The 129,367-nt window shown below is 31.3% G+C and overlaps 9 protein-coding genes and 6 non-coding genes across 20 annotated transcripts; 7 read left to right on the plus strand and 8 right to left on the minus strand.

Moving 5' to 3' along the window:
• Positions 1–10,146: 10,146 nt before the first annotated feature.
• On the minus strand, positions 10,147–13,143 carry LOC121212158 (dof zinc finger protein DOF3.6). Of its 2 annotated transcripts, XM_041084445.1 has the most exons (3): positions 12,940–13,140; positions 12,061–12,805; positions 10,147–10,434 (listed from the first exon to the last, which is right to left on the minus strand). In XM_041084445.1, exons 1-2 carry the CDS (start codon positions 12,985–12,987, stop codon positions 12,074–12,076), a joined length of 780 nt encoding a protein of 259 aa, XP_040940379.1. In that variant the 5' UTR covers positions 12,988–13,140; the 3' UTR covers positions 10,147–10,434; positions 12,061–12,073. The 2 variants fall into 2 exon arrangements, with proteins under 2 accessions (XP_040940379.1, XP_040940378.1); XM_041084444.1 differs by lacking the exon at positions 10,147–10,434 and having other exon boundaries at positions 11,768–12,805; positions 12,940–13,143.
• Positions 13,144–43,247: 30,104 nt separating this feature from the next.
• LOC107886201 (uncharacterized) lies at positions 43,248–44,519 on the minus strand. The gene has a single exon (XM_016810073.2). It carries the CDS (start codon positions 44,220–44,222, stop codon positions 43,455–43,457), a length of 768 nt encoding a protein of 255 aa, XP_016665562.2. The 5' UTR covers positions 44,223–44,519; the 3' UTR covers positions 43,248–43,454.
• Positions 44,520–49,119: 4,600 nt separating this feature from the next.
• Positions 49,120–53,731, minus strand: LOC107886200 (dolichyl-diphosphooligosaccharide--protein glycosyltransferase subunit 4A). Of its 2 annotated transcripts, none has more exons than XM_016810071.2 (2): positions 53,618–53,731; positions 49,120–49,348 (listed from the first exon to the last, which is right to left on the minus strand). In XM_016810071.2, exon 2 carries the CDS (start codon positions 49,346–49,348, stop codon positions 49,235–49,237), a length of 114 nt encoding a protein of 37 aa, XP_016665560.1. In that variant the 5' UTR covers positions 53,618–53,731; the 3' UTR covers positions 49,120–49,234. The 2 variants fall into 2 exon arrangements, with proteins under 2 accessions (XP_016665560.1, XP_040940380.1); XM_041084446.1 differs by lacking the exon at positions 53,618–53,731 and adding an exon at positions 52,270–52,608.
• Positions 53,732–53,814: 83 nt separating this feature from the next.
• TRNAH-GUG (transfer RNA histidin (anticodon GUG)) lies at positions 53,815–53,886 on the minus strand. The gene has a single exon. It is a non-coding gene; the product is annotated as a tRNA-His (tRNA).
• Positions 53,887–58,309: 4,423 nt separating this feature from the next.
• Positions 58,310–61,239, plus strand: LOC107886199 (ACT domain-containing protein ACR9). Its single transcript, XM_016810070.2, has 6 exons — positions 58,310–58,568; positions 58,649–58,885; positions 58,983–59,088; positions 59,559–59,910; positions 60,236–60,520; positions 60,626–61,239. Exons 1-6 carry the CDS (start codon positions 58,415–58,417, stop codon positions 60,770–60,772), a joined length of 1,281 nt encoding a protein of 426 aa, XP_016665559.2. The 5' UTR covers positions 58,310–58,414; the 3' UTR covers positions 60,773–61,239.
• A 177-nt stretch (positions 61,240–61,416) lies between these two features.
• On the plus strand, positions 61,417–61,488 carry TRNAC-GCA (transfer RNA cysteine (anticodon GCA)). Its single transcript has one exon. It is a non-coding gene; the product is annotated as a tRNA-Cys (tRNA).
• Positions 61,489–61,570: 82 nt separating this feature from the next.
• Positions 61,571–61,642, plus strand: TRNAC-GCA (transfer RNA cysteine (anticodon GCA)). Its single transcript has one exon. It is a non-coding gene; the product is annotated as a tRNA-Cys (tRNA).
• Positions 61,643–61,723: 81 nt separating this feature from the next.
• TRNAC-GCA (transfer RNA cysteine (anticodon GCA)) lies at positions 61,724–61,795 on the plus strand. The gene has a single exon. It is a non-coding gene; the product is annotated as a tRNA-Cys (tRNA).
• An 81-nt stretch (positions 61,796–61,876) lies between these two features.
• TRNAC-GCA (transfer RNA cysteine (anticodon GCA)) lies at positions 61,877–61,948 on the plus strand. Its single transcript has one exon. It is a non-coding gene; the product is annotated as a tRNA-Cys (tRNA).
• An 80-nt stretch (positions 61,949–62,028) lies between these two features.
• TRNAC-GCA (transfer RNA cysteine (anticodon GCA)) lies at positions 62,029–62,100 on the plus strand. Its single transcript has one exon. It is a non-coding gene; the product is annotated as a tRNA-Cys (tRNA).
• A 2,883-nt stretch (positions 62,101–64,983) lies between these two features.
• LOC107886198 (actin-depolymerizing factor 2) lies at positions 64,984–67,077 on the minus strand. Its single transcript, XM_016810069.2, has 3 exons — positions 66,899–67,077; positions 65,453–65,718; positions 64,984–65,367 (listed from the first exon to the last, which is right to left on the minus strand). Exons 1-3 carry the CDS (start codon positions 66,899–66,901, stop codon positions 65,217–65,219), a joined length of 420 nt encoding a protein of 139 aa, XP_016665558.2. The 5' UTR covers positions 66,902–67,077; the 3' UTR covers positions 64,984–65,216.
• A 2,476-nt stretch (positions 67,078–69,553) lies between these two features.
• Positions 69,554–73,675, minus strand: LOC121212159 (transcription factor bHLH114). 2 transcript variants are annotated; one of them, XM_041084447.1, is made up of 9 exons: positions 73,484–73,675; positions 73,255–73,374; positions 73,106–73,163; positions 72,023–72,144; positions 71,670–71,758; positions 70,590–70,748; positions 70,289–70,369; positions 70,083–70,193; positions 69,554–69,842 (listed from the first exon to the last, which is right to left on the minus strand). In XM_041084447.1, exons 2-9 carry the CDS (start codon positions 73,304–73,306, stop codon positions 69,723–69,725), a joined length of 792 nt encoding a protein of 263 aa, XP_040940381.1. In that variant the 5' UTR covers positions 73,307–73,374; positions 73,484–73,675; the 3' UTR covers positions 69,554–69,722. The 2 variants fall into 2 exon arrangements, with proteins under 2 accessions (XP_040940381.1, XP_040940382.1); XM_041084448.1 differs by having other exon boundaries at positions 72,023–72,141; positions 73,484–73,673.
• A 13,839-nt stretch (positions 73,676–87,514) lies between these two features.
• On the plus strand, positions 87,515–91,080 carry LOC107886195 (ras-related protein RABE1c). Its single transcript, XM_016810065.2, has 9 exons — positions 87,515–87,686; positions 87,800–87,948; positions 89,169–89,241; positions 89,607–89,707; positions 89,785–89,850; positions 90,139–90,236; positions 90,399–90,461; positions 90,562–90,654; positions 90,761–91,080. The coding sequence occupies exons 2-9, from the start codon at positions 87,876–87,878 to the stop codon at positions 90,836–90,838; spliced, it is 645 nt and encodes a 214-aa protein (XP_016665554.1). The 5' UTR covers positions 87,515–87,686; positions 87,800–87,875; the 3' UTR covers positions 90,839–91,080.
• A 4,301-nt stretch (positions 91,081–95,381) lies between these two features.
• On the minus strand, positions 95,382–100,374 carry LOC121202940 (uncharacterized protein DDB_G0283357). Of its 3 annotated transcripts, none has more exons than XM_041084450.1 (6): positions 100,217–100,374; positions 99,885–99,991; positions 96,171–97,559; positions 96,028–96,096; positions 95,744–95,942; positions 95,382–95,649 (listed from the first exon to the last, which is right to left on the minus strand). In XM_041084450.1, exons 2-6 carry the CDS (start codon positions 99,885–99,887, stop codon positions 95,579–95,581), a joined length of 1,731 nt encoding a protein of 576 aa, XP_040940384.1. In that variant the 5' UTR covers positions 99,888–99,991; positions 100,217–100,374; the 3' UTR covers positions 95,382–95,578. The 3 variants fall into 3 exon arrangements, with proteins under 3 accessions (XP_040940384.1, XP_040940385.1, XP_040940383.1); XM_041084451.1 differs by having other exon boundaries at positions 96,375–97,568; XM_041084449.1 differs by having other exon boundaries at positions 96,171–97,568.
• Positions 100,375–117,583: 17,209 nt separating this feature from the next.
• LOC107888024 (zinc finger protein ZAT11) lies at positions 117,584–118,307 on the minus strand. The gene has a single exon (XM_016812207.2). It carries the CDS (start codon positions 118,208–118,210, stop codon positions 117,719–117,721), a length of 492 nt encoding a protein of 163 aa, XP_016667696.2. The 5' UTR covers positions 118,211–118,307; the 3' UTR covers positions 117,584–117,718.
• Positions 118,308–129,367: the final 11,060 nt, after the last annotated feature.

The raw sequence follows: 129,367 nt of genomic DNA on the forward strand, positions 1-129,367 counted from the left end.
ACTAAATAATCGGGCATCCTTTTGTAATTTTCAACATATAAACCTTTGGAAGTCAAAAATTTATCATGTTTTTGAGGGTATAAAGGATCGTGTCCTATTGTGCTGGATGTGATGCTATACACCTTCGAAACAAGAGAATTTTGACGACCAATTTAAGCCATTCAAATGTTTTTTTTAAAGGAACCATATTTCAAAAATAGCTTTAAATCTTAGACATAAGGACAATACTTAATCAATTCGGTACCAACTTTGGGCGTAGTGAGGGTGCTAACCCATTTTCTCGAATTTCGTAGGCCAAAATTGATTTAAATGGAATAAAATATTTTATTAAGGTGATCCCATCACACCAAAACAAAAGATTGGTGGTGACTCCACGTTTGGTTTTCAAAATTCGATCCCCGTTTTTCATTTTTTAAAATAAAAATAAAAATGGTTTCGACAATGTAAAACATTAAGGGTATCAAAAAATGAAGTTTTATAGGTTCATTCATATCATGATATAATGCATAAATGTTTAATATTGATGAATTGAATGAAATAATCGTTTAGATCAAGAATTGGATCAAACCGAAGATAAACGGGGAAAAACCAAAATTGTTGATTAGTCCTTAAAGATCCAACTTATTTGTGGCTTTGATTAGGTAAGTTCATATGGTATTTATAACTTAGACTATATGCATTTCAATTCTATGTATGTATGCTTGATTGAATATTAAATTTGTTGAGAATTGATATAAAAGGTGAGAAAATGGACTAAATTGAAAGGTGATGATTATAAAGTGAAAAAGATGCCTATGTGAACTTAGTAAAGGTTAGGATACGATTGACATGCCAATAGGGTTTTGTGCACGCTATTATGAGATTGATTACAGATGATTGTCGAGGTCTAGCGTTTGTTGCAAACACTCAAATAAATGTGACACAAGTTTAGCTCGGACGAGTAACCAGATGTCATTTTAAAGGTTTAGCTCGGATGGGTAACCTGACATGAATATATTTAGCTTGGACGAGCAACTGGTGTGACGTAGATACTTATGTATCTAAGTTTGTTTACTAGGGTTCATTGGGCAAGACAATTTACAAGAATTGAGAAATTGAAATGAGGTATAATGACCTTGATATTCACTTGGTGAAATATTAAATTTGAGTTTGAACAAGGTATTGAAATATTTACTTTGGCATGTATACAATTGTATCATTTCATGATTGAATAAGTTTTGAATTTTGTTAATCAAAATGACATGAATTAGCATGACATGTTATTGTGGTATCATATGTTTTATTTATAAGTTAAAATTCATTTATTTCGTGTGTGATTATCTATGTATCCATGTCTAGCCAATCTATGCCAAGCTTAGTATCTTGTTGTATCTAATTGAAAGATAAGGTAAGGTTTTAAGCATTTTATATGCTTACCTAGTTTATTTTCCCTTTCCCTTATAAATCATTACCTTGCAGAACACGTCAAGCCGGATCATTTTGAAGCTCACACTATCCTCATTTCAATAGCTATTTAGTCATATTGAGTCAAAGAATTGTGACATGTATATAAGTGTTTTGGTATATTTTGATGTATTCTCGTCTTAATGAGTTTAGTAACTTGTGATGATTTGGTGTTTTGATTCATAAATGAAGATGAACATATACGCATTTCATGCTTAATGATGAGATGATTTATGTCTAAGTGTTTGGCATATGAAATGACATTGAATAATATAGAAATGGTGGCTTGCTTGATAGGAGAATGAGATGGAAATGTATTTGAACATTATTAACTTGAAGTATGCTTGAAAAATGTAGCCTAATTTGTATAATTGGTCGTTATGTATAATGCCTATAAGTTATGAAACTGAAAATCTGAGCTTTTAAGCTTGAGACATGCCCTTAGAATTCAACAAGTTTTTGGTGTGTTTAAAGTACGTAACTTAAAAAAGAAAGACTAAACTTCGTGATATTATCACACATGCACACAAACCAAACCTATCATTTGACACTTGCAAATTTGATAAAGCATTATGGTTTAAAAACAAAAGGCAAAAGTTTTATTCAAATAATGTAGGATAAATTATTTTGAAATATACTTCATTTACAACCATTACAACTTAGGCTAAGTGGAGTGGTTGTTTAAAAGTAGGCAATTTTTTCTTAAAAAAAGAACTAATTGTTTTTTATTTATTCATAAAATTAATTGTTATAAAGATGGGTGTGGAGTTTCCATTTTTTCCATTGGATTCTTTCTTTTGATTTCTATAAGAAGGTCATGTACTTCTTATATGCTTTAATTGAAATGTGCTAGTATGTTATTGATTGAAGTGGACATCTTCATATACCATGAAGTTATTATCATATATGGGTGTCAAAATTGCAATACTTGAAAGAAAGAAATAAAAAGTTTAAGAAGACTTAGGTGAAATTGATGAAACTATAAAAGAGAATGACAAAATTATCCTAAACTAAACATTTCACCTTGAATTTTGATATTGAGATTATCTAAGGAAGACATGGTATTGACATTATCCTTATATTCTGAAATTTTGTTATAGTATGAGGAATATAAAATTGCCAAATCAAAGATAATCTATCAAAACAAAACGAGAGATGTTATTCTGAACTCTTAAATTACTCTTGGAGGCGTTTGGTTCAAAGGTTTTAGGATTACAAGCGGTAATCTTACATTTTGTAATCATATTCTTGTGTTTGAATGAAAAAAATTATCTTCAGTTGGTAATATGGCCTTTCAAATAGTGCCAAAATTTGGTAATGTAGAAGTAATCGTAATATCATCTATTTTATAGGTAATCTCAATAAAAGTTTTAACTCGATCTTAATGTCTTTAATCCAATTTTGTTAAACCAAAATGAAAAAAGATAAGGTTAATCAATCCCTGTACTTTGCGATAGTTGTAGGTTTAGCCCCTATAACTTAATCAATTTTAGTCTTTGTACTTTTTGAATTAGTCAATTTTAGTCCTTGTATTTTTTAACTTTTTAATTTTTAGTCTTGACTTAAACAGTAGCAATAAAATTCATTTGGTTAATTTTAATTACTGATCTTGTACTATGCGTACAATTGTAGATCTAGTTTATATTCTCCAAGTGGATCAGTCTAAGTCCCTATACATTTTGAAATTTTAAATTTCAATCTTGATGCAAATGATAGTCGTTAATCCTTTAATTGCACTTTTAGTGAGTAATATGTGGAAATAACAAATTGACGTGAAACTACTCATATGATAATATGTTTGCAACATCAAATTTTGAAAATAGTAAAACTTAAGTTAACGAATTTAATAGTGCCACTGTTTGGTGAGGACTAACATTTTAAAAATTTTAAAATACAAAAACAAAAAATAACCAAATTAAAGTACAAAGACTAAGCCCTTAACTATCGAAAATTACATGGACTAATAGCATAATTTAAAAAAAATATTAATGAACCCAACTTCTTAGTTTGTTTTATTATTATTATATATATTCTCTAGTAACATCGTATATATTATATATTCTATATTACTAAGTCTAATACTGAAAGCTGATGTGGACGATTTAATTTAATAACACATGGATAGCTTTAAGTGATGACATGTGGGCAACCGATATTTCTCTAAATTATCTTAATTAATTTTTAATCAAATTTATTTTTGACACAATAAAAGATTATTCAAAGATTTCAGAATTAAAATTTCAATTTATCACGTTTAATGTAACATTGGTCTAGATATTGTAATGCAACCAAATTTTATTATAATTAAGATAACATTATCATGTCTAATATATTATATTTATTTTAATTATCTTGATAAATTAAATAATATATTTGACAGTATTATATTTTACAAGTTAAAAGAATGTGATTGACTGATTTAAACTTGCAGCACTTTGTCGGGTGGTTGCATGAGCATATGAAAACCAGTGGGCACTTGAAAGCATAGTTGGCTAGGGCATCAGGAGCTTGGTTTCCCTCCCCGTAGGCATGCACAATCTGCACCTCCCACGACCTCCTAAGTAGTCTGCCCACATCACGAACGGTGGCCGAGTTTGAGCTAGCATCTAACAGTCGCTTCAACATTGTAACAACGTCTGAGCTGTCCATTTCCAAGATAACTCTGCTAGAACTCAGTTCCCATGCCAACAACAATCCATCATAGGCACCCCATATGTCAGCTTCTACTATTGAACAAATCCAGATATTTCGAGTAAATCCAACTCGACAATGTCCGTCGTGATTTCTAACCAAGCCATCAGCAGCGGCGCATTAGTGTTCACCTTTAGCCAATCGGCACTCTGCTTAGTCCAATGGACAATGACGTTCTTGTGATACTTGTGTTGACCATGGCAACGACTCTGATTCTGCGAGACAGCAGCCTGCACACTACATAGCTGACGAGCTCCATTGATTACATTATCTTGATCCACATGTCCTTGAATAAAAATCCTGCTGTTACGTTGCTTCCAAAGGCACCAACAAAGAGCCCCGAACATACACGCCCAGTTGTCAGGATCCAAAGCTAACTGCTCCGCATCAATAATATTTGCAAATAACCATTCCTCTATTGACATTCTCATGAACTTATACAATTTTTCAGGTCGGATAAGTAGCAGCCAAACTGACATAGTAAGGAAACAAAATAGCAACACATGGTCGATGGTCTCGACCCCATTTCCACAGGCTGCATACTGGCATCAACTGCAAGGCGTCTTTGAACTCTCAGTCTCTCACTTCATTTGTTAGTAATTTGTTCTGAGCTGCTAGCCAAAGAAAAACTTTAACCCTTTACGGACAAGCCATTATTCAAATTAGTCTCCACCGATTAGATTCCATAGTTGCACTAGTGCACTCAAGTGAGCATAACCTGATTTTGGGGTGAAGCGACAATGTTTATCCCAACGCCATCCAGGAAAGTCATTAACATCACCATCATCGGAGATCGCTTAGCAGCAAATTGTCGCAATATCTCGTCAAGCAAAAGAGCATGAAGCCGATTCCAATCTCATTCTCCACATTCATTGATCATTTCAGCTGTAGACACGTGCTCATTTGATACAGTCTCTGGATGCAAGCAATAGTTCAGAATCGGGCCACACTCATATCATTGCCAAAGTTCCACACCACCCCATCTCTTACCTTCTCCCAAACATGGCTAATCCCCTTCCAAAGAAGAGAGCAATTACTAGCACGAATTGCTTGTGGGAAATCCCCATACCATGTATATTTTGCTCAGAAGACTTCAACCCAAAGTTGATTCGGTCGAAGAGTTAAACCCCAACTTCACCAAGAACGCTTCATTTTGTTGCCACATGTTTATAATTTCAAAATCACCCCAAAAAATTCTTTCCAAGGTTAAAAAAAGAAACAATTTCTTATTTAAACTCATTTTTTTACTTTATAATTTTGTCTAAACTCTTCTATATTTTAAGTAAGCTTTCAAGTTTAAATTAGTAATTTGATTCTTGAATAAGACTAGTAATTATTTAGAATAATGGGTAGAATTCTTATCAAGCATTAAATGATTTATCTCCCATCCTACCTTCAATATTGTATGGATAAAAAAATACATGTATGAATTGTAATTTAAATTGAGGAATCACATGAAATCTTGTATTAAAAGGTTATAACCTTCATATGTTTTTTAAAATTGTTTGTTTTATTAATTATCTTATAATATGTTATTAACTCCTAATGTATATAAACTTAAGATTAGCATTTTTGGCACATGATAGTTTTCAACCTCACAAAGAAGAGGAAAATAAAATGCAATAATCTTTTTTAATAGTGATGTGTGGATTTAGTTTTATTATGCACGAGTTTTGTTTATATCTTTTTTAATTCATTTATTCATTTTGCTTTGTATTAATTTTATTTTACATTGTAATTACTCGAACATTTATATATATTGACACTGTACATGTTCACATATCTTATTTGTAACATTAAAACTAAAAAAATGGCATGAGAAATATCCAAATAAATTGAAAAAAAATGTTAAATTCTGCTATTAGTCCTTCACTACACATAAGTTATGGATTTAGTCTATATACTTTAATTTGATCATTTTTTGTCATTGTTGTAACACCCCACACCCGGCCTAGACATTATGACTGAATCTTGAGGAATTACATTGCTTGTTTTAAAACTCCAGATCTAACCTTGATAAATGAGTGTTTCGAAAGCATTACTTTTAACAAATTTCTTACAAGTTTTTAGGAAATACGCATTTAACTTATTCATTTTACAGAAAAAACATTTAATTTATTACTTAGTTTTGCAACGAAAATTTCTGAATTGTTAGTTTGAAAATCATGATTCCAGTAAGTAAAATCATGTAGTTTGTAGTTTAACGAAACCAAAATCCAACAACTGAGGAATAAAGTCCAAAACATTTATAAAGTCCAGAATTAAGTTTAAATTTATAAATCGTCTTTTTATTTAGTTAAAATCCAATCCGAACTCCCGCATGCCACCCCATCCTAAGTTTGCTATTTACCTGAGAAGATAAATTATTGAGTGATCTAACAAAGCTCAGTGTGTAACTCAGTCCATATACAAAAACATATAACAGATAGTCATACAAAAATAAATAACCGAACAAACATGGATGGCATGACATATCATGTGATGCAAGATGATAAACATATCAGATACAGATGGCATGACATATTATGCGATGCAACACATTACACAGATTAGAATACGTATCCTACCCTCATCCGCTACATATCATCTCCATCCCACTCAACACACCAAATAGGGTAATTAATATCCATCCACCCCCTACACAAAATTAGTGATCATAGGTTACTATACAGAAATATACAGTCAAGTTGCCAGACATAATACCGAAAACCGCTAGAATCAGATATATGCAATGTTTAACTGCCAGATACAAAAATTTGCGATGTTACCGCCAGAAATTGCAGAACATAGTCTACCAAAACTTCCTACATCACATATCATATCCCACCCCAATACACATGCAAAAACATACCATATGCATAGATTTATTCAGACTATACATGCTCATTTATTAACTTATCAAATTAGAAATGTGCTTTCAAAGCATACAGTTTCACATACCAGAATTATGCATAACAGCGAAATCAAAGATACAATATAGAGACGTGCTTACCCAAATACTCATGTAACAAATATACAGTTTTAACATATAGCTTATACTCACGAAATGTTTGTACTTAATAATCATATATTGTAATAACCCGAAATTCACAGGCACCGGAAAAGTGAGTTATAGGGCCTCCGTCTTAGTGAAATAAGTTCGAAAATAATTATTAAAAATATTTATAAGCCTAGTGGTGTGTCTAATTAGGATCTAATTAGGTGAATTTAGCTTAATTTAGAGTAAGTAATAAAAAGGATTAATTTGAATAAAGGGTAAAAGTTTAATTATAAAGCAATAGAAAATAAAAAGGATTAAAATGACAATTAAGCCATTGATTACAAATGAGGCGGCATATTGGTGAAATAAAATCAAAGAGTTTTTTTAGGTTTTATATATTATAATGATTATTATTATGGTTTTATATTAAATTATTATAATTATTAATTAACATTATGGTTTTATATTAGATTATTATTATTAGCATTATTATTAAATAAATTAAATAGAAGACAATTGTATGGTAATAAAATATACATGTGTAAGAATTGTATTGGTACAATTGTAATTTAAATATTTAATTACTTATAATTTAAGTATAAAGATATTTTATAATTATTAATTGTATTAATTAAATCATGAGATTTTTATTTAATAAGCAAATTAGATAATGATATTTGTAATAATATAAATATGTACACTTGTTATATAATTATTAATTTACTTAATATTAAAGTAAAAGATATTTTAATATATGATATTAATATTATATTATGTTAATAAAATAATAAAGCATAAAAAGAATTAAGGAAACAAAGAAACAAAACAAAAGAAACAGAAACGAAGCAGGGAACAAAACGAAAACAGGGGAAGAAAAAGGCAAAGAAAATAAAAAGGGAAATTTGGATTTTAAAGCTTCAAGTTTAATTGGTAAGCTTAATTAAGTCATTTTCTCTTAATTTTGATATTTTAGAAGCTTTAAAAAAGTTTTGATGAAATTAAGTTGATAATTCAAGAGTTTATATGTTTCCAAATATGGTTCATGTTGGATAAATTATGGAATTAGGGATTTAATTGAATGAATTCTAAGTTAGAATTGATTAAGGGATTAAATTGTAAACTAGGCTATAAGTTTTATATTGAAGGGACTAAATTGAATAAATTTCGAAATTAGGGAAATATGCTGGAAATTTTATAGTTAAATATAAGTTTAGACAAAATTTGAATAGAAAAAGAGAGTGAATTGGATTAAGAAAATAATTAAGTTTAGTTAGGCTTAAATTGGGAATAAGTTAGGAATTGTTTAGAAATTTAATTATTTATTATAATTAATGCTGTAAATAATAATATAAATTACTATTATTTTCGTAGCCAACAAAGAACCTGAAACGTCAGCATCGAAAGGAAAGGAGAAAGTCATTGAGGACTAAAACAGGAGAATTACGGTGTGTATTACTATAACTCAAATTTTAATTATTATTGATTGCTGAAATTTTAATTGTTATGTATGGTAAGTAAGACTTGAGGTAAGTATGTGATTATTTGAAAAGTGTATTGATTGAAAAATAAATAAATGGTGACAATTGTATGGTGTTGATGGTATACACTTGTGTGAAAATTAATTTGTATATGAATTAAGATAATAGATATTTGAATTGAATGAGTATTGAAAATTTTTGTGTAAATTAAATTGAAATTAGAAAAAGTAAAATAATACCCTATTAACTTATCGGACTAGATTTGATACAAATGGCATGCCATTGGATTTGTGATGTGATGAGGAGATTGTAGTTCGGCCGAGAAGATGTTTCTGTTATTATATACTTCGATTTATCCGAAGAGGCACTTAATGCCTTACTGGTGTGTTATGGAGGATTTAAAATATTCTGGGTGTGTTTGGGTTGGACATTCTGGTGTGTTTGGGTGGAAATCTGCGTATCTGTCATAGTCCGAGCTTTGTTAATAGGGTAAATAATTGAAATGAAATTTTGAAAATGAGATTATTTGTTTTAGCACTATTGAAAAGTACGAGAAAAAATGTATGAACTAAATTATGAATTGAGTTAGTATGAGAAAAATGAATTATGAATTTAAGATTTATGAAGTAAAATAATTATATATAAAAGTAGTTTAAATAATTATAAAATTTATGGTTGATGTTTGTAATTTATTAATGTTAAATAGTCTTGATTTATAGTAATACCACTGAGTATATCCATACTCAGCGTACGGTTGTTTCCGTGCGCAGGTTAGTAGAAGTCAAGTGTCCCGGCTCAGCATCCAGAACAATCCCGACTCCAACACAAACTTGGTGATGTATATTTTTCTTTTGGGTAAAGGTGGTATGTACATAGGTGTTGTTTAGTCACTTGAATATGTATATTACTTTGAGTAGTGAAGGATGAATTATAAGATTTAGATGGTTAAATGAAATGGTAAGGAAAGTACATGATATTTTGATACATGAACATTAAGTTGTTAAATGAATGAAGTTTATAATCAATTTTGAATGATGCTACGATAGTTATTAAGTTAAAATTATGTTAATGATATAAATATTAGTTATATGAATGTGAAACATTGGTGTTGGTGATTTTGGTTTGAATTTGCAGGAGGTTTAGGTAAAAATAAGCAGAAATGCTGCCGAAATTTTTTTATAAAAAAAAATTTGGAATACTCGAACAAGTCCCGTTCTACTTTTAATATGTGTTTGAACTTCGAGAGTCCAAGATAGGGACTTAATTATTATATTATAATATGAAAGTTATATTAATTGTAAATTATTCGTAAGTTGTCTGATAAGTCCGGTAATGCCTCATAACTTCATTCCGGCGATGGTTTGGGGTTAGGGGGTGTTACATATATAACCAAATAGTTTTAATCGATTTCATATATGGCCACTTAACCGTTGCAAAATTTTACGAATCACACATTTGGACCACTTAACCCATAAAATGGGCCACACGCCCTCAATGTCCAGCCCATGTGGCCTACATGGCCTGACACACAGTCATCTAGTGTCGACTAACAGATTCGATTTTACGCAGTTTCATAATTTAGTCGAGTTCAAGTCACGCACCTGGCTGTTACACAATGCTGACACAACAATAACAATTTCAAATACTAAAATGACACCAACACAAGTTGAATAGCATAAAAACATCAGACTAGAATCAAAATTCAGCCCTTAATTAGAGTATTCAGCCACAAGTGTTAGGGAATTTAGCCTAGACAAATAGAATCAGTCCTTTACCCTTAGGAAGAGAGTTGACAACAATCTTAATTCGTCAGAAGAGAGTTTCGCCCCACTCGTGCTTCACCTAACAGAAACACAAATAAGTCAGATCATCATCTACTGCCAAACTCAACAATTCGCTTACCTTCCAGGAAACAAAAAATAAATCAACAACCAATTCCACCCAAAAGGAACACAATCCACTTACCCCGAAAAACCACAGCACACATCTACACATTGCAATTACGAACTTCTAACAACAAAAAACCAATAGGACAGCGGCTCAAGTCAAAATGACAACAAAAAGATGGGAGGCGACAAAGGCGAAAAGGAGTAAATAAGGATAAGCATAGAAGAAAAAGAAAACCCTAGGAAAAACAGAAAAAAAAAACATAGAAGATAGTTTTTTGTAACAAAAATGAAAGAAGGAAGAAAAAGAAAAAGAACCAAAGGTGGGAAAATGGAAAACAAATGGAACAAAAAAAGATTCAAATTTAGGACCAAAAGGTAAGTTAAGACCTTATCACTGAACCAACAGACTCATTCTTGTTAGTAAACACTCAGAATTTAAACATAAGCCAAATATTCTAAGTTAGCGGTTGGGACAAAAATAATAAAAATTTAAAGGAAGTGATTTGAACACAAAACCACGACACAAATCCAAATCACTTAACCACTAAATCAAATTAATCACTTAACATAGTTTAACAATTCAAAATTAAGAAATTTTGAGGAGTTAAAATTGTACTTTCAGAACTTTAAAATTTTAGTGTTGGCCAAATGGTAGCTATTAAATTCATCAAGTTAAGTTATACTATTTTCAAAATTTGATATGGCAAACATATTATCGCATGTAAATTGCCATGTTAGCTTGTTATTTCCACATATTGTGATCACAAGAAAAAATAATTAATAAATTTAATGACTATCGTTTGCGTTAAGGCTAGAATTTCAAAATTCAAAAACATAGAGTGATTAAAAATGATCCAATTGAAGAACATGAATCAAATCTATAACTTTACACATAATATATGACTAATAGCAAAGTTTAATCGAACAAATTTAACTGCTACCGTTTGGTCTGGACTAGACCTATCCATGAGTTGGGCCATAGCTAGGTTCAAAAGAAAATTTCAAGCCCAAACCTATTTTCGATCAACCTGCTCAAAAAGCCCGTTTCACTATTAAAAATATATTGTTTATATTAATATTTATATATTTTTATAATTAAATTCGGGCTGAACTGGTTCGATCGAAGATATAAAAAACTTCGGCTCATTCCAAACCAAGTCGGCCAGAACTTATTGGGCTGAGCAATCCATAAACATATTTAATTAAAATTAAAATTTTAAAACTAAAACAAAATATGAACTAAAAATTTCACAACAACTAAAATTAATCAAATTAAAAAGTAATACTAAATCCAAAGTAAAAGTAGTTATAGCATAGCAGAATGATCCCAACAAAAACATTTTTACATAAAATTTTTCAATCACTCAGTACCAAGCACCACAATACTAGAAAAGGAAATGAACAAGAGCAAATAATTTTCAAGAGTTCTTCTGAAGTCCTTTTTCTCGTGAATTCCTTTCCCAAAAGGATTGTTCTTTCACAAAAAGCCTTATCCATTACTCCATTTCAAGAAAACAATAAGAAATTCACTAATAATGAACTGGGTTTGGGGGAAGAAAAGATTTATAAACAAAATCACCAGAAAGATCAGTTCATGCATCGCCACCACGACCGCCGCCGCCGCCAGCCCAGTATTGATCACTTACAGCTTCCAGCTGAGCAATCCAACTTTCCAATGGCTTTGACCGAAGCTGATGATGAACACCATAACTTGATGCTTCCACACCTTCACTTCCCAATGGATATAACCCAGTTGGAGTCTCCAAGCCAGTTAAAAATGGAAACTGTTGAACTAATCCATTTGTTAACATTGACCCATCACCATGTGAGCTATTTCCAATCTGAAACTCCATGTTACTACTAGCTCTTGTTCCAACAGAAATATAGTCACCAAGATAATGTAAAGGGTGCAATAATAGAGGAAACTGTAGCGGTGTTGGGTTCATTTGGCCTATTGATGGAGACTTTGTTGGTTTACTTCCTTTGCTTCTCTTGTTGGTTCGACAACCACCACCGATCGGCACGTTCCTTAAAGCACCGCCTCTGGTCCAGTATCGTTTACAGGTTTTGCAAAAGTAGCGAGGCTGTGAAAGGCTGTAATTGTTGAAGTAACAAAATTTAGTGTGTGTTGATTCACATCGAGGGCATTTAAGAGCTTTCTCAGGCTTTTGTATGTTGGCTAGCCTAGCTCGTTCCGTCATTGAACCAGGCCTATTAATACCAACACCACCACCAGCTGGCGGTGGCGGTGGAAGCTGAGGATTATGGATATGATGATGATTGTCTTTAGTGAAAGCTTGATCTTGTTGATCATGAGTTGGTGGCTACAAAATTCAACATATACATAGAGAAAAACATAAAAAGAAGATTATTCACCTTTAACTGGCTTTTTCTTCTTTTTGGGAGAAGAAAAAGAAAAGAAAATAAGGGTAGTAATGAATGAAAAGAAGATTATTACCTGTTGCCAATTGAGTGGATCTATGAGTGGAACAAATGAGAAAACCATGGTGTAATGAACATGAGCTTTCTATCTTTCGTAAAAGGTTTTGGAGTAATGGTGGAGAATCACATCAAAACAAGGGTGTTGCAGAGAAAGATTAAAAACATGAAAAGCTTTCGTTTTCAAATTATTACCTGTCGGCATATTTTTGAATTATTTGTTAACGTAAGGCAATTGACGTGCACATGTATAGCAACGCAAGTTGTCACACAAACAATATTAAAAAGGTTAAAAATTAATGTTTTAGTTATTGTTTTCGTTAAAAAATAATTTTATTTTTTTAAAGGTTAAAAGTTAAAATTAGCTAAAAAAGAATAAAGATCAAATTTTAAAGACAATATAAATGTTAAAAGGCTAAATTTATTATTGTGTCTTAATTTTTTTATAATTATTTTTTTGATATTGAAATTTTCACCAATACGATAACATTTTGACATGTTATAGAAAAATCACAATACCGTAATAAACAGCTGGACTGCATTTAATATTTTTAATATGATGTATTTAAACTACATACAATTTAAACTAAAAGTTTCATTTTAATTTCGAACATATTGCATGTGATATTATTATTAGTTTAAAATCATTTTTTTTATTGTATGTTACTTTTAAATGAATATTTGTATTCTAAATATGTATTTTCCACAAGCATACTCGTGTGATAGAATCTCTAGTAGTAGTAGTAGCAGTAATAATATAACATTTGACACTTCTTCCTATTTTGGTTCCTAAACTTATAAAATGTTATACAAATTACTCCAATGTACAACAATGTTCTTTTCTACGAGGTAGCAACAATAATCACTGTATGACCGACATATGACAAATGACATGAATTTTTTTTTGTATTTTAAATGTTTAATTACTTTTAGATTAATTAATTTAATTTATTTTAGTTTTTAATTTAACATAATGAATTTATTTTATTTTGGATCTTAAAACTCTTTTTTGTTCCTTCTTCGGGATTCATTTGTTAAACATAGCTTAAAACACAACTTTTAACATAAATTTCCTCTGATACTTCTGATATTTTTGTGAAATTGAGGGCTTTGTGATGACCATGCCATGCTTTAAGCATGCGCTCCCTCGTGCTATCAACAATCAAAGTAATCTCAGCCCCAGTAAAAAAAGTAAAATTTGTGCTTATTATTTAGCGAAATAAAGAAAACTATAATGAAAATAATAATCCATACCATTAAATTCCATGATATCTATCACATATTGATCATTAATTAACTATTTATGTCCCCTTGTAAAAAATACTAATTATCGTTAGTGTTTTAAAATAATTTATATAACATGTAACAAATTTAGATAACAAAACATCTAATTTCAATACCAAATGTTATATTAAACCTAATAATAATACGTGGGCATGCATGCATAATTTGAACAAGAAAAGTTAAGTGTTAGTGCGGAGGGTCTTACGTACGGGTTGATGTGTCACAATCGACTAGTAGCTTTGTGTTTTTGGTCCCCTTAAACATTATTTTTAGTTACAAAATTAGGGTAACTTGATGGATTTCTTTTTATATTATTGTTATAAATTTAATGTGTTCTTAAGAAGTACTTGTACGTATAATACTTGAATTCACTCGAGAAAAAAAACTATTTCATTTCTATAAATCATTTACATATTATTGTTGTAAATTTAATGTGTTCTTAATTATGTACTTTTTGCTTGGATTATTTTAAGGTAAAATTTTTTATTCGCTTTTTTCTATAAATCATGTGGGTTTTTTTTCAGTAGTACAGTGAGATTTTGGCATAATTATTATTATTTTTGGTCATTAAATTTAGCAGAAATTACGTACCATGGAAGACACAGTGGGGTACTATAATCTTTCTCTTAATTCCAAAAGAGAGTTAAGAAACAAGAAAAAGTGTGAAAGGAAGTGGAATATTTATATATTTTACAATTTTTTTGCAGGATTTTGATTTAATTTTTAAGTGGAATATAAAATTGATTTTAGATAATTAGTCAAAAAGGAAGTAAAATAACTAATGATGGGGAAAACGAACAAAGGACGACATTAATGGCTAGCAATTTGAAACATTAAATTAAAAGGCACAATAATTTGTTGTTATAATTACGATAAAATACTATTTTCTAAAGTTTTTTTTTATCGATTTTATGATTATGTTTGAGATTTATAATTATTTATTTTAATAATGTCATTTTTTTATAGAAAGAGTACTTAAGTTAACTATATAATTTAAATCATCCCTTAACGGGGAGACCTCAAACGAGCATAAATCGTATGTTCCATGATGAGTTAATTTGACCCGTCTATTAGCATGCTAGTTATATTGGTTATCCTCTCTACAAATGTGTCGAATGTGCCAGTGTCTAATCCACGTGAGCAACTGATGGATTCTCATGATTAAAGCAGAATCAGAACCATCTAGAGGTGATGATTCACGAAACTAACTAATATTTCGACTAAGGCAAGCGCACCTATCGATTAGTAGTATAGCTATGGTGAGTCCGGAATATCGTACCCACGAGGACTAAAAGTACTAGTAATAACTATCTTTCTATTATTTAGCCTATAATTAAAGGGATTTGTTTTAACATAAAATTAAACTAACTAACTATGAACGCAACAGAGATCGAATTAGGAAAATACTTAAGAAAACCAATGAGAGGGACAATTCCAGGAAAGAATCCACCTAGACTTCACTTATTATTCTGACTCTGAATCAAACGATTTATTCACTTGTCTTGATCCGTAGAAATCCCTAAATTATGTTAATATCTCTTTCGAGACTAAGAACAACTGACTCTAGGTTGATTAATTGAAATCTCTTTCTAATTAAAACCCCTATCGTCGCATTAACTCGATCTATGGATTCCCTTATTAGGTTTGACTCTAATCCGGCAGATTTATGTCGTCCTATTTCTAGGATTGCATGCAACTCCGCTTAATTATGCTAGATCTACTCTTAAACAGGGACTTTTGCTCCACTGAATAAGCACATCAAACTTGGATTAATATCCTGAAAATATTAAGGCAAGGATTAAAAACACATAATTAAGAACGAGAACAAGTATTTATCGTGTAATTCAGAAAATTAAATAATAAGATCCATCGTAGGTTTCATCCTCCCTAGGTATTTAGGGAGTTTAGTTCATAATGTAAAAGGAAAACATCTCAAATTTAGAAAAACAACAAGACATAAAAAAACCCAAATAAACTTCGAGAGAAATTTGAATGGAGATCTTCAATCTTGAAGTGGATCTGCTTCTGAGATGATTCCAACGGCTTTCTTTGAGTAATTTCTACTTTCTACTCTATTTGTCCCATTAGGTCTTCTTCTAGTGTGTTTACATAGACTTTAGAATGCTTAGAAACCCTAAAAATTAACTTTTTCCGCGTGTTTGGGAAACAGGGAGCGATATTGACATGGGCTGCCACATGGGCGTGTGGCTAGCCCGTGTGGCTCATACGGGCGTGTGCTCAACCCGTGTGGAAACTGTCTTAGCAGTGTGGATCCTTAAGTCAACCCGTTTTGTCCGTTTTTGGCCCATTTTTTACTCTTTTTGTTCCCTTATGCTCTCCTAAGTATAAAACATGAAATTAAAGGATTAAGAGCATCAAATTCACTAAATTAGATAATAAATCATCCAAAAATATGCTAAGCATGGGATTAAAACATGTTATATTTATGGTTTATCAAGAGGCCTTTCCTGAATAACTTTAATCGCCTCAAGATTATCAGTTTGAATTAAGACACTATCATAGCCTAGATCAATTAAAAGAACCAAGTCATCTAAGATGCCCCACAACTCAACATCAAAAATAGTGTAGTTCCCCAAGTATCTATTAAAGCCCAAAATCTACTTCCCATCTCGATTTCTCGTTATTCCCCCACTACAGCAAAACCAACTTCATTCCTAACAGGCCTATCTATATTCAAACATGCACAATAATGTTATTTTCAATAATAAAATAGTATATATATATATATAAGTTAATATAAATGCAATTAGAACTTAAAGAAATAATCAAGTTTGAGAGAAAAAAAGAAGGTATCAAGGTTGATTTTTATAGGACAGTTATAAAGGAAAATATCATTCTATTTCAAGTTTTTTTTCAATGCAAACCCAATCCAATTCATAGTTCCAATTTGAATATTAAAAAAACTAATCAAGTTATTTTTGGATTTGTTCAATGATCGGATAATTCATTTAAATATGAAATCTTGCTCAAATTTTGTAGGATTTTAACAAATAAAAATTCAAAAAAATAGGTTTGAACAAAAAATTAAACTCATTTAAAATCAGAATCGTGAATGAGTTCTAACATTTAAAGTTTGAAACCAACTCAATTTTGAGTAGTTTTCTTATACGTAAAGTAAAGTTTTGTTTTATTTTACTTTTATATATTAAGTAATTTATATCATATAGGAAAAATAAATCTATGATAATACTTGATATTATAAAGTAAACATAAAAAAACATGTTAAGTTATCTATGTTTAAATTTTTAATAAAATAAAAAATAACATAGTTTTCATAAAAATAAAAAAATAATAATTTAGATGAGCTTAAAACAAACTTGAATTAGTCCTTTACAAATGTGGATGAAGTTAAGTAAAATTTAAAACGTATATTTCAATTCGAACTAAACTTGGATAAGTATGAAATATGATGCTTAGATCATATATAGTTCTAACACGACTTGACACTTTGTGTTTGTTTGAGTTGATTTTAACTTCCAATATTTGTTGATACAAGGAAGATGCTGAAGGTGGAGGTGACAATTCATATGGTGGTAGAAGATTGTGTGGAGAGTCAATCTAGCTAAGGAAAGCTGAGTAGAGCCTTTTCTAAGTAGAAGGATCTTATCCCTTGATAAAAGAGAGTGGGGGTATTTGTAGTAGATGTTTGGCTATTAGCCACCTCTAACCCATTATGAATAAGAGGGGTCTTGTCTAGGTAGACAAAGTAGAGAGCAAGGTAGACTTCTAAACAAGCAACGATTAGACTTGAAAGACTAGATGGAGTTCCACATGTCGCCCATGCAAGAAAGAGACTTGACAAGGTTAAAGAGATAAGGATACACGTGTAAAGTATGCTAGAAGCTCATGAGGCCTTTTATCTTGGCAAGATACGAATTTGTGGCAAGTTGGTCCTAGATATAGCAAGGCTTAGAGGTATACAAATAACAATTCCCCCTAGTTGAGAGGAATATTAGAAAGTGACATTCCTTAAGATAAAGTTTGGAGACCCTAGTTTCAAAGATGATGAGGTAGAGAGATTGTGTAATGACATACATAAGCATGTGTATGGTGGAAAGGTGCTTAATACTCCATTTAATCATTCTCCTTGATAAATCAACTCAATTAAAAATCTCCTTAAGTAGTTAATCAAATAGCATTATAATTAGATGTGCTTGAAAGTATTGTGCAGCTTCGTCACTGCCATTACCAATGCAAAAGCAATCTTTTCGAATCTGGTATAATTCATTTCACCATTATGAATAATTCTATTTACATAGTACATTGGTAACTAGTAAGCTCCATTTTTCTTTACCATACTACAGGACAGATGCCGCCAAATAGAGCTTAAGTTTGTTTCTCAATAAAGGGGAAACTTAGAGTAAGGGGGAGCTCAAGTAAGCCTTTAGCTACTCAAAAGATGTTTGACATGCATCACTCAATTAGAAATAATCTTTGAGGCCTTTAAAATATGGTAAACATGTAATAGCCTGTTTTTCAATAGTGTCAAAAATGGTGGTTTCGGAACCCCATTTTTCAATTATCGAGTTCGTAAATATTATGTAGTCTATTATAGTGTTATATTGATTTTTGGTCCAGTGATTTTATTGAACAAATAGTTAATTAAGGTACAAGGACTAAATCATAAAAGTGGTAAAAGTTAATCACTATTGATTTTTTCTTATTAAAAGGACTAAATAGTATTAAACCAAGGATAAAAGTGGCAATTAGGCCACCATAAATGGTGGTGGACAGTTATATGTTTATATTTGAGTAAATTATATGTTAAAATATTAATTAAATTATTAATATATGTTAAAAATAATTGAACAAAAAGGTTATCATCATTATTTAGTTTCCTTCCACCGAAATTACAAACAAGAAAACACCAAAAAGCCATTTTTGAAGCTTCATCATTCATCCAAGCTTCTCATCTTTGCATGGTAAGTTAATTAAGTTATTTTCTTATAATTTTTATGTTTTTGAAGTCCCGAGAGCTTGATTTAGCTAACCCGGGTATCAATTCGTAAAACTTTCAAAGTTTCCAAATGTCCCCATTGTTGAATCTTGAATTTTTTGGTGTTAATTGGTTAGTTTTGAATCTTCGTTGTGAAAAGGACTAATTTGTAAAGTGGAAATTATTGATTTCAAGCATAGGGACTAAAGTGTAAATACTTTGAAATTTTCATTAAAATTTTGTAATTATTGATATTATACGGTTTTATAAGGATGAAATTAAGATCTATTTTGAAATCGAAGCTCAATTTTGAAAGTTATGGCAATTTCAATTTTAGGGACTAAATTGAATAAAATGAAAAAATTGAGGAAATATATGATAAATGAAATAGAGTTGGTATATAACTATATTAGGCTATTAATTGATGTTTGGTATTGATAATTTAAGTGAATTATGATATAGATCAATATTTAAACCAATCAGAGTATAATCATAGAAATGGGAAAATTACGGATTAGTCCTTGACACAATCTGTTGTTGTTTTTGCCAGGTAAGTTCATATGGTGTAATCATGCTTTGATCCTTATGTATGTCATATTATGAATACATATATAAGTTCTAGTGAACTTTAAATTGTTTGTAAATTAGTACTAAAGGGTGATATTAGGATTAAATTGAAAAGAAATAAACATGAACTTGCATGATGGAAAATTACCCTGCTGAAACTTCGCAAATGTATCATACACATGGTTACATGTTGACTTCCAAGATCCAACATTTCTTGCGGACTCGAAGTGTAATGCCCCAAAATTTTTAATTTATTAAGTCTTAATTATGTTAAGTAAATTGACCTAATTTAGTGGTTAAATGTTCTAGTGGTGCACTTGAGGTTTTGTGTTTAATTCTTTTCCCTTAAATTTTTTATTAATTTTGGCCAAAAATCTAGCATGCCACGCCTAGCTTTTTTTTAGATTTTGTATGATTATTATCAAGTGTGAGGCATTGGCCTAGTGGTTAAGAAAAGGTGTAAGTCTTGTGTCATGAGTTCAAATATCATTGTGCTTAAAGTGAAATTGGAATTATCCCTTAAAATCTCTCCCTATTGTCGTCCCTCTCTCCCCCTCATTCTCTACTTTTCACTTTTGTTTCATATCTGTTGCTAAAAACTTTTCTATTTCGTCTTCTCATTCTGTTGCTTCTTTCTTCTTTCAGTTTCGCATATTTTTTCTATTGGAAATATCTTTTTCTTTCTTGTTTTCCCCTTTTTTTGTCCCCACCTATTGTTGTGTTTTCATTCAGATTTTGATTTTTCTTGTGTTGTCACCATTCTTTTTGTTTTGCGGCTGGTCGTGCTTGAATAGAAGGTCCTAGTATAGTAATTGTATCCTTTTTGTGAGAAACATGTGGCATATTCCTCTTTTGCTAATTGAGTTTTAGATAATCTTCTCTTTAAGGAGCTTAGTTTATTGTTGTAATGCTGACATTTCTGAAATAATCAGATGTGTGTCATAACCCTACATGACCTGTGTGTGTATGATGATAACTGAATGTTTTTGTTCCTTATTTGAAATCGTTTGATTGTGATCTATGTTTTTCTAGCTGTGGTCGAATGTAAGTATCCCCCAAACTGTGAAACTCAATGTTAATCGATTGATTATGGATGTGTTTCTATTATGGCCAAACATGGGTAAGTGAGTTGGGTGTCATGATCGAATATGAGTATGTCCTAGTTAGGTTAGCCGAATGCATATGTGCCACTAACTGTGTTGTTGAATGTGTTATTTGCCTATTTTTGTGTTGGCCAAATATGCCTAATGAGCATGTTTCTACTATGCTAAAATGTACATGCTATTAGCATGATTATGATCTGTTATACTTGTATTTGAGCATGTCTGATTTTTGTATGCCTAGTCGTGTTATGCTATGTGCATGTGTATTGGGGTTGGGATATGTAAAATATGGAGAAAATTCTGGTAGACTACGATTTGCGAATTTGGTGGTTTAACCGCAAATCTAATTTTGGTACTAATCTGTATTATCTGTTCCTAGCAATAATTACACATTATATCTTGTAGTTTGTTCTGCATAATGTTTTGGTAGCCTATGACCACAATTTTGGTGTATTGGTTGGATGGGATCCTAATAACCCTGTCTGATGTGTTGGATGGATAGAGATGGTCTGTAGCAATTGGGGGTAGGATCTATTTTGAATGATACTTTGCATTGCTAAGCATGCCATGCCATATGTTCTCTGATTTGATATGTTATAATTTGTTCATTAATTTTACATCTGTTATGTTATAGGGCTATGACACACATTGGGCCTTTAGCTCACTCTGTTATTTTATTTTCTAGAGTAATCCTCGGGATTTGGATTGGGCAGCGCTTGGGAGCTCTGGTTCGGATTCTCAAAATGAACTGGTTTTAAATAATTCTTTAAGTATGGGCTTTTGGACTGTGAGTTATCTTTATGGACTTTAATTTTGGTTTTGGACTTTGACACTTGGTTTAGTAGGTTAGTTTTAAACAAAAAGCATGATTTTTTTTATAATTAAATAAGGAAACCGTTTAAAAAAATATTGGTAAGTCACTAGTTTTCTACTACAAATTCAAAAGACACAAATGAGTTTTCCAGAAAATATCTAAGTTAATAATACGGTTTCTAAATCAATTTGACAGAATAATAACAAATGTTTTTGAAAATTTCTCTCTTAGCAACAATGAGGTTTTCTGGAAGAAAAATAAAATGGGTTTCGCAAAAATATCTACACAAGATAAAATAAGGTTAAATAAGGCAAGCAAATCTAGTTTTCCGGGTGGTCGATGTAACCTCCAAGATCCGATCATAACATCTAGGCTGGGTTTGGGGTGTTACACAAAGATACATATGACACAAGTTTAGCTCCAACAAGTAACCTGATGCCACGACATTAATAATGAACATGTTTTGTGACATTAGCAACAGATTACTCCAGGGATGCTTTTGGGCTTCAGTGTCGCGACAAAATCCTTTTGGTTTCACAACATCATTCTCAAGCAACTTGATTTCTTCATCTGTAGTGGTTGTGGCTAGTGTTGCAGCTTTGCTAGGCCACAGTTGCAACCTTAGGACCTGGTGTCATGACATCAACACCTTGGTATCACGACTTCACAGGTAGTCAACTCAGATTTGCAATTTGGTGAAGTCTAACTCCTTGGTTGATCAACATCTTGGTGTCGCAATTTTGACTCTAGTTTACGCTCTTTCTTTCATTTTCATATCAACCAAGTGTCTGAAACAAGCTTAACTCAAAGATTAAGTTCCTAATGGCATAAACTTGTCATTTTATTCCAAAAAGCATAAAAACGCAATAAAAACTAAAATTAAACATAAAATCTAATAACCACTAAAAATTAATAAAATACAGTATAAAGTACTCAAAAATAAGGTCATTAAGTGTTTAAAGAACTTAATTTGACTTATATAAATACGACATATCACAAATATATCCCAAGATTTGGCAACTGTCCAAACGAATAAAACCCTTTGGTAGTGGTAAATACCAATTTGTTGCATTCTTTCTCAAATTCATAGAAAATGATTTGAATTTAAGAACATTTGTAGCCCCCAAACAAATCCATATTGTCACTGTGTTACATAAGATGTTTAGATAAATCCTTATCTCCTTCATAAGTTTCCTTTGGGAGCTTGAAATTTTATGGCAAGTCTTCAACAACTATCTCAAGGGTCAAAGGATTGTTAGAGCAAGAGACCATATTATTGGTCATAGCGAAGTTGTAGTTGTTGCATCTATTATCTCAACATTCTCATTTGTTCTTGCAATTATTTGAATTGTTGAGAACTAGAATTAGGGTTGGAGTTGAGATTTTGGGCAGTTTGATCTTCAAGGGTGGGAAATGATCACATGCTAGGTATTGGGGGAAACACATGCTAATTTGGGTAAATATTGTAATAACTTGGTTGTTAAGCTGATTACTCTTGATAATTATTATCATATGGGTCATTATCAAGTTTATAAATGCATGTGTTTTGTTGAAAGAATGTGCTTTGACCAGTTTGGAAGCTTTTATGGAGGGATTGTTGATGGTATATTAATTCTCAAGGATGTTCTCATCAAGATGAGTCATGTTGTCTAGGATCATTATGCCAAATGATTGATACAAGGAATGTGATAGAGAGGGAGGTGACGATTCATATGGTGGCAAAAGACCATTTAAAGAGTTAAGCTAGATAAGGAATTTGAACAAAGTTTTTTTCTAGATATGAGAGTCATATCCCTTGATCAAGGAAAATAAGGGTATGTGTATTGGAGGTTTGGCTACTACCCACCTCTAGCTCTTTATATGTATAAAAAATAAAATAAAATAAACACACAGATTTTTATGTGGAAACCCTTTCGGGAAAAAACCACGGGCAGAGGAGAAGAAAATTCACTATGTCGAATTCAAATTTTTACAAGAGGATAGACTATGTCTATTTATAGGCTTGTAAAGCCATATTCTAGTAAGACTGAAATACCTTATTCTAATCAATATCAAATAGATGGAATTTAATAAGGTTTAAAAAACCTTATTCTAAAATAAAATAATAGAAGTGTAATTCTATATGGATTCTTCTTTTATTTTATTTTATCACTGTATTTTATTTAAATAAGGATTCAGGTCACTTAATTCTAACAATCTCCACCTTGACACGAATTCTCAATAAACAAGTTCTCCATCGCTAACTTTCAACGAACAAGTTCTCCACCTCTTCCACAAAACCCTTTAAGGGTTTAACTTCAACAATGAACACCAACCAAGTCTAAGTAATGCTCAAACTTGGTTATAGGAAGTGACTTAGTCATCATATCTGCAGGATTTTCATGAGTACTAATTTTGCTCACAACTATATCACCACGAGCAATAATATCACAAACAAAATGATACCGAACATCAATGAGTTTTGTTCTCTCATGAAACATTTGATCTTTTGTAAGAAAGATGGCACTCTGGCTGTCACAAAATACTGTGCTAATTTAAAGGTCTTCATTGAGTTCACTAAAGAGTCTTTTCAACCAAATAGCTTCTTTACAAGCCTCACTAATCGCCATGTACTCAGCTTCAGTGGTAGACAAAGTGACTGTAGTTTGCAAAGTGGCTTTCCAACTGATTGCACAACTTCCGATTGTAAAGACATAACCTGTGAGAGATCTTCTTCTATCAAGGTCTCCAGCAAAATTAGCATCAACATACCCAATGACTCCATCTCTAGTTCTTCCAAACTATAAACCAACATCAGTAGTACCTCGTAAGTATTTTAAAATCCACTAAACTACTTTCCAATGTTCTTTACCGGGATTCGCCATATATCTGCTAACTGTACTAACTGCATATGATAAATCTGGACGTGAACAAACTATAGCATACATTAGAGATCCCACTGCACTAGAGTATAGAACATGTGACATGTACTCAATCTCATCATCTGATTGTAGAGACAAAGCCGATGAAAGTCTGAAATGGGCTGCTAAAAGAGTACTAATAGGCTTAGCACTCTGCATATTGAACCTGCAAAAAACTTTCTTAATATACCCCTTCTGACTTAGGTACAATTTATTTGCTTTTATATCTCTGAGAATCTCTATGCCAAGTATCTTCTTTGCTGGTCCCAAATCTTTCATCTCAAATTATTCACTTAGTTGGGCTTTGACCTTTCTTATCTCTCCTTTATCTTTTGCTGCTATCAACATGTCATCAACATAAAGAAGTAGATACACAAAAGAACCATCACTGTTTTTCTTAAAGTAAACACAACTGTCAAAAATACTTCTTTTGAAATCATCAGAAGTCATAAAGGAATCAAACCTCTTGTACCATTGCCTTGGTGACTGTTTCAAACCGTAAAGGGACTTTTTCAGCAAGCAAACATAGTCCTCTTTTTCTGAGACTGTAAAACCCTTTGGTTTTTGTATGTAAATATCCTCTTCAAGTTCTCCATGCAAAAATACAGTTTTTACATCTAACTGCTCAAGCTCCAAATCATGCATGCCCACAATACCAAGCAAAGCTCGAATCTAACTATGCTTCACAACTGGGGAGAACACATCTGTGAAGTCCATTCCTGGAATTTGACTGTAACCCTTTGCAACAAGCCTTACTTTATATCTAGGTTCTTCAACTCCTAGAGTCCCTTCTTTATTTTTAAACACCCATTTACAACGAACAGTCTTCTTACCTTTAGGAAGTTTCACAAGATCCCATGTTTTGTTTTTGTGAAGTGATTTCATCTCCTCTTGCATAGCAAACATCCATTTTTCTGAGTCTTCACAGCTAACCGCCTCAGAATAATTAGATGACTCTTGGTCTACATCTATATCTTCAGCCACATTTAAAGCATAAGCAACTAAATCAGCTTCGGCATACTTCTTTGGAGGTTTAATTTCTCTTCTAGTTCTGTTTTTGGCGATAGAGTATTGTAGTGAAGAAGCAACTCTATTATCAATTTTTGTACTGGCTTGAGGAGTTGACTCTGTATTAATCTGATGTTCCACCTGCTTTTGATTTTCTTTATTGGAAGAGTCTTTAAGAGATAAGTTAGGTAGCATAGCAGTTTCATCAAAAACAACATCTCTGCTAATCATAACTTTTTTATTTTCAGGACACCATAACTTATACCCTTTTACACCAGCTTTATAACCAAGAAAAACGCATTTGATAGATCTCGGTTTCAATTTTCCATTATCAACATGAGCATACGCAGGACAACCAAAAATCTTTAAATGAGAATAATTAGCAGGATTACCAAACCATACCTTTTGTGGAGTCTTTTTCTCAATGGCAACGGATGGAGATCGGTTGATCAAAAAACATGCAGTAGAGGTTGTTTCTGCCCAAAACGACTTTGGTAAGTTGGCATTTGACAACATACATCGAACCGTCTCCATGATCGTTCTGTTTATTCGTTCTGTAACATTATGTTGCTGTGGAGTATAGCAAACTGTCTAGTGTCTCACGATCCCTTCTGACTTGCACAATCTATTAAACTCATCAGAACAGAACTCTAAGCCATTGTCTGTGCAGAGATATTTTATTTGTTTTCCTGTCTGTCTTTCAATCATAATTTTCCAAGACTTAAATGCGAAAAACACATCGCTTTTCTGCTTCAGGAAGAGCGCCCAAACTTTTCTGGAAAAATCATCAATAAAAGTTAGCATATAATTAGCTCCACCTCTCGAAGGCACTCTGGATGGCCCCCACAGATCAGAATGAATATACTCCAACGTTCCCTTCATGTTATGGATTCCTCTGATGAATTCAACTCTCTTTTTCTTCCCAAAAACACAGTGCTCACAAAAATTCAGTTTGCAAATTCCTTACCCATCAAGAAGTCCTCTTTTGCTCAATTTTGTCACGCCATTCTCACTCATATGCCCTAGGCGCATATACCAAAGTTTAGTAATATCATCATCTGACAAGGAAGAGGAAGTGACAGCTGCATCACCAGTAATAGTAGAACCCTACAAAACATATAACTTGGCAATCTTTCTCTGCCCTTTCATCACAAAAAAAAAAACCTTTGAAAATCTTTAAAACCCCACTTTCAGCTGTATATTTGTACCCTTTTGAATCAAGAGTACTCAACGAAATTAAATTTCTTTTCAATTCTGGAACATGTCTACGTCACTAAGTGTTCTGACAACTCCATCAAACATATTAACTTTAATTGTTCCAACACCTGCGACTTTACATGAAGCATTATTTCCCATCAAAACAACACCTTCAAACACTGTTTCGTAAGTTGTAAACCAATCTCGATTAAGACTCATGTGGAAGGTGCAGCCTGAATCAAGTATCCACTCCTCGCTTACTTTAGAATCATTGAAAGAAGCGACTAAAAGTTCACCATCGATGTAGTCTTCTACAACATCAGTTTCACCAGAATTTTTTGGTTGTTTTCCCTTTTGATTTGCAACCTCCCTTTTAATCTTGTTCTATAGCTTATAGCACTCAAATTTAATGTGCCCTTTTTTTTCTTGCAGAAGTTACAAGTTTTACCTCTGTTTGAAGACTTTGATCTACCTTTAGATTTACCATGAGGATTCCGTTCCTGTGTCCTACCACGATCATTATCAGCATTCCGATCTTGTCTCTCACGAACAATGAGACCCTCTCTCTGAGAGTCGGGTTTAACTACAAGATGCTTCATCTTATCATACGAGGTTAAAGAATCATAAACCTCATCAACTGTGAGAGACTCGTGGCTATATAAAATCGTGTCTCTAAAGGTTGAATAAGAGAGGGGCAACGAACAAAGTAGAAGCAACCTTAGATCTTCCTTATCATACTGAACCTCTATGGCCTCCAAGTTTGAGAGAATTTCTTTAAACACTGTTAAGTGTTCGTGTACAGACGCACCTTCCTCCAAACGATGAGCATAAGGACGCTGCTTCATATACAACTTACTTGTTAGAGTTTTCGACATACATATTTGTTCTATCCTCTTCCATAATGCAGCAGCAGTCTTCTCTTTCATCACATCCTGCAAAATTTTGTTGGACAAATGCAGATGTAATTGTGTTAACGCCTTTCGATCCTTACGCTTCTTCTCTTCATCTATTAATGTCGAAGGCATCTTATCTATCCCTAGCAGAGCATCCTCCAGATCCATCTGCGCAAGAATTGTTTGCATCTTAATCTACCACAACGCAAATCTGGTGTTGCGATCCAACAGCGGAATTTCATACTTCAAAGACACCATAACCATGATCGAGATGAATAACCCGGAAGCTCTGATAACAATTTGTAAAAAATAAAATAAAGTAAAATAAAAAAACACACAGATTTTTACGTGGAAACCCTTTCGAGAAAAAACCACAGGCAGAGGAGAAGAAAATTCACTATGTCGAATTCAAATTTTTACAAGAGGATAGACTATGTCTATTTATAGGCTTGTAAAGTCATATTCTAGTAAGACTGAAATACCTTATTCTAATCAATATCAAATAGATAGAATTTAAAAGGTTTAAAAAACCTTATTCTAAAATAAAATAAAAGAAGTATAATTCTATATGAATTCTTCTTTTATTTTATTTTATCACTATATTTTATTTAAATAAGGATTCGAGTCACTTAATTCTAACAATATGTGTCTAAGAGCAATCTTGTCTAGGTAAGTAAAGTGGGGAGCAATATAGTTTTCTATTCAGGTGGCGATTAGATTTAATAGGTCTAGTGACCAAGTGGCAATTAAACTCGAATAAATTTGATGAAATTCCACACGTTGACCATGTTGGAAGGAGATTTGACCACTTGACTTAGCGAAATGTGAGAGATAATGCTAAACCATAAGGGAGCAAAATCTTTTTGTGGTGATAATTAATTGTTAATTGGATTAAATATGTCGATGTTTAGTTTGAATCCTAAATAAATGTAGGGATATATTTCTCTCTTAAATCTGGTCGCCGACATCTTTTCTTTCTTTTTCCTTTTCTGGTCCTTTAAGAAATAAAAAAAGCTAAAGTGAAGATCAATGATAAAGGCATGTTACACGAATCATTCAAGACACAAAGTTTTTATACATAACTTGATTATGGGTATGATATGTAAGGTATAGCATCCCCTATTCATGAATTGAATGCGATAGCCACTATTATCCAAGATTAATCATATCTTAGACCTAATTTGGACTAACCAAATGATAAATAGGAATTTTATATTTAAATTTAGTAGATCATAGGGATGTTGTTCAACGGGTGCAAATTTGGATAAATTAAAATAATTGCTTTGACTGAGTAAGTTTTGTTCGATTCTTTTAAAATAAGTCTAGTGTTATTCAGTTTTTGGCCTTTTGTATGTTGTATTTGTTGAATTTTATATTATAATTGATCAAACATATATTTATACATACATTAAATTTATATCTATAACCGTGCAATATATTTGACATAATTATAAATTTAACTTAACTCTTATTTTCCCTAAACTTTTCAAATTTCGTGAAATTATTGTTTTTTACTTACAAAAAAATTAACTAAATTGTTACAATTTTAACAATGTTTGTGTGATAACTCACGTAGAAGTCTACTTGTGCTTCACCACTAGTGTGTATAGTCTTCTTTTTTTTTTAATCTTATGAACATTTTTTTAATTTTAATAATTTTATGCACTTTTTAAAAAAAATCTTTTAAAAATTACACAATAACTACCACATGAGCTGTCAAGTCAGTCCTTAATACATATTACAAAATAAATAGACAAGTTACCTAATAAAATCTATGTAAATATATAAAAATAATACTACAAAAAATAATATGAGCAAGTATAAAATGGACTTAAGCTAGTCATTTACAAATACGGATAGGCTTGGATAAAATTTTAAATGCGAATTGAAACATATCATGTCACACGATTTTTTATAAATGTGTCAATATTATGCTTAAATTCGATCCAAATTTATCTCGACCCATGAACGCCTCTACTAAATAATCAGCCACATATTATATTTTTCTAAAAAAAGTTACATACCTTAAACGTATGTATCACATGTTAATCTTATAAAATCGAACATAAATTTTCATATATATATATATATATGTTTTATACATGCTTTTGTAGAACAAGTCATGTTAAGTCTATATTATACTTTATTTTTGGACCAATTGTACCTTCTTTGTCCCAAGAAAAAAAGATGGAAAGTACAATCCACAACCGCATGCTTCAAACAAGAGAAAGCGAGACTGAAAGATGAATATCATGGCATGGGAAAGCTGGTGGAATTCAACTTTAATGACATATGGTAACAGTGATGTACTATACCCCCAAAATAAGAAGAATAATAAAATTAGGAAACATTGCTATTGAAACTGAAAAACAAAGAACCATATTTCAAGACTATGTCCCTATCATCCCATCAAAGAAATTTGTGGTCCAATGTCTCCATCTCATTGACAAATACTTCTCTTCTTCCTTTTTTCAAAAACTAATTATAGCGGTAAGACCCAAATTTTGCCCGGGGCCCAATAAAATCACAGCCCAAATACCAAAACTCAACTAAAACCTAAAATACCCCAAGCCCAAATACAACCCAAAATAAAAAATTAAAAAAAAAGAAAAAAATGAAGAAAAAGAAAAAAAAACATAACCTCTTCACCTTATGTGCCGGCCTAAGCGCCGCCCTAGTCCTCTTTTCTCTACCACTTGTAAAAAGAAAATATAGTAAATAATAAAAAAAATGTTGTAACAAGGCTATAAAAGCCATCATAAAACCAAATGTAAAGAGGGGAGAAGAAAAAAAAACATTATATTTTCACATAGAGATCAAAAATCCAAAGCAAAAAAAAAAGGTTGATTTTAATTTTTTGTATTCCCTTTGTTCATTTTTCATTTTTGTTATTTTATTTTATTTTCTTTATTTTATATACATATATATATACATAATTTAATTGAATTACTTATTTAAATTCCCTTGCAAACATGTTTATATTTTTCCCTTTAAATCTATTTATGTATACCATTTGTTCCCCAATTTTAAATTATACTTTGTTTATTTCAAACACTTGCCTATATTACTATTTTTTTTATATACAATGTTTATATTAAGTTTTATGCTTTATGTATCTTGTTAATTGTTGGTAAGTAAATCTTGTTTCAAAATATTTTGTATAATTATTGATTTATATTATATAGTATGTCATTCGTATATTCTTTTGTATATTCTTACATGGTTGCATTTATATAATTCATTTATGTTACAACTTGCTAATATGTACATTATTCGTTTTAAAATTTTATATAGGTACACATTACTATTGCTATGCACATAATATATATATTATATATATATATACATTTTTTGAATCTTGTTTTTAAATTATTTTGCATAACACTAACTTTAAATTTCCTCTTATAATACTTATTTTGAAGCTCACTTATATGCTAAACTTTATATGCTTTATGTATTATTTATTTTTATTTTTTATTTATTTTACAATCTATTGTAAATTTTTTGCATGTATTATCTGTTTATGTATATATATATATTTATATATAATATATATTTATATATAATTTACCTACTTTTAAATTGTTCATTTCAAGTTTATTTGTTTTAACATTTTTTATTACCTTTTAAAATATTTTTCTTAAAATAGATTTTTATTTAACCATTAGTTAGAAACGTTAAATAGTGTATGTGGTAAGATTATTATCATTTGGCATGTTTCGATTTTCATGTTTGTCACTTTTCAAAAATTTGTATAATATATTATTGATATATGTTTTCTCATATTTTCGTAGACCAAAATCATGTTTTAGTAAACCAAAATGTTTTATTAAAACAACCCAAATTTCTAGGTGATCCGATCACACCTAAACAAGAAAAGATTGGTGGCAACTCCATTTTCGCTTTCCAAAAAGTCGATCAATCATGTTTACTTCGAAATATAAAAAAAAATGGTTTCGACAATAGCTATGGTTTATCTTTAATTTCTCTCCTTTCTTCCCCGAAATGGACCATTAATTAACCCCAAGCTTTCACACTTTGTTGATATTGGAATAGGTTTTAAGATATTGTTAGGATCGGGACTGTTTAACAATGTTTGTTCAGTGACTTGATCAGTTATAGATTTGGTCAGCCATGTTACAAGATAACTTGGGTATTTTAATGTGTTGGCTTTTTTTTACATGAGCCTTCTTTTAAAGTAAATAGATCTCATGGAAAGCCTCATTTTTGTTCTCAAAAAACGAAATTATCAACAAGAGCATTATATGAAGAGATTGCATTTATGAAAGAAGTTGAATTTGACTTGGATTAAAGAGAGGACTTTCCTTTCCTCATCGATGGCTATTTTCAAGAAGTGATTTTTTGATTGACTTATGACTTCCCTGATTAAATACGGTAAAGTCAAGTTTATCCTAATTACTTGGTACTTATCACTACTACCTATGATGCTTATAAACAGGCAGTACATTGTACTTTTGAAGGTACTTATTTTTATTTGGGTAGAGAGTTTCAAATAATTATTTTGGCTAGCTAATTTTTCTCTCAATTGTAGGCATTATTTTTGAGTAAATTTAAACTTTTGTAAGTGAGGCTTGGGTGAGTGGTTGTAATTAGTTTGGACTAACTATTGAGGTTCCAAATACATTTGGTAGAAGGGTAGTTTGAGCTTACACTAATAAGTGGTTGGATCAATTGAGGAATAAGAGACCATTCATTAAGGCTCCATAGAGTAGGATTGTTTCCAAACTATATAAACAAACAAATGTGTGTAGATCTCTCTCTACATTTTTTATTTATGTTTCTGTTTTATTGTGTCTTCAATTTTGTGATTGAACACAATATCAAAGAGTAAAGTGATATTCGCCACAAACTAACATGTTTTTCATATACTCTTTTAAAGAAGATGAATTTGGCTTGAAAGTTAGATGTTGTTGCAAGATGAACATAAGTTTTGAAGGGATTGTAGTTTGTACTTCAAGGATTTTTTTATACTCAAGTTAATAATAGTGTTCTTACCCTTTTAAGACTTTTTAAGGACTTGGGTTCGAACCTCACCAAAGTCAAAATGATAAAATATTTCTTTAGTGGGCCTTACACACCCTTTTGGGCTTTTCTAAGAGTTAGGAGACAAAATTGTGGGACTAAAATCGAGCATAAACACTTCGAGTACAATATCTCTACTGTTCGAAATACGGACTGACTATTTAGAGAACGAAATTTCAAAGACTTCTTCCATTAAAAGAGTCGGTTCCCTTTCAACAGGTATTTATATATGGTCTCTAGGGTAGTAGAAGTTGTTCATTGGTCTGTCGTCTAATTATGTTAGCATGTTGTTCTGCCTAGTGATTAATTTGTTAGCCTTGCGTTCTTGGTTACTCATGGTCCTTCCTAACAATACAATTGATCATCACAGGCAGCTACTTGTTGTCTCAAGTGGCTGATTTGCTTATTGCCAACTAAACAAACTGGGTGCTTTGAGCTTTGTAGACTTAATTTCTTTGAGTTGTAACCAACTTCAATATTGAATTTCGTCCTTATTTATAAGTTGGTATTACAGACTTCAATTCCTGGTTTAAAACTATAAGTTAAAACTTCATTTCCTTGGAATTGGGATAGAATATAACAAAGCTAGTATAACAATTTTCAAGTATTGCTTGATAATAAATATGATTTTCATTAACTAAGTGTTTATAGCTACTAGTTACAATTTACCATTCAAGAAAATATTTAGGTTTTTTTTGATAAAATAAGCCTTAGAACTTTTTAAAAAGAAAATTAATTAAGCCCTTCAAAATTTTTTGCACTCATCAATTGAGTCCTTGAACTGACAATTTAATCAACGAGACCATTTAACCCATGTTAATCATTAGAAATTAACGGAAACTCTAATGTGGCTACCAACAGATGTCATGTCAACGCTGTCACATCAGTAAAAATAAAAAATATTTTTAATTTATTTTTAAAATAAGTATACAATGAAACTGGACAAATGATTGTTCAAGTTCATTTGAATTTGGACAATTAGTTGTCCAAATACATTCTCAAATTACAAAAAAAAATTAAATTATAAAAAATCATTAAATTATAAATTTAAAAAATTGTAAAAATATTTAAAAATTAATTAAAACTCATAAAATTTATAAAAAAAAGTTTATAAGCGAACATCAACAACTTATATCATAAAATCAAATTTAACAATTTTTGTTTGTTATAATTTTTTCTCTCTTTTTTCAATTTGTGCAAGTTAAATTATCAATCAAAATGTGGAAACTAATGTTTATAAAATTTATATTTTAATTAATTTCTAATTTTTTATCAATTTTTTATGGTTTTTAATAAATTTTTTTATAAATTTCATAAAATTTTATGGTTTTAATTAATTTCTAATCATTTTTATAAAATTTAAAAAATATTAATATTTTTATAAATTTTATATTTTTATTTTTATTTTTATAATTCCAAAATGCATCTAGATAAAATGGTGTCTAGATTCAACTAAACTTGGACAAATATTTACTTAGGTTCATTGGTATACTTATTCTTAAAAATTTTTTTTCGCTGACGTGGCTCTATCACATCAAAAAACAATGTTGGTGTGTCACTTTTTAATGGTCACATAAATGTTGTCGTTAGTTTCTAATGGTCAATATTGATCAAGGGGCCTCTTTAGTTAAAATTATCAATTCAAGGCTCAATGTTGTAAAAAGTTTGATTGTGTTTAATTATTTTTTCTTGAAAAAGTTCAAGGGCTCATTTTACCAATAAGCCAATTGTTGCAAAAAGTTCAGACGGACTTAATTGATTTTTCTTAAAAAAAATTTGAGGGCTTAACTGAAGCTTAACCAATTCGCCTTGGCCTCGACTTTTAAGAAAAAAATCTGCCTGACCCAAAAGTTAATAAGATATCTGACTCCGAACCAAATTTAATTTAATTGTTTTATTTTTATTTTAAAGCAAATAAGATTACGATTTTTTAATTATTTTATTTTTATTTTGAAACAAATAAGATTATATTTTCAGTTTAGACTTAAAACTTAATATATTTATATATTTATTTATTGAAAGAAAAAACTTAATATATATATTAGGGGCATTATTGTAAATAACTTTGGGTGAGGCAAGGCGGATTTACCTCAAACCTAGCTCAACTTAACTATTTTTCTAATTCCACAAGCCCTGACCTGCCCTAAACCTGGTTTTACAAAAAAAAATGACCCTAATAGATCCAGTCAGGTTAAAACCAATCAAATTCGAGCTTTTTTTGCCATCCCTCCTATGCGATATTTTTTTATTAACAATTTTTTACATATATTTATTGTTATAACATGCATCAAAATTAGGATATTTTTAATTATTAAAAGAAACTATAATATTTTTAAAGTCTTGTTGAAGGGAGGTTGTAAGTATGATGGTTGGTGGTTTGAATCCCTACAGGCGCATTCTCCATGATTAATATTATGCATAACACTAACACCTCTACAATGATCTTGCAAGTACCTATCTCCACCAATCAAGGTGTCCCCCTTCATGAACCATAAAGAAGCTTTCTGCAAAGGTCGGAGACAAAAGCTCAAGACAAGAGGGGTTCATCGACTCCGAAGTATACAACACTTCGAAGACTTCTCCTAATAGAGAGTCCAACCTCCCATCAACAAGTCTAAATATTTCAAAGATAATTTTCCATATTCGAAGAAGTATACAATCAAAGAACATTTGAAATGGACTTTCTAATGACATATCTCAATATTTACTATCAATGTTTTAACCATATTTGATTTGGGCAATAACTTGAAGATAATGCTGACTGAAACTAGATTTAAATATCTTAAAACTAAATGTACGAGAGTAAAGTTGCTGAGTGATTAGTTGAAATTAAATCATAGCTTGTACAACGAATTATACAATTATATACAAAAAGGCATGATATTTCCCTATTCGTTGATACAACTATGAATTGATATTTAATTATTTATTTTAATTTTTGCTAAGTCATATCGTCAAAGCAAAGTTTCAAAAATCAAATGGATGTCACATTAGCTAACTACCTTTGAAATATTTTCCTGGGTTTTTTAAGAGAAGGCAAAGGCCAAGGAGAGTTGTTGAATTATGGACTTACTTGAGTTTCTGTTTTTAATTAGGGTTGGTGAACACTCCAATCATGCTTCAAGTAATCATTAATGGTTCCAAAACTATCGTTAGTTATAGTGAAATTTGTCTCAAATCAATTTTAATTATCCAACTTTCACATCTTTCTTTAACTTTTCCTATTAATATTGTTAATACATTAGATCGACGAACGTAAAGATGAAGAAAATTCTAGTCTAGAAGTAGAGAAGAAGAAGCATCTCCTACTCCTTTTTTGGATGTCGGTAAAATTTTATTATATAAAGTCGAATTTCGGATCAAATCATTTTTATTATAATTATATAATATATAGCTTACAATGTTATATGCACATGTGACGCATATTATATGTATGCAACTAAATTAAATCTCAAATTTAAGATTTATAATTTGGTATTATATCTCAATTTGATATTTTACATTGGAAATTGGTTTTATAAAAAAATGTTCAATGGGTATTAAGAATTAAAGGTGTCATACACTTACATTTGTGACTAAATTGTTATTGGATTTTGTATTTTAATATGTTTAATTTAATATGAAATATTAACATGTTTAAAATAAATTGTAGGTGAATAAGAAATTGTTCTCATAATGTTTCAATAGAAAAAATCTCAAGCCCCAACTATAAATTTGTCTTGTGATTTGAGGTATGAGCTATGAATTTTATATTTTAGTATGTGTACGTAATTTAACATGGAGTTTTCTCAGAGTGGGTTCAATTAGGTTCAATAGATTTTTATAACTGTTTGTTTAGCCTAGAGTCAAAAAAGACTTACCTTTACGCTATGTGTCTTTAGTTCTCATAATTTGAGCCTCAAACAACTTCTTCTTGATGAGTCTTATGGTGGAAACCTTGAGCCTAAAACAAGTAAAAAACCGAACATTCCCTGTCCCAGTTCGTAAATGCACTATGAAATAGACATCGAGCCATGGATATTGAGAGAAAATTTATGGTGGTTTCATTGTATACTTTAGAGGAAAAGAAGAGTGTGTATGATATGGTATGTATAGACCCTTGATAAGAAATCGAAAAAGAATGATATGGTATGTATAGACCCTTGCTAAGAAATCGAAAAAGAAAATTGTGTGAATAAAAGTAAAGTGAGGGTTAAAAGTAAAGTGAGTGAAACAAAAGCACGATTAGCAATAAAAGCATTGTGAGTGAAAGAGTGCAAAGAATTAAAAAAATGACTCAAATGAAAAATCTGTTAAGAATATCAAAAGAAATCTTTCAATTCATAATGTATCAATACTTGCTAGCTTGTTATACGTACCAATATCAAACACTATCTCTTAAATTTTTGGAGAGATAAGGAAGGCGAGAAAAAGAAAAATAATGAGGTGAGCTTCATGATGAAATTGGGGGCGAATAAGGAACAATGTCGTGTGTTTCACTGTTTCTGGTGTTTGAAACTATTTTGAGCTACTTTTTTGTTTTAAATCTGAATCGTCCTAAGCCTCGAAATGTTAAAAGCCTAAGCCTCGAAATGTTAAAAGCCTAGAAGACCTAAATGACCCGAACATTTCACTGCACAATCCTCTTGACTTGCTTATATTTTCTCTTATCAACATCTTCGATTTTGCTTTATGTGTCTATAATGTATCTATATATTTCATTTTGATAGATAACACGATTGTACGTATATTCGTTTGAATTGTCTCTAGATTTGTTAGCCTTTTAACTTGTTGAACTAACTTTATTTGCTTTAAGAATATCCGAATTAGCTAAATATCATTCTTAGGCTGCATGTAAGATAGTCTTTATACAAATTCAATATTTAATGACCATGTTGCATTTTTGCTCGATTTAGTCCAAGGGTCATCTCTTGCATGTTTTGTGGGCTTGCTTAAGGACAAGCAAAGACTTAAGTGTGGGGGAGTTTGATCTGTCGTAATTTGATATGTTAAATTAGGCTTCCCGTTACGCTTAAAGAACTTGTTTCTGAGCAATCTATATGTTTTTGTCGTGTTTTTACTCTCTTTTTTTCATTTTTTACCTTAATAAGTGAAATAATGCGTTTCATACCACTTTTGAGACCCAAAATGGCCAAATGCACTATTAGGGATATAACGGTTGATTGCGTGTTGTAGGGAGTCACCAGAAGCCCAAACGTGAGCGAAAACATCACTTAGAAAGGGTATCGTGATATCAAAACTTGAAAGTCGTGATACCTCTAATAATATTGAATTGAAGAGGATCAAGGCCAGCTACAATGGTATTGCGATCCAAGGATTCCCTCAAGTCAAGATTGACGTTGGTATTGCGATACCCCTGACAAGAGGAGACAAAAAATGACTACAAAGATAATCCTTATCCAACTTCAACACCAATAAAAAAACTAGCTAATATGGAGTGTGTGTGAAGTTTGTTTTTTTGAACCCTCATAATTTATCAAATTTTCAAGTTAAGTTTTTTAAAAGAAGAAGTCAATAAAATCAACGCCATAATTACTTGTAGTTCCCACAAAAATCTTGGTTATTAGTATTGTATTGAAATTGAAAAAGAAAAAGAAAAACACTTGAAAGTGACTAAAATATGTTATCATGAATGTTTGATAAAACATGAGGACTATTCATGATATTTTCCTTTTTCCATTTGAGCCAAAAAAAAAACAATGAAGAATTACATATAATTGATCTCAACCATTTTTCTCTACTTTGCTAAATATATTTTTTAATTTTATATATGAAAAAGAAAAAAGCCACCTTATTAGCAATATATTGATTATTTGTGAAAATAATAAAGTGGTCATATCTACTGTTAAGGTAATGATTATTAGTGACTAAAATTATGGTGATGTGAATCTCAATTGGGCCACCATCTGATTTTGCAATTTGCAATTGACTCAACATTCTGTGTCTTCAATTGAAAGTCCCAATCAACAATAATTTTGATTGTAATTATGAAACTAATATATGCTTTATAAAGTGTGTTTAACATCCCAATCCTTTGATTTGACGTTAAACATGATACTTACCAACTATTTACCATTATTTTTTTCTATGGGATTATGTGTTTACACTTTGTTTTATATCACTTAGCTACACCAAGCTTTGTTACATTTCTAGGATGTAATTGAGTGGAGTCGAAATATTGATATATTTGAGTTTAATTTTGATTTGAAATTCGAAGTTTGATTTTAATTCAGATTTAAACTCAATCGAATATCTATTTTTATGTTTAAACTCAACTCGAGATACAATTGAACTATTTAAACTTGAGCTTGATTATTTCGTTTATCTATTTTTTTTACTAGAGCTCGATTAAGTTTACACCTATTCAAGCTCAACTCGATAATTAAGCTTCAGGATAATAATATATATTAAGGGCAATAACGTAATTTAATAATATAAAATACTTAAAATGTATATCAAAAATGTAATGCTTGATAAGGTTCGTAAGTAATTCGAGCAGAGGATTACTAAGTTTTAATTTAACTAGATAATTACCAAATCGAGTTCAAACCTTTTCGAGTCAACTCAAATAGCTTACGAATACTAGTATAACATTTATACCCTAACCCAAGAAAAGAAATTCAAAATGACCATTTTTTCGTAAAAAAGAAAAACAATTAATTTTAATTAAATTATTCAAATGGGCTTTTGGTCTATTCATTCCTTCGTGTAAGCCTGGAGCCACATTGGTCCACAATTCCTTCCCAAAAGACTTGGCTATTGGGCCAGGCTGAACCTGTCACAACATTGATTTTAAAAAATTTATGTCAAAACCCGAACTTTGCTCAAGCTAAGCTCAATTGGGTAGTGTGGATCGCGTTCTCTTCTCCTTTTTCTTTTGATATAACATTTAAAACTACTCATAGTCTTTTTACAACATTAAATAGGAGGATAAGCACGTTTCAACGCGCTCGGATCCACATCTTCTTGTACTGACAACAATATCAATACTAACTAAGCTAAGACTCTAAAGCGGATCATATTCTAATTTATATTAACAAAGTTGACATATTTTCTTTTGAGTAATCATTTATTGTTAATCCATTATAATGTCTCGTGTTACGCATGGATAATTGGATATGCTTCTTTCATTAGCCATTTAAAGGCTTTTGGACCCTCTAGCTAAAAACAATGAGTGGAGCTGCTGTGTGGTAAGAAAGTTCCTATCCAAACAAACAGATATTGCATTGGTCTTCTATGTAGTGAAAGGCATCCTCAGCTCAAAGTTGTTCCAAATGAAAAGAATAGCAAAGTGAGAGCATGAATTCATTATTTGTAAATTTATTGGGCATTGAAATGGACATGAATTGGACTATTTGAGTTGGGTTGTGTAGGAAATTTTTAGTCACTATTTCTGTTGTTTCATGTCCTGTTCGAATAGTATAAAGCAGGCAAAGTATATGTTGTTTTGTTCAACTTTGACTAGAACTCTACCTTTATCTTATTTTCTTAAAAGATACGGAGTTGATCAGACTGATTGACTTCAAGCGGGAGACTTATTTACTAAGGAGCTTATCAAATTTACTGCAAGTTGGATTGCACTTATTGAAGGTTGACTTACCCTATTTCGACTTGCAGATGAAACTATTTGAAATCTATTTATAGGCTGTTGATTTCACACCACAGAGTATGCTTTTTGTTAGTCTTTTTCTTCATATATTGAATGTTAGTTTTTGAGCATTCAAATACATTTTATTTAGGCATTTATAGGAGAGTTATTTTTTTATTGTATTACGAGGTTTTAAGGAGAATGATTATGACAATTTATGTTCGATTATGGGGTTGTAATTATTTATTGTGAGAGGGTAGACTCGGCTTAAAACAATAGTTGTATTAGATTAATTGTTGAATAAAATCAATTTTTTGAGTAAAGCTCCGTAAACAAAGAATTGGTGAATCCAAATGGCATTTCCTTTGGCACAAAATAACCAATAGCGAGATGAAATATTGAGAGAATATTCCTTTGACATAATTTATAAATGTTGAGGGTTAAAATTACTATTATGTCAATTTTAAAAGCTACGAAAAAAGCAAAATTAAATATTTGAGTGACCATTTTGTAACTTCTCATTGTTGGGTGACCAGAATAATTTTATTAATAGTTGGGTAACTACTAGTGTATTTTAACCAAAATATATTTGAATAAGTAATTTGAAATATGATATATTAAAAAGAAGGCATAATGACTTATTTAGCCCTCCAACTAAAATATTTTATTTTAGCTCTCAAATTAATGTTTGCCTCTTTTAGCCATTGAACTTGCATTTTTTGTCAAATCATTCCAAAATGGATAGAAAAGTTAATGTTTGCTAACTTTGCTGACGTATTTAAGTAATTTTTAAATTTTTAAAAATATGAAAAAAATATTTTTTGAATAATTTTTATTTTTTTAAAATAATTTTTACATATTTTTTAATTTGTAAATTTATAAAAAGTTAATTAAATGCTTACGTGTCATCCACATGGCAATCCATATCAGCAAAGTTTAAAAAAATGTTAACTTTTCCATTCATTTTGGGAGTGATTTGACAAAAAAAAACAATAATTTAAGGGCTAAAAGGGCAAAAAACTTAATTGGAGGGCTAAAATGATTCTTTTTGTAAAGTTGGAGGGTCAATAAGTTATTGTGCCAGAAAATAAAAAGCTTTGGAGCCCTGTATAAACCCAAGAGACACTTCCAGGGGCAATAAGCAATAAGCGCTTCTTTGTTTCTCTCGAAAAAGCCTAAAGTCATCACTCATCACTACCCCTTTTCCTCTTTTTTCTCTTTTTTCAGTTTTGTCATTTTCTTGAAATATATTTTTGTATTTATATAATATTTTCGTTTTTTTTATATCTTTTTAAATTTGATATCTTTGGATCAAGTTGTTTTATTATTATTATTATTATAAATATTAGTAAATTATTATAGAAGTAAATTATATAATTTTAAAAACCCATTATTTTTTTAAATAATTATATAATTTTAATTTTTATATATAATTTTTTCACTCATATAATAATTCTGCCTTACTTTAATATTTAATTATTAATAATTATATTATATTTATTTATATTTAAAATTAACATAGTCTAAATTGAATCGAATCAGTTAATCAAACCAAAAATTAGTAAAGATATTGATCCAGTGAAAAATAAAAAAAAACCTATTAAATTACGAACTAATACTAACCGATTAAATTGAATTAAAAAATTAGTTAATAATTTTTATTTTTTAAAATTTTAAATACAACAAAATTCTAACCAATGTTCTTGGCCCACTGAAAACCCCACTTCCATCAACCTTTGTCAGATGTTTATCCCACGGTTCACAATCACACTACAGTCCAAATTTCTTTTTAACAGATTTTTTTATATAAAATATTCTTTATAAAATTAAAATTTAATCTTATATTTTTATTTTCAGGAATTTATTTTTATATTTTAAAATTTAAATTTAACTGATAATATTATTTAATTTATTGTTATGACATTTCAAAATAAATAAAAAAATATTCATGTGATGATCATGTAATTAAAAAAATTAATTAAATCTGAATTTTAAAATCTAAAAAATAAAGAGATTAATTTCTTAAAAATAAATATATAAGAATTAAATTTCAAATCTTCGAAGAGTATAAAGAGTTATGAAATATTTTAATTTAAAATATTTTGAAAATTATAATATTTCTAATTAAGTACTTTTTTTGTAATTTGTGTAATAAAATAATACTTTTGTTTATACAAATTTATAGTAATCTATACTTATATAATGTGTTTTATTAAGTTCGTTTTACGAGTTAATTCGACACGAACTCAATTATGAAATTACTTAAAAACCCTCGTCTAATGAAAAAAAGTAATATTAAAATATTAGTCTTTTTATCCTTTTTACTATTTTTATATAAAATGTTAAAATAAAACAACTAAAAATGCATTATCTAAATATTGAATCCGAGCTCAAAATAATGTTTAATCATAAATAATTTACTATTTTATCTATAACTCAATTATTGATTTCTATATAAGTATAATTTAATACCATTTTTCTTTTTTATTGTGATTTAGATGAAATCTGATATAATATTTTATATAAATGAAAAACTTACGTTAAAATGTTCATCCTAAAATTTCGCTCTTACGGTTCAAAAAAATATTTATGGACAATAATAATAATCATATATCAAAAATTATCAACATGCTAATGTCAATAACAATATTTAGGGTTCTCTCAAAATTTTTAAAAAATTTCGGATTAATTCTTTTAAAATTTTTGAAAAATTTTATTTTTCTTTTCAATTAGACCCTTAATTTTTTTTAAAAAAAATTCTCATTTTATCTCATAAATTTTTTGAAAATTTTACTAGGTCTCGCTGCAACTGATGGTATACATTTGAATTTCAGTATGGGTTTGGATAGGAGATTAGGTGCGATGCGATACATTTAGCTTAAGTTTTATTTCACCCACAATTAAACGCACTGCTCATCTAAACCTAAACTAAAATATTAATTTTCTTTTTTTTTAAATGCAGAAGAAAGAAAATTAGTAAATAAATTCACTCATAAAAATGGAGATTGAAAATAAAAACACCCCCCACTGGTGCACTCCTACATGGTCGACAACACAATACATATCAAATTAAAAAAAAATAATTAAATCAAACCCTAAAAAATAATTAAATCAAACCCTAAAAGTTTTTTTTCTTTTTGAAAGAAAATTCTCAAATTTTTTTTTTTTGGTTAGATGGAACTAATCGCTTAGAGGAATTACCTGTTGATGACTGTGATTATTATTAACAATGATTGTGATAAAAGATTCATCTTCTTCATCTTTGAGGTACTTTGAAGGAGGTGTCATTTCACCATTTTCTTCATCAAATCCACCATTGTGATTACCATCATTATCCTCATCAATCATTAACATTCTTTTATGAAGCTTCTCTTCTGCTTCTTGCAAGAACTTGAACTTTGGGGGTGGTGATGATCTTAACTTATTGAACTCAGCATCAGTTGTAGCTTCAAACAAAGGGTTGAACCCTTGTTGTTGAATGGGTTCATCAACCGTTGGTGTATGGGGAGGTGTTAAAAATGGTGGGGAAGCAAGTGGGGTTAAAAATGGGGTTTCAACACTCATATCTCTTGACCCAAACTTACCCTTGGATTTACCTTCTTCTAACTCCAAATCCTCCTTTGTTTCTTCAACAATGGTGAAGAGAAACCTTGGTGTTGGCCTCATCAACTCGGGATGATGATGATGATGATGCTGATGGTCATCAAATGGCTTCAACATCCTATCTTTGTTTGAATGCAAATTATTATGATGATGAACATCATCTTCATTCGTTGTTGGTGGTGATGAAGATGATGAAGTTTTCAAACAAAACATGTAAAAGAAATCCCTTCTACTTGTTAATCTCTTCTTCCACCATAACAAATAATATAACTCACCAACCAAAGCTAACAAAAGAGAAGCAAAAACTATGCTCAAACCAATCCCCACACTGCTCAATGATTTCATATCTTCCTCTTCTTCTTCTTCTTCTTCTTCTTCTAATTTTACATTACAAAACTAAACTAAAAATTCTTCAACTTTCCCTCAAAAATAAATAAAAAAATCTTCTTTGGGGGAAAAGTTACCATCAATGAATTAGTTGAAAATATCACTTCATTAGTACAAGAAACAAGTGAAAACCCCAAGAAAAAAAAGAAGAATGAAGAAGAACAAAAAGATTCACTGAGAGGTCTTAATCTTCACAAAACACAAAAATGAAAAAGCCCAGGAAGCATTGCAAGAACCCAGGTCTTTAAGTTTGACTAGAATCTCACTCCATTAGTGAATTATATTATATATATATGTATGAAGCTCTTTTCCCTTTTCTGGTAAATTCTTCTATTAATCCCTATATTTTGTGAATGTCATGGATTTAGTCCTTTATACCTTAATTTGATCAATTTTAGTTCCTTTAATTTTTGAATTTTGAGATTTTAGTTCTGAGATTTGATCAGTTTTAGTCCTTGGGTAGTTTTCAAATTTTGAAATTTTAGCCTTGACTCAATAGTAAGAGTTAAATCTATCTGGTTAAATTATGTCATTAATCCTGTATTATGTGTAAAGTTATAGATTTAGTCCACGTTCACCAATTGGATCATTCTTAGTGGCTATATTCTTTGAATTTCAAATTTTTAGTCTTAATGCAATTGATAGTTGTTAAATCTATTAATTCTAAAAGTATAGGGACTACTGGTACTAAATCCACAACTTACACAAAGTATAGGGTCTAATTGCATAGTTTGATCTAAATTCTTCAAGTTAAATTCAATTATTAGTCTTGTATTATACTAATGAATATAGATTTAGTTTATATTCTCTAATTGGATCATTCTAGATCTATATACTTTTCAAAATAACATTCGTTAATCTATTAATTGAATTTTTAGTGAGTAACATGTGGACATAACAAGCTAATATGGCATTACACATATGATAATATATTTGTCATATTAGATTTTGAAAAAATAAATTTAACAGTTATGGTTTGGTAAAGACTGAAATTTTAAAATTTGAGAAGTACAAGGACTAAAATGACCAAATTAAAGTATACGGATTAAATCCACTATTTTTGCAAAGTAAAGGAACTAAAAACAAAATTTAACCCTTTTTTTCTCAAAAGAATTAGCGACATACCTCTTCTTCTTTAGCTTTATCTGAAAAAAAAGTAATAATAGTAACAGTGCCCTAAAACCCTTGTGCTACATATAAAAAAATAACCCTAGAAAGCTCGCTTTTCTGTGAATATTATACTATTTTCATCATTAAGCATGATTATAAAAAGCAAAAAAAAATTATTATTTAAAATTAGTATAGAAGTACAAAAAAATAATTAAAAAAATATGAAATATTGGACCACCGTATAAATGCATGGTATGGTATGGTATTGTGGGTTGAAATTTTATTATGATGAATTTATTATAGGAAGAAAAAACGCCTTTAAATTAATATTTAACTGATTCGTAACATTAACTTAATAAAATATTTAAAATAAGTATATATATATATATGCACGCTAGATTATGACACAATAACGACGTAGTTGAAAATAATTATGTAATAATTTTATTAAAAATTGAGTGGTTAAGTTGAGAAATAAATGTTATGGAGTCTTAGGTATGAATATTATCATATACATTTTTTTGGGGACGGGGGATTTTATATGAAAAAGATAAAAATATCCTTAAAGTAATATTTATCTTTTTTTTAAATGATGATCTTTTAATAATTTATTAATTGAGTTGGGATTGAATTGAATGGTAACATTAACTCGATCAAATTATTTATAAATAATATAGATATTAAAAATAATAGAATTTGAGTTATCAATTTTGACCCGAATTCGAAAATCTAATCTAATTAGTTGAATAATGTAAACGTTAAAATTATCTAAATTCGAACATAAACCTAAAATAATTTAAATTCAAAATAATCTTGAAATTAATCCAATAGGAAAGGGAAGGAGGGGTGGGCAAATGGCTTTGCATTATATGTGGTTGATAGGTCGCTGGCTTCGAGGAGGGATGCCTTACTGTGTCACATGGGATCACAATTCACAAATAAAAAGGAAAATGATGTGTCATTGGCCTTTAGTTTCTTATTACTTTTTTTTATTTATATATCTTTTTCCCATTTTACTCTAATTACCCTTGAAAAACCTATGTTTATTTTTTTAACAAGGGTAATTTGGGAAAAAAAATTTGGATCCTAAAAGTTTTGGACCTAAACAATTTTACAATGATAATAATTTAATAGTGAATTTAGGACTACTTAATATTTAATACTTTAATAGTGAATTATCCACAATTCGGCAATGATATAATCATAAATCTTAAACTTGAAACTTGAGAAAAAATATAACAATTATAATTAATATTTAATATTTATATGTTTAAATAAAATTAGTAGTATTTATTTATAATTTTTTTACTATTTTTGATTTTACTTGATAAGATATTGTGTTATTATCCAATAATAGTGCATGAAAGATGATATTATTCCCGAATTATTATCCACAATTATGATGTGTGTGTCTCAGTCTCACTATGTGCGTATGCTATGTGTGGGTCTTTGTTCATCTATGTCTAATCTTCACTTGTTATACTTTATACTGATTGGATTCTACAATATAGTTGATCGGATTTGTACTTGTGAAACTAAAAAAAAAGTACCCAATAACTAACGGGAAAAATTTTTAAATTTTCATAAAGTTCCACTCATAAAATAGAAATTCTATTACACGCTTATGCGTATAGAAATTACATAAAATACATAGGTGTGTTTAAAAATAACATACAATAGATAACTAAACGTATAATTTGAGACTAATTAATAATAACATGCAATATGTATGGTATTAAAATGAAAAAAAATAAATTAAATTTTGAGTAAAACGAAATTTAAACACATTAGTACATAATATTAATGCACTACAATTATTTATCATAGTGCTATCATTAATCTTAAGTTGATGTCGAGTTAATTTGTGACACTAAATCAATCAATACCATTATCAATATATTATTGCCAGAGTCCAAAGACAAAATTATTATTAACCTTTAATTCAATGTGTCATGTCATCATTTTGTTAAGGGAGTAATGACAATTAATAGGCGAGTGATCAAAATGTAACAACCTAATAACATTAATAACTATCACATAATTTATAAAAATCGGATGATGGGAACATAATTTTAATATTAGTTTACCAATGATATCTGTAATTCACCAAAAGTTAATAATAATCAACTGGAGCCGATGGCTAAAGGCTATCTCTATCGTGAGTGCGTAAATACTAACCTTTTAATTATACATTATCAGAAAAATAATAATAAACAATTAGATTATTTCATTTAAAAAAATTTAACACCAAAAGTATAGATTGTAAATTTATTAGTGGTATTTAAGGGGAGAGATTAAAGAATAAAAGCAAATAATTCTTGATCGCATTATATTCTTAAAACTAGATATATATATACATTTTTTTCTTTTTTCTTTTTTTTCTTTCTTCAAAACTAGATTGGTAGTTGACCACTAGTTTACGATTTAATCAAATAAATTATTAAAAAAAATTCATAAAAATAGAAATTTTTAAAAAATAGTGAAAACTAGTTCAAATGGTTTTTTAGTTTGGTTCAACGGTTTGTATCGCTTCAACCCTTATCTCCGAACCAGTAACTTGTTCTATTCCAGTCTAGTTTTGAAAATATTGATTTTGATCAATAAAATAACTTTATTGTTCCCGTTTGGTAGAGTAAACAAGTATTGAAGTTTGAAAATAGAATCAATTGCCATCATCTCAACCACAGGAAGGTAAATTTCGAGTATTGCTAGTATTGCCAAAACATTATAAAAGAAGAAGAAAGAAAAAAATAAAGAGAGATAAATAACGTAAAGGAAAAAGGAAAATAAAATAATTAAAAAAATATTTTTTTAAGTTTATATGATGTAGCAGTTTATTATTGCTTGAAAATTTTTTCAATGGATATAACATTTTGGTGTAAGTTGGATAAACATAAAAATACTTTAATACCACCTACGACAAAAAAAAAAGAAAGAAAAGTTTAGTACTAGTTTGAGAAAAATAGTATAGTTTAAATACTAATTTATACGTTAAGCTCTTTTTAAAAAAAATTAACGGTTTAACTGTACCAACTTGAAAAAAAAATTTAAAGTATCACTTTGTAACCAAAAAAAATATCAAGATAAAGAAAAAGATATAATTTAAGTAGCAGTTAAAAATTAAAATAAATGTTTTTCTTTTAGAGAAACAAAGATTTAACTAAAGAGTTAAAATTTCTGAATCATTCCCAAGAAATTTTGTTAAAAAAAGTAACAAAAATCTTGCAAAATGAAATGTGTTATGAATCAGACATCCCCTATTTCTAGGTTTTCATTACCTATAAAAAGTTCTTTTAACTTGTTTGGAATTCACTACCAGGGAAATGAATAGAACAAATAAATAAATGGATTATGACTTTCTTTTATTTCATCAACCCATTATACCAAACAATAATAAGTTATCTAATTTAATTATTTTTTATTTTTAAAATTTTAGTCCAATAGTCATTAAATTCATTAATTAAAATGATTGTAAAAATAACAAGTTAACATAGTGTTAAAATTTTAACTAAAATGACTCGTGATTATATGTTTGATAACATAAGAATCTGAGAATAGTAGTTTGAGTCATACAAGAAATTTAAACCTCAAATAACCTTAACTTGAAATGATTTAAACATGAAACTAACACGAACCTATATATATTAAACAACCTAAATAAATTTTATCTAAAACCAATCCGAGCCCCCAAATTAATGAATCTAGCTCTTAGCTAGCAAAAAAAGTGGTGCAAATAGAACTAACATAGTATAATATAAATTCATATAAAAAAATAGGAGTCTAATAGAATGTATTGAGTTTTTTCTAAATTAGTTCCATATATATGAAAAAAAGTTAAAAGTAGACATAACATAATTAGTTCAGTTTCCTTCATATTTTGGGTCAGCCATCACGTAATGGTAAGCAATTACCAGCGCGAATATAAAAATGCCGAGAAAATTGGCGAGAAACCCCAGTTGTTCATCATCAATCATCTGCATTACCACATAAAATCTTTTTAAACAAATACTGTCAATAAATCCATAATCTGAAAGAAAGTTAAAAAAACTCCTAATAACATACACTCAAGTCACATTTACGCATGTTCGACCTCAACCGGGAAAATCACCATTGAGGGCCTTATACTAGAAATCAGATTATATTATGCCCCCTCTACGTTAAAAAATGAGCAAATTATACAGTTAAAAATTTCATCCATTTCTATTGTTAAAAACTGATCCCTATACATTATCACGAGGTACACATGACACACCACATATCATTTTCTGATTATTCTGTCAGTTATACTAATTTTTAACAAAACAAATAGATGATAATGTACAAGGACTAATTTGCTCACTTTTTAAGTAGAGGAAGCAAAATGCAATCTAACTCTTAATACAAGGCCTCCATGATACTTTTACCACCTCAACCAATAACTAAACTTCCGTAGGAGAATAAATGCATAAAATTGTTGGATGAGGCAAAAGTGAAGGTTAGATTTAAATTTTTGTTTTCATGTATTTGAAGAAGGATCCTAATATGTAATGTATTGCCATAGGTATAAGTATTTTATATAAAAAAAAAAAAAAGTGAAGAATTGGAGCAACATAAGATAAAACACATGATAGACTTAACATTCATAAAAACTTGCTGATTCTAATCTTAATAAAAGCTAACATGGTATCTGCCAGTAATTACAAGATAATATTCACAGTTTCATCACCAACATGAAGTAAACAAAGATATGGATGATTATACAGTTCATTCACTAGCAATTTGAACCAAAATTTGATATGACCAAATTCAAACCCAGATGTAATCTACAAACAGTAACAGTGTGTCTGTTTCGTAAAAAAACAGCTCTTGAAATCTACTTTAACAAAATTTAGAAAAACTTATATATTTTCTAGTGTTTGGAATTTGGTAGATTTTTTCAGATAAGCATTGAACATTCAAGAATAATACAAATACAAAAATAATTTCAAAAATCATTATTTAACATAATATAATTGTATTTGAATTAAATGATATATATTAATACTTAAATAGAATTTAAATTACATATATTAATATGTACATATACAGGGGCAAAGGTAGGAAAAAATGAGGGTCAAAATTGAATTATAAATTTTGGGAGGGCTAAAATGTAATTTTTTCATTACACTAATTTTATAATTTTTCAAGGACATAAAAACAATGTCATTTTTTGGGGTTCAGCCAAAATTTTAATTTCATCTACTTCAAATATATCGATTTAGTGATTATTAAACACAACAATAGATTCAAGAAAAATAACATAATACTACAATATTGTTCATACCAATGATACTACATATTGTTCAAACCAAATAATCATACAAAACTGCTTATACGATATTGACTATAAGCACTCAAGATATAATAATATTGTCCTAAACATAATCACAATAGTATTACAATAAGTTTACAAGCATTAAACCCTACATAGAGTCCTCCAAATCTAATCAGCAAATGCTAATGCAAAACTCCTTGTTGCTATATCTTTACCAACAACTAAAGTCATTTCATCATAAATCTAACTTTTTTTGTTTAAAAATTGTTTATACTTCAAATGTACTTATTTGAAATTATACATACAATCAAAATGACAAGTGAAATACAATTTTATTATATTAAAATAAGAGTATTTAAAGGTTACCGTCACTACTGTAACAAATGTTTAGTACAATCCCAAAGCACTTAAGGTAGACAAAGTTGATAACAATCCACTTGGTTAAACTTGTTCTTAAACTATTTGTTCTTCACTTCATACCAAATTAGAGTGAGCTATTGCTGACCGAAAGAAAAACAGATATGGTTGAACTTGAAGCACTAAGATCTCATCAAAAGCTGATGGTCAAAAACTATTTCACTTTTTATAAGAGAGATTTAGTTATTAGAGATGTTAGAGGGAGACTTGACTATGTCTTCCCATAAAGTAAATTGCCCACTATTGTAGGTACTTTAAGTAAAATAAGAACTCACTGTAGAAGAAGACTAGATCCTTTTTTTTTTTGCAGTGAAAATATCTTTAATACGGTTCTTAAAGTAAAAGGTATGTGATTCCTTCAATCTTTGCAAGCTTCACTATGGATCACTACCTGTACCACCATTAGAGGACCTTAAGCCATAATTGTCCAAGGGCAATAATGACGGCTTGTTTGGTGAACTAGTTCTTCATAGAAATATTTGTCAACTGTATATTAGCAATGATCAAGAAAATGCTTCAACTCTTTTGCAAATCAGGGAAAATGGAGATTTATCAGGTGGGATGAGAAACTTCATGTTGGGAGCTGGGAAGTGAAAGAGATGGCCGAAGACCTTAAGGCTAGGAAGTTGATCAAAGCTTAAAAATAAAATAGAGGAAGTCGAAACCTCTTGACTCTGAAGTTGATTCCACTAGGTATCGACTTCTCAAGTGGTGGAGTGAAAATCAGTTTTTGGAGGTGCCCACTTCGAAGTGGGCTCTCTAGACTCCGACTTCAAGCTAACACTGTAAAAATGCAAAATATTTTTTTTGTATCCCATATATATGGGGGGAAAAGCCACAATTTAGCTACAAAGTGATATAACACCTTTTTCTCAAATTTCTATAGAGGAGGCTCAAAAAGGAAATAAACAATCCAATACTTTTAGAATAACTTCTCTTAGTCGAGTGCTGCGACTATTTCTAACAAATTCAAAGTCGAACATAACACTAAACATATGAAAAATCATCTCAAGACACTATAAAAAATACATGACAAATTATATGCAAAATTCGAGAAATAATGGATTTGGATGGGATGATAATTTGGAGATGATATGTTATAATAGAACATGTGATAAGCAATTATAGTGATCTTTATTCACTCTTCTTGTTATTTTAATTGTGAATAATTTCATATAGGCATACCTGAAGTATGTAACAATTTTTGAATGAAAATTTGAGCTTTATGATAAGATGGCTTTGGTTGTTGGCAAAGATATGGCAACAAAGAGCTTTGTCAAAACATTTGCTCGTATCGACTTGGGAGGATGCTAATGGAAGGTTAGGTGCTTGTAAACTTTCTGATTGAAAATAACGAGACGATCAAAATAAAAGCATCTTCTTCTACTAGAACATCAAAACGTAAAAAGAAAAATATCTAAGAATCTACTGATGATGATAACATATAATGTATGACAGAAAATTTTGATGAGATTGCTAATGTGTTGCACTAATTCATTGAGGACAAAATTTTCTCATCATATCTCTATGGACAAGTATTGACAAAAGAAGGATTTAATAAATAATATCTCTTGTGTCTTTGATAATCCATCAAAGCATAAAGAATAAGCTAAAACTTTCTTGATTTAAAATAAGAACCTTAAGAAAATGAATTCAAAAAATTGTTGTAAGGTTAACAATAATATCTTGGTAGATTGGACAATTTGGTCCTTCCTGATAACATGGTTCTATTGTATGGACAATATGATTGTGATTTGTAGCTTTAATTATGTTTGTAGACAATATTGTACTAGTAATTTTGATATAGAATTATTTGGTATGAATAAGAGTATTCTTTGATATTCAATGTATAGCATCACATATTTAAATTTTATAAAAAAAATCTTATACATTATGAAAAATATTTTAAACAAATCATCCAAACACCAAACATATCAATTTGTATACAAAATAAATTCAGTTTTCCATAATTTATTTTTCACAAAACAAACACCACCCTAAACCTCATAATTGAATCACCACATGCACAGGAAAACTATCTGATCTAAACGTTTGAAGTCATCAATCAAAAGCTGAAACCTAATTGTGCTTCAATTCAGCCTACATACCTCATCAATTAATGAGGTATTATTTTTTTCTTAAATGCTCTGAAACAAAGGTCCTATGTTAATTAAAAATTTTCACTTTAAGCTCAAAAAGAAAACTGGGTTGAATGGTTGATGATGGCAGTGGTGATTCCAACCCACAGCTTTAGATACAGAGTCTAACCCGAAATTGAATCCCCCCATGCAATCATTTATCGCTAAAATTATCCAACAACCAAGTTACATTACCATGATTGCTACGACTCACTATTCAATAACTGGAAAAACTAAAAGTATTCGAATGATCAAACAAAAAATAGGGGAAAAAATATAATCTACGTGTAGACAGTGAATCCTAAAAGAAATTGGCGATCTGTTTTAAGATAGGGATAATTTACTATGCCTATTAAAGATAGAAAACTGCAGATGTTGAATAAAAAATGGCGTACCTTTTCGGATCGAGAAAACGCCGGGAAAATGTGCCAAAGGAACAGATCTCTGAAAGGAACGACTCCAACTCAAAGATGAAGCCTTTTATTTCGACTTATTGCTCTTCGAAGTCTTCGTTATTTCGTTGAAGGGGTGTTATGAAATAAAAAACGACGCCGTTTTGAGATATTTTCAACTGAGAAAATAAATGCTATTCTGTGGCTGCTGGGATTCGAGCCCAGGTCTCCACGGCCACAACGTGGAATTCTTACCACTAAACTACAGCCACATGTTGTAGAGTATCTTGCAAATATTTTTTTACCTAAGAACTTGATATTTATGTTTTTGTTTAATTGGTTTCGATTCAGGGAGAATGACTTTGCACTGAATATTTTTAATTAATATTAGAGTCAAAGCACAAATATGTATGGTAACCCAAAAGTTTGTTTGAAGAGTATTTAGTTCCCTTTATATGAGTGTTTATTTTTAGTGTGGTATATTTAGTTTTTTTTTTATTTCACGTTACAGTATTGTTATATTATTTAGTCTCATCGTCATCACTGTTTTATATTAACTGTAGATAAACACACCGCTTATCCAAAGAGACTCTTAAATACAAATGTAAACCAGGTTTATAATTGCTTTCTTTACACATCATAAAGATAAGCCTAGCTCACATTATGCCACATCTATGGGTAAAGGAGGACTTGTTTTCCATGCTAAGGTTCCATTTATGAGCTCCATTTTTGTTAATGTCTATTTGGTAACGGATCGGGTTTGGAGATAAACCTTTTTAATGAAGTGAGATGAACTTGGATGTTCTCGAGCTTTATAAGATAAAAGTATGTTTGAAGCACCAGAATTTATGCTCTAAAATATTTTTCGATATATCTAAAACGTTTCTATTCGTTTAGGTATATCAGGTTTTTTTTTACCCGTTTTGACATATAATTTTTATTTTTATTTTTTATTACACTTTGAAAAGCCAAGTGCTTTTATGATGAGCATATGGATATGATCAATTATTTATCAAGGATGGATGAATATCATTTTATTAGTTCAACGAAACATATAATTGAAGAATATGAAATAATAATCAAACATGTGATTAATAAATTGATTCATTTCAAATAATTCAAACTCAAAACATAATTCGACTTAGGGTAAATTACACCAAAAGTCACTAAATTTAAAATATAATTCAAATTAGGGTAAATTATAACATTCAAAGCGGTTCCATAAAAAATGAATTTTAGAAGAGAAGGGGAAAAAGAGTTTTCGATTGGTGTAGGTGATACAAGTAAAGAAGGCCATCCAAGAACGACTTTAACAACTCAATGACTTAAATTAAAACTTCTAAATAGTTCAGTGACTATTTTGTAACTTTTTTTTAAGTTTAAGTTATGAAAACGTAACATTAATATTTTGTTAATGAATCAAAATTCAATTTGAAAAGTTAGATTTATAGATTTGATTCACTATTTTGAACATAGATTAAAGGTAGGTTTGAATGGGTGGTGTGGTTATTTATAATTAGTGTAAAATTAACGATGATGTTGAGATTAAATATAATAGCGTGAGACAAAAAATAAACTAAACACATCGCACTACACCCTATCGCCTATCCAAACCTACTTAAATTTATGGGTTTAATTCATTTGTGAGATTTGAATCACGTGTAGTTAAATTAGACTGACAAGAGGTTCTTTGCAATTATTTGGCCACTTTTTTGTTTTTTCCTTTCAACTTGCATCACAGTCGGCAATTAAAAAGGTTTCATTGTCCCTTTCAACTTTTGTTTTTTGGGGATTTTATATAAAATTTACTATTAGTCCTTGTATTTTATAAAAGTTGTGAATTTGATTTTTATACTTTATTTTGATCATTTTTAATCCTTATACTATTTAAAATTTAAAATTTTAGTCCTCATTGAACGAATAACTGTTAAATTCATTAAGTTAAATTCGGCTGTTCCAAAAAGTTAATGCAATAAACATATTATTATATATGTAATGACATGTTGGCTTGTTATTTCCATATATTATTCATTAAAACTTCAGTTAGTGGATTAGAGATTGTCAGTTGTGTCAGTATTGAAATTTCAAATTTCGAAAAATATAGGGACTTAGAATGATTTCAACTGGAGAATATTGACTAAATCTACAGCTATACACATAGTACATGAGTGGTAATTGAATTTAAACAAATAAAATTAACTACTATTGTTTGGTTCATGTTGGGGATAAACCCGTGTAAGCAAAGAATAAGAAAAATAATGAAGAAATTGAAAAGATTGAACACACAAATTTTACATGAAAAAACCTCTCTAAAGAGGATAAAAAAACCACGGGTAAAGAAAATTTCACTGAATCGAAAACAACGAAGAGCACAAAGATAGAGATAAAAAGTAAACCCCGAAACCTGAAAATAAGAACCCTCAAAGCTTAAACACAAAATTCCTTTAAAGCTTGTAAAAACGAATACTTAAATGTATTATGGGTTAATCTTTCCATGGTATAAAAGGGCCTATTTTAGGCTAAATTTGTAGGTTAAATAATCTTAAAATAATCTACACTAACCGAAGTTCAATTAGGACAAATAATCAAAATTTAACTGGAAGAAGAAAACTGAGAAAATTGCATGACACGTCGCAACGTCCCCAATTGTGTCATCGCGACGTCGTTTCTGCTTCTCCCATGTTTTATCGTCTCGTCGTCACATGGCTTATTGGTGCGATGCCATTCTCAATTTGTGTCTTAATTTGACCGAAATGGGAGACATACTCCACAATTCAGGACTAAAATTTTAAAAATTGAAAAGCACAATAACCAAATTTGACCATTTCGAAAACTCTAAGAACTAAATCCACTACTTTTGTAAAATACAGGGTTAATAGTAGAATTTAACTTATCTAAAATGATAAAATATTTTACAAAATTATTTAAAAAAACTCTATTAAAGTAGTAAAAATCACATTTATAAATAAATAAATAAACACTATATGTCAAAATCAATTTTAGATAATGTGGAAATATTTCTAAAATAGAGATGGTGGGAGTACTATATGTTATCTATTAAGAAAATGATAAGGGCTGCTGGCAGCTGAGTTATGTTCTCATCGCTTCATCGATTGTTTTCTATTTTTCTTTCTATTGTGTGGTAGAAAATTTAGTTCGATTAACATGAAAATTGTTATTAATGTAAGAAGATATGAGTTCGAGTGTGCTAAAACGTATTATCTTTCTATTTTTGAGTTGAAGAGCGGCTATAAATAATTTTAGACCTTCTCTTAAAAAAATATATAATCGGAAGCTATAATAAAAATTGTGAAAAGAAAAAATTGTATTCATTTTAGTAGTAGGTTGATGTCTTTGTCTAAGTAACATTATTTTTGATCAACGGCTGTTATTTGTTGGTTTAAAGTACAATCCGACAATTTTTCTTCTACGAAATTATGATAATGTGTTAATTGCATGAGTTTTATATGATGATTATGTTTTGTATTATAATTGTGGTAACATGTTTAAGATTAAGTTAAAAAAGAAACTATTAATTAGTTGCATCAATTTTAGATTCCATTTTTAAATGATGGGTACAATAGACTTATACACCAATTATTCAATAAAAACAAGAAGTAAAGTTAAATAAAAACCTTCTTAATAGTTTGTACTTAACTAATGTGGGATATATCCAGTAATAACAACTCTTTGTATTATTAAAAAAAGGGTAAAGTATAAAAATAGTCATTTTTATTTGCCTTAAATTATATTTTAGTCACTTATGTTTGAAATGTTACATTTTAATCAATTACGTTATCGTTTGTTATGAAATGATCACTCTACCGTTAAGTTCCATTACCTTCCTAACAACGGTCTACGTGGCGGTCCAAATAGTTTTAAAATGCCAACTTGGATGTCCTACGTGACAGTCTAGATTAAATTTATTTAATTAAAAACATATTTTCATCCCAACAATTGAATATCCAAGTTGGCATTTAAACCTATTTGACTGTCACGTAAGACTGTTGTTAGAGAGGTAACAGAGTTTAACGGTAGAGTGACCACTTCGTAACAAAATGATAACATAAATGACTAAAACGTAACATTTCAAACATAAATGACTAAAATATAATCTAAGGCAAACAAAAATGACTACTTTTATAGTTTACCCTTAAAAAAAATAATGGAAAAATAAGAAGAATTTGCCAAAAAGTTGCAATTGAGATTTGAGATGATGAAGTTAAATATAGGAAAAATTGAATTTTTTTAATATATTTTGGGAGTGGGGTTAATTTAATTTTGGTAAAGAAAAAACTGTAATAATTATTTTGAGGTCCGTTGACTCTATGCTAAAGTGCCATATATAATCATAAAATTGGTCAAAGTTGTACCTCAGTAAAAAAGTTAACACGGATATTAAATTAAACATTTTACCATTCAATAACTAAATATAAAATAGAGGCATCATTTGTGAAATTAATCCAATAAATATATAACGTGACAATTTTATAAACACAAAAGGCACTAAAATCCAGCGTAGATTCCCCTGCACCTTCATCACCACCAGCTCACGGTTCAAAAATACTAAAACACCCTTCATCTAACACCAACAGTACGTGTTCTCACGTCACCATCTGACGTGGATAACCAGAAGCGGGTCCCACTTAAAGAGCCAACAAACGAACAAACCTAAAATAATAATAATAATAATCCACCCACTCCATTTTTAACCAAAACCTCGCCGCCGTAGCCCCTCCCATCCTCTCGCTGCGCCGACATTGATCCGCCGGCGACAACCCTTTGAAAGACCAACCGGATATGGGTATTCCAAATGACGACGTCGTTTTAATCCAATTACCCAAAGACCCATCGGAACCCACCATCGTCACTGTCAATTGCCCCGATAAGCCCGGTCTTGGCTGTGATCTTTGCCGTACCCTTCTCGAATTCGGACTTTCAATCACCAGAGCAGGTACCTTTAAATCTGTTTTAATTAAATGCTGTTAAGTTAATAATATTAATGCCTTTTTTTAATCTAATTATTATTGTTAGATTTTTCGACGGATGGAAGATGGTGTTACATGGTATTTTGGTTGGTTCCCAGTGTTTCGAATTCATGTGAAATTGATTGGGAAAGCTTGAAGAATAGGCTTGTTTCGATGTGCCCTTCGTGTTTGGTTCCATTTTTTTCCTTTAATTATCAGCAAGGAGATGGAAATGGAAGCACAACCCATTCTCTGATTTATTTGTTGAAACTTTGTTGCTTGGACCGCAAGGGATTACTTCATGGTTAGGGACCTAGAAACCTTTTAAATCTTTACGCTTTTTGATTGATTCGTTCACCAAGTTTTGATTAGTAGCTAAATTATGGGATTTTTCTAAATAGATGTTACAAGGATACTGTCGGAGCTCCAGTTTACAATTCAAAGAGTGAAAGTTATGACAACGCCGGATGGAAGAGTTATGTACTTGGTTTTCATCACGGATGGAATGTGAGTGTTTATATTATAAAGAAGTTTTTATTCGACTGATTTATATAGTATGCAAATTTTGATTTCTTTTAACTTTGTATAGCATTTTTTCGACTCTCGTTGTCTTGGATGTATAACTAGTTTTGAGTCAGCACCCCTTGCGGTGTAGAACAAGCTCTTAACATCATTATGATGACTTATTGATATGCAATCTTTTTTACTTTAGTGTTGCTGGTTCTTGTTTGGACCTTTGTGAATGTTGATTTCTGTAATGGTGGATTTTTGTTGATTAAGATTTATAGTCTAGTAGATTTTTGGCTGAGATCAAGATGAAGATGGTGGAGCTGTAGAAATTTGTATATATGAAAGCAGCGTAATACAGTATACTTGTTCTATGGTCGAAACTTTCAAAACGTTCTCCTGAGTTAAATCTACTTTACCTAGTGGAAACTTTTATTACCCGTTGTTAATGCATAGCTGTCTAATTACAGGGAACTCTTACATACAAAAGAGAGACGAGATGACACAAGGGAGCATCTAATTTCTGTTTTGAAGAATTATTGTATCAGCTGTGAGCTTCAGTTGGCAGGGCCGGAATATGAGAACCTGAAGGCCTTGCCTTCTCTCCCTCCTGCAGTAGCAGAAGAGTTATTTACCTACGAGTTGGCTGGCAAAGAAGCTAGCTCAAAGGAACTCAAATCAGATATGATGACACTGAAGAAGGCCACTGTTACTGTAGATAATCTATTGAGCCCTGCTCATACATTGCTTCAAATACAATGTGTTGATCAGAAAGGACTCTTTTATGACATTTTGAGGACTTCAAAGGACTTTGATTTTCAGGTAATTATCATGAGATTTCTGTTATTTGAGTTCTTCTGATTATTGTTGTTATCTAGGCTTCTTTGGACTTACTTTTAATGAGGAAAAGTATCAACCCTGTTGTTGTGAGATGCTTGCTATATTATTTGGAATCAAGTTAGGGACCGTCCTTTATACCCTTATCGTGCCTTTGCTATCAAGTTAGGATGCTTTTATTTCTAAATTTACTGGGTCTAGATCGCTAGAATTTCTTTTGAATATGTGGCTTTGATACACATTTTTTGTTTTATTGGCCGGCAATGCCCGCAATTTTACCGATACATGGTTGTTGTTGTTTATCATTTAGATTGCTTATGGTAGATTCTCTTCAAGTGTGAAAAGCTACCGCAGTTTGGACCTTTTTATTCGGCAAGCAAATGGAAACAAAATTGTTGATCCCAAGCATCTGAATGCTTTGTGTTCTCGTTTACAAGAGGAGATGCTTCAACCTTTTCGAGTGATTGTTGTCAATCGAGGCCCTGATACTGAACTCTTGGTTGCTAACCCTGTCGAGTCATCTGGAAAGGGAAGGCCCCGAGTTTTCTACGATGTTACATTGGCTCTTAAAATGCTAGGGATATGCATTTTCTTGGTAAGTAGTTACATTGGGATTTCTTGTCTGTGTTTTAGCTTTTTCTTTTCTTTGCTGAATATATGTTAGCATGCATGACGTGATTTCTTTACTGTTTCCTTGTAGGCTGAAATTGGAAGGCATTCGACTTGTGATCGCCAGTGGGAAGTCTACAGATTTCTTTTGGATGACAGCCATGAATTCCCATTAACAAGCTGTCGAGCTCGAAATCAGCTTGTGGACAAAGTAAGAAGAACATTGATGGGCTGGTGAACTGATCGAATACATTGACAGCAGCCTGATGGTTTTGCTCTTGCTGTATGTTTCTGAAACACTCCTATCCCCATGCAGCATATCATGCAACTCCTTGTTGGAACCAACTGATCCCAACACCACTACCACATTAACATCTGGATTTGAACATGTTCGGAAGCAAAGATCAAGACACTTCTTTGAGTTGTGTAAGATTGCAATGAGAGCCATCTGCTGCAGCCTTTTCTGGCTTTTGGGGTTCTTAAAAGCGTAAATTTATCCTCTTTTAATGTATAAGTAGTGTTTGCTTTCAATTGAAAGGTTCTGAAATGTATGCTTCCAAATCCGAATTCAGGTTTATGAAAGCATAAACTTCTAGAAAATAGTACTTCTTTATTTTGTTGTTTCTGGAAACAAATATTGTATGTACAGCGATTTTGATGAAGCTGTTGTTAATTTGAGATGAAAATTGGATAGTTTATAAGAAAGGAAGTGTTTCAGTTTTTAATTATATGGTGGCACCTAGTAGCAAGCAGCTGTTACTCTTACTAATTCTAAGGCTTCATGTTATCATCTTTTGTGTGTCAACCATACAAAAAACGTATGATAACCGTGACCTTTTACAAAAAGACAAATAAGAATTATTTTTAATGAAAAATTCATCAGAGTCTATAGCTCAGTGGTAGAGCATTTGACTGCAGATCAAGAGGTCACCGGTTCGAACCCGGTTGGGCCCTGCTTTTACATATTTTTGCCAAGTCCGTCCAGAACTTTCATAGTTTATACATGTAGTAACCAAAGTAAAATGGCATCCCAAAGGGGTCCATAGCTCAGTGGTAGAGCATTTGACTGCAGATCAAGAGGTCACCGGTTCGAACCCGGTTGGGCCCTTTTTAAAATTTTAAAGTTTTGCCAAGTCCGTCCTCTCATGCTTCATACATGTAGAAACCAAAGTAAAATCACATCTCAAAGGGGTCCATAGCTCAGTGGTAGAGCATTTGACTGCAGATCAAGAGGTCACCGGTTCGAACCCGGTTGGGCCCTTTTTTAAATTATAATGTTTTGCCAAGTCCGTCCTTCTATGCTTCATACATGAAGCGACCAAAGTAAAATCACACCTCAAAGGGGTCCATAGCTCAGTGGTAGAGCATTTGACTGCAGATCAAGAGGTCACCGGTTCGAACCCGGTTGGGCCCTTTTTTAAATTATAATGTTTTGCCAAGTCCGTCCTCCCATGCTTTATACATGTAGAGACGAATGTAAATCACATCTCAAAGGGGTCCATAGCTCAGTGGTAGAGCATTTGACTGCAGATCAAGAGGTCACCGGTTCGAACCCGGTTGGGCCCTGATTCTAATTATACCGAGTTTAAATCCATAGCTCAGTGGTAAGAGTATATGACGGCATATTTGAAGGTCACCAGTTCGAGCGCTGTTGTCATCTTTTTGTTCCGTTATTTTTTTGCCCCGTCCTCTAGACTTTCCATTGCATCCATCAATTTTGAATATTGGTGGATTATGTGATGAGATGAATTAGAGTGAGAATATGAAATGATGACAAAATTTTTTATATGATTTTACTTGTAACATATTTAAAAATTTAATACATGATTACATATTATTAAAATATTTGTATTTATATTATTTATACTATTAATAAAACTCTTAATTGAGTTGGTGTCACGGGTTAATTGGGTATCATCTCGATTAACTATTTACAGAAAATGTCTTTCCTTAAGTAAAATAAGTCATAACCGAGACTCAGCTCAGTTATTAAATTATCAAAATACCCTTATTTTTATCAAAGCAATAAATATCAGTTAAGGGTATTTTTATCTTTTTTATATAAAATTTAGAATAAAAAAATTCATGCTTATAATGAATATGAGATTTAAACCCAAAACACCAATATACACTCTTCCAATTTTACCATTCAACTAAAGTAACATTTAGTACATACTTTATATGTGTTATTATTATTAGTTTCAAATCTTACATTTCATTATTTATTGTATGTTATTTATAAACACACTTATGCACTCTAAATATGTGGTTTCCACACGCATAGGCGTGCGGTTATATTATTATAAATATTAATTAATATATAATTATATAAATTTATTATTAAATGAATAAAAATTTGTAACCTTTAAATCAAAATAATAATAAGTTGATAAAAATATTACGAAAAAGTTGAATAAACAATATAATATTTATAAAGGGCGAGTATTTGGTACACGGGCTGTGTATTTTTTTTTTTACAAATAACTTTAAAAGATTGTCATGTGTTTCATTTTTAAAAATATTTTACTATATTTTTATAAGACATTTATCAACATTTTAATTTTACTTGTAAAATCTAAAAATTTTACGGATAGTGTAATAAATATTTTTAGATTTTACGGATAGTGTAATAAATTTTTTTCGGAAAAGGCGATGTAAGGAAATAAAAGGCAAAAGAAGCATAAGTTGGCTTTGAAAAATTTTGGCTTCTTTTGTATCACCACTTTAGCCCCCTTGCCTCTCAATTTCAAAGGTACTGCCTTTACCAATGGCTACAAATTGAAAGCAAGCAATTTTTTTCCTTTTCCTTTTTATTTCTTTATAAAAAACAAACAATTAATTATGCAAAATAAATATAGTATAAATTTTATGATTATATAATGTTACAGTAAATCTATTTTTAATTATTATTTAATATACAATATTATAAGCTAAATATATAAAAAATGTTATATTCATTATATAAAAATATAATTTTGAGTTATATAATAGGTTAGGGATAGACCCGTATAAGCAACAAGCAAGAACGAATAAAAAAAAAACTAAGCACAAATATTTGTGTGGAAAAACTCTTCCAATGAAGAGGATAAACAACGGGCAAAAAAATTTCACTAAATGAACAAATAATCTGAAAGAGTATAAGATAAATATAATAAAAATAAACTCTAAACTCCGAAAACAAAGCTCACTGGCTTGATTTTATAATGAAATAATGTTAGGTTTGATTTTATAATATTTTGATACAACAAACAAATCCCTAAATCAAATTTGATAGAAACATATTTTAAGAAAATATTTTCAAGTTACTTAGTATGCTTAAAATAAATTTTAAAGTTCGAAAATTGTTTTAAGAAATTTTTGTCGAATGTTTTTATCCCAGATGCGATACCAAGATCAAGGAGTGCAATCCCCGCCTTAATAGTAAGCAAAGTAACGTAGCGGTATCGAACCCACCCAACTTGGCCGTAAGCCATTTAGCACAGGGGTACCAATCCCCAACTGAGTTGGTACCGCACCCCAAGCCCCAGTTTCCCCCTACCTGATGAGGTACAACACCCCTCCCACCTTTGGTCCAAAACCTAGGATACCAATACTTATTCCTGTACAACGGCTCGAATTAATGCCTACAGCAACTCAATTTTGTCTCTAATCACTCCAAATCAAATCAATAAAAGAGTACAAATAAAGTTGAACAACACTCCGAAGAAGACAAGAAACACAATTCCAATATTTTCATTTTATTTCTCAAATTTCTTCATACACATACTTTGGGTAGTTATTTCTCAAATTTGTGGGACTTTATTTGAGGTTTTGGTGAGAGAACCTTAACAAAAATGGACCTTGTCTTCGAAAAGTTTTAAATTAATAAAATTGAAAAAATCTTTAGTTATGGTAAAATAAGATAGTGGAGGTAAACAATTAACACCGAACCACTATAAATTCTTATGTTGTTTTTTATTACCATTTTTCTTCCACAATTTTAAAACACCAATTTACCTCCACTACGTATATATTGATTTTAACATTATGATATATGAAACATAAATTTGAAATATTTTTTTAAGTAATTAATATAAAATGTTTATAAAACTCAATTTGAATATATTAATCATATTTACAATTTATAGTTAATATAAATAAAATGCGAGTTCATAACTTTAACACACTTTTGAAAAACCAAAAGTTAAATCTTTCAGCTTTTTAAGTCAATGCTAAGCACACCTATAGTTGACTAAGCCCAATTTGACTCAAAATATGAACTCAAATTTTACCTAAAGCTCGCCTAAATCACTTCTTTTATTATTTGAAAAATATCATATAATATAAAAATAACATTAAAAACGAGACCTTCTAACTTGATAACCAAATCTTTGAACAAGTCAACTCAAGGCCATAAATACTTTGCAATTGTTCAAATGCAAGTAATATGGAAGTTTCATGCACCGGTAATACATAATTTCAGCTAAGTTTATATAATCCAACATAAAAGGAAAGGCATGTAATAGTCAAATCGTTATGAAATTTGGTACCCCAAAGGGGGAACACACACATACCCCATAAGAATCCACAGATATAACCCAATATCAAAGCAAGTTCCAAGATCCAAAGTTGATATAGACATTACATTTATGTGAACCACATAGTATAAAGTTCCATTTCAATGAAGAAATGGTACATACATTTCAATTGGCACGGCTCCTTATGACATCGAGATCCATCTCGGAAGGATCGGTAGCTTGCAACTCTACCTGGATGCCATCCAATTCCCTTTTGAACCTGTCCTTTGAGCTCGCATAGATCATCTTGCTTCTTACTTTTGATGTATCAGGAGACCTTCAAGTACATAATGTTAAACATATCAGTGAAGCAATTCAGGAGAGGTCACAAATATTACAAATGCATAATCACTTGTTATTACCAGGCAATGAAAAAAATTCTGCTCTTCTGGCAGTTCTCATCGGTCACAAAATCAAAGTCATACACAGCGTATCGACACTCATCGGCTGGAAGGCTAGCAGTGAAAGCCTCATAGCTATCAGTAGGTTCACCAACCTTTTCCACAACAACTTGCTTTTGTTTTTCTTCAATCTTGAAAACTATGAAGCGGTAAGTCCTTTTAGCCTTCAGTTCTAAAAACTTCAGCTTGCAATCATCATGCACAGCCATTCCTGAAGCCGCGTTTGCCTGTGAACCATGAACAACCTCAGCCAGTATCATGTATCAACCAAGACAAACAGAAATCCATATTGCTAGATAACAACTGAATAGTCAAACATTATAATAAGAGCTCCCAAATTACTAAGAATCTAGTCCATAATCAAGTGTTATAAATAAAGCCTTCTTCGTTTAAGAGAGTAAATCACATTGTTAGGAGGGGTTAGTTTCCCATTAGCTAAACAAACTGGTTGCTTCACTCTCCAAACCGTTCCATTACTGGCTGATATGTACCATTCCACTTTTAAACTAAAACCAAGTAGTGTAAGTTCCATTCTAATCTAAATTTCAGACACACTTCTATAACTCGAAGGACCTATTACTCGTATTTATCCTATTCAATAAAACGATTTTACAAACCGATGAATAACAACAATAACCAGAAAACTCAAAAAGATTTTTTTTTTTGAAACAAGAACAAAAAGGCCAATTCCCACCAAACATAAAATCCATTAAAATTGCCAAGTTAAATAATTTCTTCCTTTCACTATAAATTGCTTAGCGAAAACATTGTAAATTATTCCATCCTATTTTCTCAAGCACAACATTAACATTTTTTCTATATTCCTAAATTCCCAAATCCTAACTGTAATAATCAAGAAATTCAAATAGGCAAATTCTTTTGCGAAATTGTTCCAACTCAATCAACAGCCTAATATTGATCACTTTTTGACACCAAACCTTAACCATAGGACGACGAGCAGGAAAAAAAGACTTTCATTTGTAAAACCAAAAAAAAAAAAAAGCCCTAAATTAGAAATCATAATATATTTTAAAATCTAAATAAGTAAATAAAAAATGCAAAATGAAGCAAACCGGATGAGAGAAAAAAATAATCGAACAAGAAAATCAACTCTTGAAAATCAAACACGTAACCGCAATCGGTCAAACCGTCAAACATGAAAACCGAATCGAACATTGAAGCCAGATCGGTGGAACTAAAAGACAGCCTAAACAAACCCTAAATTGAAGAAATATTACTCCTAATTTTATGAAAACTATACCTAATTCAACAGATCAAAAAAAAATTAAATGCATCAAATAAAAATGAAAAATAAATTGAAAAAAATGAGAGAACTGAATATAATTCAGAGGTTAGGCAACAAGGAATAGTGAAGTAGAAAAAGAGTTGATGAGAAGAGTTTTTTACCATTTTTTTTCCCGAGAAAGCGAGGGAAAGAGCAAGAAAGGCTGAGAAAATTTAGGGCTTCTTTGGAGAGAAAATAAGGGGAAAGAGATTGTAGTGATAATTGATGGACTTAAGAGTTTTTTTTTTCTCTTTTTTTCTTTTTTGGGGTTGGCGATAGCCGATAACTGCTTGAAAAAACCAAGGCTTTTCATTTTTATATTTTTATTTTATTTTATTGGGTAACCTATTAAAATAGTCACTTTTTTTTCCTCAGTTACATTTTAGACAATTATGTTTAAAATATTACGTTTTAGTCACTTACATTACCATGTTGTAACATTTTAGTCCATAAGCCTATTAATTGCCATTAATGGTGTAATGAGAAACTGATGTGACACTTTAAATTATTATTTTAGACAAAAATTTTAGGTTAAATCATACATCGGTCTTCATATTTTTTTCGTTTTGAGTAAAAAAATTTCTTTTATGTTCTTAGAACTTTCCTTTTTTTTCTTTAATTTCCATTCTCTTATATTTTTCCCTCTCTTCTCTATCTCTTTTAACATAAAAGAAAAATATAAATTGCTCAAAACAAAAAAAATATAGGGACTAATTGTATAATTTAACCTAAAATTTTTATTTGAAATGATGGTTTAACGTATCATGTTAGCTTACCTTTACACCATTAATGTCAATTAACGCTCAGTGACTAAAATGTTATAACACAATAACGTAAGTGAATAAAACGTAACATTTCAAATATAAGTGATTAAAATATAACCTAAGAGAAATGAAAATAGCTATTTTAATAGTTTACCTTATTTTACTTTATTTCAATTTGGTACTTTCCTTTTTCTCTTTTTTTTTTTCCTTATTCTTTTTCTTGCTTTCACTTTTTTCCTTTTTGGTGCGTGTCGCCGCGTGTGGTTTCATTTCTAAAGTTACGGTGACTGTCACAAATTTGGTGATATTTCCCAATTATAAGATGACACGTTTTTTTTATTATGTCGAAAACATGCCACGTTCTGGGACGGTGACAGTGGCATTTTTCTAAGATAAGGAGGAAAGTTGGGTGAATATTCCCGTCAAGAAAAATGGTCGATGGAGAAATACGGTGCCGTTTGGCTAACTTTGAAATTTAATGCGCAACCTATTTTATTAAAAATATTTTTTTATATCTATTTTATAACTCATATTTGGTAAATTATTAATTATTTATTTTAGGTAAATTATACTACTAGTCATCTAACAATTAGTATTTTTTTATTATTTATCTATAAAAAGTTACAAAATAATTACTAAACTATTCAATTTTATCGTTTTTTGGTCGCCAACTGACTAACCATGGCAGCTTTTAAAATTAGAATAATAGTAATTTTAACTCTTAACATTTATACATTATATAATTTTGGTTTTGTTTTTGTTTTTCCTTGTGACTCTTTCACCTAAAAAGCTAAAAAAATAAATTTATCAGCAAAATTTAATTGAAAATATAAAAAAAAATTGAAACACCCAAAATTCAAGATAATAATTTTCTTCTTTTTTCATTTTTTTAAAAACTAATCCTCAATGTCATAAAAAACAAAACTACAAGAAAAAAAAATCAAATTACACAACGTATAAATTTTGAGAGTTGAAGTTATTATGTAAAATTTAAAATCTACCACTGTTACCTAGCTGGTGACTAAAAAAGAAATTTATTAATAATTAGTGACCATTTTATAACATTTTATAATAGGGTGACCCAAAAAAATACTAATAGTTAGGTGGCTACTAGTGTAATTTACGCTTTATTTTACTTTGTTGAAGGAGTTGTGTTTTTTTACAAGTATAATGCAATCACAAAAAATACTAATAATCGGATTACATGTGTGTGCATGTAACAATTATATATTTAAAACACACGTATATACGAATGTGAAAATGTCATGTATTAAATAAGATCACGTATGGTTTGAAACTAATGACAATATAATTTGTACAATATGCACAAAATTAAATAAAAACATATAATTGTTCATTTTTTGCATTAAAATAAATAAATACATTTAATAAAAAAATTAAATGCACTCCAATTACTTTCTTACTCGTATTGCTATTTTTTTATTAAATTTCAAAATTTTAGAAAGCTTTAAAGACATTAAAAGTTCTATCACATGTGTATGCGTGTGAAAATTATGTATTTAAAATACGGAAGTGTGTTTAAAAATAACATACAATAAATAATGAAACATATGTTGTGAAACTAATTAATAATTACATTATCACTATATACAACTGATTGAGGTAATAAAATATGCACAATAAAATAAAAATGTAAATATTATATTAAAATAAAATTTTGATTTAGCGATAAAGTTAATATTTTATAATTATAAATGGTATGCATTAAAATCCGACGTAAAAAATATTTTCATAATTTCACTAATCAAGTTGGTGCTCGGTACTCGTGATCTCAACTCAGTCAAAAATTTAAATAATAGTTTAATATATATTAAAATAATTTTGAATATGTTGAATAATAAATAGATGTTTTGAATCTTATAATAAACGTCGATAATAGTAGTACCTTCGAACATTGATCATTCGCCCCCACATATCCCTAATTTTACCTTTTTATTTTACCTTTTTAACAAGTGAGTTGCATCTCGAATTTTTCAGACTGAGATTCGGGTCACACAACTCTAATACCATTACTAAGAAATACAACTATTACTCATTAAACAATGAAAATCATAACAAGAAAAGCCAAATGTATACATTATTTCCCAATAAATTTCAACTATTAAAATTGGAAATATGGTAAATATATATAATGGGATGAAACTATGACAATGCTTTTGCATTACACATTATTTAAATTTTCCAAGGATGATTGTTCTTCTTTTGTCACTCTTTGGGTAAATGAAATGGGAACCAAGCAAAGTCCTCTACTTTTTAGATCTTGTTGCTTCTTTCCAATCTCCTAATCAAACAAAATGCAAATTTATAAAATAAGAATTTAATAAAAATTTTAAAAAAATTCATCAATTATCGAGTCGAATTTAAACTATTAAAAAAAAATTCAACCTCCTTTAATATATACACTTAAAACCCAAATTTATACACTCAATTGAGCTTGAATCGAATTTCAAAAAATTTTGGGATTGAACTCGGCTTGACTCGATTAGACCAATATTTTATACTATATTATATCATAATTTACCTGTGGATGAATAGCTCTAAGACTCTTATATGAACTGCTCAGCATCTGAATTTGTTCTTGGAGAAGTTTGATATAAAGAGAAGCCTCTTGAAGGACTGAAGCAGTATCAGTCTGCAATGAGTTCCCATCAACCCATACCAACTTTTAAAAAACAAATAATTTTACATTATTTATATAATTTGGAAGTAATTAAAATTAAAACTTACCTTTCCATAGGGGGATACCAACTTTTGAAGAGCTGTGATTTTGTCACTTAGCTTTTGGCTTCTCCTCACTGGCATATTCAACTAGAATGAAAATAACTCATGTTTGTTAGTCCTCCAACTATGAAAAGTTATAAAACGGTTATTCAATTTTACATTAGTTAGCTATCGATTAAAAAAAACAAAATTTTCATAGTTGAGTGGCAAAAAAAAATCCCAAAATTAGATTGATCTCTATCGTAGTTTACCCTAAATTATATTAATTGTTATTATTATACCATTAGAAGCTGGAAAAATCCCATACCCTGAAATCCTTGATTTCTGTTATTTCTTGACTGCTTCTATGAGATTGCTCAAAGGAGGTTAATAATTTCTTCCTCTTGTTCTTGTTCCTCTCATCCAATGCTGTATTTGGGTCATTATTAAACTCAATCTCACGTTTCCTTCCATTTTGGATGCTTTCCTAAGAAAAACCAAATCAATACTTGTGATTCACATATATTCCCAGAATATAATCTTCTAAATATATTAAAAACGAGAAAAAAATAACAATGTATTCATTTATCAAACATATAAATATCTAATACTCGTATTGAAATTCGAGTAACATATTTAAAGGTGTTTACGAGCCGAACAGAACAAGATTATATATGGTATTAGGATCGGCAGATTGTAATGGTGCACTCTAAAATTTGAGAAATTTTTATTTTCCTCTTGAATTAAAAAAAATTAATTAAGCCCCTCATAATTTCTGGAAACTTTTTGAAATTTTAATTGAGCTCTTTTAATTTTTTTTGAAATTTCTCATTAATCTCACAAAAGTTTTAAAAATTTTAATTAAACCCTCAAATTTTTTAAAACAAATTTTTATTAAATTCCTAAAATTTTTGAAAATTTTACTTGCCACCATCTCCCCAGACCTACCACTGTATACTTACATAAGTCCGACCCAGCTTAAAATATATACTTAAATTATGCACAATCTAAATTAGTTTAAATTCATCCATCTTTTTTTTCCCTAATTTTTTTAAAAAACATATTATTTTATTTAATTTTTTTTATCCTACATCTCCATTTAACGACTCCTAAATTTTGATTTTGGAAATACAATGTGCCTTATCAATACAGATTATTCAACTTTTAAACATAATTAGACAACTTAATTTCAAAATATTTACAACATTCCCATTTTTATTTTTCAAATAATATAATTTACATAAATTAAAAAAATTGAAAAACGAGTTGAATTGAACCAAACTCGAATTTTATAAGATAAAACTCAAAACCAACTCATTTTTTAAATGAAATTAATTTCTATACACATTTCTAATATTAATAACTTGACATATAAGTCCTACTAAAAGGAATCAAAGAGCTTACTTACCGATTCAAGATATGGAATTGCTAGCTTGCTGCTAAGTGACATGGATTGCTGAAAATTGTTGTCAAAATTGGAGCTACCATACTCAAAATCTAACATCACACAAAAGGGCATTTATTTATTTTACTTGTAATATTGCATGCATAAAATTATAAAAAGAAGAAAAGAAAAGATTGTATGAAACATGGATATTATCCTTTTGATCAATAATCTAATACAGATAACGTGATGTCATTATTTCATACAATCATTTCTCAAAAAAGAGATGTTAGGCCGATATTCACACACAAAAAAAAGGGTTACAAACTTTCTTAAAAAATAGTAAAAGGTGTGATAGATATAGATAAGAACCAAACCTTGTAAGAAATTAGAGTTAAAATGGGATTGGTAAGGAATAGCAAAGGCCCCATCTCTTATTTGGTTGTCATTGTAGAATATTTTGGGTTCCATAGAAAAGGCATCTCCATTCACATTTCTGCTAAGAGTTCAAAAGCAACCACTAATTAATTTTGGGTTTTTTTTCAATATTTGTAAGCTCTTGACTTGCAAGAGTTTTAATTTTTTTTGGCTTTTGGTTGTATGATTGTATCTATCACCTTTTTATATTCCTTTTTTTGCAATTAAAGTAAAGCCATTCATGAAATCATAAATGAAGTACATTTTTTAATGGTTAATTGAATTTTGAGCTAAATTTAGTAAATGCCAACACCGTATATATATAAGGGTAAATATACATTTTGGTAGTAAACTTAGCTTTAAGGTTTAAATTGATACTTATGGGTTTTTTTTGTTCAATTAGGTACTTAAATTTAGCCTCAAGGTTCAATTTAGTACCGAAACTTTTTTGTCCAATTAGATACCCGAACTTAGTTTTTTGATTCAAATTGGTACATGAACTTGTTTCGTAGTTCAAATTGTTTCAAAAGGTAAATACGAATTTGAACCAAAAAACCAAGTCCAAGTACCAATTTGAATTAAGAAAGTTCAGTGCCAAATTAGTTAAACCTTAAAGCAAAGTTGAAGTACTTAATTGGACAAAAAAAAACATAGGTACTAATTTGAACCATGAAACGAAGTTTAAGTACTAAAGTGAAACCATAGGTACTTAAGGTTTATATATATATATATAAACTTCGCCTCAAAGCTCAATTTGATGCCTAAACTTTTTTTATCCAATTAGATACCTTAACTTATTTTTTTGTTCAAATTGGTTCAAATAAGTAAAGTACTAATTTAGAAAAAAAGATCAAGTTCAGATACCAATTTAAACTATGAAGACAAAATCGAGTACCTAATTAGAAAAAGAATCATAGGTACCAATTTCAACCTTGCAACCAAATTCTTAAAGTACCAAAGTGTATATTAACCTTATATATAAGAAGGAAAAATGTTATTTAATACAATTCATATTCTTAATTAATGCATAAAATAGCTTATACCCTTTGCTTTCCATCTGCATAAGGACATCCAAGTAAGGCATTTGAGCTTCAGTGTTTCCTAAAACCAAGAAAAAGAAAACCCAGAAAAGTTAGCAATGGTGTATGTGTATATATATAGGGTTTAGATTATAAAATGATGATTATCGTACCAATGTTGTAGAACTGTGATGACAATGGTGAAAGATGAGCTGCTTTCCTCATCTTCAATCGGATTCTTTCACTGCTAAAAGATCAGAAGCTGGAAACTCAAAAGCCTTTGAGTTCAAAGCCTATTTAAAACTCAGTGAGTCAACTTTCATTAGGAAAAGAAGAACAAGAACCACATATATGATGAAAACAAAATATATCATAAAAAAATATTGATAAAATTAAACACACCTCTGATCTTCGCCGGCCGGCGGCGACTGAACAAATGAAGAGCTTTTGGGTTGGGGTTGTAGCAAAATATGAAGAGGTGATTTAAATCCTGCTATATAGAAAGATTTCTCTTCAAGGGTTTTTCTTTTGAGTGTAGGAAACTGTTCATTTCCTTTCTTAGAGCCAAGTGAGAGGTTTACAGCTTATTTATTGCATGAACATAAAATGAAACATCTAAGGTGACTCATCAAAACCCATTTATTTATATACAAACATATAATATATTATATTATATGGTTAAACTACTTGGCCAGTCCTTATAATATAGACTTAATTGCAAATTTGTCATTCTACTATTTTTATTTGTACATACATGTAAATCACATCAATAGTGTTTGAAACTTGGTAGTTTAGGTGTCAACAAGGGGTTTTAACCGATACTCCTACTATTGACTTTTTTCGCTCTACTATAATAGTGAGCAATTCTATCCAAAAATATTTAATTTTTGAGGTAAAAGTATCATGGAGGCCTCTATACTAAGAGTCAAATTGTATTTTACTCCTAGCATAGGGGCCTCTATGATACTTTTATCAATTTTTGAAGCAAATAGATCAAATTGTAAACGATGGTAAAAATATGTTGGCTGATCAATAAATGTCATGGGTACAACGGTAGAACACATTGCACTTCCAAAGAGGGAACTTAGGTTCTAACCTTGGAGGTGACATTGTTGAAAATGACCACCACGAACCTAGATAGAATTAGTCTTCATGGACCATAAAATAATTTATCTTATTTTAAACTCACGGGAGAAAAAGTGTGCAATTTATTTCTCATAACACATCAAGTCATCGGTATATTTACAGTAGAAGGACTAATTTGCTTTTTAACTTATATTACAGGAACCCATTGAATAATTCAACTTTATGTGTATGTGTGGAAGCAAAAACCATATATGTGTTTATGTACTTATGTATATATATATTACGTGTGAGAGGTTTAATTTGCTGGCATCTTATGATCGGTTTGATTTCGCTTTCACATAAAATATTGACTTAATTTGATTAATGAAAATTGAAGTGATTCATTATCATAATCAGGATTTAATTATTGAGAAAAATGTTAAGTCAAAACTTAAAACTTTATTCAATCAAACTTAGACTCAGCTTTTGTCATTGATTGCTTTTAAAATAATCAAAACTGGATGCAATTTTAACTTATTTTATTATTTTCTATATTTCCATCGGTTGAGTATAAGCTTGATTGGTATGAGCATTATCACCAATAAAGAAAGATATGGATTCGAGTGCGCTGAGACGCATTATCCTCTTGTTTACACCCCAAAAGAAAATACTTGCAACATAACGCCATAATGATGAATATGATATTGAAAATATGTATAAATTTGTATAAGGATGTAATTAATAATGCCAGACAAAAGTAGGTTTAAAATGGGTATAAAACCCATTAAGAAAACTGGTTTAACTTAGTTTCCCATCTTTATCATTTGCTTAAAATAGAGGAATAATATATTTTGGCCATCTTAATTAATATCATAGTTTCTTTTGCCTTAATTGGCATTAATATTTAATACCATACTCTACCTAGCTGGCTGTATATAAAAAAATGACTGCATTCATATTCATTATTCTGACTTTTATTTCAAACCCCCTAATTTGGCAAAGGGTATTTTTAATTTTTGGGTAATCAAATTGTTGTGAAACTACTTTATTGGTCAAAAGTGGAGGAATATAATGTGGTAATGATGCAAATCCATACAAAATCATTTAGAAATGCATTTAAAATTTTAAATATTCAAAAATTATATATAAAAAGATATTTTTAAAAATTAAAATCATTAACATTATTAAAAAATATAAAAAATTAATATTTTTAAATTTTAATTAAATACTGATATGTCATTCATGTGGCAATCTACGTATATGCCACGTCAGTAAAGTTAACAAACATTAATATTTCCATCCATTTCAAGGTAATTTAACAAAAAAATGTAAGTTTAAGGACTAAAAGAGAAGAAAAATTAAACAAAAAGCTAAAATGACTTCTTTTGTAAAGTTGGAGTTTCCATTTTATGACAAAAACTATCTTTTCAAGATTTGTGATCGCCTCTCCAAACAATATCGTCTCCAAAATTTAAACCCGAATCTTCCTCGAAATACCATATATTTTACCGATGCACATAATATACATATCTTTAACTGTGATTGTAATTTTAAAATAATATAAAAATTATATATATTTGGTAGATTAAAATCCTTATATATATATATAACGTGAAGGTATATACATATGCTTGCTTTCTTTGGCATATCTTTTACTAAAGTTTTACCTTTCGGTTATTTTTTGCTTTAGATTTTTTTTCTTCATAAAACCATGAATTTTACCTAAACAACTAACCCACAATAATAACTAAAATTTACCGATTAAATTTTAATTCGATTGGTATAAGTATTATTGCTAATGTAGGAAGACATGGGTTCAAGTGCGCTGAAGCGTATTATCCTCCTATTTATGAGTTAAGGAGGAATTATAAGTAGTTATAAGCATTGTCTCAGAAAGAACAGATATAATCAGAACCTATAAATTCAATCAACCATACGTGAATTTATATGAAATGAAAAGGAAATTTTTTTTATATTACTACACAATAATTAAAATTAATTAAATTTGATAATTTTATAAGTGGTTTGGAAAGAGATTGATTGTTATAAAATTGTCAAAATAATTTGATAATTTTATTCAAATAAAATAAATATAAACATTTGACCAAGTAAGACTCAAAAGTCAACTACTAAGTTTTCTCATTGTCCTTCTATGTACAATTGTTCTCAACATACGAAGAAAATCGTTTAACAATTAACACGTGTCGTAATATACAGGCAATACTATTTGCATGCATGCATGCATACATAATATTTAATTTAAAATAAATTATATGGTAGAAAAAATAATAAAATATTTAAGGTCAAAGAAGCTTGTCAGTTAGGTATTGTAATTTCTTTAAATGGTCAAATAAAAATAAAATGATAAAAGAAATAACAATCAATTTTCATTTAAAAAAATAAAACCCTAATTAATATCTTTAATTCGCATGCAGTCCATGAAATTATAAATAATTCCATTTGTGAACATATGTCCTTTTACTTCAATAAATCAATTTTGTGCAGGCCAGGATACACCATTTTTACATACTAATGAGTTTAAAACCAAGTAACCAGGTACCAATTTGAACCAATAAGCCAAGTTCAGGTACCTAATTGAATAAAAAAAACTTGAGTACAAATTTGAACCTTGAAGTCAAGTGTAGGTACCAAATGTATATTTACCCTATTTTTTATTATTGCTAATTTGTTGGTTAGTGGGCAATTTATGTGGTTACTCTTTTGTAGTTGATCAAATGCCAAAAACTTAGAATCTTTGATGCTTGAATTATTAAGAATTTAAAGGTTCACAACAATTTCAGAATCAAATCATGGTTTAGGTTTATGTTGCTGAACTTTCTCCTTTCCTCTACTGCTCCTCAATTCTCTCACCGCCGCTCTCACGACTCCACCACAGGCTTTTACTCTCAACAAAGCTTGCACTCTTCTGGGTTCTACGTTGCCGCCGCTGCCGTCATTGCTGGAACCCCTTTTGCCTTCAGGTTCTTTTTGGGTATGTTCTTATCTGTGTAATTATTTGGTTGTTTGACGGTGGTGATTAGCAGAACATTTTGGCTTTTCATGGTGTCCTAGCAATTCGTGTCATCATCTGTATGTGTGCACGAGTCATGACTGAATTTGATTTTCGTATTGCTCAGTGAAGAGTGATGATTTGATTGGACTGAATACTGGTTTTTAATGGAATTTAGGCAATTGGGTTTTGTTTTTGCGGTTTCATATACATTTTTCATGTGTGTATAAGTATGACTATGTTTGCCTTGTTTCTTGATAAATGGTCAGTGTTAGGTTTATGTTAGAATAGTTCAATAGTTTCATTTTCTTGGTTTTTATTACTGTACTATGCAGCTCCTTTGATTCTAATTGCTATTGGTGTAAATGTGTGACATATTTGTGCATAAATTTGACACTGTTAGCCTAGTGGTTGTGCAGCAGTATTCCCAAGGTTTCTCATTGTGATACTGCTGCGCCTGAATATTACATTTGGAGTATACAAACATTATCCAAAGATGATGCTCTTAAATACACTGTAAATGAGTGTAAGGTTGAGTTAAAGCCTCTTTGTTCTGCTTTTGAGTAGAGGCCTTTTGCGATGACGACTTTGAGGTCATTTCTAATGTTCTCTGTTTGAGTTGACGCCATGTGCTACTAATGTTTCATATATGTATGGTTTGAGACACAAGGGCATTTGTAATTGAGCTTGAGATCTTAGGTTGTGAATGAAAGATGCATTTGAATTTGTAAATACCAATGAACCTTGGTTGAAAGTGGATGGCTCAAATACTTTAGGGTGGGTTTAAATGTGTAGTGTGTTTACCTGCTATTAGCATAAAAATAGCGGTGGCGGCTAGATTAGGTAATATAGCGATATTATAACGGGAAACAAAAAGTAAGTTAAATGCACCACACCGCACCCAACCGCCCATTCATTTCTACTTAACAATTGTTTCATATATGTACGCTTCTTGATCTTGTAATTCAACTCATCTCTCTATTTAGATAACTTTGCGACTGATTCGTGTAACTTAAGCTATGTAAATAACGGTAATGATCTAGTTAATGAGGTCGTGTAAATTATGGTGTAAAAGCAAGTATATGTATGGACACCTTTAGGGGTGAGTGTTCGATCGAATCGGGTTTAAACAAGTAAAAATTTTTTGAGTTGATCGAGTTGACGAGTCCCGTTTTATCATTCTAACTCAATTTGAAATTTTTTAGAATCAAATCGAGTGAAATGAAATTCGAATCGAGTAAAATTGTTTGAGTTAAATTAAAACAATTAAACATGGCAAATTACCATCTTGTTACCATATAACTAATTCGATTTTAGAGTATAATAAAGTTGAATGGTTAATTTACTTATTGTCCCAGAAATTATTGTTTTAGAAATTTTAACTTTTTTTTATATATTCTTTAGAATTTTTTTAGAATTTTTATTTTTAATTTTTTATAATTTTAATAAAATATTATTTGGAATTTTTATAAATATTTGGATTTTAAATTTTTTTTTGTTGATTAGAATTTCTATGATTTATTAGGGTATAAATGTGTATGTTTAGGTTCTAGAAATATTTATTATGTATTATAATTAATAAATTCTAAACAATATTCGTTATTTGCACAGCATCTACGTACTATGCGGTAATTGTGGATTTAATCCTCACGCTTCATTTTGATAAAATTTAATCCTTATACTTCCTTTTAGCTTTGATTTTCAAATGTTTTCATATAAAAATAAATTCTAAAATTCTCTTAATCTTTTTTGCGAAAGTCATTTTGATAACACTTAAATCATCAAGTGTTATAAACTCAAAAGCAAATTAGAAGATTTACAAAAGTTTTTTAGTACTCTCAAATCTTTTAAAAATGTATCTAAGCCAAAACAGCAAAGTTTCTCAACAATATCTCAAGTTACAAGATTATATGTCTCGAGACATGCAAGTTAGTCAGCAAAACTTTACTTCATTGAGGCAAGGTCTTAAGACTTGCCATAAAAATCTCGAGACAAGCAAGTTAGTAGCTAAAGTTTTGCTCCAAGGGAGCAAAGTCTCAGGACATGCTCTAGGTATCTTGAAACATGTTACTGATGTCTTGAGACATCTCTTCATTGTTTCAAGACACGTTGTCTTTTAATGGCTATATTTTTTAGCAATGTCTCAAGACATCTGTTATATCTCTCGAGACATAGACTTGCAAACTGCATTAAATGTGCAGAATTAATGCTTCCAACAATTAGAAACTCTCTCCAACGACTCTAACATCTCAAAAAAAATGAGAGGATATAAATATGATCCAAGGACAATCAAATGAAGACAAGAAACAATCTTACATAGTTCAAAGAGCAAAAATCCAAATATTTCATTTGCTATACACATTTTCTTATAAACACTTGTGGGTTTATTTCATAATCGTTCTTTCAAGCGTTAGTTTGTATTGTTGAGAGCTAAATCATTGTATATTTTCCTTTAAAAAGTACTTCATTCATTCAATTTTTATTTCTCAATCTATGAGGGTTTACTTAAGGTTTTGGGTAGAAAACCTTAAGGGAAAGCAGTTCTATTCTACCTATTCAAAAGATAGTGTCTTGTAAAGGATATACCTTATCCTTGAAAGATACCAATTAGTGAATTGAAGAGAACCTTTAGTTGTGGTTGTTGTTCCAATAGGGTCGGAAGCGTGTAAATTATTGTACTAAAAAATCACACAAAGTTCAATTCCCAGGGAAGAGAGGTGGATCACATGGATCTCTTAAATACCAAGTCTTTCCTTAGACAGAATATCCCTTCTATAGTAATTTAATAGCACAATTAAATACTACTATTATACCCTCAAATATTGAAAGAAAAATAGGACAAGAAAGAACACAAGAGATTTAACGAGGTTCGGTAAATTATACCTACGTCCTCGGGCACTAACACCAGATGATAACTTTACTATCTCCAAAATATTACAAACAAATAGAATTCATTAAGAATTCTCAAATGGGAGAAGAGAGAAAACTAAGAGAGAAAGATTGGTTGGGATGGTTGAAATGAGAAATGGTTAGGCCTATTTATAGTTGAGGTTCAGGGACTAACTTGCAAATGGCCTAAAAAATTAGGGACCAAAATTGCAATTATACCATTCAACTTTAAACTCAACTTGCCAACCACTTTTTACTTTCTTCTTTCGGTGCCAATTGCACCTCCCACCATTTTTGACTTTTCAACAATCTCCACCTTGAAGATTTGATTAGGATAATCACATCTTCACACACTTCCTTCAACTCCCCAAATTTGATAAAGCTATCTTTTGTAGTGCCTCCAAATGCGCTCTCGAGCGCCATACACCTAAAGGTGTTCAAATTCTCAGGATGTTAATCAAGTTCAAACAATGATTAAACTTGATTGTTGTTACCACCTTGGTCATCAAATCTGCGGGATTATCTGCTGTCGGAATCTTCTGAAGTAGAATTTTTCCTTTTTCAAAGACTTCCCGCACAAAGTGATATCTTACGTCGATATGCTTGGTTCTTGAATGATAGACTTGATTTTTCGCTAAATGAATAGAACTCTGACTGTCACAATATAGACTAATGTGACTTTGAACAACTCCCAAGTCTTTCAATAATCCATTAAGCCAAATAGCCTCCTTAACAGCTTCTGTAACTGCCATATATTCTGCCTCTGTAGTAGACACAGCTACTGTAGACTGTAAGGTAGACTTCCAACTCACTGGGGCTTTCGCAAGAGTAAACAGATACCCCGTAGTTGAACGACGTTTATCTAAATCACCAGCAAAGTCGGAATCAACATATCCAACTACAAACTGACCAAGTGCTTCATCCTGTTCAAAAATTAAACCAACATCTACGGTTTTTCGAAGATACCGTAGAATCCATTTCACAGCTTGCCAATGTCCTTTTCCAGGATCATGCATATACCTGCTCACAACTCCAACAGCTTGTGAAATGTCAGGCCTCGTACACACCATCGCATACATCAAACTCCCAACTGCATTAGCATATGGGACTTTCGCCATATATTCTCTTTCATCTTCAGTCTTCGGAGATAATTGAGCACTAAGTTTCAAATGAGAAGCAAGTGGGGTACTTACATGTTTTGTGTTTTCATTTACACCAAAACATTGTAATACCTTTTTCAGATATTGCTTCTGATTTAAACAGAGCTTGCCTCTCGGTCTATCTCTACTTATCTCCATGCCGAGAATCTTCTTGGCCTCACCTAGATCTTTCATCTCGAACTCTTGATTCAACTGAGCCTTCAGCTTATCTATCTCATTTTGGCTCTTCGAAGCGATTAACATATCATCAACATACAAGAGTAGATAAATGAAAGATCCGTCATGCAGCTTCTGCAAATATACACAATTGTCATATTTGCTTCTTGTGTACTTCTGCCTTCTCATAAAGCTATCAAATCGCTTGTACCACTGCCTCGGGGATTGCTTCAATCCATATAGCGATTTGTTCAGCTTACAAACCCAATTTCTACCACCAGCATCTGTGTATCCTTCGGGCTGAGTCATATAGATCTCCTCTTCTAACTCACCATGCAAGAAAGCCGTCTTAACATCAAGTTGAGCTAGCTCCAAATTCAACTGTGCTACCAAGGCCAACAAAATTCTAATGGAGGAATGCTTCACAACAGGGGAAAATACATCATTGTAGTCAATTCCCTCCTTCTGAGCGTAGCCTTTAGCTACCAATCTTGCCTTGTAGCGAATATCCTTCTTGCTAGGAGATCCATCTTTCTTTGCGAATACCCACTTGCATCCGATTGCCCTTTTATCTTTCGGTAATTGCGCCAACTCCCAAGTATTGTTCTTCCGGAGAGACTGCATTTCTTCATCCAAGGCGCTTTTCCATTTATCACTTTCTAAGCTTTGCATTGCTTCTTGATAAGTGATAGGAATATCATCAACAACGGGAAGGGCGTAGGCCACCATATTAGTAAATCGAGCAGGTTTACGAATTTCTCTCCGTGGCCTTGCAACTGCAACTGGTTCTGGTGTACTTAGTGGTTCTTGGGTCAGAACCTCTTCAACCTCTAATTCCTCCATTGTGGCTGGAGAATTAGACTTATTAACTGGGCAAATCCCCATCTGCTCAAACTCCACCTGTTTTGGAGTACACTCCACCTGCTGTGGAGTATTGCTCGTCTGAATATTTTTATCTGCTACCTTTTTCAATGTGGCAGATTCATCAAAGATAACATCTCTGCTACAGATCATTTTCTTTGTGCTTAAGTACCAAAGACGAAATCCCTTCACTCCAAAAGTGATTCCCATAAAGAGAGCTTTCTTTGCCCTCGGATCTAACTTTGACTCATTCACATGGTAATATGCAGTGGATCCAAACACATGTAAGGAATCATAATCTGTAGCCGGTTTTCCAGACCATACCTCCATAGGAGTTTTTCTTTCTAATGCAGATGATGGCAAACGATTAACAAGATGGCCAGCGTATGTCACAGCCTCAGCCCAAAATTGCTTGCCCAACCCAGCATTGGACAACATACATCGAACTTTCTCCAGCAATGTTCGATTCATACGCTCTGCCAATCCATTCTGCTGTGGTGTATCCCTAACTGTGAAGTGTCGAACAATACCATACTCTTGGCACACATCGAAGAACGGATCACTTTTATATTCCCCTCCATTGTCCGTCCTAAGCCGCTTGATTTTCTTGCCAGTCTGGTTTTCGATCATAGTTTTCCATTTAAGAAAAACTCCAAGCACTTCATCTTTAGTTTTCATGGTATACACCCAAACTCTTCTGGAAAAGTCATCAACAAAAGTAACAAAGTAGTGTTTTCCTCCCAACGAAGGTGTTTTGGAAGGCCCCCACACATCTGAGTGAATATATTCCAAAATACCTTTTGTATTATGGATAGCAGTGCCGAATTTCACTCTCTTTTGCTTTCCCAGAACACAGTGCTCACAAAATTTTAATTTGCAAGCCTTTGCACCTTTCAACAATCCTTGCTTTGCCAGAATTTGTAAGGATTTTTCGCTGGCATGTCCCAACTTCATATGCCACAACTGCATTGAGTCCAAGTCTTTGTTACCGGAAGCTGCAGCGACTGCTCCAATAACTGTACTACCTTGGTAGTAATACAAGTTATTTTTCCTGATGCCCTTCAATATCACAAGTGCGCCAGATGTCACTTTCAAAATCCCATCTCTCATAGTAACAACTGAACCATTGGATTCCAAGGCTCCCAATGAGATGAGATTTTTCTTCAAACTGGGCACGTACCGAACATCAGTCAGAACTCTGGTTGATCCATCTTGATTCTTTAATTGGATTGAACCTATCCCAACAGTTTTACAGGCATTGTCATTGCCCATATAAACAACTCCTCCATTTAGTTCTACTAAATCAGAGAACCACTCCCGGTTAGGGGACATATGATAGGTACAACCCGAATCCAATATCCACTCATCTGAATGGAACGACGATGATGATGCAACCAGTGATAGTTCAGAGTCACTAGTATCATGCTTAGCAACACAAGCATCTACAGCAGCTTTTCCCTTATTCTTCAGCTTTGGACAATTTTTCTTCCAGTGGCCTTTCTCATGACAAAAAGCACATTCATCTTTCCCGAGTCTGGACTTTGACTTTGATCTCCCCTTTTGAGTTTTCTTCCGAGTGTATGAACGACCTCGGACTACTAAAGCTTCTGTATCTCTGATTGAGTTTTTCTGTTTGTCCTTCTTTCTCTGTTCATAACTGTATAAGGCCGCACAGACTTCGCTCAGAGATATATCACTCCTGCCATGAAGTAGAGTAGTTTCTAGGAACTCAAACTCCTCAGGAAGTGACCCCAATAGCATCAAAGCCAAATCTTCATCTTTGAATGTCTCATCCATATTCAGCAAATCAGTGACTAACTGATTAAATTTGGTGATGTGATCATTCATTGTGGTACTTGGGACGTATGTGAAGTGAAACAGTCTTTTCTTCAAGTGGAGCTTATTTTGACTGTTTTTCTTCAAAAATTTTTCTTCAAGTGCCACCCACAACTTATTTGCAGAAGTCTCCTTTGAAAAAGCATACCTCTGCTCTCGAGAAAGGCATGATCGAATTGTGCCACATGCCAACCGATTGATCGCCTTCCAATCTTTCTCCTGTACATCATCTGGTTTCTCTTCATCAATGGCAATGTCTAGACCCTGCTGAAAAAGGGCATCTAGAACCTCACTTTGCCACATACCAAAATGGCCCGTGCCATCAAAGATCTCCACGGCCAATCTTGCATTTGCAATTGTCGTTCTTGTCCACATGGACGATGTTGAAGCTCCTACACCGACCGTTTTCTCCATAATCTTTCAATATACCTAAGGAAATCTTTTCTGATGTGGAAGATCAGTTTAAACTGCAACCACAGAGCATACTACGATTAACCTTCGGCTCTTGATACCACTTGTTGTTCCAATAGGGTCGGAAGCGTGTAAATTATTGTACTAAAAAATCACACAAAGTTCAATTCCCAGGGAAGAGAGGTGGATCACATGGATCTCTTAAATACCAAGTCTTTCCTTAGACAGAATATCCCTTCTATAGTAATTTAATAGCACAATTAAATACTACTATTATACCCTCAAATATTGAAAGAAAAATAGGACAAGAAAGAACACAAGAGATTTAACGAGGTTCGGTAAATTATACCTACGTCCTCGGGCACTAACACCAGATGATAACTTTACTATCTCCAAAATATTACAAACAAATAGAATTCCTTAAGAATTCTCAAATGGGAGAAGAGAGAAAACTAAGAGAGAAAGATTGGTTGGGATGGTTGAAATGAGAAATGGTTAGGCCTATTTATAGTTGAGGTTCAGGGACTAACTTGCAAATGGCCTAAAAAATTAGGGACCAAAATTGCAATTATACCATTCAACTTTAAACTCAACTTGCCAACCACTTTTTACTTTCTTCTTTCGGTGCCAATTGCACCTCCCACCATTTTTGACTTTTCAACAGTGGTAAGCTAAAATAGTGGAGGTAGGCATTCGAGGTTGAAGCACTATAAATTGTTTAGTGTATATTGAAGATAATAATCAACATCAATGATAGTTCTCTATTGACGGTTTCCTAAAATGCGAGTAGAAATTGATGATTTAACTAAAAAAAACCGACTTTGCATAACTCCTTTTCTAAGTTTCATATAAGGCATAAAAAATTGAATGAGATGCTTGAGACACAAAATGCTTTCTTTTACAAAGATGGTTTGAGCTATAAGAATTTTCAAAAAGAAAGTTAATTTAAAAACTTCTTTGTTAAACTATTAGCTTAATTTATGATGCTTCGTTATCTTATATCCATTGTTACCAGAAGGGTCATGATAAGTAAATTTATCTTTGGAAGTCATTTATAGAGGGAAACTTAGCAAAAGTGTACGAATTTTTATAGGAATAAACAAAACTCAAAATGAGAAAATCCTAATAAAAAAAGTTGTTGGAATCGATGTCAAAGGATCCAAGAAAATTTGGGTACAAAAAAATAATCCAAAGTTTGATCTTGTGTTTGTAGGAGAGGGAGCATTGCTACAAGGTCAACACTTTAAAGAAGATATCATGATGCTTTGATAGTGGATGACCAATACACATAACTGAAGACAAAATTCATTCCATGGATCAATGTCAAAAGATGAATGAGAAGTTATATTTGGTGACAAGTTCAAATGACAAACCAAGGGTATCGGTTCCTTTAGTATATATTATTCAACACTTATTAAAAGTGTACTTTACATCATAGGTCTTAAGCATAATCTTCATAGTATTAGTCAACTTTATGACAAATGTTGTAAGTACATATTGGTTCAGGTCAAATTTGGGCGAAGTTTGGATTGAGTTTAGTATTATTGTTATGTTGTGGTCTTATATGAATTTAATATTTGATTTTTTATTTTTTTATGTTTATATGAATTTGAACATTTTAGGAAAAAAAATTATTATTTTTAAATTTTTATATATTTTTATTTTTCAAAAATTATTTTTAAAATTTTTAACTCAAAATGTTCTTCAATGCTTTTCATTTTCTAACAAAAATGACCTCTGTTATTTGACTTCCGACAGAAGTTAAAGGTGGGGGAGATTGAAAAAAGCTAGGAGACAAGCCATAATAATGATAAATAAATAAAAATAAATGCAAATTTTAAAAAAATTAATCGAACCAAAATAAAATTAACCAAATTAACTGAAATTTATATGTTTTTATTTTTTAGTTAAAACAAGTATAAAACATATAAAAAATGCTAATTTTCATTTGATCGAATTATCTGAATTAAAACTACATATAATTTATATTATTAATTATTAAGTTCAATTGTTTACCCGATTTCGAACCGAATTAATCTATAACCGAATTTTCAAAAAATTATTAACCGACCTCCAACCGAATTAGATTGATTCGATTAGTTAATTCGGTTTTAACCAAAATTTAAACACTTATAAAATTTTAAAGTATATTTATATTAATTTTAATTTAAAATTTAAAGTTTATATATTTTTTAATTTATTCAAAATTTACATATAAATAACTTTTTAAGGTTTCTATTTTAGTATTTTCTATTACTATATACTTTTTGTATTTGTGTTACAAGTTACATAACATACAAATATAATAAAATACATTACAAAATTAAAAAATAAACCGGGTTGGATATAATTCAAGCTTTGTCCAAACTTAACCCGATCTATTTATTTTATCTGAACTTATTTTTTAAGTCTAATATTTTACGAACAATTGTTCAAGCCCAAGCTAAGTTGCCTCTTGACCCCTACCCAACTTTTGGGACAATTCCTCGAGCCCAAGCTCAATTGCCTCTTGCTAAATCCAAGTTTGCTGCTCCAACCATTAGCGGCCTTCAAAGAGAAACAGAGAAGAGAGCAAAAGTGACAGATATTATGAGAATAGAGACGTTGAAACATAAGCCATCATTTTTTTTTTTGAGTTCTACTACTTTTTAAAATTTTATTAAAAATTTCATATTCTTTTAGAAATTTTCATTTTTAGAATGTTATGTTTTTATATTTTTTAATTAATTTAACCTAAAATGTCATGTCATCGGTGACGTATTATGACACGTCAACGAATTCATCAACTGAAGTGATATGTTACGTTGAACAAAAATATTGACCACTAGTTGACAAATAGTTTCATCGATTTTATCCTTATTTGAAATTTTCAAAATTTAAAGAGACATTGTTTGATAAACTAAAAATAAATATTGAAATATTGAATTTAAATATAAAATGTGTTTGATATAATACTTAAAATACAGAATATAATTAAACTGTTTGATAAATGTAATTTTTAAAAATTTTAAAATATATATATATAGCTTAAAAAAAATAGCATGTGGCCGAGTTCATATAAACAAGGTCTTTGAGCCAATCACATTGCAGAAACTAAATCAAAAAGTGAAGAACAAGAAAAAAGGAAAATCCAAAAACAGAAAAAATGAAAAAGGGCAAATTCCCAAATTAGTTGGACTCTCTCTGTCTCATTTGCTTGCTACCCTCTGCATCTTAGGTTCTCTGTCTCATCTCCTTTCCTCAACTTTAATCTCATTTTATTTTTTAAAAAATTATTTTCTTTGATTTTAATTTGGAATGATTTGTTTTTTTTTGGTTTTATAAATGCAGATAAGTAAGAGAAAAGATCAGATTTTTCTATTTTAAATTGGGATTTTTTTTGTGTGTGTGGTTTTTGAGAGGATCCATGGCTGCACCACCGGCAAGAGCTCGGGCTGATTATGATTACCTTATTAAGCTTCTTTTGATTGGTGATAGTGGTAAGCTCTTTTAAAACATTTATTGGGTTAAGCAATAATATTGATTTTTTATACCATTGAAAAATGGAACATGGGTATTGAAAAAGCTTTGATCTTCTTTTATTTTTTATGGTTTTAATTTATTGGTGTTTAGATTTTGTTGTGAAAGAGACTTGGATTCAGTATGGTATTTGGTTTGAGATTTTATGACTCTGATTATTTATATTGGGTTTTCAATTTTGAGCTTTTCATTAGTTTTAAAGAAATGGCTTTTCTTCATTTTTATTCTGGCCATACTAATTGCTAATTTTTCATAAGCATTAGATATGTTGGGAAATTCAGATTGGAATCATGATGGATGGAACTTTATTTCATTGTAACATAGGAAGTGGCAGATATTTACTGGATTAGCTAAGGTTATATATATATATATAACATATTGGGATATGACCTATGAATAGTGTGAATGTGAAATTTTTTATTATCATGAGGCTGCTTCTAGGATTCTATAGTAAATGTTTATTAGTTAGCAAGTGTCCTATACCTGCTGAAAGGGGAATGACCAATTCGGAACTTTTGGTGGGGTAAAAGTTAGGAACATGCTTTTGTTGATTTTCTTAATTGTAAAGTTCTTTTATATGTATTCTTGATGCTGAGACTTGCATATGGATCATTTGTTGTGCCGTCCCATAGAAAAGTTGATGATAGGAAGCTTTGAAACACTAACTAAACCCGATGTAACATAGGAAACAGAATTGCTTTTGTTACATTTGACACTTTTTTGTTGATTTGACGTAGAGAGGCATGCCGTATATGGCTGATCATACAAGTTAAAGAGAATGATCATGTAATCTCATTCTTGAGCTAGAAATAAGCTGAGGTGCTGAACTGTGGCCAAGCTAACTCAAAAAGCCTTCAACGCTTTTGTTCATTTATATTTCACTAAATACCTATATGCAAACATGTATTTAACAGCATGGTTGCATGTGGTAGATATTAGGCTTTCTTCTCTCGCAATGAAACTTCTAACTCCAGCCTAACAATTTGGCTTTATTTTAGTGTCGAACAGCAGTTTCCGTTGTCATCTCATTTCTCTATTTTTAATAGCTGGAACTAACGTGGGCTTATGTGGACCATGCAAAATGGTTTTATCGGTTCCGGCATTGTAGGTCAATAACATGCTAAGTTTTCTCAAGCTTTGATTTTTCCCGACAGTGATTTTCTCATTTGAATTTATGCAGGTGTGGGGAAGAGTTGTCTGCTTTTACGTTTTTCTGATGGTTCCTTTACTACTAGTTTCATAACAACTATCGGGTTTGTATCCCTAGAAACTCCTGAAAATTACTTGTAAAAGTCATTTTGCAGTTTCTTTTCATTTGGCTTGAGAAGTGTGAATACTAAGAGGAGCATTTAGAGTGTAGCGTTAGAGGGACTTAATAATGTGACTAACCGTGGAGAACTGAGGATGATTTGCACCATTTGGTTACTTGCAAAAAAAATTGCAACATTCTGGGGATGGAATAGAATTTACTATACTGCAATCCTAGCTTTCATTCCTCCATTTACTTCTCTACATTATATCGGTTGAGGCATCTATTCTGCTCATACTCTAAGATTCAGAAGTTTTGATAACTTTGTATAACGTTTTCTCTTATTGACCGTTCCATTTTCCTTGGCAGCATTGATTTTAAGATAAGAACCATTGAGCTTGATGGTAAGCGGGTCAAATTGCAAATCTGGGATACAGCTGGTCAAGAGCGATTTCGAACTATTACAACAGGTTTGAATAGGCTTCTGCTGGTTGGATTTATATTTTATTTTCAAATTATTATGACAGAATCGTTCATACTTCTGCAGCTTACTACCGTGGAGCCATGGGGATTTTGCTGGTTTATGATGTTACTGATGAGTCATCTTTCAACAGTAATTTCCAACTTCATTAATTCTGTATTTGGCATATAGGTGAAATTGTCAAATTAGACAGATTCATAAGCCATTGTTGTTGAATGGTTTCTGTCATTTGCATGCTCGTCTCCTTCATTGGGTTAGGCATGAAAGTAATAGTGGATCCTCCTCATCGCATAGTTGATTCTCGTCATTGCTGCTTTTGTTGGGATGGTTTAGGATTTCTATCTGTCGGAATGGAGTTTCTTTACATTGTCTCCTACATCTCTTGCGAGTCTTATAGAACCAGCTTCTATTCTTTTACAGATATTCGGAATTGGATTCGCAATATTGAACAACATGCTTCAGACAATGTCAACAAGATACTGGTTGGAAACAAGGCTGACATGGATGAGAGCAAAAGGGTAAGACTTTTCCTTACAAGTTTTTACGGAAGATCTTGTTTGTATTGGTGGTTAGATTGTTGGTTCATTAGGTCTCCTTATTCCTCGTACATATATATATACATACATATGAGCCAGACACATTTCTTGAGTACTAGTCGGAATTAATCTCTTCTTTCCCAGGCTGTGCCGACCTCCAAGGGTCAAGCCCTCGCTGATGAGTATGGTATCAAGTTCTTCGAAACTGTAAGTTGCATGGTTGCTGCTGACTTGACCTTTTCTTTTGTAATGCTACTGACCATTTTTTTTTTTTTTTGGCTACTACAAAAACAATGGAAATCTGCAGAGTGCAAAGACGAATTTGAATGTGGAGGAGGTTTTCTTTTCAATAGCCACCGACATTAAGCAAAGGCTTACAGAGTCTGATAACAAGGCTGAGGTATTCTCTCTTCTTTGGAATTTTTATTTTTCTTTATTCACCTTGATTAACCCTTCAACCACTACGTGGTCTCAAAATGACGGATGCCTTGTTTTTACGGTTACAGCCTACTGGACTCAAAATTAATAAGCAAGACTCAGCAGCAGCTAGTCAAGCTGCTCAAAAGTCGGGTTGCTGTGGATAAAGCGAACAAAAAAAGGCCTGCAGATTCGAAATGGAAGGTTCGGCTTCACAGTCACTCTAAATGTAAAACTAATCATAACGACATTATGGGGGTTTGATGTATTTATCTCTTATTTTCTTTCCAACTACCAGGCTTAGCTTGTGAAAGGCAGTTCCTTCTTTCTTTCTTTTTTTTCAGTTAATTTGTGGAATTTTATAAGCATATCTTTGATCTTATTGAACTCAAGTGACCCATGTTATGTACTTGTCTTGCTATAGATAGATAATCTGAATTCAAGTTTCGGTATAAAGGAGGTCTTAACCTAGGTATAGGGGAAAGGATTCTGATTGCCGGGATTCAATCCCCGAACTTGCTGAATAACACCTCTTAAGGGTAACTGTATGAATCTGAGTTAAGCTCAGGAGATCTTGGTTCACTTATGTTTATGTCTGTTTTTTTGGAGATGTTATTATCCTCCATGTTTGTAAGATTCTGAGCCATGAGCTTGGCCTGAAGGGTTGGTGCCCTTTGGATTTTCATGTTCAGGTCTTACAGCCTCTGGATATCTTTTCTAAAGATTCATCCTATGCTTTGCTGGTTGTTTGAACTAGATTAGAAATCGGGCGGGGTATTAATCCAGAGAGAGAGAGAGTCATCAGTCTAGTTGACCAGGAACTGGTATGAACTAAAATATTTGGGTTTTTCTTAGTTTTTATATGAATATATTAATTTTTATCCATGTGGATGCAACATTTCGCATTCAAATCGGCTAAAATTTTCAAGTGGCATGTTCTTATAGGTGTCACAAGTCAAGTCATTTTTCTAAAACCGCTAACATTATTGAATTGAACCAGATAAAAAAAAGTTTAGATACCGAAATGTTATATATATATACACACACGGTCAAACCATGCTTTAAGCCTTTTCTTTTCTAAGGCTATATTTGATAAATTGAAAATTAAATGTTGAAAAAATAAATACTGAAAAATTAAGGTTTAAATTTAAGTTATAAAATATGTTTGATATTTTATTTAAAATTAAATATTGAATATAATTAAATTGTTTGATAAAAGATAATATAATCTCAAATGAAATGAAATGAAATAAAATAAAATAATTATTAAATTTATTCTTTATTAAGTTATAAGTAGGTCTTTATTTACTTATCATTTTTTTCTTTTTTTAAATAATTATTTTTTAAATATTTTATTACATTTTTATAGGACATTTGTCAATCTACTGATTTCACTTGTAGAGTTTAAAAATGTAATAATTTATTTTTAAATTACATATAAAATGATTGGTCGACAATTTTTTACTTTCAAATTGATTTTTAGGATATGGATACGTTGAAATAAAGAAATTAAAATTATTTTCAGAATAACATTTTTAAAATTAATTTTTTTTTCATTTTAAAATGATGTATAAAATGTGATTCCTCGTATTCACTTATATATTGGGTGGGATTTGTAACGACTGCATTTCCCTTGAGATCAGACGGTGCTCTGTTCTCTCTTTTCAGCGAACTCTGTATCTCCAACTCTCCCCTTTCTCCTTTCATCTAATCTCTTCTGTTTTCATCATGAATCGTAATGGACAACAGCGTGGCGAACCGGCTAGACGCGGTCGCGGGGGAGGCCAACCTCCACGTCGTCGTGGCCCTCGGGTCGAGCATCAACAACAACAACGACCGGCCGGTGATCCCAGACCTCGCGCCCCCACCGGACCTCCTCGTCCTGCCTTTCTCCAAACCGGAAACACACCTGAACGTAACGATCCACACTGGACGACTGGTGTTGCCGGGGCGGAACTGGTGCCTGATCATGACGTACAATACGTCTATTCTAGTTTTGAGGCTCTACCCCACGTTACCTCAGTGTTGTCTGGCGCTTATTCCGCCTCAGCACCTGCTTTTGCACGGTGTGTACCTGAAAGCGCTTTTGCGTATTATGCTGCCGTTTGCTGCTGGTTTCGTGTAGTGCACCTCCAGAAGGGCAATTCTCTCTTTCTTTCACGTGACGAAGAGAGGTTTGTTGAGCAAGTCTCTGCGTTACAGCTCCGTCTTCCGTTGCTCCTAGCCCACTATCTATCGGGAGTGGGCAACACTCGGGTGCCTTCCGGTCGAGACATCCGATTCAGACTCCCAAACCGTCCTCCTCTTGTGCGTACTCAAAACACTCCAGGATGGTTTGGTCGAGTGTCTCCCGAGACCCAGGGATGGTATTCTTCCTATCCTTGTTTAGCTTTATACGCTTCTAAAGTCCTGGCTGACCTTGATCCTGGTGAGTATGCGCGTCATTGGGATTTCCCTCAGGAAATCGTACCTGAAGCTCCCGGGGGGGAAGGCCCCTCTCTTTCTCTTCTGGGGTACTCTAACAGATCACGCCTTTCCATCACAGAGGCAGTTCTTGGAAGATTGTAAAGTGTTCGCTGATGAGCCCTTTGAGTCAGCTAATCTTTCCTTTTGCCTCAACTTGAATCTCCTTTACGCTGTGCAGAACGAACTTGATGCAGCTAGAGGGATGAAGACTTCTCCTCTTCCAACTCTTTTGTTAGGGAGCCAGGCACAGTTGGGTCGAGTCTTTTTTGAAGACGAGCTCGCTGCAATAGCGAATAAGGCTGCTGTTTTCAAGTGCGCTTACAAGTTACCAGCTGAAATATCTTTTGCTGCTACAGCCTTTTGTTACCGGGTAGTTCATGACACTGATCAACTGAATGAAATGCTTGTCGATCCACCTTGGGTTGTTTGGAGATTCTGCGTTGGTCAGCGTGAAAACACAAGTTATGAGTACGCAATCCGCGCCAACCAATGGAGAGATTATGAGCCTTCTTTTCTCAATCTTTCAGCCATCACTACTACTTCTTACCTCTTGAAGGCGAGATTACAAGCATTTGAGCGGGCTTTATCAGGTTAATGCTATATTGGTCCTAAGCATAAGGCTAAACTGTTAGACTTGCGGGTCGAACCTTGTCAGATTCAAGGTTAAAAAGCTATGACGAATGTGGAACAAACCTTACATATAACTTTTGAGAGAGTTTTATGGTAATTATAAAAGAATTTTATACTTTTTTTTATGAGTATTTTGAGTTTTGTATTGAAGGTTTTGGGTAATATATATTACATTTAGGTTAATTTTCTTTATATTATAGTCTCATTTGTTTCCTTATTTACTGAAAGGTTTTAATTCTTCTTCACTTTTATTATCTCGTTGTTTATACGGGTCGATCCCCAGCAAATCTATTTTAGAAAATATTTTTATTCTTAAATTATGTATTTGTAAGTATTGATATATTAATTCAAATATTCACTCACATGTGCTGGTTAAGTATTAGTTCATTTGGTATGGACATTGTTATCAATGTAGAAAGATGTGAATTCGAAGTATATTTAAATATAATCAAAATTTATAATAAAATTATTTAAAATATATATATATATATTATGTTAACTTGATATTCATAAATTTACTTGAAAAAACAATTTTGAAAAAGAATTTATATCATCAATTAATTAATTTTAAAATAATATATTTGAAGGGGTTGGCAGACATCTTGTTTTAAAATTCATATCTAACCACATCAAAAAGTTTTTTTTTTCAATTATTGCCTATTTATGTGCGAAATAATTTCAATTTATTATATTTCACCCCTCATAAATAAAAATATAAGTTAGAGAATAAGATGTAAATATAATTCTATATTGATTATGCATCAGATTTTGATTGGATATATAAATCCTTTTCCATATTATCATTGAATTTATGGCTAAAGAAAGAATATTTTTTTTCATTAAAAAAAATGAAATTTTATCAAACATACAAAATTTGATGCTTCGAGGATCAGTCTAATAGAAAACAATATGCATGAAATAATACCACTAAAAACACTTGAGAATTAAAGAGCGGATATAACCAAAACCAATAACTACATTTCAGCGACCAAAATTGTTTCTAAAAGTTAAGAGATAGTTAATATCATAATGATGGATGCGTCATTTTTTTTTTTAAATTGGTGTATTCCAATATCTATTTATTTCGATATATTATTTCGAATTTATCAAAATTTAAAAAAAAATTAATTTACAAAAATTAAATAAATGATGTTAAATAAATTTTAAATATAAAATACTTATACACCAACAATGCAAATTTATCATAATGGTAAAAGGATTAAAATTTTATTTTATAAATTTTTTTAATATTATTCGTGTGGCGCATAATGTTTCAGCATGTGCAACCAAAACTGGAGGGCCTGATTCAGTCATAGGTTAAAAGATCATCCTTACCCTACATACCGATTATAGAATGTCAGAAATGCAGATTGGTCCATCACATACTAGGAGATCTACAACATACAATAGCAAAGATTGCGACAACTCAATAGGCCATGCTAGAATGAGGCAGACCATTCACATACCATGCGGCACAAACGCCACTCCAACTGAGGGCCTTTGCAGCATTTACTTGCCCTAGTTTGGATGAAGTCGACAAGAGACATTGTAAAATGAATGCTTTGCCCAACATGATGGATAATATGCAGAAACTCTAGATTTCAATCATAAACATTTAGGAAAGCTAGATTCTATGATTGATCAAAATATAAAGGTCACATTTAGAAAATTTCAGAAACCCATGATAACTGTTCACATCCATTTACCCAGCTTAATTAAATTCCCAAAACATGTCTATAATTTAGTATAATATGCATACTGCTCTGCCCAAATCTGACTTGCCTCACAAGCTTCGAAAGGCAGTCTTCATCTCAAGATGACACAACAGCATTGTCCTTTCCATAGATACGCTGAAGTTCGCGGGTGGCAGCTTGATATGATGCTGAGAAAAAAAGGAAGAAGGAATTTGAGAGAGAATTTACGAAATGGACCTTTAAGGTAAGCATCGTGACAGTCAACCGAAACAATCATATTACCTTTCCAGATGCGAAAGTTCTTCTGATTGATTTGAGACCCTGTCACATTTTGAATTACATCAAAAAGCCTCTCCTGTGGAGTGTTCTTGAGCTCTTGAACAACAGCATAGATGGTCTTTCCATTCTCAAAGTAAATATGATTGTTGGGGTGTTTGGTCTTGCAATTAGCATGGTGCTCAAACTCATATGCATTCAAAGCCTGCAAAATAAGGCAACGGTACTTGAATTTAACAATCTTGTTGGTATCTACACTGAAAAGCAGTGTCACTATTTGAGTTGCTTACTTTCTTAAAGTTGCAGTCTTTACAGCCACACATATACCCAGTCCCTTGTATGTACCCTTTAAGACTTTTCTGCAAAGGATAAAGTTACGTTGCATAAGTGATATTCCATGGGTGAAAAAGTTCAAGCATAGGAAAAAACTCACCTCCCGCGACCAGGAAACATACTTCACAACAACCCCATCAAGCATACCAGTTGACAACAAACTTTTGACATTGGAAGGGAAATTGTTGGAAGAAACCTTTTTAGCTGTCTTTGATTCTTTCTGCTTTGGGTTGGTATCAGTTCTACTAATATTTTTAGGGGCAGTATTTACATTTGATGCTGGATTTGATTCAATTAACTCTACCTGGCTAGGCACTTCTGAAGCTTGTACTGAACTCTGATTATTCATCAACAAGTCATAGCCACTAATAATATTGCCAGAGGGATTTGTCTCAGGTTCATCATTGAAGCTGCCGAAAGATATGGTATTGCTCTCACCCTTGTTGTAGTTTTGATGCATAGATAGAATACTGGACTCTCCTTTATCTTGTGTAGGAGCCATTGCTGTGATGTTACACCCTGCCTTATGATAGGATGGTTGCATTGGTATATTATCATCTTCCTTATCAAAAGAGGGTACCATTGAAATCAGATTCGCATTTGGTTGGCCATATGCAGAGGAAATGAAATTTCCCTGCCCCTTACCATAGGAAGGGCTCAATGAAGTTAAATTGGCATCTCCCTTGCCATATGACTGACCCATTGAAATAAAATTGCCATCTTCCTTGTCGAAAGGCAGACCTACTGACAAGATACTCTCATTTCCCTTGTTGTAATTGTGGCCCATTGATATGAAGTCACCAGCTCTCTTGTTAAAGGTGTGCCCCATTGCAATAAAATTGCCATCTTCCTTTGTAAATGTGGGGCCCATTGAGATGGTATTTTCATCTCCGCTACCATAAGGAAGGTCCAGCGATATAGCATTGTTACAACTTGTACTGTAAGCAGTAGACATTGAAACCAAGCCATTAACACCTCTACTATATGGCTGTCCCATGGATGCTGGCATGCCATTGGTGGAATCCTTAACTTGGTTAACTTTAACTTTCCTTATTCCTCCAAAATTGAGACACGAGGCATCTTCACCGGTTTGAGATATAGACAAACCCATTGATGAGCTATTAACATATTGATCCTCAAAATCCTTTCTTCCCATATTCATGTTTCCACTATCAATAGAAGAAATGTTCCTATCAACTAGGTTGACAGTTTGCATAGGCTCAGATCCAAATAGGCGGTCACTGAATTGGCCAGAAACTGACTGAAAGGAACCAGTGTGCCAAGGAGAAACATTGATGTCTGCAATTCCTGAAACTGGCCGGTTGTCAACTGATTCTATAGCTTGCTTCTTGTTGCTGAACAAATCTGGTGCAGCAGCATCGGTAAACCAGTCATGACCACGCTTTGGTTCAGATCTTGAAGAATTATCATAATTCATGTCTCCATCAGTTAGACATGCATCATCTCTTGGCATCCAAAAACCTTTTTGCTGGAAAGACTGCCCAAAATCAATAATACAAAGAATAAAGTGTGAAATTCAAAGCAATTTTCACATACAATAACAAAGAGGTTAACTACACATTAATTCTATTGGGAACTTTATTAATATAGAGAAAACTTTAGATTCATATAGTTTCTTCTCGGATCAAGTTTCTCATCAGTGTATTTGGATCAAAAGTATGTCACCCAAACGAGTAGGATAGAATATTACTAATAATAATAATAATAAAAATCTAAAGTAACAAAATATCAAACGTTACAAATAAAACACCTTGCAAGTTAGAAGCTCAATACGTAACCCTGCAACATTCAGTTACTTCTATTTGTTTTTTCCTTTTATCTTAATATGTTATCTAAATATGGAGCAAGCAGATGCAAGGCAAGTACAAGAATAATTTGTATCAGACAAGTAGCACGAACAGAAGGCACTCTGGCTCATTCATGTGAATTATCAACCTTAAAGATTTTTGTTATTTCATGTCTAGAAGCTTAGGCATAACGATGAAGATGAAATAATGACAGAACTAACCAAAAGAATGACATATGTTAATACGATAATGATTGTATTTCTGGATGTTATGAATATATGCACCAGATCATAGAATTGAAATGAGAACCATTTTAAGTTTTGAAAAGCATGGGCAAATGCCCATGAATTAATATCTGTTGTTGAGTTTGTATATTTTTCTGATGATCAATAAAATGATAAGAGAAAAAAGATCATTTCTGTGGGTGGTCAAGGAAAAACTAAAAAGAAATCTTATTTATCAAGGTGTTGTTTTTGTACAATTTCATTAAATTTGTACCAAGTTCCACTTCAATATTTTAAGAATAGTTGAGCAAAAATTTCAGTTGACATAACAAACAAATTAATGGACCTCATCGACTGACCGACCAATCAATCCATCCATCCATCCATCTATCTAGCTATATATTTGATTATGCTAAAGTCTATAATAACGACATTTCTTTTACATAAAAATGCTCAAATGCAATTAAGGGATCTCATTGATCTATTTGATTATGTTAAAGTTTAAATAACGACAAAAATCTTTCTGTTTTAGAAGGATACTACAACTTAAACGGCCAATTGACTCTCGCGCCACCATCCAATGCCTATCAAAAGGGAAACATGCAGAAAAACTAGCAGCTCGTAAATGCAAGTGGTTTCAATCAGCATGTCAATAAGGTGCCAGAAACTAGCGGAAAACTTCAAAAATTGTTTAACCAAATATATATCACCATGTCAATACATTTAAATTACTCAATTCCAACATAATGGACCTGCACATAAGTCACCTTATCTTTGTACATATGGCACATAATATTTAAACTTAACAGTAATATCTGCATCAATGTGCTACATGTGCAGTACAATTAGGTAGATTACAAAACTTGAATTCCTCAAAGCAGCTAAATAACGGAAGCTAAAATCGATCAACATATACGCATCTCTTAGATATTTTATCAGTAACAACAACTTTCCTTAAGACCTTTAAATTCCTTACAGCTCCAAAATAATGGAATCGAACGCTAATCACAATAACCGCGTATCTGAGGCATGTGATCATAATACATTCAAATTTCTTCAAAGTTCCGACATAACGGAACTTGAATTCCTCAAAGCTACTAAATAACGGAAGCTAAAATCAATCATCACATATGCATCTCTTAGATATTTTATCGATAACAACAACGTTCCTTAAGACATTTAAGTTCCTTACAGCTCCAAAATAATGCAATCTAAAACTAATCACCATAACTCACCAGAACCATGTATCCAAGGCATGTGATAATAATACATTCAAATCTCTTCAAAGTTCCAACATAAGGGAACCAAATACAAATCAACATGCTCATATTTAAGGCAAATAATTATCACGATTACTGTTTTATAACATTTAAATTCCTCGAAACTTCAACATATTGCATCCTAACATAAATCAACAAATAAACATATCTAAAGCATAACAACATCCTGATGACATTTATTTATACATTTTAAATTTCTTGCACCAAATCTTTAGCTGTAATAGAAAAGTTACATTCAACTAATAATATTCAACTTAGTGCAGCAAATTAAAAATTCTCCATGTAAGCACTTTAACTCATTTAAACCATAATCAAATCAAACACAAATTAAAATGGATCCAAGAACACCAAACAAAAATGAAATCTTAAAAAAAAAAGCACTCCTAAAAAGGGAAAAAAGGCCAGAAAAAAGAGATTCAAAATCATTAACAAGAAAGAGCCGGAACTTAAGCAAAACAATTGCATGCAATGGAAAAGGCTACAATAAGTGCTAGGATCATACCATTTCTCGCCAATCTCTCAACTCAATTAGCAAGTTAATAACTCTCTTGAAATTAAACTCGTCTTCACTCAATCCAAAAACAAGCTTCTTTCACCTTCCATAAAAACCTTGAAAAGATCAAACAAAAAATAATCAAATCAATCGAGTTTTAATCACAAATTGTACATGCATTAATTGAAAATTCAAATTTTGCATATTCAGAAAAACTAATAAATATTTTTCTTCTTTTCCACTGTAATTTACAGGGAGGAATTTAAACAGGCCTTTCCGAGCAATGGCGAAAACAAAAAACCTAGAAATTAAAAATAAATGAAATATAGCTTATTTAATACCTTTTCCGGAAAGATCGCCGGTTAGAATTCCCGGCGAGAACTTTCCGGAGAAATTCAACCAAAGTTCCTCTGTAAAATAATTTTATTATTTTATTTTTTTTCTTTTTTTCTTTTTCCTAATTCATTTGAAGTGAAGGAAGTAGAGTAGAATTATACACTGAGAAAGCAACTGAAAGATTTCAAACCTTTAAATATTGAGCAGACGAAAGAACCTATAACCTCCACCGCGGCAGCATTTTCAATTATGGACCTTTTTAATCTCGGTCGAACATCTCGAGGTGAAGACTTGTAGTGGGCCCCACATGATAAAAAGGCCTATCTCGACCGTTAAATATGCCTTCCACAAACTGGCTTTGCTTCGTAATGAAACCCGTTCAAGTTTTCTGAAAACGGCTGATTTTGTAATGCAAAAGGTGTCTTCCACGTGGCATTTCGTGATTGGTTTACACCTGTCGTTGTCTTAGAAGCGGGAAATTGTCTGTGGTTAAGAGTAGGGAAGAAGGTTTGTTATATATACGTGGACCAATCAGAGCTTGCCATGTCATCCCTGGGAAGACAAGTTAGTAAACATTGGGGGTAGGTAAGTATCAAATTAATGGTGCTTTGTTATCTTTAATTAAGTTGTTGTTCATAAATTCTTGCCACAAAACTTGCCAAATAGGATCTCATTGGATTTTTTTTTTAATTTCTTACTTATTTGTGTATTGAGTATGTTTTTCACCATAACCGATATAATTTAACTATCAATGAGATTTTGATACAGTTGAAAAGATAAATGTATTGGGTTTTGAGTATTGAGGTTCGAAATCTATTATATGTACAATTAAATATATGGGTGTCCAAGTCAAACTATAAGTTATTGTCATATGTGAGTTTTACTCCAATTAATTAGTTTATAATCGTAAAATTCTAACAACAACGCTACTAGTAAAACTTGTATCCAAGTCGCACTTGGAGCAATGAACACCCTAACTATTATGCCAACACATGAGATTCATAAATACATATATTTAATTATATATAATGTGATATGAGTATTATAAAAATAAGAAATCAATCATATCACCATCAAACAATGAATATTAAGTTTGTTTGATAAGAAAATGATTGGATTTATCATCATTTATATACACATAATCTATGATTGAAATCAAAATCTTTGGACAACATTAGCACATGACATGTTGGAACATAATGTTTATCTTAAATCACTAAACAATGAATCTGAATGGGTTTGTAATAAATTGTTTCATGGAATAAAAAGGGCAACAAAATTCTATGAAATTTGGATATAAATGCTTGCTTTTATGATGATTTTATATCATCTTGTTGGCCACTTTAGAAATGATGTGAAACCAATAAATATAATTAAAACCCCATTAATTTTGACAGATCATTTTCCTCTCTATATAAAGTAAAATGTATGGAGTCAACTAATTAAGTTGGCAAAAATAGTTAAAAGAAGAATCTCTCCCCATTTGGCATTTAAATTTTAGGGACTTAAATGAAAGCATTTATTTTTTAGGAATAAAGTTTTCCATATTTGAGTTTATATACTAAATATTGCTTCTTCAATTCAAAGACCACCAGTTTATTCCTTAAAATGCTTTTTTTCCCTTTTAATTTCATTTATGAGGAAAAATACGAAGGGTTCTTTTGGATGGGCGATCCGTTTATCTGTTATTAGTGTAAAAACATTAGAACGATGAAATTAAATACTGTAGTTATACTATAACGTGAAACAAAAAGAAAGTTAAATACACTGTATTGAGGTAAACGCCCATCCAAAGGGGACCCGAAGGAAATTATTGTAATTATACATGTAAGACATATGTGAATAATAATTACAATTAACGAGTTTCATTGAATTGTGTGTAACTGGAGCACCCTAATTACACTCTTTAATTTTAAAAAGGATTGAATATTCATAGAATTACACTGGTAATTAGCCATGACAACTCCATTTTTTTAAGTTATGTTTGGATAACAGAGAGGAATCGGATAAAAATGTAGCTATAAAAATAGTAACTACACCCTCTTGTAATTATAAGAAATTTTAATTCCCTAAACAATTTTACATGATAAAATGTAATTACATTGTAATTTTTTATGTCATATTGATAATATAAATTATAATTACACAACTATATAATTTTAAGTTCTAAATTTTTTTATTAATTATAATAAAAAATATCAATAATATTTGATAAAAAATTATCTAAATAAGTAATAAAATTTAAAAGCAAAACATCATTTTAGTCCAAGAAAATATTCGACAATACGTTTACTAATAATTTTAACTAGAAAAACAAGAATTTTATGTAATTGGTATATTTCCTTCTTCTTTTTTGTGCGAATTATAAGAGAAGGGTAAGCCCTAACTGCAACATAACTAGCATGATTCGGACTTAGACGGCACCTGAAGTGATGAACACTCTGGCTATCAAATCAGCACACAAGGCTCGGTCTATTATCTTTTTAACATTAAACATATACTCGTGCCATGTATTTATTTTATCAACGACTTATATTTATTTATGTTAGTACTAGTAGAAAAAGTTAAAAAAAATGAATGGTAATATTTAATATCAACTCATTCTAAACGGAATAATAGTTTGAATTAAATAAATATTTTACATTTTCTAATAAAGAAATAAATATTTTACATTTAATTTTGAAGGAAGACATTAATTTTAATTTTTAAAAAGGTACAAAATAAATTTAAGACATTAATTTAAGGCCTTTTCAGCAAACAAAAAGTTCACAGCTGATTATTTTTATATAGTCCAATTGTACAAAAAAAATGTAAGTCCTTGATAAAGGCCCACTCTAAAACATGTTTGTTGTATTTATAATCCAAAGTCATAGTATCAATGGCGGACCCAAGGGTTAGCAGGAGCCGATCCTTTTTAAACGAAAAATTTTTCATTTAGATTCTTTATAATTTAAAAATTTTTAATTAGTAATGGAAAAATTGCACTTTGTCTACTCTAAAATGATTAAAATTTGATTTAATCTTTTAAAAATTATAAAGATATAGACTATCAAAAAAATCAATTCACCTATATAATAACTCCATAAATATTTATTTACTGGCTTGATTTAGGAAAATGGGATCCTAAAACCGTATTTTTAGACATCACTTATTTTCGGATCGTTATAGCTCCGTTCTATTAAGAAACTGATTGATGCCTCTATTGGATACCAATTCTTAAGCTTCATTGACACATTTCAATCTACAACCAAATATACATTGAGGATTAAGGGAAAAAAAAACCTCATTTTTCACTAAGGATGGTACATGTTGCCTCATGGTAATGCTTAGTGCGACATATTAGAGACCTATGTGCAAGACTTTCAAGTATCAAATAAATTGGTGTGCGGAGATGCATGCATATGACACAATAATAAATAATTTATCCATGGGACAACATATTGGTAGTCTAAAGGCAACATTCTTAATGATGTGTAAATATAACATGCGTTTGAATCCAACAAAAATGTTCCTCCAATGTAATGATAAGTTAATTCTTAAAATTCATTATTTCACACAAAAGAATAGAAGTGTGTTGAGTGTTTCGTGAGTATGGAGGCCAATTTTCCTATTTAGGTAGGCCCTTATGCATATCAACACATATTTTATTTTAAGGTTAACACGTGCCCCTTGAGTATGGGTTCGCTTACATGATGGCACAAACCCATCAGGTGCAAACTCATATAAGCGAACTGTATGAATTAATTACTGAAATAAAGAGGATCGGGTCGAGAATGATAAACACCATAACAAAGTGAAATCAGATAATGTAACACCCCCTGCCCGTATCCGTCGCCGGAATAGAGTACGAGGCATTACCGAGAAGCACGAAACACTTACAGATAATTTAAATACATTTTCATAACAATTTGTTTCAATTTCATACTATTTCATATTTAAGCTTTATTCACCAAAGTATTTGAAATATCATCTTTATGCAAATAGCACACATGAGGTACATAATTCCATAATTATGAATGAACACATTTATCAAACATATTCCATGTTTATATATATATATATCATAGTTTCATATTTCCATGTATCAATTACCATCACTTCCTCGTATTTCAGACAAATACGTGTAATAATTCATAAATATGCAATTCATTAACTCTTCCTACCAATCACGATTTAAATTTCCAAATCACTTATTGAGCCCAATTTCAGTGTTCACTAAAATCTATCATATAAATTTGGATGTACGTATTCATCAATAAATTCCATGTACAGATATCATCATCTCATATTTCCACATACATTTACTTTCTACATTTATGAATTCAAATAGCATATACAAGACATACCAATGTATTTCAAGTACGTTTTCATGATATTTTATTTTGAACTCAGATTATTTCATACTAGAAGTTTTCTCATTAACTCATTTGGAATACCAATTCATACGGATAATACACTCAAGGCATAGAAATATATAATCACAAATGAACTCATTCATCAACCAAGTTTTATGCTCATGTCTTATCAACTCGTATTTCCTTATGTCACATAATTCCATGTAATACTTACCAAACTTCTTCAAATTAGTGAACATCTTACGGAATTGAGTACTTCGTTTTCTCGATGCCACAGTTCAACTATGGTCTTACACATCTTCACATAATGATGCCATAGCCCAGCTATAGTCTTACACCTATTCATATATCGATGCCATAGCCCAGCTATGGTCTTACACGTAATCACATATCACATATCGATGCTATAGCCCAGCTATGGTCTTACACGAATCGCATATCTCACTGATGCCATATCCCAGATATGGTCTTATACAGTAGCAAATATCACACCGATGCCATATCCCAAATATGGTTTTATGCGAAAATCACTTCTCACTTGTCACTTGTAGTTGAAGCTACCACTATTCACTGATCAGGTAGCCGGAGCTACCATTTTTCACTGATCAGGTAGCTGGAGCTACCACTTTTCACTGATCAGGTAGCAGAAGCTACCACTTTTCACTGATCAGGTAGCCGAAGCTACCACTTTTCACTTGTCATTGATCAGATAAGTGTAGCCGAAGCTATCACTTATCACTTGTTGCCATGGTCCAACCATGGTCTTTTCCTTCAATTTATCTTGTCACTGAACTGAAATGCTCAATTTGATCATTTAATCAATTTTCATGCTTTTACATTATTCACGATTTTATCAATACATATGAAATAACACATCATGAAATTCATAAAATTAACAAATAATCATTAAAATTTAGCGATATAAACTCAGAAGTTCGATTTTTGTATTATAACGATAATCATAATTTCATAATAAATATTCCAAATAAATCATTATATCATTTCTAATTCAACACTTATCGATTATAATCGGGCGTGTGGTCAATTTATACATGAGTCATTCATATATATATGTATATTTTTCCTCCTCCTCCTCTCCATCCACATCCTTAGTATAAACAACACACTTGTAGGTAACATTATCCATAATTTTCACTATCTACTTATGTGAATATTTAAGCTGTCCATCTGTGTCATAGTCACTAAATTATTTTTATCTTGAGCTACAGAAGTCAAAATTAAGATCCATAAATTTTTCCAGAAACTAGACTCATATGTCTTCTTACCATAAAATTTTCATAATTTTTGGTTGGGCTAATTAATACAGTTTATTCATTGAAGTCTCCCCTGTTCTGCTGTCTGACAGTTCAGACCCTTCTTCGCTAAAAATTAATTATCTTATCGTACAGGATTCGAATGATGTCCTGTTTGTTTCTCTTGAAAATAGACTCATTTAGGATTCTAAAAATATAAATTTAAGCCCCTAATTATTTTTATCCAAATTTTGATGATTTTACAAAGTTAGAACAGGGGAACCCGAAATCATTCTGACCTTGTCTCACAAAATTTTTCATATCTCATGATTTACAATTCCATTGCTTACATCATTTCTTCTATAAGAAACTAGACTCAATAAGATTAATTTCATATTTTATTCATCCTCTAATTCCATTTCTACAATTTTTGGTGATTTTTCAAAGTTAAACTACTGCTGCTGTCCAAAACAGTTTTAGTGCAAAATGTTGATTTCCATTTTGCCCCAAATTTCACAATTCATACAATTCAATCCTTGCTCAGTTAACCCCTCAATTAAGATAATTTTCTTAATTAATACTTTTTATAGACATTATAAGTTATTTCATAACTATTGAAATTCAGAATTTCCACATAAAACTCTAACTTCAAACTCTTTTACAATTAGGTCCCAAACATTCACTTTCTATTCAATTCTTTCAATAAAATCAGAATATAAACAATTTAAAGCTCTAATTTCATGCCAAATCATCATATACTTCCAGCACTCATCCATAACAACTTAAAAAATTAGACATGGAATCAAAAACTAATGAAATAGTAAGTTGGACCCAATTGTAAAAGTCCAAAAACATAAAAATTTCAAGGAGAAAGCAAGAATTAAACTTACATGAAGCTAGAGTATGAAAACCAGCTTGAACCCCCCTCCATGGCTGTTTTTCAGCTGATGAATATGAAGAGAAATGAAGAGAATTCTAGATATTCCAATTTAGTCCCATTTTTATTTAGCCAATTTTGGCAATTTTCCAATTTTGCCCTTATTTCACCCATTTCCTGATTTTTCTCAGCTATTACCGCCCAAAATATCTTTTTTGGGCTTATTTTCACTTTAGGTCCTTCCTCATTTGACAATTGAGCTATTTAATCCTTTTTGCAACTTTTACACCTTTTTCAATTTAGTCCTTTTTATTTAATTAACCACCCAAACGTCAAAATTTTCTGACTAAATTTTAATACTACCTCACCAACACTCCATAAATATTTCTAAAAATATTTATGGCTTGGTTTATGAAGTCGAGGTCTCGATACCTCATTCTCGACCCAATTTACCTAATTAATTCTTTTAAATCACCAAATTCACTAATTCAAAAATGCTTTTAGATTCACATTTGACTCATAGGTATTAATTTATTAAATTTTCAACTCACCTGTCGAATTTAGTTATCTCAAATCTCTATTCCTGATACCACTGAAAATTAGGTTGTTACAGATAAAGTACATCCTGTCTTGGACATGAAAGTCCCCAAATAGCCAAGGAACTACAACAACTGACAGAGTGTGTTGATGCCCTGTAACGTCCCAATTTTCGGGAATTCTGTGAATGTTGGCATAGGTTTAATTATGTTAGTGGGCCTCTAGAAGGCCCAAGCTTAAGATAGAACCCGGCAATTTTAGTTAATTTTTGTTCCATAAGAAAAAAAGGGGTGAAATTATGAAATAGAACCTATGTGAAAATGTTTGAAAATGCTATAGGCTAAATTGAAGTGGCCAAATAAATAGGAGTGCAAAATAGGAGGATTTGCATGACAAACCTCCCATTTTACATGAAGTGGCCAGCCATCATGTTGTTGTAGACAATATGAGCACTTGATATCCATAATTTATGGTACAAATTGATACAAATTGATAATGGGTTAGGTAAATGTTCCATGATAATGGATTAGGTAAATATTTCATGATAATGGGTTAGGTAAATGTTCCATGATAATGGTTTAGGTAAATGTTCCATGATGGGAATTTCATGTCTTTTGTATTAAAGAATTAAATGGATGAAATATGAAATTTTATTAAAAAAAGGGGTGAAAAGAACAAAGTTTTGTCCATCTTTGTTCATCATAGCCTAAAGTTAGAAAAGAGAAAGGAGAGGAGAAAGCTCTTGAATGTTCGGTCACTTGGGGAAGAAAATTGAAGGTAAGTTCATGGTAGTTTGCTTCTATCTTGATGTTCATGAGTTCTTCTTGATTCTACCTTAACTCTTGAAACATATTTTGGTTTTTAGTTGTGTTGTGAGCATTTAGTCATGAATTAAAATGAAGGAAATGGTTGTTGTTTCATGTTCTTTTGATGAAAAATGGAAGATAGGTGAAGTTGAGCCAAACAAATGAGCATGAATGTGCCTTAGATGCTAAGGGGAAAAATCGGCTAACATGTTGTGCTTTAAAATGATAAAATGGAGATTATACTTAAGTAAAATCATAGATATGTGATGATTGATTCGTGATATACATGTTTAAATAACAAGCATGCAAGTTAGGTGTGAAAGAGTGATTTGGTAATAAATCTGCTTGGGACAGCAGCAATAACGTGACTTTGGAAATCACCATAAATTGTGGGAGATGAGTTAGAAGCTGCATAAATTATGTAATTAAAGCTTAACGAGTCTATGTTCAAATGAAATAAATGAGAACATATTTTTAATTCTGTACAATGAGAAATTTGATTCGTAATGAAGAGTGGTAAGATTAGTCAAACAGTAAAACATGGGAAACTTTAAGAAAAATTTGGTATTGATTGGCTAAAGCAAAAATTCTGAAAATTTTATGGATAAAAGATATATGAGTCTATTTTCAGGTAAAATTAACGGCACTTGATTTGGAGTTTCGTAGCTCCAGTTATAAATGATTTAGTGACTGTTGTTCAGGAAGACAGCTTGCAGTGAGATTATGATTATGTGGTAAACATGGAGTGTAGGGCTGGTACGGGTGGAGTGTAGTGGTTGGTGGGTTGAGTAGTCTCCCCAAATGGGCTTGCATATGTTATTGATGTTGCATGTATTTTGAAATGGGCCTATGGGCCATACCGTTATCTGAATAAGGGGCTAAGGCCCAGTTTATTGTAATCTGAAAAGGGCTCCGGTCCAGTACCACTGTTACCTGAATGGGCTTAGGCCCAATAGGCTTAAGCTGACTTAGGCTTTGAATGGGTTTTCCTTACACACTGAGTTTTCCCAAACTCACCCCTTTTATTTTCATCCACGCAGGTAATCCCCAACCATAGTGGGCTTGGAGCTGTGAAGGAATTCGGAGTGGCCACCCGTTCTGAAAGTTTGATTTTCTTCTAGTAAACTAGACATCCTTTTATTTACGTTTGAAGTTTTGGGTTTTTAAATGTAATAATGCCGCTTAATTATTTTTTTATGGTTTTAATATGTATTACTAAAATAGGTATTACTTATTTTAACTGTTGAAATTGGATAGCTTTAGGGCGTGTTTTCAAAAACAACAATTGATTTCAAAATAACATGATAACAAGCAAAGCTTTCGCAATGAAAGTATTTTCCAAAATTAATCATTTTCCTAAAAATGACTTAATCAAATTGGTTTCCTAGAAATATCCATGACGTTAAGGTGTGGCAATGGCGGTATGCATGTCTAGGATTGGACCTGAAGGAAGCTTGGTACTTAAGCAGTCTGATGGACCCACCACCTCTTTTCCGGTTTCCTACCTGGTGCACAGCTTCCATTCACTTTAACCTATAATGAAATTATCTTTTAAAATACTAAGTAAGTTTTTCTGGATCAACAATATAAAATATTTTGAACGCTTCGATGTGGCATGTCGGATCCGGTCGTAACGTCTGGGCCGAGTTTTGGGGTGCTACATTTAGTGGTATCAGAGCCTAGGTTGAAACAACTCAGCTGTGGAATGGGTTTACAAAAACAAAGATTTTTTGAAAGCAAAAATTTTATAAAGAATGCGAAAAACTCGAGTTTCAAAATTTAGATCTTTAAAAGGTGGCATTCCGGATCTCCGGCTCAAGCCTGTAAGTATTACTCTGAACTTTTCTGAATATTTTCCTGAATTATTTGTCTATACTGAAACCCTATTAGGATACTCTAGATAGGATGATACTGAAACCATAGGATAATCTGATAAGAGACTGAAACTGTAGCTAGCCTTCGATTCTGCGAAAACAAACTCTGAACTACTATCTGATTCATAAAACATCTGTAATAAACACTGGAATATTAATTGATGCATAAAAATTCGTAATCAAGATAATACGATATGAGTACAAGAGGCCGTGGACGGAGCCGAGGAAGTGCTCGAGCGAGATCTTCGTCTTCGAGACATATGCCGGCGGTGGATGCACCGGTACCACCGACAATAGAGGTAGAGTCTCATGACCGCGCTGCCGGGGATGATGCTCTGTCGCAGGCAATACTTCGTGTTCTGGAAAGGGTTGCCGGGACAAGTTCGGGCAACGGAATTCGAGGATCGATTTTTGAACTAACAGAACGGAGATCGTTAGGGGCGTGTCTGTATAGCCCCGAATGTGGCGGAATATTGGTTAGAGGCCATAGAACGGATTATGGACAACTTGGACTGCTCTGAGGAGATTGTGAGTGGGGTATCTGTACTAAGTCCTTTAGGTCACTCGGTTAGGGTAGACAAACTGTATAGGGATGTACCCTTAGAAACTCAAGGTAGGATTTTCCCTGGAGATCTGATGGAGTTACCGTTCAGAGAGTTTGATCTCATTTTGGGAATGGACTGGCTTGTTAAGCATAAAGCGACTCTGGATTGTGCTGCTAAACAAATGGTGTTAAGGACCACAAAGGATGAGGAGGTTATGGTGATAGGTAAGCGAAGGGATTATTTGTCCAATGTGGTGTCGGCATTAAGAGCCGAAAAGTAGATTCAGAAAGGTTGTGAGGTCTATTTGACATTTGTAAGTCAGTCAGAAGATGAGGGACTAACAGTGGATAAGGTTAGGACCGTAAAGGAGTTCCAAGATGTTTTTCCAGAGGAGCTTTCAGGATTGCCTCCGGACCGAGAAGTTGAATTTAGAATCGACTTATTGCTTGGAACGGCACCAATATCTATCGCACCATATAGAATGGCACCAAAAGAGTTGGTGGAGCTAAAAGCACAAATTCAAGAGTTGTTGGATAGGGGCTTCATTAGGCCAAGCGTGTCTCCATGGGGAGCACCGGTGCTATTCGTGAAGAAGAAGGATGGTACAATGCGGATGTGCATTGATTATCGCCAATTGAACAAACTGACAATTAAGAATAAGTATCCGTTGCCAAGGATTGATGATCTGTTTGACCAGCTTAGAGGGGCTTCTGTATTTTCTAAAATCGACCTCCGATCTGGATATCATCAGTTAAGGGTCAAGGAGGCGGATATCCATAAGACGGCATTCAGGACTCGATATGGTCATTATGAGTTTCTGGTTATGCTATTTGGACTGACGAACGCTCCTGCAGCATTTATGGATCTGATAAATCGTGTGTTCCAACCATTTTTTGATCAGTTCGTAGTCGTCTTTATTGACGATATCCTGGTATATTGTGAAACTGAAGCGAAACATGATGAGCATCTCCGTATAGTGCTGCAAGTGTTAAGGGAGAAGGAACTCTTTGCGAAGTTTAGCAAGTGTGAATTTTGGTTGAGGGAAGTAACCTTCTTAGGACATGCAGTCTTTGCTGAGGGGATTAAGGTGGGCCCTCGAAAAATTGAAGCGATTTTGGAGTGGAAGCCGCCTAGGTCAGTGTCGGAAATACGGAGTTTTCTAGAAATGGTAGGATACTACAGAAGGTTTGTGGAAGGTTTTTCTGTGATGGCAGCACCTCTGACAAAACTCATAAGGAAAGGAGTATCGTTTGTATGGACTGAGAAGCAGCAGGAAGCTTTTGATAAGTTGAAGAAAGTTCTGACTAAAGCACCTGTGTTGATTCAGCCGGAGTCGGGGAAGGATTTTACTGTGTACAGTGACGCATTATACGTGGGTTTGGGCTGCGTGTTAATGCAGGAGGGTAAGGTGGTTGCATATGCATCACGACAGCTTAAACCTCACGAAGGGAACTATCCTACTCATGATTTGGAGTCGGCGGCAGTGATATTTGCACTTAAGATTTGGAGACATTACTTGCACAGGGAAAGGTGTATTATATACACAGACCACAAGAGTCTTAAGTATTTGTTGACTCAGAAGGAGCTGAATCTTAGGCAAAGGATATGGATTGAGTTACTTAAGGATTATGACTGTTCGATCGAGTATCACCCAGGCAAGGCTAATGTGGTAACCGATGCTCTAAGTCGTAGAGCTGTATCTGATCTGAGAGCAATGTTTGCTCGTCTGAGTCTGTATGATGATGGAAGTCTGTTGGCTGAGTTGCAAGTGAGGCCAACCTGGGTGGATCAGATTAAGGAAAATCAGTTGAACGATGAGTCTTTGGTCGCTCGTTTCCAAAAGTTAAGGTAGGGGAAACTTCTGAGTTTGGGTTAAATGGCGAAGGAGTTCTGTGTTTCCGAGGAAGAATTTGTGTTCCGAATGACTCTGATTTGAGGCAGACAATATTGAAGGAAGCTCATGGAGGACTTTGTGCCATGCATCCTTGAGGGAACAAGTTGTATCACGACTTGCGAGAATTGTACTGGTGGCCTGGACTTAAACGAGAAGTAACGGAGTTTGTAGGAAAATGTCTGACATGCCAGCAAGTGAAAGCTGAGCATCAATTACCTTCTGGACTGTTGCAGCCAGTGAAGATGCCACTTTGGAAGTGGGAGAGGGTAACCATGGACTTTGTGAGTGGGCTGCCCTTAACACCATCGAAGAAAGACTCGGTGTGGGTGATTGTAGATAGGTTGACCAAATCAGCCCATTTCATACCTGTACGTACTGACTTTTCGCTTCAAAAGTTAGCTAAGCTGTATGTGGCGGAGATTGTACGACTTCATGGAGTCCCAGTTTCGATTGTCTCTGACCGGGATCCCAGATTCACATCTCGGTTTTGGCAAAAATTGCATGAGGCATTGAGGACGCGATTGAACTTTAGTACGGCTTTCTATCCTCAAACTGATGGTCAGTCAAAGAGGGTTATTCAGATTCTGGAGAACATGTTGAGGGGATGCGTGATTGACTTTTGAGGTAGTTGGGAGGATTACTTGCCGTTGGTAGAATTTGCGTACAATAACAGTTACCAGACGAGTATTCGAATAGCACCGTATGAAGCACTGTATGGACGAAGGTGTCGTACACCTAGTTGTTGGACTGAACTAGGAGAGCGACAAATTCTTGGATCAGAGTTGGTAGCTGATACTGAGGATAAGGTCAGAATAATTAGGGACCGGTTAAAAGAAGCATCTGATAGGCAAAAGTCGTATGCAGATTTGAAGCGTAAGGAGATTGAATACTCAGTAGGTGATATGGTCTTCTTAAAGGTTTCTCCTTGGAAGAAGATACTAAGGTTCGGTAAGAAGGGCAAGTTGAGTCCGCGGTTCATTGGGCCTTGTGGGGTTTTGAAGCGAGTAGGCCCAGTGGCTTATCAATTGGAATTGCCTCCAGAGTTAGACAGGATTCATGATGTTTTTCACGTCTCCATGTTAAGGCGTTATCGTTCTGACCCTACTCATGTCGTGTCAGTTGTAGAAATTGAAGTTCAGACTGATTTGACCTTTGAGGAGAAGCCTGTGCAAATATTGGCTCGAGATGTTAAGGTTCTCAGAAGGAAATCTGTCCCGTTAGTGAAAGTACTTTGGCGTAATCATGGAAGGGAAGAAGCTACTTGGGAATCAGAAGAGACTATGCATCAACAATACCCTCAACTAGTTGGATCAGGTAAATTTCGAAGACGAAATTTCTTTAAGGAGGGTAGAGTTGTAATGCCCCAATTTTCGGGAATTCTGTGAATGTTGGCATAGGTTTAATTATGTTAGTGGGCCTCTAGAAGGCCCAAGCTTAAGATAGAACCCGACAATTTTAGTTAATTTTTGTTCCATAAGAAAAAAGGGGTGAAATTATAAAATAGAACCTATGTGAAAATGTTTGAAAATGCTATAGGCTAAATTGAAGTGGCCAAATAAATAGGAGTGCAAAATAGGATGATTTGCATGACAAACCTCCCATTTTACATGAAGTGGCCAGCCATTATGTTGTTGTAGACAATATGAGCACTTGATATCCATAATTTATCGTACAAATTGATACAAATTGATAATGGGTTAGGTAAATGTTCCATGATAATGGATTAGGTAAATATTCTATGATAATGGGTTAGGTAAATGTTCCATGATAATGGTTTAGGTAAATGTTCCATGATGGGAATTTCATGTCTTTTGTATTAAAGAATTAAATGAATGAAATATGAAATTTTATTAAAAAAAAAAGGGTTGAAAAGAACAAAGTTTTGTCCATCATAACCTAAAGTTAGAGAAGAGAAAGGAGAGGAGAAAGCTCTTGAATGTTCGGTCACTTCGGGAAGAAAATTGAAGGTAATTTCATGGTAGCTTGCTTCTATCTTGATGTTCATAAGCTCTTCTTGATTCTACCTTAACTCTTGAAGCATATTTTGGTTTTTAGTTGTGTTGTGAGCATTTAGACATGAATTAAAATGAAGGAAATGGTTGTTGTTTCATGTTCTTTTGATGAAAAATGGAAGATAGGTAAAGTTAAGCCAAACAAATGAGCATGCATGTGCCTTAGATGCTAAGGGGAAAAATCGGCTAACATGTTGTGCTTTAAAATGATGAAATAGAGATTATACTTGAGTAAAATCATAGATATGTGATGATTGATTGGTGATATACATGTTTAAATAACAAGCATGCAAGTTAGGTGTGAAAGAGTGATTTGGTAATAAATCTGCTTGGGACAGCAGCAGTAACGTGACTTTGGACAATCACCATAAATTGTGGGAGATGAGTTAGAAACTGCATAAATTATGTAATTAAAGCTTAATGAGTTTATTTTCAAATGAAATAAACGAGAACATATTTTTAATTCTGTACAATAAGAAATTTGATTCGTAATGAAGAGTGGTCAGATTAGTCAAACAATGAAACATGGGAAACTTTAAGAAAAATCTGGTATTGATTGGCTAAAGCAAAAATTCTGAAAATTTTATGGATAAAAGATATATGAGTCTATTTTCAGATAAAATTAACGGCACTTGATTTGGAGTTTCGTAGCTCCAGTTATAAATGATTTAGTGACTGTTGTTCAAGAAGACAGCTTGCAATGAGATTATGATTATGTGGTAAACATTGACAAAAATTTGTTAATGAGTTGCTTATTGATTTCTTATAAGCTTACTATGATCTGTAGGTGTGGTTGACCGAATATTGTAAGGGGTTAATACGTAGTTCGTATTTGAATAGTTAGATTAATGTGTTAGTAATCCAATTGTAGGCAGTTCGTGTGTGGATCTCGTCAGCATATCGTCGCAAACAGGTGTGTAACTAACACCCTCTTTCTTAGTCTGGATCGGTAAAAGTCGAAAAGCCGAAATACTGAAAACCGGTATTTTGTAGATTTGCAAGTGTACGAATGCTCGTGAGGTAAATCGATTAATGTTTTTGGTAAGCTGCAAAATTTGGACTGCAAAGTGCATGATTTCTGTGCCCTCGATATTTTTGGGCTTAATGGGCCAAAATTGGAATGATGGGCCAACGGGCCCAATTTGGTAAGATCCCTCGATACGTGATTCTGTTAGTACGTGAAAAGTAGGAATATGCATGAAAAACCCTAAAATAGAAAAATTACTGAAATATCTCTAAAAGTGGAAAATTTACAGTTTTACCCCTAGTAGATAAATTACCGAAATACCCCTAGGGTTAAATTGACCTAAATGCATGTTTGACTGTTGTTATTTACTGCATACCATGTTGTTATTATCTGATGCATGGGATTGGGATATTTACGGAGGAAGTACTGAAAGTGGCTTGTCCACGTACTGGAGGCTTTGCCTCAATTTACTGTTAACTGAGCAGCAAGGCTGTAACTGTGAAGTGTTGGGCTGGGTGGGTTGAACTATTCCCCACATGGAGTGTAGGGCTGGTACGGGTGGATTGTAGTGGTTGGTGGGTTGAGTAGTCTCCCCAAATAGGCTTGCATATGTTATTGATGTTGCATGTATTTTGAAATGGGCCTATGGGCCATACTGTTATCTGAATTAGGGGCTAAGGCCTAGTTTATTGTAATCTGAAAAGGGCTCTGGTCCAGTACCACTGTTACCTGAATGGGCTTAGGCCCAATAGGCTTGAGCTGACTTGGGCTTTAATGGGTTTTCCTTACACACTGACTTTCCCCAAACTCACCCCTTTTATTTTCATCCACGCAGTTAATCCCCAACCATAGTGAGCTTGGAGCTGTGAGGGAATTCGGAGTGGCCACCCGTTCTGAAAGTTTGATTTTCTTCTGGTGAACTGGACATCATTTTATTTACGTTTGAAGTTTTGGGTTTTTAAATGTAATAAGGCCGCTTAATTATTTTTTATGGTTTTAATACGTATTACTAAAATAGGTATTACTTATTTTAACTGTTGAAATTGGATAGCTTTAGGGCGCGTTTTCAAAAACAACAATTGATTTCAAAATAACACGACAACAAGCAAAGCTTCGGCAATGAAAGTATTTTCCAAAATTAATCACTTTTCCTAAAAATGACTTAATCAAATCGGTTTCCTAGAAATATTCATGACGTTAAGGTGTGGCAATGACGGTATGCATGTCTAGGATTAGACCCGAAGGGAGCTTGGTACTTAAGCAGTCCGATGGACTCACCACCTCTTTTTCGGTTTCCTACCTGGTGCACAGCTTCCATTCACTTTAACCTATAATGAAATTATCTTTTAAAACACTAAGTAAGTTTTTCTGGATCAACAATGTAAAATGTTTTGAACGCTTCGATGTGGCATGTCGGATCCGGTTGTAACGTCTGGGCCGGGTTTTGGGGTGCTACATGCCCTTTACATATTCATCTGTGGGGAAATGCCTACCATTCTTTAGCTCCTATAAGGTGTTGTTAAACTCAAATGGAACGAAGAATATCACAAAGCATTTGACGATTTGAAAACTTTCCTTCATTTGACACCCATGTTGGCCACACTAAGCCTTGATGAGTATCTTTCTGTTGCAAATAATTCATGCTAATGGTGATTAGATAATATAACAAATAATTGTGGGTATTTTAGTCAATTTAAAATTTTTTACACAATGTCTAAATTACCCTTCACCTATAAATCGAAGGATAAAATATAATTTTTGGGCGAAAAACTAACAGCCTTAATCCAAAATCATCAATACGGGAAAAGGAAAGTAGGAAAAAAAAACAACAAAACACTTATTCCAATTCGGAAATAAACTGTCACCCATTTCAAGTTTTTTTAGAAAACTCATTAATTCTTTATTGTCGGTTACAGTTCTCCGAAACTCATGATTAGTCTTTCCAAGATCATCATCCATCGTTCTCCTCGATCTTCAAAAACCCTAAAACACTTTAAATACGTTCAAATTCGCATCCTCGTTATTATTGCAATATCAAATATGTCAATACTCAATTTGCAATTCAAATAAATAAGTCATATACAAACTAATAATAGTGGGAAGAAGGTTAACTTACCGATATTACCCCTAGTCCCTAGCTATCTGATAATAAAATTTTTGGCTCATTAATAAGGAAAAAAACAAAGGTGATCTAACGTTGAAACGTGAAGAACTGAACAAAGTTAATATCTATAAAAAAAATTTAGCGTCAGCCTTAGATCATGTTGATGTAATAAATAACCAAAAAAATTATAAGAAAAATATTAATTTATTTAAAAATGAAAGTGAAATATTTCTATCTATGAAATTAATGAACAAATATAAATTATTACAAAAATAATAATAGTTTATAACAAAAAATTTATTGTTGGAGCTCCCTTGCCTAGCTTAAACAATTCCAAATCATTCTCCAGTGGAGTCAAATTCAAATCTAAGCATAAAACCCTTCTGCTGTTAGATTTCTTCACGATTGGTTCTTCATGCTGGTTTTCACTCAAAACACCCCTATGCCTCCTCATATGTCCACCCAGCGCTTGCCCGATCGCGAACTCAAGCCCACAGATCGAGCACTCGTGTGTCTTAGGCTTAGCTGGTGACGCTTGATTCTCCGACATCTCGCTATCTACTTCCATCAACCTGGGCTTCTTATGACTTGCTCGATGACCACCTAGAGCTTGGAACGAATTGAACTGTCGGTTACATGTTTTGCACTCGAAAACCCGGCTCGGGTTACTATCGATCTCCGCGTGTTTGTATCGATGTCCTCCTTGTGAAAGAAGCATCAAACAATTTGCCAAAGCTAAATTATTCTCTTCTCTATTGAGAAAGCTTCTTTTCATGTTTTTTTTAGGAGTATGGTGTGAAAATATAAAGTTTTTTAGGAGAAGAAGAGAAATAGGACTTTTGGGTACCGTAATGTTTGGTATATTTATAGGTTGGTTACAGGAAAGATGTAAGGTTTTGGACTTTTTTATAGTTGACCTTTTGGAATGACTTTTGTGCCCTTGCTTGGTAAGGCAATAAGGTAAAGGGTATTTTAGGAATAAAAAATGATTTGGAGTGTGGAGGGTTCGAGTGTGAATTCAGCTCGACTCGTGCACACGTCAGCATGACAAAGTAACTGAGCCAGCCAAGCCTCGCGAGTTGAAGCGAGTTGTGGAGTCTTCGTTAGAATCGAAAGATTCTAACTTGTTCAGCAAAATCCGGTGATTGGTCAGACTGAATGACGTCTTCCCATGTGGAACTTTAATCTTCTTGAGTTTCTAGGTGGCAGACGTGGCGGTTTATGGTTGGTTCTATGATGTTACTTATACTACATTCGTTTTTATGTGAATGTACAAAAAGAAAGAAAAGGTGAGTCAGCACTGGTTGTGACTTATATATTATGTGTCTTCTTATCTATCTTTTATTTAAATAATAAACAAACTATATTTAAATTAACTATAAAATTATAAAAAATTAATATAAAAAAATCTATCTATACTTACTACACATAAAGATTTTGACTAAGTTGGTGTCATTTATAATCAAGTCCCGACTCAATTATTAAATTATCAAAATGCCCTTATTATACCAAAGCAATAAATATTATTTTCAAGGTATTTGTATCTTTTTTTAAAAATACAAATATAAACAGATTGTCTGGGTAATCAACAATCTGGACTAAAATCTAACTGCATATGATGTAACTCAGAGACCGACACATATAACTGCAGATGATAGATCTCAAACTCGAATACTTAAGACTAAAAATTTTTTCTTTTGTCAATTATACCAAAGCCTTGTTATCGTGTAATATATACGAATTGTTGAATAAATATATTAAAATTTTAATTATTATTTTAAAGTAATTAAAGAGGGAATTTCCATTTAAAGATAAGGTTATAATAATAGAGTCCAACATATGTGATAGGAAAATGTAGAGTGAGTTTCCTTGCAAAAGCTAGACAACACAACTTGTTTTAGGTAGACCATCAATTTGGTTGTCTATTCTTTCGTCATTGTTTATTTACATTTTCTTATAGGGAAAAAATGTCTTTCCGGAGACTCTTCTCTACCATGCCTAAGGAACTATCGTGTCGAACAATCTATGGCATTTACTTTTACTATTAGCGACGACATTTAGATTGAGTTCGTGGGCAGTACTCTAAGTACGTACTCACATTAGTTTAGAGGTTAGAACAAGTAGTAATTCTGACGTGTCAAAGAATCCAAAGGTTCAATCTAAAATCCTTTTAATGAGACTTTTGTGTATTGGTATGGTCATTGTGTTTATTGCTCTAATTATGTTGTTGTTAAAATTTTATCTTCGTATTTTAATTCATAAAAAATAATCTTTTTATTGATACTTTTGAAAAAGTGTTTTTTAAATTTTACAAATTTTATCTAGTTTTGAGATAATAACAAATGAATCTGATAATGCTTACATTTGTTGTTATTTTTGCCTTATTCTCTTTTTAAAACTAAATTTTTAATGGAAATTTTGAAAAAAATATTATCTTTTTATCGATATTCGTGTGACAATTTAGATGTATTTTATGTTAACATGGTATTGTTTGTCAACAAATAATTTAAAAATTATAAAAATATTCAAAAAAAATTAGCATGATGTACATGTAAATTGCCATGTGAGCTGTTATATGTAAAAAAAAATAATGTTTTAGTTAATATTTTTATTAAAAAATTAATTCGACTCTTTTTTAAAATTTAATAGTTAAATTTGACTATTTTTAAAATGTTATGGGCCAAATTTAATTTAAAAAAAAAAGATCAAATTGACGAAAGATATAAATATTAAGGACTAAATTTATCATTAAGTATATTTTTTAATTGATTTTTCTAAAATTTTCATGCCACTTAAAAAATTAAAATTGAATTTCTCATATGTTTGTATTGGTTTTACAAAATTAACATTCTATTTTTCAAAAAAAATTAATTCACATTGAACTAGAAGCTTTCAAGGAAATAAGTAAAATAATTTTCGATCTAACCTATTCAAAATCACTTTACAAATCGATTTCTCTATCAATTTCCGATCTAATCAATCTAATTCAAACAACACTACTTCATATTCGATATTTCTATTTTGGTCTTAGTTCTTAATTAGTCACAAATTGATAGTGATACATCAATTAAAATAATTTTTTCCTAAATTAGAAATATAGGTACAAATTTTTTAATCCACTTGTCACACATCCAATTGTTACAAATTGCTTAACATAATGGTATACTTTAGTTATCTCAATGTGGGATATTATCAATTTTAGCCCCTCCTATTTTTCAAGCATTCAATTGAAGTCAGTTTTCAACATAACTTCTACCTTTGCCCCCTTAAAATTTTATAATTTTATTTTGACCCCAATACCGAATTCTTGGCTTCATCCCTACTCAAAATCAAACATTGCTAAGAAAAAAAACTACGAATTAATCTTTCATAAACCGTGAAACAAACATGAACAATAAATGAAAATTAAATATTGTAATTCACCTTCTTAGAAACTCCTAATTAGCTAAAATAAGCTATAAAACATTTACTAAGTGGAAAATTGCAAATTTTCTTTTTGGTCACAAAAATAGAAAAAGCTTGACTTTTTTTTTTCCTTTTAAGAACTTCCCGCACGTTTAAGACCAAACTGGCATGGGTGATGGACAACTTGCTTTTTAGGTTAATGCATATTACTAAATACAAAAATTGTATGTATTTTAGCCGAAATTTCCCTAACAAATAGACCCATTGAGTCTTACTTTGTGTTATTGTTTTTTCTTTAAGTCTTGAGGTCAAGTGCAAGTGGACCTTTCCTTGTCTTTATCATCATTTACTACTACATTCATTACTTTCAAATATTTATCTTCTTTTTTATAGAAAAAAGAATCTTAATTTAGTGATAAGAATAGGTTAACTTATAGGCAAAGTAAGCCTTTTAGATAATCTTAAGCCAAATGTAGTTTCAACCTTGTTGGCATATTTTCTTCCGGGAATAGGATTACAAGTTTTAAAATAATCATGTTGAGTATGAACTTTCAGAATGTTTTATCTAAGCTGACAGTATGAAAGCAGTTAAAGTTATTTATGACTATTTTATGTCGTCTTCGAACTTTGCATTGATTAGACGTATACGTCAAGTGCTGGAGGAGGTTGGTAATTGGTTTTTGTAGTATATTCTCAGATAGATATAATAAGGATGATGATTGTATAGCTATTGTGGCATTTGATAGAGAAGAACTCCTAGAGGGGTTCCTAGAGTCTTGACTTAATGTAATCTTTGTTACGGATTGAGTTTTAGCTCAACTTGTATGAGTATTATTGTCAATGCAGGAGGATGCGAGTTCGAATACGTTGAAGCGCATTATCTTTCTATTTATGGGTTAGAGAGAGGTTATGAGTTATTCTAGGTATTGCATCAAAAATAACATATATATATAAAAATTTGCATAAAAATCAATTGAAGCTATAGTTATAATGAGAAAATTAATTGCTTACCATACATAGTATTTCGGGTTTAAATTTCATTATGATCAAAATTTTATTGATTTATTATAACAAATAGCTAATTTATTCAGGCCCGGCCGAAAAACTATTACCCAAGGCCCAACCTGTTTAGAAAATAAACCTCATTTTTTGTCCATCTTTTGGGTCTATATTTTCTTTCAAACCCTCCCATTTTTCGGCCGTACCGAGCTGGGCGGCGTGACCATGATTAGATCTATTTGTTATGCATGTAATTTTTTTTAATCAATCCAATATCTATATCATATCTAACTAAAATATTCCCTATACTAATATGTATTTAATGGTAGAAAGTTTTTTTTTACCTAAAACACAGTTAAATTTTCTTTTACTCTAAACTTTACATGCATATAATGGTTAGATTGTTAAGATATAAATCATAAAGAAAGTTATGAAAAGATGTTAACCCAAATTAATTTTACACCGATGGAAGTAAACCGTGATTCATTATTCACCTTATATGTCTTGTCCGATGCACAAGGATAAAAGAGTAATTTGAGTGAGTATATTTTGTTGAGTCATGCATATATGAGGCTACAATTATTGAAGGGTTAGAATAGAAGGTTACTTAGCTGGTAAGTTAAAAGATATAGAAATCAAATAATGAATAGAGCAATGGACTATTGATTAATTTAATTAATAAGGTAGATAGAAACTATTAAATCATTTTCACTATCACAATCCTCATTAATTCACATTTCTCAAACAATTTTATTGCATTAAGCAAACCCTAATTCACTCTACAGATTTTAAACATGAAAATATTATCTACTAAGTCGTGAGTAATTTAGGGAAAAAAAATTGACCAAAATTTCATTAATGATAAATTAATGACAAAAAAACAACAGTTTTTAAATTTAATTAAATCAACAGCTTTATTTGATAATTCGTTGAAAAAATTAAATCAATTAAAATTAGTTTAGGGGTTTCGACTCCTTTTTCATTTTGACATTTTAAAATTTTTAAAAATTTAAATTAATAAAGATAAAATTACACTTTGGTCCTCTAAAAATAATAAATTTTTATTTAATCCTTTAAAATTTATATTTTTACTATCATAAAAATTATGATTTAATTTTGACTCTCTAAAAAAATTTTCTCGCTTCGCTACTGTTTTTAATATAATATTATACGTTAAAGATCTTTAACGTTTAAAATTTGATTGTGGTTAAAATAACCTGAATTTTTTTTAAAAATAAGGATGATAATTTAAATTTTATATTTATAAAATAAGTAGTAAATCATTTACAGAAAAAAAATTATAATTTAAATTCAATTAATTGTTCATAAATTGCATATAAATTTAAAAATATTTGACTTAATAATTACAGTGAAATTCTTTATAAGCTCTAATCATATTTTTTTTTAACATAATGTCTAGAAACTATTTGTAGTCTCTCTCAAACCCATCAATAAGAGAATAATACGCTTTAATACACTCGATCGTACATCCTCCTGCATTGACAATAATACTCATATCAATCATAGTAAAATTCAATTAACATGAGTTGAATTTCTTTTGCATCATTGAATTGCTAAATTAAAATAATTAATGTGAACAAAAGAATCTCAAGTTTACGAGAAAAATACGAAACATCCTAATATAAAAAAAATCTCATAATTTTAGGCCAAAAAACATATGGATATGAATAACACGTTCACGTTTATTATTATTATTTTTTGAATATTATATCTTTTCAAAGAAAACGTGTATAATAAAATTCTATTAACAGTTCAAAAATTAAAAAATAAAATTCTCCCAAAAATATGTCATTGCTCACCTACCTGCTTTAAAGATATACATGCTTAAATTAGATAATTTTGAAGAAAAGAATAATATTATATTATGGAAATGAAGTTTAATTTTTTTTGGTGGGTTGAAATTAAATTATATATTTTTATGATAGTAAAAATATAATTTCGTCATTTTAATAATATATATATTTTTATAATTTTTAAAAGATTAAATTAAATTTTTATTATTTCTAAAGGGTCAAATGCATTTGTACCATTACTAATTTAAAATTTTATAAATTATAAAGAAGTTTAAATGAAAAATTTTTCATTTTAGTCCCCGACTTTAGGTATTGTATTTGTATTTAAATTTTTTTGGTACAACTAATCATTTATATACTATTCATTTTACACTATCAACATGAGGTTGGAGAATCTTTTGGATAAACAAAAGGCATAGAGATAAATTTAGTCTCTAATATTTATTCATTTTGTTATTTTGTCCCTTTTTTTCTTTTTTTTTCATTTTGGCCCCCAATATTTAAATTTTAGTTACATTGCTTGCTTTTTGATAAAAAAAACTGTTTGAACCCATGTCACTGGCATCTATAAAACTTTAACTTTATCACATTCAGTAAAGATTTATTTTAAGAAAATCTTTGGACTTGTTAATGTGTTATTATATTAAAGATACTATGGTCCATTTATGGAAACCAATATTTGGTTTCTGAAAATTGGATTGGATACGAGTGAAGCAACTCAACCCTTGGAATGTAGAGATTTGATCGAGATTACATTGCTGAATATGGAGAGTATATCTTCGATTGATTTCACTTTGAATGTTAATGATGTAATAGTTATGTCCAAGAAGTTATTTTGTATTCACTTAGATTCTATGTTAGCAAACCAAAATTGATATATGCTTTGAGGCTTGTTTAAGTTTTGTATGAAAGGTTATTGGAGTGCATTCTAATCTATTCATTGAGGAAATGTTTTTGTTAGAGAGTGCTTACTGAATTGTAAACATTTTTGAGTGTTTACTGTCCAATTTTTTAGGGAGAGGATTTGGAGGTGAGTGTTCTAGTCTTTAGGTACAAATGTGATATCTCTATACTTGGGGAGTGATAAAGTGTGAATCAATTGTTGTATTTGTGATTAAAGATAGTGGAATTACTCACTGAGTTAGGTTTCATAGACATAGGGAAAACGAACTGTATAAACAAAATTTTTGTGTTCTTTATTTTGTTTGCACAGTTTTCGCAGTGCCAAGTTGTAGTGGTCACTACAGTCGAGCACTTCCATTTACATATTTGTATTTCAGCAAACAAGCTACTTAAAGTAGCAACAATTTACAATTTGACTAAAATTTAAAGGTTGAGGTCCAAAATGACCAAAAAATCTAACATTTGAATTTTTTTTTGTTGTAATATTTTAAGGATTATTATTTGATACACAAATAGTGAATTTTTTTTTAAAACTTCACAAACAAGGTTAAAATACCATTACGTGTCTCATTGATATATTTTTATTTTTTAAAATATTAATTCAAGACACTTGTCAATCTCTTAACCTCATTTATGGAATTTAAAACTTTCACTGTATGTGTATCAAATAATTATTCATATTTTAATTATGAAAGTACCTAATATATTTTAATTAGATTAAACAATGTAATTAATGAATTTAAAAAACAAATATGTAAAACCATGTGCAACACATGTGAAATTAAGGACTGGTATATTATAAAACGGGAGGGATCCACTTACACCAATACTAAAATAGTTTTACACCCTTTTGGATATTTTTGTATGTTTAATATTTTGACAATCTAACAGATGAATTTATTGATATAAGTGTACTTGTCATGCATGTAAAGTTTTGAACCGATCCAATATCTTTATCATATTGATCTAAAATATTGTTTATATTAATATCTATTGAATGGTTGAAATTTGTTTACATAAAACAGATAATTAATTTTTTTACATCAAACTTAGCATGCACGATCTATATAAATGAAACATAAAATTCAACGGTTGAATTGTTAAAATACTAATTGTAAAAAAAGTTATGAAAGGGAAGGGTGTAAAACCGTATTAGTTTTACACTGGTGCAAGCAGATCTCTTCCCATTATAAAAAAATTTAAAATATATTTTTGGTCATAACCAGGGTATTCACCATCAATAACAATGATTAATCCTCTCGTCACGGGTGATCTACAAAAAGGTAAATGGCTAGCTATGAAATATGTTCCATTCCCATTAGTAGGATCAAATCTTTGATGAAACGAACAACCATCACACCACATCTCATAATTATATAAAAATATTTTTAATTAATTTAAAATCGAGTTAGATGGATTAATTTTTGTGAGGTTTGAACAAAGAAACTTGTTATAGAATTGGCAATGAAAGTATGAATAAATTATTAGCAGCCATGCTCCCCAGCCTTCAAATTTCTGTGAAATTTAACATATAAAGAAAAATGGTAAGCACAATATAGAAACTAGACCAGTGGGCAGTGGTAGTTAGGTTAGCTAATTCATATTAATATCAATAAAGAATTAAAAAAAAATAGAGAGAGAATACTTCATAATGCACTCAATTTAAGTTTGATAACATGTTCGGTGTTAATTCATAGCACTCGAACTTACATCCTTCTGTATTGATAATATTTAAATGAATTAAGACTCAATCGAGATGCAATTTACTAGTTATTATTTATCATTAATAACATTTAAATGAATTTTCATTTACACAATTTTTTTCTCCAATTGATGATTTCATTACATACTTAAAAAAATTAAAACTTTGAATATGACTTAGAAATATTGACTTGAAATTTGCAAATTTTCTGAAGCTTGTGCTGCTCACTGGGTCAAATTCAAAGATCCATTAGGTTGGCCCTTTGGATAGGCAATTTGAACCTACCACCACGCACTAGCGAAGTTAGCTGCCAAAAGCGACATAGACCCCCCAAAAAAAACCCAATTTCTATTTCAGACCTTATATTGTATTTTGTCCCGTTTACTAAAAAATTGAGTAAATTAGTCCTTAACCGTTAGATTAAAGAGTAAATTACTCTTTTCTATTAAAAATTCCATCCATTCTTACTGTTTAAAATTAGTGTTGTTGACAAAATAATGAAACAGTTATACGTGACTTTCTCACGTATGCCTTATTCTGACATACAAAGACTAAACTTTAGTAATAGAAATGGATGAAATTTTTAACAAAATGATCAATTTGCTCTTTGATTTAATGTACAGGGACTAATTTACTCATTTTTTGAATAGAAAAAATAAAATGCAATCCTACTTTTAATACAAGGACCTCTATAATATTTTTACCTATTTCATTGCACTAAAATAATCAAAATTGAAATGTCTAGTTTTTCAAAACTTTGAAGTCCCATAAATTAATTTCCTATCTTATTCATACCTAATACCCCCTAATGTATTCCATTAGTTGATTAAGATATTGGGAATGTGAATGAAATATCAAAATAAATGGAAAAATGTTATAATTTTAGTCATTTTCAAAAATTAATAATTTCATTTTTTAAGTATTTATAATACAAATGTTTTAACTTTGACCCCTCAATTTTATAATCTCATCTCAGCCTTTTTTAAACAAAATTTCTAGTTTCTCCCTTATTTGTAAATCTATTCTATGGTCAAATAGAATTTCGGTTTAATTTTTTTTCCTTTTTACCCGACTTATTGACTTGAATTGACTATTCATTTAATATTAAAAAAATCTTTAAAAAATATTTTTATTAACTTTTTAAAAATATTTTACAAATAATTTTAATATAAAAAAATAATCTTTTGAATTAATAGATAATAATTCAATTGAAATAAGAATGCCATATAATAAAACTGAAAACAGATAAGCCGTTAGAAGGGAAACTTGTGTCCCGGGATTTGATCCATTGCTGTCGATCTCGGTTACCATGGCATGCGTTACCACATCGCCGAAAGACTTGGAATTTTGCCGGTGATGGCCGGTGTTGTGATTATGGGACAATGACATATTGTTTACCACATCCATAAGAATGTTGTGCAAGAAGCAGCAAATGAGAACAATGCTCGGCCTTCTGAGAGCAACAGCTACTTGATTGTTTAGGAACAAAGTGCCATTTTTATAAGACAAGCTCGATTGTCTAGCCATCATATCTTCCTTCCCTAATGAACAGATATAGTCGAACGTCTTTGTTGAAATTTTGAAAAGGATTAAATGTCATTTGTTGAGGTACGTATTTGGTAACTGTTCTCACATTGGAGTTGAATTTTTTGTTGTCAAAGTTAGGCTAAGAGTTTAGCAATTATTTTTTAAACAGATCAGGCTTCAGGTAGAATTTTGACATGGGCCTAGCCCATATCACATGCCTATATATATATTTGTATTTTTAATTTAAGTAAACTATAAAAATAGTCACTTTTGTTTATTTCAGATTGTATTTTAGTCACTTATGTTTAAAATGTTATGTTTTAGTCACTTACTATTAAGCTCTGTTACCTCCCTAACAGTGGCCATATGTGATAGTCTAAATAAGTTTTAAATGCCAACTTGGATGTCCACTCTGACAGTCCAAATTAAATTTATTTAATTAAAAATATAGTTTCATACCAGACATCCAAGTTGGCATTTAAAACCTATTTGGACTACCACGTAGGACTGCCGTTATAGCGCTAATAAAGTTTAACGGTAAAGTGACCACTTCATAATAAAACAATAACGTAAGTAACTAAAATATAATATTTCAAACATAAGTCATTAAAATATAATCTGAGGTAAACAAAAGTGACTATTTTTATCGTTTACCCTTTTTTAATTTGTGGAGAAATATTTATTTTAATATTTTTAATATATTTAATATATTATATTTTTAAATTTATTTTTTATAAAAAATAATCTAAAAAAATTATTACAATCTGACCGAAAATATGAACCAGACTTAAACTAGGACAAAATCCAAACCTAAAAAACAAAGTTAAAATTCTATATCGAACCCACCTGACCTAACCATAATAAAGTCCAGGTCGAATGCAGATGTGATGTCGACAACAACATAAATCATCCACAAAAATTCAAAAGCATCAATTAACATCAAACTCATTTGCTAACAAATGTCCATTTGTCACAAAAGAGCAATAGTAATGGTTGAATGTCCCTTCATTCAAAATATATTGGCTTTTTTTTATAAAAGTAACCCTAAAAAATAAATTAATTATTAAAATAATCTACCCTTTTAATTATGTATAAAAATAACCTATTTTCTACGGTAAAAAGTAGTGGAGCCATATGATATGGCGCCATCACTTTGCCACGTCAGTCAAGGGTATTAAAAAATTATTTTTTGATGGAGCCATGATGAATGGCGCCACCAGTATAAAATACTAGAGAAATATTAAAAAATCTGAAAAAACGAGGGACTTAAAAAAAATTCATTTTTGGGTGGAACCATTCTAAATGGTGTCACCACTTTTCTGATTTGTCAGGTTCTAATATTTTTTTTTTACTTTTTTCTTATATTTTGTCTCTTTCTTAGATTTTTTTCTTTTTTAAGTTTTATATTATTTTCTTAATTTATTTTGCTTATTTAATTTATATTATTAATTTTAAAAAATTTGTAAAATATATTTAAAATGTTTTATAATATTTTTTAAAAATTTTAATTATTATTTTTAAAAATATTTTTTAACTTTATATATATTTGTGAAATTAATTTTTTATAAATTTTAAAAATGTA

This window comes from Gossypium hirsutum, chromosome A13 (assembly GCF_007990345.1).
Source record: "Gossypium hirsutum isolate 1008001.06 chromosome A13, Gossypium_hirsutum_v2.1, whole genome shotgun sequence".
In the NCBI taxonomy this organism is placed as follows: domain Eukaryota; kingdom Viridiplantae; phylum Streptophyta; class Magnoliopsida; order Malvales; family Malvaceae; genus Gossypium; species Gossypium hirsutum.

Excerpts from the sequence above, each read along its gene's own strand:
- LOC121212158 (XM_041084445.1), bottom strand. The coding sequence starts at position 12,987 with ATGGTTTTCTCATTTGTTCCACTCATAGATCCACTCAATTGGCAACAG. Across the intron at positions 12,806-12,939 it reads ATCCACTCAATTGGCAACAG|CCACCAACTCATGATCAACA; the intron begins GTAATAATCTTC and ends TGAATTTTGTAG.
- LOC121212159 (XM_041084447.1), bottom strand. The coding sequence starts at position 73,306 with ATGAGGAAAGCAGCTCATCTTTCACCATTGTCATCACAGTTCTACAAC. Across the intron at positions 71,759-72,022 it reads TAACTCTAATTTCTTACAAG|ATTTTGAGTATGGTAGCTCC; the intron begins GTTTGGTTCTTA and ends GTGTGATGTTAG. Across the intron at positions 70,194-70,288 it reads TGGTATCCCCCTATGGAAAG|ACTGATACTGCTTCAGTCCT; the intron begins GTAAGTTTTAAT and ends AACTCATTGCAG.
- LOC107886200 (XM_016810071.2), bottom strand. The coding sequence starts at position 49,348 with ATGATTGATGATGAACAACTGGGGTTTCTCGCCAATTTTCTCGGCATT.
- LOC107886198 (XM_016810069.2), bottom strand. Across the intron at positions 65,368-65,452 it reads AGAATTTTTTTCATTGCCTG|GTCTCCTGATACATCAAAAG; the intron begins GTAATAACAAGT and ends ATGTACTTGAAG.
- LOC107886199 (XM_016810070.2), top strand. The coding sequence starts at position 58,415 with ATGGGTATTCCAAATGACGACGTCGTTTTAATCCAATTACCCAAAGAC. Across the intron at positions 58,886-58,982 it reads CCGCAAGGGATTACTTCATG|ATGTTACAAGGATACTGTCG; the intron begins GTTAGGGACCTA and ends TTTTCTAAATAG. Across the intron at positions 59,911-60,235 it reads CAAAGGACTTTGATTTTCAG|ATTGCTTATGGTAGATTCTC; the intron begins GTAATTATCATG and ends TTTATCATTTAG.
- LOC121202940 (XM_041084449.1), bottom strand. Across the intron at positions 96,097-96,170 it reads ATGTTTCCTGGTCGCGGGAG|AAAAGTCTTAAAGGGTACAT; the intron begins GTGAGTTTTTTC and ends TATCCTTTGCAG. Across the intron at positions 95,650-95,743 it reads GAACTTTCGCATCTGGAAAG|CATCATATCAAGCTGCCACC; the intron begins GTAATATGATTG and ends TTTTTTTCTCAG.
- LOC107886201 (XM_016810073.2), bottom strand. The coding sequence starts at position 44,222 with ATGAAATCATTGAGCAGTGTGGGGATTGGTTTGAGCATAGTTTTTGCT.
- LOC107888024 (XM_016812207.2), bottom strand. The coding sequence starts at position 118,210 with ATGAAAAGAAGCTTTCTCAATAGAGAAGAGAATAATTTAGCTTTGGCA.
- LOC107886195 (XM_016810065.2), top strand. The coding sequence starts at position 87,876 with ATGGCTGCACCACCGGCAAGAGCTCGGGCTGATTATGATTACCTTATT. Across the intron at positions 89,242-89,606 it reads AGTTTCATAACAACTATCGG|CATTGATTTTAAGATAAGAA; the intron begins GTTTGTATCCCT and ends TTTCCTTGGCAG. Across the intron at positions 90,237-90,398 it reads ACATGGATGAGAGCAAAAGG|GCTGTGCCGACCTCCAAGGG; the intron begins GTAAGACTTTTC and ends CTTCTTTCCCAG.